General features: G+C 41.6%; 3 protein-coding genes and 1 non-coding gene across 18 annotated transcripts in view; 2 read left to right on the top strand and 2 right to left on the bottom strand.

Moving 5' to 3' along the window:
- FAM114A1 (family with sequence similarity 114 member A1) overlaps window positions 1-65,362 on the bottom strand; it is a 78,170-nt gene extending 12,808 nt beyond the window's left edge. Inside the window, exons 1-11 of one of the 3 annotated variants that reach the window (XM_063603512.1) lie at window positions 65,231-65,362; window positions 54,645-55,000; window positions 41,472-41,559; window positions 27,734-27,847; window positions 27,507-27,607; window positions 24,646-24,780; window positions 18,312-18,518; window positions 10,489-10,612; window positions 4,050-4,141; window positions 1,768-1,929; window positions 563-702 (exon numbers count right to left, since the gene is read on the bottom strand). In XM_063603512.1, coding sequence (XP_063459582.1) covers window positions 563-702; window positions 1,768-1,929; window positions 4,050-4,141; window positions 10,489-10,612; window positions 18,312-18,518; window positions 24,646-24,780; window positions 27,507-27,607; window positions 27,734-27,847; window positions 41,472-41,559; window positions 54,645-54,992 — 1,511 coding nt within the window. In that variant the 5' untranslated portion in view covers window positions 54,993-55,000; window positions 65,231-65,362. Of the gene's footprint in view, window positions 1-562; window positions 703-1,767; window positions 1,930-4,049; window positions 4,142-10,488; window positions 10,613-18,311; window positions 18,519-24,645; window positions 24,781-27,506; window positions 27,608-27,733; window positions 27,848-41,471; window positions 41,560-54,644; window positions 55,001-65,230 lie in introns of those variants that run through there. The other 2 variants (XM_008957566.4, XM_024928676.4) reach the window with 2 other exon arrangements.
- On the bottom strand, window positions 64,952-65,009 carry MIR574 (microRNA mir-574). The gene has a single exon (NR_163073.1). It is a non-coding gene; the product is annotated as a microRNA mir-574 (primary transcript).
- A 21,747-nt stretch (window positions 65,363-87,109) lies between the features above and the next one.
- Window positions 87,110-136,810, top strand: TLR1 (toll like receptor 1). 12 transcript variants are annotated; one of them, XM_055111060.2, is made up of 7 exons: window positions 87,110-87,244; window positions 127,716-127,797; window positions 128,082-128,154; window positions 128,526-128,602; window positions 130,484-130,610; window positions 131,960-132,051; window positions 134,010-136,810. In XM_055111060.2, the coding sequence occupies exon 7, from the start codon at window positions 134,077-134,079 to the stop codon at window positions 136,435-136,437; it is 2,361 nt and encodes a 786-aa protein (XP_054967035.2). In that variant the 5' UTR covers window positions 87,110-87,244; window positions 127,716-127,797; window positions 128,082-128,154; window positions 128,526-128,602; window positions 130,484-130,610; window positions 131,960-132,051; window positions 134,010-134,076; the 3' UTR covers window positions 136,438-136,810.
- TLR6 (toll like receptor 6) lies at window positions 87,120-108,620 on the top strand. Of its 2 annotated transcripts, XM_034958059.3 has the most exons (2): window positions 87,120-87,244; window positions 103,500-108,620. In XM_034958059.3, the coding sequence occupies exon 2, from the start codon at window positions 103,564-103,566 to the stop codon at window positions 105,949-105,951; it is 2,388 nt and encodes a 795-aa protein (XP_034813950.1). In that variant the 5' UTR covers window positions 87,120-87,244; window positions 103,500-103,563; the 3' UTR covers window positions 105,952-108,620. The 2 variants fall into 2 exon arrangements, with proteins under 2 accessions (XP_034813950.1, NP_001266112.1); NM_001279183.1 differs by lacking the exon at window positions 87,120-87,244 and having other exon boundaries at window positions 103,564-105,951.
- Window positions 136,811-144,179: the final 7,369 nt, after the last annotated feature.

The following is a 144,179-nucleotide window of genomic DNA, read 5'->3' as shown; positions in this document are numbered from 1 at the left end:
GTGAGTTGAGATCGTGGCACTGTACTCCAACCTGGTGACAGAGTGAGACTCTGTCTCCAAAAAAAAAAAAACAAAAAAATCCTTATTTCTTAAGATGACCGTAGAACAATGGAATTGGTTGACTTGAAATTTGAATCTTTGGCCAGGTATGGTGGCTCATGCCTGTAATCATAGCACTTTAGGAGGCTGAGGCAGGAGGATCGCTTGAGCTCAGGAGTTCAAGACCAGCCTGGGCAACACGGCCAGGCCTGGTCTCTGCAATTAATTAAAAAATTAGCTGGATGTGGTGGCACGCACCTGTGGTCCCAACTCCAGAGGAGACTGAGGCGGGAGGGTCACGTGAGCCCAGGAGTTTGGGGCTGCAGTGAGTCATGATCATGCCATTGCACTCCAGTCTGGGTGACAGAGTGAGATCCCATCTCAACAAAACAAAAAACAAAAACAAACAAAAAGAAATCTGAATCTTCTAGTGGCTTAGAGGGTGTGGGTGTGTATGTGTGTATCTGAATGGTACCTATATATAAAACTGGGAAAATAAGAATTTAAAGTAACATTTATTTACTTTATTAGAACTTTTGCTTGGTCCTGAGCTGGTTTTTCCTCTTCTTGTCCATGAAGAATTAATTCTGCTACTTTATGAAGCTGCTCAATACAGCGCGCTGTTACCTCCGCCAGACTTTCAATGGACAACATGTATACTTCCTGAAATGAATAGACACAAGCAAGAAATTTTTTACTGAGCAGATGCTTTTTTAAAAAAATGCTGTGACATTAGAAGTGATATAATTCTTTCAAAAATACCCCAAATATACATGAAATAATTAACCTGAAGATTACGAATATATCTAAGACTTTGAGTGTAATGCTGCCAGGAAGGGCCGTAAGGCCCCCAGGGATGTGGCAAGTCTGTTCACAGCTGCATCCCCAGTGCTTACAGCAATGCTGGGTACAAAACAGGCAGGTGCTAAAGAAGGTGTGTGGAAGGCTGGCTGAATGAACAGAGCTCAATGGATATTTTTCCTTACAGTGATCTAATCACTGCAACCTCCACCTCCCAGGTTTAAGCGATTCTCCTACCTCAGCCTCCCAAGTAGCTGAGAGTACAGGCACACGCCACCACGCCCTGCTAATTATTATTATTATTATTATTTTGTATTTTTACTAGAGGCAGGGTTTCACCATGTTGGCCAGGCTGGTCTCAAACTCCTGACCTCAGGTGATCCATCTGCCTCGGCCTCCCAAAGTGCTGGGATTACAGGCAGGAGTCACCATGCCCGGCCAAAAAGTTACTTTCTTTAAAATTAAAACTCAGTGTAAGATGAAGTTACTACAAACTCCTTTATTGAACATAGGCAGGATATAAATTATGCAGACATAAATTTATTAAATTACAGAATAAAAGCTATGGCAGTGAATTTTTTTAAAGGCTTCAATTACCTCATTAGTTATGAGGCATAAAGACATTTTATAGTAACATATTTGCATATAAAATGAAATTCTACTGTAAAGGTAAATCAACTATATTCCTAAAGATTTTTGTCCCTTTAAATTATAATTGTAAAGCTATGGAGAAAAGTGACAAAATCTGTGTTGAACAATGAATGATCTTGGCATAGAGAAATTTCAGTGTTTATTGCATTCCTACTTATATTTCTATAATATGGAACAAATGAAAAAGAAATGGCCTCTCCTCAATTAAAATTAAGCTGCTAATAAAATGAACACACTCTTATTACCTTGTAGGCGGACAATCTAGAATGAATTTACCTCTATGGTCTTAGTTTTCTTTTCCTCCTTTTTGTCTTCTTGAGGGTCTTGAGATTTCTCTTCCTGTTCTTCCTTCTTTGTTTCTTCTTCGGACACTTTTGCCACATCTACTGACACCACGGTTTGATCCTCTTCCACCCAGTCATGAGCCCTCTTCATGGCCTGCAGAGGTCCCCAACCAAACAATCCTTTTATGGTGCAAATATGGAAACTAAGTCATTCCAACCCCAAGACTAGAATCAAGTGTCTCTAAGCCTTCAAGAATGGATCTCTGTATGTTTGGAGGATGACGGGGCAATTTTTCAACCCCCTAAAAAGATAACCTTGTTGTTGCTTTCTGGTAAATATAAAGTAGAAAAGAAGGACAGAACAGAAGGTATGGAAAGAACAATGCAGGCCTGAGGACTCTTCAAAAAGCATTTAAAAATGATATTCGGATAAGAATAAAAATGACAGTCACATTGAAAAATCTATAGTATATTTTTCACTTTTCATGACCATCTATAAAAGAACAATAGTATTTTTAAAAATATGTGTTAGAAATTGAGCCATGGGGCCGCGGCTACAGCAAATGTCCTCATCTGATACATCTCAGGAAGCTCTTCATGTTTCGTGAACCTAATAATGTATCATGCTGGGAAGGTGAAGAAGGGCTCTGCATTTCTTGATTCATGACAGGTCTTCCACCCTCAAGGGGGAGAAGAGAAGCGCTGCTGGAAAGGTCTGCTGCTGCTCTGTGTCTAGTTTAATTTCACATGAGTGCAGTTTACGCACTCTGTGCCCTGCAAAATCATGGCTAAATTAAACAATCAGAAACCTCCTCCCCTGCCTGTTATTCCCTGAATTTAGAACGAAGGGGCAGACTCACTCCAATTTTATCATTATAGTTTAAGCTGTTTGCTTAAGTAAAAGTTGTTTTGGGGCTTACACTAAACTTACTTCTCACGTTAAATCTTACACGCCAAAGTTAAAAATATCAGAGTGTTGAATGGTGAGTTAACAGCAAGAAGATCTGGGGAGAGAAAACCCAACAAAACTGTCCTCAGTGTGTCCTCTATTACAGACAAAGATTTAACCTTAAGCAAATAAGCCAGTGGAATCTCAGAGCCACCACATGCCCCCTCTGAGCAGTGGCAGGTGCTGCACGGAGATGAATGAGGCAATTTCCCACTGTGTTCAAGTCACTGACCTGCCAGAATCAGTGACCCCTATCAGAGATAAAGAAATTACTCATCTCACCTCCTCATTCTGCCCTTTTCCTCACCCACCTGGATAAGTGAGTACCTATGTAAACCACTGCTTGCTAAAAAGAAGAAAGAAAGAGAGAGAGAGAGAATGGAAAAACATCATGCAGTTTTAAGTAATTAATGATCATGGCCTCTAAAGGAACTTCACAGCAAGACCTTGTACTAACTTGCAAAACACACTGTGGTATTATTAGAGGAACCCAGATTGTTAAAGCTGGAATGGTCTTAGACATGATGTAGCCCCTGTGCTCCAGGTGGGAGGAACTGTGGGGTTTACCTGGCTGACGTGCCTCTCTCTACCTAATTCTGGCATGTTTCTTTAGAAGGGGGGTGGGGTGAAATTTGAAAAAAGCCTCTTGGTGATTCTGCATCCTTTTTCCCTGCCCTAACCTGATGATAACTACTGCTCCAACATAACATTCTATTTTGCCATGAAAAGGTAAGTGACTTATTCAAGGTTACAAGGTAATTACTAGTAAAATTACAACTAAAATGCAGATCTCATGACACAGTCTAGCATGTTCTCCACCACCACATTCCATTATGTTGCCTCCTCAAATCTTTTCGTTTTTTCCTTTTTTTAAAATTTGAGAGAGAGTCTCACTCTGTCACCTAGGCTGGAGTGCTGTGGCACAATCTCAGCTCCCTGCAACCTTGTCCTCCTGGGTTCAAGTGATTCTCTTGCCTCAGTCTCCCGAGTAGCTGGGATTACAGGCATGCGCCACCACACTTGGCTAATTTTTGTATTTTAGTAGAGATGGAATTTCACCATGTTGGCCAGGCTGGTCTCAAACTCCTGACCTCAGGTGATCCACCCGCCTTGGCCTCCCAAAGTGCTGGGATTATAGGCGTGAGCCACGCGCCCAGCCCCTCCTCAAATCTTAATTACTGACCTCAAACTCCTCTCCCGGCACTATGTCACATAAGATTTGGGGGTTTTCCATTTCAGGTGCATCTCTGGAACTTTACAACAGAGACTCTCCCCTGCATTTTTTTTTTTTTTTAACCAGAAACTATAAATCAGACAGTGCTGACCTTATTGAGTTTGTCAGGTGTGGCCGCCACATGTAATTCAAAGAGAAGCTCCGTAAGCATGCGAGCAAATTCTTCTCCCTTTTCCTCTAAGCCTAGAAATAGAACACGACAGAAGAAGCGTGATTTATTTTTCATCCTTCAGGATGTGGCAGCTCCCCCAACATTACAGCCTGCAGCTGGGGTAGACTAAGTGGAGGTTGTAGCAGCCTGCCCGCCAGCCGCCGGGCAAAGATGAATGTCTTCCATTCGTGAGCATGGCAGTGAGGCAGCAGATGCATCCGGGTGCAGGGCCGCTGAAGTCTTGCTGTTTGGCAGCTCCAGCAGGGACACCCCCAGGAAAACCTAAAGGCAACAAGAGGTCAGGGAGGGACCTCGCTTGTCTTGTTCACAGCTATAGGTGGTCAGCAGCTATTTGCTGAAAGAAGGACTGGGATGAACAAAGGCATGACCTTTCTCAGGCCTGAGAGACCTGGGACAACATCATATTTATGACTTCGATATTGTTATGCTTAGCACTGCAACCCTAATGATACCCAGGTGCCCTTTTATGTCCACAGAGCCACAGTGCTGAATAAACCAAATTAGTCTCAACCATCTCTCTGGAGAAATTTCCCAAGGTTCCCTAGGATACCTGGCTGGTCCTACAATATTTCTTAATGATCTGTCTTCCTTTCACCCTGGAAGCTACTGAGGGACAGAGACAGTATTTCTTCTGCTCACTCTTGAATCCTAGAGCATCTAACACAATACCTCACATATCATAGGTGCTAAAATGAATATTTACAGAATAATTTATTAATACATTGCCTAATATATAATATGATATATTAATATATAACAGTATATGTATTAAAATATCAAATATCATAAAATAAAAAAATTAGGATCATTGTGAGCAATAAAGAGATTGTTAAAGATTACAATCTTATTTTTCTCTTTTAAAGTATCTGCAAGGCCATGCCATTTTTAACAGTTCTGAAAGGTGCCAAAGAATGGATTCCACATGGATTTATTACCAGTTTGGGGGAGAATAAAAGCATCATTTATCTCACCTGACTACATGATCTCAGAACTCTCTAAGAAGAAAATACTGTGGCTTATGCCAGTGGGGGAAGGCAGAGCCTTGAAGAGGGGACTAAGCCATGTGAGAAACACTGCATCCAGCCCTTGTCTGGAGATGCTATTTTCTGTTTTATGGACAAAATGGTTGATCTGCAGCCCACGAAGATAGCCTGGCATAGCTTGTAGGTATTTATTCAAAACATTTAGCTTAGATCCGCTTATTATTACCTATAACTCATCTATTCTCATGAGGGAAACAGATCAATAATCAAAACAGATAAGTAGTCCAGGCACGGTGGCTCACGCCTGTAATCCCAGCACTTTGGGAGGCCGAGATGGGTGGATCATGAGGTCAGGAGTTTGAGACCAGCCTGGCCAAGATGGTGAAACCCCGTCTCTACTAAAAATACAAAAATTAACCGGGCGCGGAGGCGGGCGCCTGTAATCCCAGCTACTCGGGAGGCTGAGGCAGGAGAATCACTTGAACCTGGGAGGCAGAGGTTGCAGTGAGCGGAGATCATGCCACTGCACTCTAGCCTGGGTGACAGAGCAAGACTCTGTCTCAAAAAACAAAAGAAAATAAAACTAAACAGATAAGTAAATAACATCAACGTCAAGGGATACGTTTTATGGAGAAGTATACAGGGCTAGCTGGGGTTTAGGAGTTTTAAACAGGAGGTGCTGTGGTCTGAATGCCCCTGTCCTCTCCAAATTAATATTTTGAAACCTAATACCAATGTGATGATAATAGGAGGTGAGGCTTTGGGGGTGTGATTAGATCATGAAGTGGGGAGCCCCCCATGAACCGGATTAGTGCCCTAAAAAAAGAGGCCCCAGGGAGCTAGCTGGTCCCTTCCACCATGTAAGGACACAGCTAGAAGACACCAGCTGTGAACCAGAGATCAGGAGCCCTCATTAGACACAGAATCTGCCAGCACTTTGAGCTTTGACTTTACAGTCTCCAAAGCTGTGAGAAATAGATTTCTGTTGTTTATAAGCCACATAGTCTATGGTATTTTGATATAGCAGCCTGAAGGGACTAAGACAGGAGGGAAGCTAACTAAGAAGGTGACATTTGAGTAATGTGCTAGAGGAGGAGAGCAATGAGCCAGCTACAAGATGTCAGGGGGGAAGAGCCTTCCAGCTGCAGTGCAGCAAGAGTAGAGTCCAGGAGGGAGTATGCCTGGTTCATCCATGGGAGCAGCAAGGGCGTCAGCGTGGCTGCAGCAGAGTGAGGCAGGTATGCGCAGGGAGGAGGCAGAGACGGCTGTCTTTGCTCATGATGAAGCCACAACAAGCAAATCATTTTAACCCAAAGAAGGAAGTGCTCTAAGGGGGCTTTTGCAGCATATAATCCAGTTCTCAGAGGGGTGTGAAGCAGGGTTCCTGGAGGAGGTGATGCCTGAACAGAGCCTTCAAGAAAGAGAATGCATTAATCACACAAAGGGAGAGCTGGAGGGCTAGACAGTCTCAGAGATAGAGAGACAGTCTCAGAGATAGATACAGAGGGCCTGGCACAGCGGCTCACGCCTGTAATCCTAGCACTTTAGGAGGCCAACGTGGTTGGATCACTTGAGGTCAGGAGATGGAGACCAGCCTGGCCAACGTGGTGAAACCCCATCTCTACTAAAGATACAAAAATTTGCCAGGTGTGGTGGCACGTGCCTGTAATCCCAGCTACTTGGGAGGCTGAGGCAGGAGAATCACTTGAACCCGGGAGGGCGGAGGTTGAAGTGAGCTGAGATTGCACCACTGTACTCCAGCCTGGCCAACAGAATGAGACTCTATCTGGAAAAAAAAAAAAAAAAGGGGGAAGAGAGAGAGAGACAGAGCTAGAGAGCTAGATTGATTCTATCAGAAGCTGAGATTCTCTCTGCTGGGCAGAGGTCTTGGTCTAGTCTTCCCCAGGGAAGGACAGTGAGAGGGGCTGGGCACACCTGGGCAGCATCGACAAGGTCTCTTCCCAAACTGCCTGCCCCTCACTCTGTATGAGGCAGTGTTGCAGAGCACAGAGAGTTCTGGGCTGGGACTTGGAAGGCATGGATTCTACCCAGCTCCTGCATCTGGTAGTTCTGTGGCCTGGGGCCAGTCACAGAGCTTCCTCAGCTTCCACTGCCTCCTCTGAAAATTGAGGACAATAAAACCCACTCATCTCCTCTTTACAGCTGTTATAAGGACCAAATACTGCAACAAACGTGAAAGTGTTTTGTAAACACGAAGTTTTATGTAAACAAATTATGTGCTACACTGATACAAACATAGGGAGATTAAAAGTATTTGGGAGGAATCAACACTAAATTAAGATACAAGCACTTTGTAGAGCTCCAGCTTTTAAAGGTGTATTAATTCTGTAAAACATACACAGCAAGTTTTAGAAACTATTTTGGAAAAAAAACATAGAGAAAAATGGAGGTTGATAAAAACAGATGATAATAAATATTGCAACAAACAATACCTATTACTACAACTCTTGGTCTGTACACATGGCCGAGAAGATCTTCACCAAAGCAATAAAAATAGAAAATGGCCTTTTAAAATCTCTTCTCAGCCATGGTAAATCACATTAAGGGATCTATGGCAGTGTGATAAAATTACACTTTGCTGGAAAAATAAACATGCAAATCATTAGCTAACATTATTAAATGCAGAGGAGACCGATATTAAATTCATCTAAAAAATGATAGTTTATTACATTTTCTGAGAGTACCAAATAAATTATTTAGTTGGTAGGAGGCTTTTAGGAACGTAATGCTTACAAGGAAAAAAATGGATGAAAATGCTCAGTTTTCTTCCAGAATTTTGCTCCTAGATTTTCTGCTGGATTGCTCCTGGATTTCCCCCACTGCAAAGATTCCTTACGACAGCTTTTGCATAATCCCTGAACCTTTCTGGAGTTGTGACACTCGATAATTGGATTGATTTAATGACAACGTCTATTCTTTTCTCCCAGTTCTTCATTAAGTTTCTGAAGGACATTTATTTATTAAATTAAGTTAATTAACATTAACAGTGTTTTGAAAATCTGGAGATGCCCTCTTGGGAAAATTGATATATTATGGGAGATAACAGGGTTTTGTCAAATTAAGGCGAGGCAAACCTACCATTGCTAAAGCATGCTGTTCAGCACTTCAGGTTTTTCTATGTGTATATGTGAATGTGTATTTAAAGAAACTGAATTTACTGAAGGTCTAACTAAGACTAGAACACATCACTTACAGCAACATTTTCTATTTAAGTTGAAATTAAGTTTCCCCTCCAAGGAATAGCACCAGTTGGGGATGCAATATTTCTTTAGTTGCATTGGCAACAATATCTCCTTGATGTTGGGGGGAATCTGGGATTCTCTTTTTGTCCTTTCTAAATGACACCCTTAATAGGACCAAGGTCTACCTCAGACACCATGACTCTTGAAGAGAAATAGCTTGATTCTTTTTGGTGATTGCTAGTCTGGGAAAGGGGCATCTATTAGTTCATCCTGGGTCCACAAGGCGAGCTACATGACCTTTGACAGCTAGTGTTTTAGTTTCTTCATTAGAAAAACAAAGACAAGGCTGTCATCCTTTGTGACTCTGGGAGGAACATACTAATGCTCAAGAACATGATTCCCAACTGTCTCTGATACGGCCTCTTTCTATGCTTCAGTATAATTGATTCTTTTATTTTGATGCAATGAGCATAAATCTCATTAAGCTGAAGGCATGTAAGGTCAGTGTGTGGAGCTAAAGAGGGAAAGGGTGTCTAAATGACAGTTTCTGAATGCCTAGAATAATTTCGCCCTGAACATCAAGGCTCAAGCATTTGAACTCTTGTGTCAGAGCTTTGATTAAAAGAATGTAACACATCAGGCACAAAACACTGCCAGCGATTTAAGAATGCACATTCTCATTACTTTGCATGCCAGGTAATAACAACGAGCATAATAATACATGAAAGTTATACTTTATTGCACCTTTACTTTTTCCTGGCACTGTGCTAGCACTTTAAGTAATAAGCACAGCTAACATTTTCGAGCAGTTCTGTGTGCCAGGCACTGTAATACATGTTTTTAGATATATTATCTATCATGACCCCCTACAACAGCTCTTGAACCTGATATATATATCATTGTCTCCATTTTACAAGTGAAGATACTGCATTTCAGAAAGGGTATATAACTTGTTTAATGCCATATAGCAAGAAAATGGTGAAAATGTTTCAAATGGGACCCTTCCAAAGGTCCTAGGAGAAGCCAGACCTGTCTCTGAGGTTGTCTGACCTTTCAGCATAACCTACACAAAACAACTGTGGGTCGGTGGTTATGACATCAGTAAGAAATCTCTCTTCAAGTACATAGCAAATGTTTTACTCTCTTCTGCTCCCAAATGGACAACCTAAAGGAATCATTAACCATGCCCAACTCAGAGAATAAGTTTTCCCCTCTTAAGGAAGCCTTGCTTCTCATAAAATAAGTTCTAATCTCCTTGGGGTCAAGTTATCATCTGGGTGGAAGATTATTGGGAAGTGTGGTTGCCAACCTGACGTAGCATACCCTGGTGCGCTGTCAGAAAATGGTACAGCCTTTGTCAGAACTGAACTTTTTAGGTAGAGCGTAGGACACCTGCAAATATACCCGAACTCTTACACCTATAAATTAAAAGGAATAAGAAAAATATACAAAAAAATTCAGGGAAAGATTTGCCCACCATCAACATTAATCACACTAAATAACTTTCACATGCAGATAAAAATTATAAGTGGCAGCATAGGCCAGGCAAGGCGGCTCATGCCTGTAATCCCAGCACTTTGGGAGGCCGAGGCAGGCGGATCATGAGGTCAAGAGATCGAGACCATCCTGGCCAACATAGGGAAACCCCGTCTCTACTAAAAATACAAAAATTAGCTGGGCGTGGTGGCAAGCGCCTGTATCCCAGCTACTCAGGAGACTGAGGCAGGAGAATCACTTGAACCTGGGAGGTGGAGGTTGCAGTGAGCCGATATCATGCCACTGCACTCCAGCCTGGCAATGGAGCGAGACTCCATCTCAAAAAAAAAAAAAAAAAAAAAAAAGTGGCAGCATAAACTGTAGTCATCAGGGCTCTGCTTAGCACATTGCAGTCTTTGTTTATCTGACTATATGCATTCGCATTTATTGTATGCCTGTGATGTGCCAGGGATTGTGCCAAACACCAGAGGAACAATAGGAGTTCCCGCCCAGTGAAAGAGAGTCTTATAAATCAATGTGACCAGCTCCTGTAACAAGAGCAGATGCACAGTGTCTTTTGGAAGCACGGAGGAGGAGCACTTGAATTAAGTAATTCAAAGGGCTGTGTTCATTAACAGCAGTTTCATAAAGATTATGCCAACAGTTTGTCTTGCTATTTAACTTATTTTCCTTTACCTTGTTCTTCTTGATTTTCTTCATTCTCTAATTCTTTGGCTGCAAAGATGTCTTTAATGGAAATTAGGTCATTTTTTAAGAGTTCCAGCTTCTCTCCATCAAGTGATGCTAAAAATGACTGAACCTGAAAAAAGAAATAGGTCAGCACGACTGTCATCTTTTCTTCTCATTAATAACGTTTACATACAGCGGTCCCCAGTTTTCCCAGGACAAAAGTGATTCATGGTGTGGGAGGTATCGCTGGGTTGAATGTTGGCTTGATGCATATTAACTGTGAACTTTGGGCAAGTTAGATAAGCTCTCTGGGTCTCAGTTTTCTCATTTGTAAAGGGAGATTCTTTGTGGAGTAAATGAGATACAAAATGTGAAATACTTTGCACAAGTGCACACAGTATGTGCTGCATAAATGGTGGTGGTAGCTCTTCTATCCCAGTGGTTAAAAACGCAGTTTGACATCAACCCTGCAGTCAAATGTCAGCTCCTCACTTACTATGACCTTCGGTAACTTATTTAACCTTTTAATGCCTCAGCTTCCTTATCCGTAAAATGGAAACTAATTGCACCTCCTTATAAGGTTGTTTTGAGGGTTAAATGAAGTAATCTACTTAAAATACTTAGAGTGATGCTCAATACTTATAAATATACATGCATACGGCCAGATGCGGTGGCTCACGCCTGTAATCCCAGCACTTTGGGAGGCCGAGGCAGGCGGATCACGAGGTCAGGACATCAAGACCATCCTGGCCGACAGGGTGAAACCCCGTCTCTATTAAAAATACAAAAATTAGCTGAGTGTGGTGGTGCGTGCCTGTAGTCCCAGCTACTCAGGAGGCTGAGGCAGGAGAATCCCTTGAACCAGGGAGTCGGAGTTTGCAGTGAGCCGAGATCGCGCCACTGCACTCCAACCTGGTGACAGAGCAAGACTCCATCTCAAAAAATAAATGAATGAATAAATAAATAAATAAATAAACATGCATCCATATGTAAACATAAATAAATACGCATTCTATAGATGCATATATATACTTGCTAGGTGTCAGTTATCACACGGGGTTTACAAAAATGCACAAGACACATTTTTCTTCTCCAACATCTTGCAGTCTAAAGGAGTGAGGCTGTGTCAACCAAGAACAACTATGACAGGCACGAGAGGAGGGTACAGTGGAGGGAAGCACTAGGAAGGGCACTGTCCTTCCCCCTTGGGGAACTGAGAGGGTACACACAGGGAGGGCTTCACAGAGGAGGTGATGCTGGGACTGATGTCATCCCTGCTCACTGTCTTTAGAGCTCCTCTTTTGAAACTACCCTCTGTATACAGTTAACAATTATTTGTACAGGCCAGGCATGGTGGTTCACCCCTGTAATCCCAGCATTTTGGGAGGCTGAGGTGGGAGGATCACTTGAGCCCAGGAGTTTGAGGGCTCAAGCAATCAACATAGTGAGACCCCATCTCTATAAAAAATTTTAAGAAAATTAGCCAGGAATGCTGGTGCACGCCTGTGGTCTCAGTTGCTCAAGAGGCTGAGGTAAGAGGACTGCTTGAGCCCGGGAGTTTGAGGCTGCAGTGAACCATGATTGTGCCACTGCACTCCAGCAAGATCCTGTCTCAAAAAAAAAAAACAAAAAATTATTTGTACAGATGGCCACTCATTCTCTGAAGATTGATTTGAATTTCCAAAATGGTAAAAGGGCACAGGGAAGGCACCTTATAAAATATTAAGTATAAGTATAAAGTAGTAAAGCTTTATTTTTTCATTCTGCAGGTCAAACTCTTGCTCTGGAGGGAGAGACAGCAGTGGAGCTGTAGTCCTCTTTGGAATAGGTTTTAACATTCATTATGGTAATAGATGAGCACATCGGGATAAGTGAGAGAGGTAGAGAGGGCATCTGGAATACCAGGACACCATTTTCCTAAAAGTTGCTAAAGCACATGGCCAGGGCATAATGCAGCCAGCGCTGAGGCTCTGGGAGGAAGCTCTGCAGGTAGTCATCAACACAAAACCCATTAGCGTGGAGTTCAGCAGGTGGAAGTAAATGTGCCCAGACTCATGGCTGCACGCCACTCCGTTCTGCCCTGACCTTCTCAGACTCTTCATTTCAGCTCGCACACTCATGTTTAGGGGTCAGGGTCCCAGATGTGCATCAACGTATTCTTAGGCTTCAGATCTATTTTCTAAACTGCAGTTTTCTAACATTAATTATTGAATAAATGTGTTTGAATACCATGCTTAGTGAAAAGGTATGCAGACCTGTGGAACATTTGTGTTTGCCTATGTCTTCTGGCGGATGGCAATCATCTGGAAGGGAGAGCCTTGGGGTTTTCCATTTGGGGCACCCCTGGGAAGGGTTCTCTTTAGCGAAGCACTCTTTCATCAGCATCTTTCCACTACAGCATCTCTCCTGCTTTCTCCTAGCTCATTGCATTATGCCAAGGCCATGTGCATTGAATCTTTAGTTCAATCCAATAATAAATAGGACATAATCACACACTTCTCCATAAATATTTATGGAATGCTGACTATATGCTTGGCACAGTGCTGAGTGTTGTTCAGGACACAGGGTAGAGAGGCTGTCTTATAAATCTTTTCCTTGAAAGGAGGTGTGTGCTGCCATTGTGAAGATTTTTGTTTACTATTTCTAACTGTGGAGTATAATGGTTATGAAAATGATTAGTTTTTCTGTTCTTTTTTTTTTTTTGAGACGGGTCTCATTCTGCTGCCCAGGCTGGAGTGCAGTGGTGCAATCTTGGCTCACTGGAACCTCCGCCTCCCAGGTTCAAGCGATTCTCTTGCCTCAGTCTCCTGAGTAGCTGGGACTATAGGTACACACCACCACTCCCTGCTAATTTTTGTATTTTTTGTAGAGACAGGGTTTCGCCATGTTGGCCAGGCTGGTCTCAAACTCCTGACCTCAAGTGATCTGCCTACCTTGGCCTCCCAAAGTGCTGGGATTACAGGTGTGCCATCGCGCCCAGCCGAAAATTAGTTTCTCTTTAACCTTTATCAAATACCGCATCGCCATGCCTGTTGCCATCCTAGAATCAATCTAGTAAAATAGTAACAATAATAATTCCTTATATTTCCATGATGAGGTCTGAGTTTCAGCCAATGGACTGTCAGCAGAGAAGATGTGCATCATGACTGTCAGCAGGGATGATGTGCATCATTTCTAGGCAAGGCTTTTAAAACATGGGAGTGTCCTCTCTACACTCTCTCTCCTTATGCTGATGTGACTCAGAAGACAATAAGCCCTCAGAGGGCAGGGAAATCCAACACTGCCTTTAGGCTTCAACACAGGGGAGTCCCCAGACCCAAGAAATGGTCCCACCAGAGCCCACATCTCCATTCTAGAACACTCTCCAGGTCACCAAAGGGTCCCTCTCACAGCCTGCATGGAACTCTTCCCTAGGCTGTGCTCCTGACAGTGGGACCGTGCCACTGGCTGTGTATCCCTCAGCCCACGGGATAGCTAAGAGGTGCTGCTTACAGGGGGTATGGCTGGAGCTTGAACTAGGGCATCCTCCCACAGCCACATAACATTCCCTGGGGTGAGAGATAGAGCTGCAGATAGGAGGCAGGCAGGCTGAAGCAGAGTCTGGGAATTCAAATTTGAGGAGTCTGGGAATTCAAATGGGAACTTGGCCTTCCAGGTCATTATGCAAGTATGTTTGTCAAGTTAAGAGGATGGAATGCATTTTCTTTAACAATTTGTTTCTAAAGTTCTTTACCGTTTTAATTTTTATTATTTTTGAGACAGAGTCTCACTCTGTCGCCTAGGCTGCAGTGCAGTGGTGCGATCTCGGCTCACTACAACCTCCGCCCCCCAGGTTCAAGTGACTCTCGTGCCTCAGCCTCCCGAGTAGCTGAGATTACAGGGATGTGCCATCACACCCTGCTAATTTTTGTATTTTTAGTAGAGATGGGGTTTTGCCATGTTGGCCTGGCTCGTCTTGAACTCCTGGCCCTCAGGTGATCCACCTGCCTCGGCCTCCTGAAGTGCTGGGATTATAGGCGTGAGCCACTGTGCGCAGCCAGCTCACCCGGTTTTACATCTACCTTAGACCATAGGCGGTGCCACCATGCCTGGCTCTAATTTTTGTATTTTTATTTGAGACAGGGTTTTGCCATGTTGGTCAGGCTAGTCTCAAACTCCTGGCCTCAAGTGATCTGCCCGCCTCAGCCTCCCAAGTGTTGGGATTACAGGTGTGAGCCACTGTGCCTGGCCCCAAAATTATTTAACTTTTAAATACTTGGTATGTGTAGGGTTGCCAGATAAAATACAGGATGCCTAGCTAAGCTTGAATTTCAGGTAAACAGTGAATATTTTCTACATATAAGTATGTGTCCCAAATATTGCATGGGACACATTTATACTGAAAAAGTATTCATTGTTCATCTAAAGTTAAAATGTAACTAGTCATCCTGTATTTTTATTCGCTACGTGTGTCAACCTCAGTCTAAGCCTCCATTTGTTTTCTTGCTGGAGGCCTGTGTACCTTGGAACGGGTCTAGCGGAGCCACAAGATGGACACAGCCTGGTTCCTGAAGCCCTAAATGCAGGAATGCTGCCTGCTGACCAGGCACTCCTATCTTGGACTATTACAGGAGTGAAGAATAACTCTTACTGTTTTTGACCCATACATTTGTAGGACTGTTTATTTATTTATTATGTTTTCTGAGACGGAGTTTCGCTCTTGCTGCCCAGGCTGGAGTGCAATGGCGCGATCTCGGCTCACCACAACCTCCACATCCTGGGTTCAAGTGTTTCTCCTGCCTCAGCCTCCCGAATAGCTGGGATTAAAGGCATGCGTCACCATGCCCGGCTAATTTTGTATTTTTTTTTTTTAGTAGAGATGGGGTTTCATCATGTTGGTCAGGCTGATCTCGAACTCCCGACCTCAGGTGATCTGCCTGTCTCAGCTTCCCAAAGTGTTGGGATTACAGGCGTGAGCCACCGCGCCTGGCCTGTAGGACTGTTTATTATAGTACCCATTAACTATCATTACTAAGTCAAGACAAAAATTTATTTTCCTTACTATGAATATCACAAAAATCTCCAGGCTAGGGAAAGAAAGCAGAGCTTGTGGAGGCAATGGGCAAACTGTGCCCCTCCAAAGGCCAAACCTTCTTCCTAGAAACTAAGTCCTTGGGGGCTCTTTTCCAGGGCCCTGGGGCTGTTTCACAGCTGAGAGCTGTGATGGAAGTCACCACAATGGAATCATTCTCCACCACCATGATATCTTGTAATGTTTTTTTTACAGCAGGGCCACGCTCCCCTGTGATATTTTTAATAACAACAACAAATGTCTATGACATAAGAACGCATATAAAAATCAACTGTCATCAACATGTGTACATTATTCAGTGCTTACTTCTGTGTTAGTCATGCTGCTACTAGCTTTCCGTGGATTATCTCATTTAATTCTGTTAATAATTCTGTGAGGTAGATTTTATTATTCCCGTTTCACAGATAAGGAGATTGAGGTAAGGGGGTCCAAAATCATACAGCTTCTGCATGGTGTTTAATTAAATAGTGTCTGACTCCAGACCTTGCCTTTTTTTTTTTGAGACAGAGTCTTGCTCTGTCACCCAGGCCAGAACGCAGTGGCACGATCTCGGCTTACTGCAACCTCTGCCTCCCAGGTTCAGGCGATTCTCCTGCCTTAGCCTCCTGAGTAACTGGTATTACAGGCACCTGCCACCATGCCCAGCTTTTTTATTTATTTATTTATTTATTTATTTATTTATTTATTTATTTGTATTTTTAGTAGAGATGGGGTTTCACCATGTTGGCCAGGCTGGTCTTGAACTCCTGACATCAGGTGATCTGCCCACCTCGGCCTCCCAAAGTGCTGGGATTAAGGCATGAGCCACTGCGCCCGGCTAAGAACTGCATTTTCTAGAGCACCTCTTACTGGACTATTGGATTCTGAATTTATCGGAGCAATTTTATGACTCTGTAAATTGTAAAGGGCTGACAACAATGCAAAGCCACTGTTATCAATAGTCATGTGAATGAATTCTGTGCAGTGGGAGGACAACCTCCCCTATGTGGAAAAGCAGGTTTGTGTCTATTGGCACCTTCATATATTTTTAAATTATTATACTTAAGTTCTGGGATACATGTGCAGAACGTGAAGGTTTGTTAACATAGGTATACACGTGCCATGGTGGTTTGCTGCACTCATCAACCTGTCATTTACATTAGATATTTCTCCTAATGCTATCCCTCCCCTTGCCCCCCACCCCCGACAGGCCTTGGTGTGTGATGTTCCCCTCCCTGTGTCCATATGTTCTCATTGTTCAACTTCACTTATGAGTCAGAACACGCAGTTTTGGTTTTCTGTTCTTGTGTTAGTTTGCTGAGAATGATGGTTTCCAGCTTCATCCATGTCCCTGCAAAGGACATGAACTCATTCTTTTTTATGGCTGCATAGTATTCCACGGTGTATAGCCACATACATATTACTCCACACACATTTGTGCTTCTTTGGCTTTTCCTTTGAATCATTTATAACATCTGCTTGGTTCCCTGAATTAATTAATGAGCTAAATAAATCCTTTAACATAGGTCATGTTGTATCTGTATGAGAGTCCCAATTTTGCCCTTTTTGAAAATTATTCTTGAACAGTTTTAATCACAAGACTTTCCCTGAAGGCTCATGGATAACAAAGAAGGAAATAAACAGAGTAACATGTAGCTCCATCATCTGGGGCAGGGGACAATGTCTCCATCCTATTTGGTTCTTGGTTGCCTGTTATGTGGCAGATGTTGTCTTTCTCTGATTAGACAGGCATCAAGAATGGCTCAAAGTCCAAACATAAGAGGATAAGGTCTAGGGAGAGTCAAAAACTACTTCTCCATTCTAAGGCTCACTGCCAAATTGAGCTTCTTGTCTAGGGACCTGCCTCTCCTCAATGAATGTCACCACGGCCCCTCCCTCTCTGGAGGCCCAGAGGGTACTGCCTGGTGGCCTCCACTAGAAAACCACTCCGGAGCACAGTCAGCCTGACATCCACAAAACAGCCACATATATACAGTTAAATAAGTTAACAGTTTTATGGTATTTAGAATAGTGGCTATGTAAGTGCCATTAAGTGCTTGCTAAATAAACACACACACACACACACACACACACACACACACACACACCACTATAGATGCTTTAAGGGAAAAAAATCACCAAACCCTGCTGACTTTTGCTATTCATCTTTTGTTTTCCTGGGACCAAGTGGAGGAGTATGAATGTGCAGGGCCATTGGGTAGGCTGGCTTTCCCAGGTGTGTGTACGGGAGCATTCCCTAATAGAACCTTAACCTTCAGTAAGATAATCCTGCCCTTTGTGGCCCAGGAGTCCTAACAAGATGGCTGAATAAATAACTATATAACCCATAAGACAAAATATATTAAAACCCTGCAGTCTAAAAGGAACATCAAGTGCTTTGTTTGCATTGGGTAGGAATGAACATGTGGGCTGGCAGGGCATCTCTGACCTGGGTACTTCGTTACCAAAGGGAGGCAGAGGGCCAGCAGCCGGACAGCCACATTTCTGAGCAGCCTTTTGCACCATGAGGTGGGGGGATAGTGGTGGCTCTTACTGTGCCGGCCTTTTTGGAGCTGGGGTGGGGTAATAGCTTAGCATAGGACAGAGAAGAGATGATATGGAGCTCGAGGGTCATCCCATTGTACAGTATTTCTGACCTCAGCACAATAATAATGAGGCTCTAAAAATGAGATCTTTTAATGGCAGATTTTCCAGTTTCTTTCATGTTTAAGCAACACATGACTAAGCATGCCATTTCAAACGAGTAGTGCAGAAGTACCTTGCTTTCGCTTTCATTGGACAGAATTTCCAGGGCTTCCAGGTGTGACAAGCCTTGATATTCATCAAACAGCATCCCGTAGTGCACGGTTCTCTCCATCGTGAGCTGCTGTGCCAGTCTCTGCTTCTCCTTCTCCTTAGCTTCCCTTAACATCTGCAGAAATACACAATGTTTGTACTCTGGATGTATATTTAAAAGCACCGTTTCCTGTGTAAGACATGGGGGAGATGGGGAGGACTGACTTTGTGTTGGAGAGGGGGAGATTCTGGTCAATCTAAATTAGAATTAGAATTTCTAAAAAATGATTTTTTTGATTGATCCTATTGATAACTTTTACATCATATCCTACTTCACATTTTACATGTTCATTATGTGAAAGGCAAAACAAAGCAAAAACTCAATGCCTGGGAATAAACTGTTAAGAAACACACCAAAAGCTTTAACAGTGGTTTCCACTAAGGTGTTTCCCACATGAGTGATTAACTTTCTTATTTTCTTATTATTTTATTTATTTATTTTGAGATGGAGTCTCACTCTGTTGCTCAGGCTGGAGTGCAGTGGCACAGTCTCGGCTCCCTGCAACCTCCGCCCCACGGGTTCAAGCGATTCTCCTGCCTCAGCCTCCTGAGGAGCTGGGACTACAGACCCTTGCCACCATGCCCAGCTAATTTTTGTATTTTTTGGTAGAGACAGGGTTTCACCATGTTGCCCAGACTGGTCTCAAACTCCTGACCTCAAGTGATCCTCCTCCCTCAGCCTCTCAACATGCTGGGATTGCAGGTGTGAGCCACTGCACCCGGCCAAATTTCTTATTTTCTAAAGTCCCCAAATTTTCTATAATGAGCAAGTTTTATGTATGCTTGAAAAGTTGAATCTCTTATGACAGGATTAACTTTAAGTCCTGCACCTACACAGACGTCAAAGCAGAAATAAGCTGGCCTGATTTTTTCTAAGTTATAATTTTTTATTTTATTTTATTTTTTTGAGATGGAGTTTAGCTCTTGTTGCCCAGGCTGGAGTGCAAGGGTACGATCTCAGCTCATTGCAACCTCCCCATCCCAGGTTCAAGTGATTCTCCTGCCTCAGCCTCCCGAGTAGCTGGGATTACAGGCACCCGCCACCACAGCCAGCTAATTTTTTTGTATTTTTAGTAGAGATGGGGTTTCACCATGTTGGCCAGGCTGGTCTCGAACTCCTGACCTCAGGTGATCTACCCAGCTTGGCCTCCAAAAGCGCTGGGATCACAGGCGTGAGCCACTGCACCTGGCCGAGTTTTAATATTTTAAAAATTTTGTGTACGTGGTTATTAAATTTCCTCAATTTAAAAATTAATAAATACAAACTCATAATGTATTTGTCATCATATACTTACTGCAATTAAGAATATTAACTTAGGGCCAGGCACGGTGGCTCACACCTGTAATTCCAGTACTTCGGGAGGCTGAGATGGGCAGATCACTTGAGGTCAGGAGTTCGAGACCAGCCTGGCATGGTGGAACCACGTATCTACTAAAAATACAAAAATTAGCCGGGCATGGTGGTGCATGCCTGTAATCCCAGCTACTCAGGAGGCTGAGGCAGGAGAGGCGGAGGTTGAACCCGGAGGCGCAATGAGCCGAGACTGCGCCGTTGCACTCCAGCCTGGGCAACAGAGTGAGACTTGGTCTCAAAACAAAAAAACAAAAAAGAACATTAGCTTATAGATTCTTAAGTCTGGTTTCCAGAAATATGACTGTGAACCAAGTTTCCTCTCCCCATTAATAACTTTTCTCCAGTTATTTTTTGTTGGTTAAGCAAAAAGACAACAAATAAACACAAGTCCATCAGTCACTCTCAATTTTCTGCACTTGCGTTTTTGATTCTAAGCATCTTTTATGTGATTCCTCATTAAGTTTACTGAGGCATTATGTTTATGGGGTTCTTTAATTTCTGTGGAAAGCACTGTAAAGACACTGGCCACCACCACAAGGTCACAGGGGAAGACAACTGAAGAATAGACTTTGGTTTTTATTGTGTGCCAGAAAAACAATCAGCCTCATTTCCTTTTGGGTTCTCGAGGTTATCTGCCAAGAACCCACAGGGCCGCAAAGAGAATTCTCTCTCCTGTCTGTCTTTAAGACTAAATTAGCACAGACTCTGAATCTTAAAGTTTTTCAAACAACCCAATGAAACCATCACTGGAAAATTTTAACACTGGCAATAAAAACTAATTACCCGCACTGATCTCAGGACTTGGTGGTGGTAAAATAAAATAACAAAGTGACACTGAAATCACTTCCTTTCTCTACACCAGCTTCCACCTCCAAATGTGGGCTTCGGGAGAGAAAAAAGAAGGGATGAAATTGAAGAGAAAGGGAAAGGGTCACTCTGGAAAGATGTGGACTCACTCAAAACTGGGGAGTAGGCCAGGCGCGGTGGCTCACGCCTGTAATCCCAGCACTTTGGGAGGCCAAGGTGGGCCGATCACTAGGTCAGGAGTTCAAGACCAGCCTGGCCAATATGATGAAACCCTGTCTCTACTAAAAATTCAAAAAATTAGCTGGGCATGGTGGCGGGCACCTGTAATCCCAGCTATTCAGGAGGGAGGCAGGAGAATCACTTGAAGCCAAGAGGAGGAGGTTGCAGTGAGCCAAGATTGCACCATTGCACTCCAGCCTGGGTGACAGAGTGAGACTCCATCTCAAAACAAACAAACAAACAAAACAAAACTGGGGAGTGAAATTAAAGCTGCCTAAGGGATAACCAGCTTGACAAGGGATGCTGGTTCTATTTTCCCACTAGAAAAGAAAGGGAAGTGGGTTTCAATAGCAGGGAATGATCCTGGCCTGGAAGAATTCCTGACACAGAGAAGCTATGGAGACTTCCATGTGTGGAATCCAAGGACCCCCTGTCCCCGTGTTATTTAAAGAGTATTCCCTGCGCTTGGCTGGGCGCGGTGGCTCATGCCTATATTCTCAGCACTTTTCAAGGCCAAATAGGGTGGATCACTTGAGGTCAGGAGTTCGGGACCAGCCTGGCCAACATGGTAAAACCCCGTCTCTACTAAAAATACAAAAATTAGCCGGGCGTGGTGGTGCACACTGTAATCCCAGCTACTCAGGAGGCTGAGGCAGGGGAATTGCTTGAACCCAGGAGGCGGAGGTTGCAGTGAGTCAAGATCGCGCCACTGCACTCCATCCTGGGCGACAGAGTGAGGGCTCTGTCTCAAAAAAAAAAAAAAAGAAGAAAGAAAGAAAAAGAAAGAGTATTCCCTGTGCCACTAGGATAAAAATACATGAGAAATGTAGGTAGTGCATGCGTGCACGCCTCTAGTTTCCATAGTTATATATTTCTTTAGTGTGTAAAGGAAAAATATGTGAGCTTCATCCTTCCAGTTGTCCGAAAGACCTTGGAGCCATCCCTGACAACTGCTTTTATCTCACAGCTCACATTCATTCCAACAAGCGATCTGGATCTATCTTCAAATTATAGCCAGAATCAGCCATTCCTCACTACCTACAAGGCCTCCATGCTGCACAGGCCCACCATTATCTCTTGTTTAGATAACAGCAATTGAAAGTGCAATTGCCTCCAGTGGAGGGTGTGACAGTGCAGCCTGCAGACCTCCCTCCTACTCCTGGGAGCATAAATGCTGGACTTCGAAATCCAGCCTTCAGCCTCCTACAGCTCTTCCCTGCCAATCACTGGTGCAGCAGGGCACTAAGGCAGACCTGTTCCTGGAAGATGAGGTCTCCTTTGTCAGCAGCCTTTGGCTGAAGGGCTTTCCCATGGCTTCGCCCAGCCTTTCCCAGGCCGCACTGCAGTCTGGGAAACTTTCACCCATTTTTCTCACCCTCTTCTCTTCACTGGGGTGGGACCAGCATCCTGGTCTAATGGTTCTCCCAGCCTTCCTGGGCTCCCTCCCCATTTTCTCTCACACAAGCACTTCCCCTAATGAAATCCTTGCATGTTTAAGCCCATCTTGGTGTCTGTTTCTGGGAGGGCACAGACTGATAGTCACTCTAACCAGTCTCCCTGCCCTTGTCCTCCCAGCCAATTTTCTACCCAGGAACTAGAGTGGTCCTGTTAAAGCACAAATCAGATTCTGTCACTTCTTTTCTCAAAATGCTGCAATGGTTTCCCCATTTCACTAACAGTCAAACCCAAGGTCCTTACGAATGTCTGCCATGATCTGCTATCACCTACTCCCTATCACCACTCTGATGTCCTCCTCAACAGCTCTTGCCCGGAGCCCACTCCTCTCCATCACGGGCATCCTGCTGTTCTGTGTTCATGCCAGACACTCCTGACTCAGGGCCTTTGCGTGAGTTCTCCCTTGGCCTGGAATGAGCTTTACTCAGGTTCCTGCATGGCCAATGCTCTCATCTCCTTCAAGGATTTGCTCACATGTCATCATCTGCCCAAGGCCCCCTCACTATCCTACTTAACACTCAGCCTGCCCCTCACACCCACATTTCTGATTCCTGATCACCTCTTCCTGTTCTACTTTGTCTTTTTCCCCATGGCACTCGCTCGTCACTTTCTGAAATACCAGATATTGCCTTCCACATCCCCTCTCTGTGAGGCTGGAAGTAAGGCATTTCAAGATAATGAGGCCAGAAGATGTGGGCTCAGAAGTGTGCTAGCCATGAGAGCCCCCTGGGACGAGCCTCCTGTGTGAGCAGGAATATTCATGCTGCACTTTGTGAGAGTGAAAGGTAAACCTTTTTGTTCTAAGCCACACTGATACTTGGGGGTGGTTGTTCTTTCATGACATCTAGTGCTAATTACCTAACTAATACTAATCTATTTTCCTTTCTCTTCTTTTTTTTTTTTTTTTGAGATGCAGTCCTGCTCTGTTGCCCAGGCTAGAGTGCAGTGGCACAATCTCGGCTCACTGTAATCACCACCTCCCTGGTTCAAGCAATTCCCCTGCCTCAGCCTCCCGAGTAGCTGGGATTACAGGTGCTCGCCACCACATCCGGCTAATTTTTTTTTTTTTTGTATTTTTAGTAAAGACAGGTTTTCACCATCTTGGCCAGGCTGGTCTCGAACTCCTGACCTCAGGTGATCCGCCCGCCTTGGCCTCTCAAAGTGCTGGGATTACCAGCATGAGCCACTGTGCCCAGCCATCTATTTTCTTTTTCAAGGAGCAGCAGGGTGATGGTCTAGATGATCCTGCAAAGTCCCTCCCTGGACTATAACATCGGAGTGCTCATACTTGGGTTATTCCAGAAGAGACAAGAAGAAATAGCCTAAAACAAAAGCTTCTAGGGGTTGCCATGAACATATTCTCAGTGATAGCTGTTCATGAAGGCAACCTTCATGGGTTCCTAGTACCAAGTCCTGCCTGTGACGTTTACAAAATCCACTGCTGCATCAGCTGCCTCTGATTTCAGGAAAGCACAGAGACCTGGTGTATCAGTCTCTCGTGGAGGAGGTGGACTGGGGCATGCCTGGATTGTGGGGTAAGCTAGGCATGTTCCATCTGGAAAAGCAAGTTTAATATTAGAGTCATATTTGGAAAACAAGACAAATATTATTTCCAATTTTCTTAACTATTGTAAGTAAGCAAAGACAGATTGAATTCTTTGTTTTATGTTTTGCAAGAAGGGCTGGAAAACTTTAGTGCTGGAAGTGTGAGAGGAGAAGACCATCCTTGCACATATCAAGAGAAACAGAATTTAAAATTCCAATGAGATACCATTTCCACCTATTATACCAACACATAATAACGGCAATGACAACAACTAACATTTCTGAATGCTTACTAAGAGCTGGGTTCTATTCTAACTCAGCGTATCCTCACAACAAAGTTATTGGTAGGGATTTAAATTATCCCCAGTGTACAGATGAGTAAGCTGAGGCACAGAGGGGCTAAGTAACTTGCCCAAGGTCACTCAGCTACTAAGTGGTAGAGATGGGATGCATACCATGACATAAATGGATCATCTTCAAGAAATAATATTAAGTGAATTAAGCAAGGAACAAGAGTGTGTTTAGTATGCTACCACTGGGTTGAAAAAGTACGTGTGTATTTATGTGCATGTCTATCCACATGCATACATATGTACTTTTACATCTGTATATTTATGTATAGCTGCATCTATAGATCTATATCCATATCTCTATGCGGTCTCTGATAGAATCCTTAAGAAACTGTTAACTGGTTGTCTCCTCTGAGGAATTAAGTGACTGGGGAAATGGGGGTATTAGAAGCTCAGTTTTCTCTCTCTGCTCTTTGGTGTCATTTGATTTGAATCACATGCTTTAAATGAGCTATTCAAAAAGATAAATAAAAAATTTATTTACTTTATTGACTGAAAGAAAAAATTGCAAAAGTATATAATCCAACCTGAGACAAGGAAACAGTTCTCTCCATGAGCGTCTTGGTCCGCTTAAAGCCCGGGTCACTTTCTGCAAGGACATTCATGGTTTTCTTGCCGATGAATTCCAACGCATCAAGGCCTCCAGTTAAGACACTTTTACCCTGCAGATGAGATAACTGCATGAGATTAGATGTTTAGGTTTTGCTGTTTCGCAGCAGTCGCAACTCCTAGGTAACTGGCACTATCTTCAAATATTAAAATCAATATAAAGTCACAATTTTTTCTCATCAGGAGATTTATCATCCATTTAATCCTATTTTCGTTTCCTTGGAAAAGCATATGTTATATAATTTGTAGGACATACAATGTTATTAAAGACTGATGCTTAGAAAAAAACCAAAGCACATAAAATAAAATTAATCCCACAAAGGGATTAATTTTACTGGCTCTCTGTGTATGAATGGATGTGTATCTAAGACATAAAATTAACATAAAATAAATTGCTAAGACATAAAATTAACATAAAATAAATTGCTGTTTCTGTTTAAAAATTTTTTTAACCCAAGTAACAGAGTTGCTTGGAGCAGTCTATTAAAATGTCAAATAGTCCTGCTAATTTAGGGAATTCTTTAATCTAGGGCCCTGGAGGGTAAGACCCTCAGGCTGTTTCAGATGGTTCTTGCATACTCTCAGGAACTAGCAATAACTGCCTATAATTAGTATATCCATGAAATAAGACAGGTTGATTTCCTTGTACTTCTGGCTTTAGAAACTGGTGTATTATATAGCTATCCTCCTGCAAATCCCTTTGTCAGTCATTGTTGCTTTTTTTAAAAAATTAAAATAACCCAGACTTACTCACACAAAAACTATTCAAGTGAACAGAACTGCGTACATTTCTTTGCAACTCTTTCATACATACACTCCAACTGTATAACTGCAATTATAATATGCATACATCTGTGTTTTTCCCCACCATATATAAAAATGATATAAATTGTATTTTATTATGATATTATTACTGATATGCATTTTCCAATCTTCATAATTATCATTTAAATAGAAATATTTAATTTCATAGAATTAATATACTTTATTTTCATCTTGGGTATTTAGACTTTGTTTTTAGATTTGGGAGCCAACCAGTAATCATGCTGTAAATCAGTTTTCAGTGCGCACACTTCGGGGGGATGATGGGACCGCAGCAATTCACACTTCTGTGTAATTTGACTTAGTGCCTGCTAACATCCTATGAAAAATTATTTTATTGAGAATAAAATGGTGGAAGAAAGGACATAGGGATTTGTGTTAAGGATAGACTTGGAGGGGTAGTGTCTGGAACCTGGGAAAAAGGGGTCAAGAAGGTTGGAGAGAACACAGAAAGGAATGTGAGGCTGCTGAAGACAAACTCAGAGTGCCCTCTTGGTAGCTCAGATAGGCCGTGCATTCATTTCTTATACCAGAGATACTGACAGAGTTCCATCCATCTCCCATCCTACAAACCCCCCACAGGGGTGGTTGACTTGTATTGCTATTTGACTCCTAAGACAGATTTGCTGCTCCTCCTTACTTCACCCCACCCCAGTCTAGAGGTCCTCAAATAGCAAGGAGAAGACCAGTCATTTTCTATAATTCTGGCATGTCCTGACCCCAAGATCTGGGTGAGATCCTCTCATGTTTGACCGCAGCCCTCACCTCTTCCCGAATTACATTGTGTTTATTTGTTCAGTTGCCTCAGTCCTCTGGGATATTGTGCCCTCTTGTTTGCCAGCATATATCCAAGATCTAGCATAGATACTGGAATATAGTGAGGGCTAATCATGTTTGTGTTGTTGTTTTTCTTTTAATGAATGAATGAATGAATGAATAATGAGACACGAGCCATATTTTTAGAAAAACTAGTTAGTTTACATAGTAAGAAATACACCTTCACACCTGTAATCTCAGCACTTTGGGAGGCCGAGGAGGGAGGATCACCTGAGGTCAAGAGTTCAAGACAAGCCTGGCCAACATGGTGAAACCCCATCTCTACTAAAAACACAAAAATTAGCTGGGCGTGGTGGTGGGCACCTGTAATCCCAGCTACTTGGGAGGCTGAGGTGGGAGAATCACTTGAATCAGGGATGCGGAGGTTGCAGTGAGCCGAGATTGCACCACTGCACGCCAGCCTAGGTGACAAGAGTGAGACTCCATCTCAAAAAAAGAAAAGAAAAAACAAAATAAATCTTTGCTCCCTGACCCTGAGGACCAGCTACCTGCCTTATCTCAGTTGAGGTGCCTCCCCTTTTTTCATTATTCACCAATGTTTTGCTGCTAATATTGAGCTTCTTTTAAGAGGTAGGCAGGGATCTGGGGGGATACACTTAGGGTGATGTAAGGAAGAGGAAGGGTGGGAATGAAGAGGTAGGGATGGGGAAAGAACGCTGGTCTCTGGAAACACTTCAGAAACATATTTGGGCTGTTTTTCCTGTCTTGTAACTGGTACTTTTTATTTAAACGGTTTAATGCTTTTTCAAACTCAGGGATAAGATAAGCAGAGCATTTAGGGAAAACAGCTGTCCCAGCTCTGATAAAGAGTTCTCTCTCCCCTCAACCAGAGGCTGTCCTTGCCACAGCTGGAAAGGACACTGTTAAATCAGACTGAAAAATGTTCCTTCCAAAGAGCTCCCTTCTTTTAAACATAAAATATATTTCATTTTGCCCTTATTATTTTGAATCCAAGGTTACATCTACTTTGTAGCAGAAAACATTAAAAAAAAAAACCATAATCCAAAGTTCTGAGCAAGGCCATCGTTTCTCTGATGTATCTAGGTCACTGGTAAATGGAAATATCAAAAGAAGGCCCTGGGAAATACAGGGGAAAGAGAGGAAGCAGCCAGCGACTCACTGTGTTTTGAACCACATTGGTGATGGCAGACAGCATACCCCGAGAGGCTGATGAAGGGGAAGTGGGTGGGCTTTCTGCAGGGCCCTGATCTGTGGCTGCATCTGTTATTAAAGAGAAAAAAAGAAATCCTTTAAGAGTTCATGTTGCTGATCTGAACTTGGAAAACCTCTGATTATGCACATGGTGTAATAAAGTCCAAGAACACCCAGAGGAGACACATCACTCACTTTCAGGGACTCCGTTTTCAGTATTTGGTTGGGCCCCTTCAGAAGATCCAGAATTTACACCATGAATCCGTAGAGTGGCCCCTGCTTTTTCCTTGACTGCCGTCAATCCATGACCTGTTGGAAATAAAAATATGGTTAATGGATACATTAGAAATCCACAGTCTGCAAATCCTCCATCGAATCTTACAAAGCTGTTTCAAGTTGTAGAAGTATATCTTTTTTTTTTTAAAGATGGAGTCTTGCTCTGTCACCCAGGCTGGAGTGCAGTGGAGCAATCTTGGCTCACTGCAACCTCCGCCTCCCGAGTTCAAGTGATTCTCCTGCCTCAGCCTCCCTAGCAGCTGGGATTACAGATGCACACCACCACGCCCGGCTAATTTTTGTGCCTTTAGTGGAGACTAGGTTTCACTAAATGTTGGCCAGGCTGGTCTTGAACTCCTGACCTCAGGTGATTGGCTCACCTCTGCCTCCCAAAGTGCTGGGATTACAGGTGTGAGCCATCGCACCTGGCCTGTAGAAGTACATCCTGATTGAAAGAAAGAGGAATCCCTGCTCCCTGAGATGTGGGTTCCAATATGAGCTCAGTTTCACCCCTGCCTGGTTGAATGACCTTGGAGAAGTTACCTAGCCTCTCTGCGACTCAGTTTCCTCATTGAGTTATTGTGACGTGCAAATGAGATACACGTAGGTAAAGTGCTCCCGGATGCTTCACTGTTTGCTTTTGCTTCTCACACCACCTAGCTATCAACCTGGAATTCCAAGCTCAACACAGTCTTTGTATAGTGTACCTGTCTCATCCTCTTTACTCTTTCATAAGCTCCTTACGGAAGATATTCTTCATTCATTTTTTTGATTCCTTGCAGGCTTAGCACATTGCAGATGATCAATTAATATTGGTTGGATTGAAATCACCTGAGCCTCAGAATATTTCTTTAAAGCGTTAGGCCTTCCTTTAGGCATGGAGAGTGAAGGTCCTGGAGCCGACATCCAAAAATCAAAAGGCAAGTCAGTGGAGAAACCAGGAAGGCCACCCAACAGCCCCGACAGTTGTCTTAATAATGATATAAATCAACTTTAACAGCAGTCAGGCAAGCGAAGAGCACAGGTTTTACTCCATCTAAGCAGGGATAATACCCTTGTTCCCCGAGCCAGGCAGAGCGGTTATTCAATAACTATTTGGTAAATACAGAGCTGACCTTCCTACCCACATGGAAAAACCCCAACCTTTGACCTGATAGGGACATAGTCTTGTCTACATTTTATTCTGGAGAGATTTTCCTCCCTTCGAGGCCTTCACGATGAGCTATAGCTTTTCTGAGTTGTCAAACCGTTGAAGGAATGAATAGCCTACGGATGGTCCAAAGTGGCTGTCTGACTTCTTGAAGGAGAAACAGCACAGGCTACCATCATCACAGAACTCCCCATCCCCTGAGCACTCACGGAGAAAATGAAAGATTTCTCTCGGGACCTGGGTAACCTCAGGTTGCTAAAACACAAGGCAGTAATATGAGGAAAAATGTCCCAAGTCCCAACAGAATTTGAGAGCTAACTAGAACCACCTAGTCTTAGAAGGCACTGTTAAAATAACCAATTGCCCATTTCCTGAATAAGAAAGGGGAAGACATGGATGACTCCCAAACCTAAAGAGTAGCATTTTAGCAGTTGTAACCTTATTTATCCTAGTGATCTTAGCATAAACAAGGCACTGATATTTGACAAATGTAGAAGGAATTATGTCCAATGGAAATCACCTGTCCTTATACACTACCTAGAAAACCCTGAAACGTAAACATTATTTACAACTGTAATCACATATAGAAATACGTGTTTATAGTCATGTGCAGATCATTAGACACAGTTCAAATTAATTACTGAGTTACTTGAAAAAATAAAGGTGTACTGAGACTGTTAAGGCTTGAATTAATTATCTCTAGCGTCCAACGAATTTCAAGCATTTCAATGGAAACGTATTGAAGTTTCAATAACACATTTAAGTTACAGGATAGAATATCTTACTCTTTTACATACTGAGTCCAACTTCCCTGCCATTAAAAATATATATATGCATTTTCCAAAAGGAAATAATGTGCCTCCAAATCTCAACCTATGATTCTCATCTAGATTTCTGAGAGCCAAAATCAAGGAAAAAAATGAGGTCAAGGAGGCTGGGAGGCACCATCTTCTCTGTCTTCTTTGCTTAAGCCACTCAAGAAAGATGATCACACATCCTTCCCTGAGACTGTTTCAGGAGATAATGAAACTCATATTCAGTATCTCTTCTTTCACCTTCTCCATCCCTTGCAGGTTAGGATAATGTCTGGTTCTTTTTGCAGGAAGAATGGCTTCTCGCCATCTCAGAACATAAACGATCACAGATATGTATACATGAGCTGCCTCTAGAAAAATCACTTTGTTACTAGAAGGAAATACGATTTTATGTGCATATAAATGGGATCTATCTGTTTAACAGACATCAAAATAGGCTGCTATTCCAACTACATTTTCTTACTAACAATTCTTTTTCTGAATTTTTTGTTAGGGAAAGTACCCTTTTACTGCATTCTAGTAGAAATATAAAGTTCAGCTTTACAAAAAAAAAGAAACAAAAAATAAATATAAAGTTCAGCTTTATATTTATGTATGAGCTATAATTTTTCATAGCTAAGGTTTTAGACACTGTGCCACACCTTAAAGAGTAACCTCTAAAACTTTACTTAGTGTGACATCTAGTGTCCAGAACAAGAAAATAATAATATGAAGTCACTGTTGCCTTTTGATTGGGAGTGATTTCATCTCCAGAGGTACTGACTGGGACCTACTAATAAGAGAAAAACAACAAATATGAATAATACTATAGGGTACAGTTCATGGATTAATTTCTTCATGTGTCATCCCAAACCCCCAGTATCCCCAAAATCTGAAACCCCTCTAAATTCCATGGTTCTAAAGATGGAATACCCTCTACTCTTTGGCTCACTGCAATAGAAGGTGAGTGCTGCAAAGAAGATGAGAATGTCGTACAAATGCTTTGATAATGTATCATTTTAAAATAAATGCTGAACGATTGGCTGGTATTTAATTTACCATCTATACTCAAATGGAAAATACCTTAAACTTAGGAGTCAGGAGTCTTGTGGAGGATTTCTGCTCCCATCATTTATGAGCTGTGTAATGCTGGTGAGCTGCTTAACCTCTCTGAGTCTCTGCGGCTGTGCATTCTCTGAAAGGAGGATTACCTCTCAGAGTTTTGCGAGATTATTGAGAAGAAACATGTGAAATCTCTGCTATGGCCGACATTTATTGAGCACTTACTATGTCCTAACACTGTACTAAATACTTTTAGTACAGTACATTATCTCATTTAATCTTCTCAATGATCTGATGAGGTAAGGGATATTAGTATACTCATTTCACAACTGAGAAAACTGAGACCTGGTGAGGTGAAATCACTTTCCCAAGGTCCTAAAGCCAATCAGTGACAAAGGCAGGATTCCAACTCAGTCCTTCTGACTCTAGAACCCACATGTGTAATCACTATGTTATGTTAAGAAAGTTTTATGTGTCATTTATAGTTGATTAAATGTCATTTTAATCCCATTTCTGTAACTCCTTGGAAATCAGATCCTTGGTTTGGAGCTTCCTACTTTTTAAAACATTGTTTTATTCTAAAATGCACTTGACTTACCTTACCTTGACCAAAGAACAAGGTGAAGATCACCTCCAGGGTGAAACCTGACACTAACCCTCTCCCTGTCAACTGTGTCTAGTGATGGCATAGCTTAGTGTTTTTAGGATCATCCCTGTGCTGTGCAGGCTGTATTCTCAAGACACTGTGTAGGGCTATCTTACACATTCACTTTGATCTTTTTCTTCCCGCAAAGCACTGTGATCTTATGAAGCTCTCTTCTTGTGAATTCCACCAAGATCAAAAAGCCATTGAAGGGAAGTCTCTCCTCTTTCTGCAAAGATGAAATAACTGCTGGCTATTTGAAATAATCGAGATGAAATAATTTGCAAAAAGAATATGCTGGATCGGGCATGGTGGCTCATGCCTGTAATCCCAGCACTTTGGGAGGCCGAGGTAGGCGGATCACCTGAGATCAGGAGTTCGAGACCATCCTGGCCAACATGGTGAAACCCCACCTCTACCAAAAATACAATACAAAATTTGCCGGGTGTGGTGGCAGGCGCCTGTAATCCCAGCTACTTGGGAGGCTGAGGCAGGAGAATCGCTTGAACCCACGAGGCATGGGTGCAGTGAGCTGAGTTTGCACCATCGCACTCCAGCCTGGGTGACAGAGCCAGACTAGGACTCCACCTCAAAAAAAACCAAGAGAATATGCTGGGAAGTTCTCTCTGACCAAGTGGTAACTCAGGGAAGCAACAGCAGTTCTCTGCAGCACCCTGGATGACTGGATAGCTCAATGGGTACTTCCTATTGGTCCCATATGCTAAAGGATCACTAGAAGGGCCCACGCTAACTCATCAGGAAAGTTTCTCCCTTTTAGCTTGTTTTATTTTTTAAGACAATATTTCCTTCTTTTTCTTATTTTAACTTTCTCTTTTTTCTTCTTTTTCAAAAAATGAATGTATTAAAAAGAGACTTTTAAAAATCCCATAATATCACATCTCTGATATATCTGGTTGAATTTTTACTCCATTTTTTTTGTGGTAAAATGTACATGACATGCATTTTACCATCTTAACTTTTCCTACCTGAATAGTTCAGAGATACCAAATACCTTCACAATATTATGCAACCATCACCACCCTCCATCTCCAGAACTTTTTCCCTTGTATAAAATGGAAACTCTATACCCATTTAAACAATAACTCCCCACTCTCCTCTTTTACCAGCCCCTGGCAACCATCATTCTACATTCCAGTAGTCAGAACGTTCTCAAATCTCTATGATTTTGACTATTTTTAAGTGCCTCACAGAAGTGGAATCACACGGTATTTGTCTTTTTGTGACTGGCTCATTTCACTTAGCATAATGTCCTCAAGGTTCATCCATGTTGTAACATATGTCAGAATTTCCTTCTTTTTAAAATCTGAATAATATTCCCTTGTATGTAAAGACCACATTTTGCTTTTCCATTCGTCTGTCGACAGACACTTTGGTTGCTTCTGTGTTTTAGCTATTGTGAGTAATGCTGCTATGATCATAGGTGTACAAATATCTCCCTGGGACCCTGCCTTTAATTCTTTTGGAAATATAATCAGAAGTGGAATTGGTGGATCATATGGTAATTCTGTTTTTAGTTTTTTGAGGAACTGTTGTACTGTCTTCCACAGCAGCTGTACCATTTTATAACCCCACCAAGAGCACACAAGGGTTCCAGTTTCTCCACATCCTCACCAACGCTTATTTTCTGTTTTTTTTTTAAATAATCGTCATTCTTATACTGAAATATTAGTGGTAAAAAAATTTTCAAAACGTCATTCTAATGGGTGTGAGGTAGTATCTCATCATAGTTTTGATTAGCATTTCCCTAATGATTAGTGGTGTTGAGCATGTTTTCATGTGCAGATTTAAAAAATAAAAATTTCATAATATTAGCAAGTCCAAAGAGTATAGAAACATAGATAACAGAAGGTGGGCCAGCCTCTTTCTGCTTAGATAGATTCCAGTAATGTAATAAGCAATAGAGTGTATGAGCTTATAAGGTCCTGTGGAAATAAGTAAGGCCTGCAAAAACTGTTGGCTTTAAAAGAAAAAAAATTGCAAATTAGATAGTAATTAATATTTACTTAAATGTATTCAAAATGTAATATTGGATCAGCTGGTCTATTATCATTCAAATAAATTCAACTCCTACATGGTTACATATGTGTGTGTGTGTAGGAAATTTAATGAAAAATGTGGGTACATTCTAATGTATTTGCTCTGATATAGGAGTGACTTCTAAAAAAAGCAATGCTTGGAGCTTTTGAAAGACTTCCTTCTAAAGATAACAATTCTAATTATTTCTTGTGATTCCTTTCAAGAATATAAAAGCATATTTACCTACATATAAGTCTTCTGGACCTGGCTTTTCCCATTTGGCAGTTCACAGTTGAAGTCTCAGCACACACAGATAGTGCTGTGTGCTATGTGCTGCCTGGAATCACAGTGCTCATTCTCCTTGATTCTGGGAGTGTTGTCTACTGACAGCGCTCAACTAAATAAATGCCTCCCTTTGAATTGCCCTTGACCAAAGGGAATTGGTTCCACCAAGACTATACTACAGTGACTGGTCAATGAGGGAGCTGTTGATATAAAGGCCCGGTGCTGTGGATTAATGGAAGACATCTCCTAAGAGTCATCCCAAACCCCAAGCTCCCAATGGGATAGGTTAAGACCTCTGCTGTAACGACACTGCAGTTCAGCTTCTCCCTTGGCTCAGTTTTGCTTCCCAATCCTTTGCTCTCTTGCAAAGCTTGTTCCAGAAAGCACTTCGCAGTAAAACTCCAGCACACAATTTCTGCCTCATCCCTCTGCTGGGCATCCAACCTAGAACACTGATCTACCTTGGTCTTTTTAATGGCTGCATAGTATTCCACTGAATGGAGATAGATATATCTATATCTGTCTATATATATATAAAACATATATATGAAACATATATATTACATATATAACAATATACTACATATATAACATATATATTACATATATAACATACATATAACATATATAACATACATATTACACATATATATAAAGTACTGACTCTGTTTCAGACTCTTCTATTGATGAGTTCAAGATATTATAAAAAATTGTGAAGAGCAATTGTTCAGAAAAGCACAAGTTGATACTGCCATGCTCAACCAAAGCGAACTACAGCACAGCAAAAAGGGAGCCAATCACCCTTCCCTTGGAATAGTCTTTCCTCTCCATATGATGGTTGATGTCCACTCTGTAATTAGATGCTTACTTCCCTTTAGGCTCAAAATAGACAAGAAGTGTTACTGAACTGATGATATTTGCCCAGAAGTCCAACAGAAACTCATTAACCCCTGTGTTTTATTCATAGAATCTAAAGGACGATGGACAAACTCTAAGCATTAATCCTATTCTCTTTGTCTCAATGATCCTTGAGAAATTTCATATCATCAGCAATGTCACCTTCAAAAATGAATCCATGAGCTATCGACAGTGATTTATACAGTGACGATTTCTCATTGTAGTATCATTTTGACAAGTTTGCCATTCTCTGTAATAAACACTGTCATTTCTGACAGGGCTGCTAGAAGAGTTTCATTAAAATGTGCAGAAGGAAAAAACTATGTACCTTGGGAGAGGATGAGGAAGGGGAACAATGATAATTTTGGAAAAAGTAAATATACAGATCAGGTACATTCCACACACACCAACCCCCAACCTCAGGTACTCTTGCATAAGATGTTTAAACTCATAAAACTGTCAAAACTAGGATTTCAAATAAACATTTAAGCCTTTGGTGGTATCTAGAAATAAATTACTCTAGTCTACTATAGAGCTCTTCCTTTTGTATACTTATATACATTTTAGCATTGTTGACTTTCATTTTGACTACTGGTCTATCACTCTTAGCCTAGTAATACATTTTAGGAACAAGTCAGGTCTATAAGATCCTGTGGGATTTGGAACTACTATCAAAACCCTCTTTTCTTTTTTCTTTTTTGAAACAGAGTCTTGTTCTGTTGCCCAGGCTGGAGTGCAGTGCTGCAATCTTGGCTCACAGCAACCTCCATCTCCCAGGCTCAAGCGATTCTTCTGTCGCAGCCTCCAAGCAGCTGGTACTACAGGGGCATGGCACCACACCCAGCTAATTTTTGTATTTTTTTTTTTAGTAGAGATGGGGTTTTGCCATGTTGGCCAGGCTGGTCTTGAACTCCTGACCTCAAGTGATTCACCTGCCTCAGCCTCCCCAAAAACCCTCTTTTCTAAAATGTTTTCTACTCTTGTGTCTGCCTAGAAATAATAACCAAGCTTACTTCATTTCACAAACTTGTCCAAAGGCATGGGTGACAGGTGATCAAATATTCTAAGAATGTGATGACAGTGTAGCTGTAGTTGAGCCTAATGCAAGAGTTAAGTCCTCTCCAAAAATAATTGTTGGCTGAAAAATGTTTGATTTTGTATAAACATTAGGAAGGTCACTTTTTCTCATTTTCCCTTAACCTCAGAGTCAAAGAGTATTGAGGCAAAAGATAAAATATAAAAATAAAGAGTAGACATAATTTCAATTAATTTTCTGTATTTTTCCACTTAGCACAGTGGGCACAAATACCTTTCTCCTTCTATGCATAGACACAGGATATGGTATCGACATATTCTGGAAGTTGGAAGAGACCTTAGAATTTCTCCAGTTTTTTCACCCACGTTTTTCCATACAAAGAACCTGAGTCTTAGGTTAAGGGCACAGTGTAGCTAGTTAGCAACAGTGCCTTGTGATCACAAGTTAGCAGCATTCAGGACCAGGTCTCAGGTCTTATGACTCATGGTACAGTGCTCATTCCAAGAGATTACCATTTTTCAATTGTTTCTATTCTCCTATTACTCTCCTGCCAACTCTCAACAGTTCTAACTATTCTAACTGCAGTTTTTCAACAACTGTAAGAGGTAATGGTTTCCATTTCTAGTGCTCAATTGACAACTCTGTGTTTTGTTAATGTCTATATGTTTTGCACCCCTGTCTGCAGCTGGAATTACCCTGGGGGTATACATGAGGTTTCTGAGTAGACATCAATTGCAATTGAACATGTGGTTATTTTCTTTCCTTACTTTCCACAGGCAATTTATAAATCTTCAAAGCTTGTCTACTACTGTGAATGATCTGTTTTCCAATAAGTTTCTTTGCCTGATGATAGTAAACTGCTAATGCTGTAAAGCCCTGGGGTTGACACTATGCCTGTACATAGCAGAAGTTGTGCCTCACTTGCCTCTCTCAATCCCAAGATAGTGGCTCAACATAGACCACAGATCAGGAAGGCACCCATAACTTTAAATTCTCTGTTCACAGATCTTTGAGCCCCATTCCAACCTGTTTCAGGCTGTGAGCCTGGCTCCATGTGTGGGCTACTTATGATCCCTCTTACCTTTCAGGAGTCAAACTCCCAACCACCAGTGCTTGTTTCCAGCCTGGGAACCCATGTTAGGCTACATGCTTTAGTTCTGTACAAGTCTACAAAGACACTTGTCCAATTTTGAAATATATATTGCTTTTGTTTTAACTACTATTACTACATAAAGTCACAGCATGTCCTCATCAGAAATCTCCAAAATATGCAGTAAGAGCAATTAAGGCAGGGTTTTCAGTTATACTTCTATTGCATTCATTTTGGGGGGAGGGGGTGGGTAGTGATGATCAGTGGTGATGAACAATTTTAGTACCTGCTTTTCTAAAGACAGGTCTAAAATTTCTCCAAAGGGACTTTTAGAATGAGCATCAATATTTCAAAATTTTAATGACTTTCCTCATGTACCCTTTGCCATTTTGTATGCAAACAAGAGAAAAATGCCAAGATTTGCTTGCTTTTCAAAATTCCAGCATGTAGCCAGAACCATAGAAAATACTAAGGTTCTGTAATTGGTGGTGTAACTGACAAAGATCTCAAACAGAGATGAGAAGAGAATTAAGGTAGGCGGGATGCACCACATGATAAACTTTCAGTCAACGACGGGCCACATCTATGACAGTGGTCCCATAAGATTATAATACTGTATTTTTCCTGTGCCTTTTCTATGTTTAGATGTGTGAAATACACAAATACTTATTATTGTGTTACAATTGCCTACAGTATTCAGTACAGTAATAAGCTGTCCTATGTTTGCAGCCTCGGAGCAATAGGCTCTACCACATAGCCTAGCTGTGTAGGTCTGTGTATACTTTGTGAGGTTTGCACAATGATTAAATCACCCAACGACCCATTTCTCAGAAGGTATTCCCATTGTTAAGTGAAGCATGACCGTATTGAGAGATGGCCCCAAGATTCTTGTCCCCAGATGTATACACCCTATGTGATCCCTTCCCTTTGGAGTGTGAGCCGGAGTGTAAACAGGATGGGATTTCACCCCTGTGATTAGGTTACTCTATCCAGCAATGATGGGGAGAATTTTCACATGTAATTAAGGTCCTTGATCAGTTGAATTTCAGTGACTCGAAAGAGAGATCATCCTTAGTGTGCCTGAACTAATCAGGAGCGTCTTTAAAACAAAGGGGCCCTTCCTGAAGGTAGCGATTTGAAGCATGAGAGAGATTTTCCTGCTGGCTTTGAAGGAGGACCTGAGAGCAGCCTCTAAGAGCTGAAAGTGAGCCCTGGTCAATAATCAGCAGGAAAACGGGGACCTCAGTCCTACAACTTCAAAATCTGAATTCTGCCAACAACGTGAATGACCCTGAAAGATGATGTCTTCAAAGCAGAGGTGCCAGCTGAGCAGCTGGCAGAGCCACTGGCCTCATCTTCGACTCTGGGCCCCCTTCTAGCTGCACCACCCTATCCTCCAGAGACTTTAAAGCTATGGGTGCCTTCCTGATCTGTGGTCTATGTTGAGCCATTATCTTGGGATTGAGAGAGGCAAGCGAGGAACAACTTCCATTATGTACAAGCATAGTGTCAACCCCAGGGCCATGCTGCCTCAGGTAAAAGTGAGCCTCAGATGAGAATACAGCTGGCTGCCACCCTGATTTTAGCCTGTTAAGCTCACATTATTTTACATGAGCAGCTGTCCCATACCTGAACTCTTGACCCACGGAAACTGTAAAATAATGAATGCATGTTGTTTTCAGCCTCTTTAACTGTGGTAATTCCTTACACAGCAACAGAAACTAATACAAGAGGGTATATTGAACTTCATTCTGATATTGCATGAGGAATGTGCAAATGTCATACACTCTCAGAGAAACCACGTGTTTACTCACCCTAGAAGAAAAGTGGCAAGTTTTTCCATCCACGGACTGACAGCTCGCCCATTGAATTTACTATCCAGCATCTTCTTAGGTGTCCTTTTGTAATCTGATCTTTGCATACGTGCAGATTTGGTTCCAGTGGACTGTGCTCCAAGGCCTCTAGGTTTTGTTACTTGGTTCAAATATAACCAGTAGATGGTGCTGACATTACTACTTAAAAAGCGGGATATTATTTTTCATGGCACAGTGACCATGACTGGCACAATGATCATGATGGCCTACAGGAATTTACCTCTCTAGGCTCTTCTGGATCAATGACTACTCAGAGCCAGATGCGAACCATCAGAATTTATAAATTGTTGTGAGAGTAACAAGATGCAGTATTTATTATCTGCATGGTGGCTCAGACACAGAGAAACTTTAAGAGCAACCCCAAACACAAGCACAGGCCGCAGATTAAGACAATGACGTCGGATCAAGTCAAAAGGGACCTGCTGTGAAAAATCACACCCTGCTTTTTTTTTTTTTTTTTGAGACATACTCTCATTCTATTGCCCAGGCTGGAGTGCAGGGGCGTAATCTCTGTTCACTGCAACCTCCACCTCCTGGGTTCAAGCAATTCTCCTGTCTCAGCCTCCCATGTAGCTGGGACTACAGGCACCCACCACCACGTCCAGCTAATTTTTGTATTTTTAGCAGAGATGGGTTTTCACCATGTTGGCCAGGCTGGTCTTGAACTCCTGACCTCAAATGATCCATCCACCTCGGCCTCCCAAAGTGCCGGGATTACAGGCGTGAGCCACCATGCCTGGCCACATCCCACTTTTTAAGCAGTAAAATCAGCGCCATCTACTGGTTACATGTGAACCAGGTAACAAAACCCAGAGGCCTTGGAGCACCATCCACTGGAACCAAAGCTGCATGTGTGCAAAGGTCAGATTATAGCAAGACACCTAAGAAGGTGCTGGATAGTAAATTCAATGGGAGAGCTGTCAGTTCATGGACAGAAAACCTTGGGAGGGTCCAACAAAGCCCAAAGTCAAATGAGGTACAGACACTGAATGAGAAACAATAGCAAATGGTCTGACCAACCAGGGCTAGAGCAGTTACAGGGAGATGCACCTTTAAGTGTGCACAGAGAGCACCTATAGCTGCTACCACAGGGCAGATGATTTCTGTGTTTACTGTGGCAGGAACTTATATTTAAAAGTTTAATGAAAGAGTAAGTCCTCCATCTATACTAGAACCCTCGAACCACCAATTCATTATAAACCAGAGTGGTTTGGATGCGGTTAAAACTGGAAACATCCGGGACACATGACTGTTTTATGATATAAACCACGAGAAGAGCTGTATAATTTTAGTGACCATATTATTTACTTTTTCATGACTTATTCCAATTAAAACAATCTTTTAGAACCTCCTTTTTAGTTTCTGGCTTAGAAAGCATGTCACTTCTAAGTGCCACCAGTGGCAAGATCCTTTTGGTAGCCACTAAGTTCAAACATTTTTCCAAGGACAGAGGATGCCTGCAGGTGCTTGTCCTCACCCTTGTGAAGAGATAGCATCCTGTTCAGAAAACAAAACAGGCGCCTCTACTTGAATTTAGTTAATTTTGTCATCTGCATATGTGGTACTCAAGGCATAGCCATCCCCTTAATAAGCAATAGAGAAAATCTGCTCTCCAGGCTTACCAGAGAGGTCAACATTTATTTGGCCATTGCTACTTCTTCCCAGAGCCTTCCTGAGCAAACTGATATTTAACAGAGATGGAATTAGAGGAATGCAATCTATCCATTCTTCCAGGCAGCCTAAGCTCTGTCAAGTTAGATATCTGGCCCTTATCTGTGGTCATGGTCCACTGGGGTGGGGCAAAAGGCCTGAAGACCTTCCTGGTTTTAGGAGTAACAGTGAAGTGGACCAATTCATGGCCCATTGCAAGGTCCTCATGGCCATGGACTGCACCTTAGAATACCTGAGGTGGATGATGTGAAAACTCTGTTACCTGTGGCTTCCCCTGTCTTCTTACCTTCCACCTTCAAGATGAAATGCGTTTGCTAAATTATCTTAGACATATTGATGTTATACCTTCAGTTCTCATGAAGAGAGAATATAAGAAATGGTAACATGAAGAATATCATGACAAAGTTGCACTCAGGAAGACACTACACTGTCCATCATATTTTCTCTTTGTATAAGAACAAATACAGGAAATTTCTTTAAAAATTTAAAACAAGAAAAATATATTTATTTAAATTAAATTTTGTTTTCAAAGAGAAATAAATAATTTACTGGCAGCCAAGAAGCTCAGAGTTGAGGTCAATACTCAATTACAAAAACTCTATTAGCCATGGGATATATAAAATATATATCCTCCCTACCGGCACATTGTTTTCTCCTTATATTGTAATATCCTGCTAATGAAATGCCTTTTATCAAGATATCTCAAATCCTTTTTGGGAGTAGATGAGTTGTGCACTAAAAAAATTCAAGTGGGACGATAAACACGAAGCTTTAAGAATATATTATACTTTAAAAGACCATATAATATAGTGGCTAAAAGCCATACTACTTGGTTTTTAAATTGCAACCCAGACATTCCTGACTTTGGTCAAGGTCTTAGTCTCTCTCTGATTAGCTTCCTTATCTGTAAAGTGCAGCAAACAACAGTTCCTCCATATAGGGTTATTTTGAGGAACAAATGTATTGGAGGAATAAATGAAGCACTTAGAATAGTAAGCACTAAACATGGTTTGCTCATGGGCTAATGTTAAACTCTATTAGTATACAGTACGAACAAAACGTCCTATCCTATTAGGCTTTGATACTTTGTCTATTCCAATGCAACATACAATGCTTACCTACTGTGGCAGATGCTGACGACAGCAGAGATTTGCCCCAGGATCCCCAGCCTGCCCATCCTCCTCCACTTGGAGGGGAATCCACAGCCTGGAGAAAAACAAATTAGCCACAGGTCAGAAATTCAGTATATCTCTGAATGGAAAAACACCTATTGGTTTGAAACAAAGAGGAGGTTTGGAAAAGAATCACCAACAACTGTATCTAATTGGCTTATAGTTTATAAGGGTCATAAAAGAATATCCCAAACCACACTGCAATGTGTACTTTGGAACCAAATTGATTAGTGCTGATGTTGGCTTCTGAAGGCTTGGTTTGAAGTGAGAAGGGAGTTTGATGTTAACTGAGCCTCGATTCTCTCTTATTATTTAGAAGACAGGGAAAAGGCTGCATGGGAAAAAGATACGCATGAGGGCACAAGAGGGATTTGAAAAAGTTCAAAATGATCTGGACCCAGGCAATTCTTACAGGGCTTTAAAAAATGTGCTCTTCAAGGTAGAGTTAACTTTTAAACTCTGGGGCAGTAGGCAGGTGCTTTGGCATGGATGATGGGCAAAGTGTCTAAAAAGTGTCAATACACCTGGAGATGGATGGGCAGTAGTGACAGGAAGGCTTGCAAGGTAGAAACCTTTGATTCAAGGTGCCCTGCTTCACTCATAGTGACTCCTATAACACAGGGATAAGACTGTCCCTGACCTCAGTGGATTCCAATTCGTTTGCCTAGGTTTTTGGAATTGGAACTGAGAGACTGTGGTTCATTGTGAACTGTGTGCATGAACAGAAGTTGAAAACTCAGGCTATGTGGGTGACCCTGTTATATCCACCACGCAGACTAAGAATTAAGAGAAGGCAGAGTGAGCAGAATGGAGATTGGCTTAGAGCTGCTGTTTGGATTCCTGACAGCTTCTCAGTCCCTGGTTTCTGTCCCTCTGAAGGCCCTGCTGCTTTCTGATCTTTGGGTTCTATGAGATTCTCTCATATTCTTGTTCATTTTTTTAAATGTTTTATTCACTGATATACTCCCAGAGCTTAGAAGAGTGCTTGGAATATAATGAATGCTTAATAAATATTTGTTGAATAAATGGCTGAAACGCATCCATTTTCTCAGGTATGCGTGTTTCTGTTACTTGCAACCAATGAGTCCTAACTCAAGTAGGGAACCACAGCTTTCTCTTTCTATCTGGGAACACATTCTAGAAAACAAGGCAAGAATAAATATTCTATGAGTTACCTATATGGAGAATCATAGCTCTTTTTTACTCAAAAGAGAAGAAGGAAGGAAGGAAAGAAGGAAGGGCGGGCAGAAAGAAAGTAAGGAGGCAGTGGAAAATTCCTACAGAGTTTGTAGATTCCATAACTTTTGACTCACAGCTGGTCCATTAGTCATCCCCAACTCCCAACTCCCTTGCTGTTTTTTTTTTTTTTTTTTTTTTTTTTGAGACGGAGTCTTGCTCTGTCGCCAGGCTGGAGTGCAGTGGTGCGATCTCAGCTCACTGCAAGCTCCACCTCCCGGGTTCACGCCACTCTCCTGCCTCAGCCTCCCAAGTAGCTGAGACTACAGTTGTGCACCACCACACCTGGCTGATTTTTTCTATTTTAGTAGAGACGAGGTTTCACCATTTTGGCCAGGATGGTCTTGATCTCTTGACCTCATGATCCGCCCGCCTCGGCCTCCCAAAGTGCTAGGAATACAGGTGTGAGCCACCATGCCCAGCCTCCCTTGCTATTTTCTACCCTTGCAGATAGGATGGCCATATGAAACAGTTTTCAACCAATGAGATATATAAATGGAAAAGTTTTTGCTTTCATGATACATTATAGTTACAGCGAGTGCCCACTCTTTCCCCTTCTCTTTTTCCTACCCTGAATGTGGACATGAAGCTTCAAATTGAAGCAGTCATTTTTGCTGCCTCAAGGGAAAGGCCAAGGAGTCTCAGTCACTGGTCCTGGCTCCGCTGAGCTACTAAACCAACATAAGTAGCTGCCTATCTCCATTCTTTGTATTAAGTGAGAGAAAAAAAATCACTATTTTGTGAACTACTACATGTTGGATTTTAGTTACTTTGACTCAAAAGCATTCCTAACTGATTCAAATGCCACCCATCAGTGTAGAGTACTGGTTGAGACTGAGTTATGGAAGTTAAATTGCTTGGGTTTGACTCCAGGCTCTACTGTTTTGGACAACAAGTTACTCAAATTGTTTTAAGCCTTCATTTCCTCATTATAAAATGCAAACAATAGTGGCATAAGAGCCATAAGTATAGGAACCAATAACCTCACCGGTTCATGAAGATCAAAAGAAATAATTCATATAATGTTGCGAGCATAGTGCCTGGCATATAAGAAGTACTCCAAAAGTGTGAGCTAGAAATAATAAGAAGAAACTATGCTTTTAAGACTAAGAAGCAAAAAGCTTTGAAAGTTAGCTGTCATTTTTTTTTCTTTCTGTCTGGAAACAATGAGAAGCTTGTTAACATGAATGGAAATATTCATGACTCATCACTGCCTGCTTTCATTTTTGGTGTCTACATTGATTTACTTCACTTCAGCAATGGAATCCAGTAGCAATTTTACACCATTATGAAGACAGATGGAAATCAGTGATTAATATCATTCTTTCACAGGACAAATCACTACCTATGATTAGGAAGAGTTAATACAATTAGAGGTGACAGCTTCTGACTCAAATTTATAATATTTATTATGTTCTGACAGCTGGTAATTGACTAGCAAATGGAAATAAATGTTAAATGAGTCTAGAACTTTTTGCTGTATAATAAGTGACTACTTCAATTGCTTTATTAATAAAGTCCTTTGACATTGAGCTGTGACTTCTTGATCAGCTATAAATATGTTATCAAATGGTAAATATTCAAGTGATTAAATACACATATTTAATATAAAAAATGTTAAGCATGAATTATAAATATATCTCATCATGAATATGGTCTCCACTTTAAATGGACTTAATGTCACACAATTAGGAGATGCTACAACAGGCAGCATGGAGCTGCTCAGATTGCCTATTACCAATAGAGGGATTTAAAGACGTTTTTCTCACCCTTCCCCCATAACTCCCACCTCCTTCCATAGACAACTTCACATCCTAATACATATAGGAAAAAAAGCCATCAGATGAGAACTCTCTCAGCTTCCTGCCTGCTCCCCATAACTCTTATAACAGCAAATTAGATTTGGCTTAATCAAAAGGGATATTCAAAACTCAACTGGAAATCATTTAAACATCTAAACCTTTGTGTGGTACTAAGAAAGAATGTAGGATTCCATCAAGTTCACAGTTCTTTTTTCTTTTTAGGAGACAGAGTCTTGCTCTGTTGCCCAAGCTGGAGTGTGTGGTATGATAATAGCTCACTACATCCTCCAACTCCTGGGCTTAAGTGATCTTCCTGCCTCAGCCTCCCAAGTAGCTGAGATTACAGGCATGCACCACCACACTTAGCTAATTTTTAAAAATTATTTTTTGTAGAGACAGGATCTCACTATGTTGCCCAGGCTGGTCTTGATCTCATGGCCTCAAGTGATCCTTCTATCTTGGTCTCTCGAAGTGCTAGGATTACGGGTGACTGCACCTGACCCAAGTTCAACGTTCTTTAAATAGGAAAGACATTTTCATATCTAGTATCCCATTTAAAGGTCTTTATCATTAAATAGAAAATGCATTTATTTTAAGCTATCAAGTTTAAAGGTATTATTAGATAGAAAAAAGTAAAATCCCAGAACTCCATCAAATTCAAAGGCCTTTATCATTTAGATGGAAAACATATGTACTTATCTTAAAGCTGAAGGAGGAACTTGGTTGTTCTATTTCCTTGAGCAGATCAAGAATCAGGTGCTGCGTATAACTTGTATCCAGGGATGTGGGCAATGAAACCTGTGAGTTTTGTAACTCATAGGGTGATCAACACTTTTTAATTTTTGTAACTCATGACATAGCTACTCTAAAAAGGGGGTCAGTATGACAGCTGGGAGGATGAAAATTGCTCTGGAGTCTGAAACTCTTGTCAAAATATCTGATTGAAAATGGCCTCAGTTATTTCCAGCTAATTTTCTTCCTTGGTAAGTATGCATCATTCAACTTTGGGAAGATTTAAAAATTAAACATAGAAAGGTTGAAAACATGGAAGATACGCCATTCATATTTTTGGGCATATTTGTTCTTTTCTGTACTACTAATGTTGAAGGAATCTGACCTATTAGAGTGACAGTTTTTGAAAATCAATCAAAAATGAATAATTGAATTATTAGACTTCTGATTTTAAGCTGAAATCATCCCAAGTTTCCGCACATTATTAAGAGGTCTTTAAGTCAACTCTGTAAATTTATTTTAGTAGCTTTATAACAATTATTAAGTACTTAGCAAGGTTTTGTATAAGTAGATAATTCAGGTACTTTAAAAGGAAGTAGAATATATTATAAATGCAGTTTAAAGTATTTAAACGTGTGTAAGTTGGTAAAAAGGACCAAATCAAACATTAACCAAAAGTACCTTGAAAGTGACTGTTTGATTTTGCTGGACTTCTAAACAGTGAGATTTGTGAGATTCACGTGAAGCCTAAGGATTGGGTTTTTGAGTTTGTCATCTTCGTAGATGGAACACGAATTGTTTAAACCCAATTAAACGTTGGAGTAGTTCTTTTTATGCACAAAATATACACAGGCCTACACCAAAAACCCATCTAAACACAAATCTAAGTACACTACCCTGCGATTCACAATTACTTCCTCCCTTTCATTATTATGGAAATGCACCTTCCTCTTAGGTACCAGAGCACCTCCACCTACACATCTCCTGACCTGGTTAGGTTGGTTTTACTCTCTCCTAGCTTTTCAGCCTTTTTCTATACAAGCTGCTTCCCTGTACAGGCTACATTCCTTTTTTTTTTTTTTTTTTTTGAGACGGAGTCTCGCTCTGTCTCCCAGGCTGGAGAGCAGTGGTGTGATTTTGGTTCACTGCAGCCTCCACCTCCTGGGCTCAAGCAATTCTCCTGCCTCAGCCTTCTGAGTAGCTGGGATTACAGGCGCCCACCACCATGCCTGGCTAATTTTTGTATTTTTAGTGGAGACAGAGTTTCACCTTGTTGGCCAGGCTGGTCTTGAACTCCTGACCTCAGGTGATCTGCCCGCCTCGGCCTCCCAAAGTGCTGGAATTACAGGTGTGAGCCACTGTGCCCGGCCCAGGCTACATTTCTATACATGCTTTCTATATAGGTTACATTTAATCATGCACATGATTCCTCTATCTTAAAGCCAACAAATGAAAATCACAACATGAACAAAATGTGTCTTTCAAACTTATCTGGTGTCTGCTCCACATCTTTCTTCTTTGTCTCTTAAAAAAGGTGCTTATAGTGGCCGGGCACCATAGCTCACACCTGTAAACCCAGCACTTTGGGAGGCCAAGGTGGGCAAATCACCTGAGGTCGGGAGTTTGAGACCAGCCTGGCCAACAAGGTGAAACCCCGTCTCTACTAAAAATACAAAAATTAGCTGGGTGTGGTGGCGCATGCTGTAATCCCGGCTACTTGGGAGGCTGAGGCAGGAGAATCGCTTGAACCCAGGAGGCGGAGGTTGCAGTGAGCTGAGATCGTGCCACTGCACTCCAGCCTGGGAGGCAGAGTGAGATTCTGTCTCAGAAAAAAAAAAAAAAAGGTGCTTATCTTCTGTATTCACCTCCCTTCTCCATCCTCCCTCCACAGCAAGACTCCTGTGCCACTACTTCATGAAATCGTTCTCATCAAGGTCAAGTGGCTTCCTGTTGTCAAAGCCACGGACTCATTTTAGTCTTTTTATTACTTACTTGACCTCTCGGTAGCATCCAAAGCTCACCCACTTTTACATCTGCCTTAGAGTGTTCTATTCTGATGGCCTATCTTCTGACTCTCACTTTTTTTCTTTTTTTACCATCTTTTAGTATGATTTCAGTTATTTACATTAGAATGCTTCTACATGCATATTGTGACATTATGGGTGCTTCTCAAATTAACCTACAATCCAAGTGCTGTCAGCATTCCAATAAAATATGCACAGTCCAGGGTGGTCAGCCAGCATTCTAATCAGGAAAGCCATACTCTGGAGGCAGCTATTTATAGAGACTCTATTATCTGTATCTAGTAACATCTGATGCTTTACCAATTACCACACCTAATTGCAAAAATGGGTTTTAATTGGTAAACATGGTGGACTATTTACTAGCATTCTCAATATCTGAAAGGGGTTCTAGATGGTAAAAATAAAGGTATTCAAGGAGCTGGCTTCGGTGGCTCACTCCTATAATCTCAGCACTTTGGGAGGCCGAGGCAGGAGGATCACTTGAGGCCAGGAGTTCAAGACCAGCCTGGGCAACATGGCAAGATCTGGTCTCTACAGAAAAATTTAAAAATTAGCCAGGCATGGTGGCATGCACATGTAGTCCTATCTATTTGGTAAGGTGAGGCAAGAGGATCACTTGAATGCAAGAGTTCAAGACTGCAGTGAGCTATGATCTTGCTACTTCACTCCAGCCTAGGCAACAGAGAGAGAGAGAGACTATTTTTTTAAAACAGGACGGGGCCGGGCTTTGTGGCTCATATCTGTAATTCCAGCACTTTGGGAGGCCGTGATGGGTGGATCACCTGAGGTCAGGAGTTCAAGACCAGCCTGGCTAACATGGTGAAACCTGGTCTCTACTTAAAATACAAAAATTAGCTTGGCATGGTGGCAGATGCCGGTAGTCCCAGCTACTCTGGAGGCTGAGGCAAGAGAATCACTTGAATCTGGGAGGCAGAGGTTGCAGTGAGCCAAGATCATGCCACTGCACTCCAGCCTGGCGATAGAGGGAGACCCTATCTCAAATAAATAAATAAATAAAAATAAAAAATTTTAAAAGTATTCAAGATTTGTAAATAAGTATATTTTCTGCTCCTCCCAGTTTTATATGAATAGGGTGTTACAAAGGATTTTGCCCTGTGTAAATGGTCTTCCATCCATCTTCCAACTCTGGGGAATTCTGGTGACTTGATGCCAGCTATCAGGGAAGAAACCTTAGCTCTGAAATCCAGACAGTTTCCTTGAGTAAACCTTTCATTCAAGATGGTGATCAAAGCACCTAAACAATGGGATGTTCTCAAGCCTACATGAGAAAGAGTTCTCATACACCATTTTCAACTCTCTTGTTAATTACTGTTTCATTTAAAAATATCAGTGTGGTACAATGTGATCTGAAACTTGATTTCGCTTATAGAATGTGGTAGTGGTGAGACTGTACTATAACTTCTTTGCTAGCTACCATAATCTATTTAAAAAGCAAAACAAAACCCTAAGAGCTGTGCCCAACCAAATTGGCTTAGAGACAGAAACCTTCCAGGGCTGAGGGCTTGGCCTCTGTTGTTATTTATATGCTAACACCTGAGCCATCTTACCCACTTCCATTACTGAAATAACCACATAGGTGCTGATAGCCTCTGAATCACCTATCTCTCCAGACCATTTTAACCAACTGTCCACAAAGTATCTTCACTTGGATGTCGCATGGCATATTTAATACTGAACTCAGGCCGGTGTGGTGGCTTGCGCCTATAATCCCAGCACTTTGGGAGGCTGAGGTGAGAGAAGAGCTTGAGTCTAGGAGTTTCAGACCTGCCTGGGCAACACAGGGAGACCCCATCTCTACCAAAAACCAAAAACCAACTGAACTCACCATCTTCTCAATTATTCCCCGTACCCCAACTAGCTCTTGCTGTGTCCTAGTGTTAGTGGTTCCCAAACTCTAGTCCACAGACTAACTGTAAGAGTGTCACCTGGGGGAATTCATTAAAAATAGAGTCTCAGCTTCCACTATGATCTTGTGCCTAAGAATCTCTTAGGGTAGAGCCCAGGAATCTGAATTTTTAACAGGCTCCGCACATGATTCCAATACACCTCCAGATCTGGGAAGCACTGCTCTCTATGGCGGAATGGCACCTCCATCCACTTGGTTGTCCAAGCCAAAACTGGGTGTCACCGTTCAGGGAACACAGAATAAGGAACGTAGGCAGTAGGGAACACTGTCCTTTTAGAGCAGGCCAAAAAGGGAAAATACTCAAACAGAACTGGAGAAAACTCTGCTTATCCGGTTTAGGAGGCTAAATGCTGTCATGTCTCAGCCTGTGTCCCCTACTCCTTGTCTCTCTTGACCATAACTTTATGGCATTTAAACATTCTGCTTTTCCTTTTTTAGGGAGAGAACTATCCATGGTGGTCCACACTCCCATGTTTCCCCATGAGAGTACTCAACAGTGTTAACATTGGGATTCTTGACCTTCTCCATAATCGGCCTTATGCGTTGGTGTTGAGCAGTAGGGATGACATTTTAAAAATTCTGGGTAACCTTTCTTGGTGTTAAGAATTCAGAGAAATTTGATCTAGATTGGGTCTTTTAAGGGTTGACTGGCTAGTATATAATAAGGTCCCACAAGAGCTCTGGGAACAAATGTCACTCCCAACCAGTACTCAAGACAAACATCTTTGAATTGAAGCTGAAGACTTCTCTGACTCTTTAAGACGAATTTAAATGCTCTGTCTAAAGCCTCCCTTGTGCCTGTCCTATCTAGTACTACAGGACATGTAATCATTGCTCTCATACAACAATGTTTCCCCCAACTAGACTGTAGGCATCCTGAAGATAGTTACACCACCCAGATTTCTGGGCATAATGCATTGTGTCATGATGCTGGCAGAGGCCTTAGAGAATCCGGTCCAACCTCCAATGCTGAGGACCATTTCTCACGGAGGTTGTAGAGTGGGTTCCTACAGGAGAAGGCTCAATTCAATGGCTTCTGAGTCTGTATGTCAGAAAGGACAAGAAAGCAAAGAAGCCCTAAAGATAGAGATAGTTTATCCGAGTGCATAAATGGTGTGGTCCTTAAAAACAGAGGTGCCAGCCAGAAAGGTGGCCTCCTCCTTGACTCTGGCCACCTGCTAGTGGCAACACCCCACCTGCCAAGTTATAGTGGCCTTGCTGCCTGAGGCAAATGTGAGCCTAATGATGTGGATTTTAAGGGGACCCGGATCCAGGTACTTACAAATATGTATGCATACACACACACACACACACACACACACACACACACATTTATGCGCATTATCACAAAATCTAATGTGCCTTAGAAGTACGTCCTCAAAGTCTATTCTGCCCGTTTCTTTTTTTAGTAAAGCAAGCATTCCTCACAGAAACTTTTTTTTTGAGATGGAGTTTCACTCTTGTTGCCCAGGCTAGAGTGCAATGGTGCAATCTCGGCTCACTGCAACCTCCGCCTCCCGGGTTCAAGTGATTCTCCTGCCTCAGCCTCTCGAGTAGCTGGGATTACAGGCATGCACTACCATGCCCAGCTAATTTTGCATTTTTAGCAGAGACGGGGTTTCTCCATATTAGTCAGGCTGGCCTCGAACTCCTGACCTCAGGTGATCCGGTCCCCTCGGCCTCCCAAAGTGCTGGGATTACAGGTGTGAGCCACTGCACCTGGTCAGAAACTTTTTTAAAGGGCTGATGAGAATTTATCAGGTGTAGATGTACATGGGGTCAAATAGGCTTTTGCACTTGGCTATTTTCCTGCAGAACCTGCCATTCCTCAGGGGCAGCCTGTGTTCAATCCAAACAACCACCCTGTAATGAACTTTAGATTCAAGAATTTGTTTTGTACAATTCACTCTGCTCTGGAGCAACAGGGAAAGAGTTGTTTTCATCAATGCAAAATGATTTCTTATGAGTATGCAACAAGAGGCACATAAAATATAAAAAAATGAACAATAATCAAAGACTAGGCATAAAATTGACTTCTAATAAAAGGATAAGCTACTAAGAGAGATAGTAGAATCCCCTTTCCTGGTAATCTTTAAAAAGAGACTAAATTTGCACCTACGTAGAATGGTTTAAATAAGACCTGGGTGAAAGTGATATCCTCTCCTCCAGGCCCTTTCAGCCAACCTATCGGCTTTCCTGCCCTTCTTAAAACAAACTCACAGGTACTGTCCCCACTCCTTTGTTCCCTCTGAGCTTCTGACCCAACACAATACATCCAGAGCCATGGGCCCAACTCTGTGGCCAGTGTTTGCACTTCCATCCAGGTAATTCCGTGGTGCTCTATTATTAGGAATTTCTCCCCTTTCCAAGGTCCTTGAAATGCTGTCAGTGTTGTAGGGGGTGGGGAAGGTGGAGTACCTGTTACCAACCAGCTCAATTTCTGTAGCATTCAGGAGGTTTACAAGGTGTTTTCAAAGCAAGATTCATTCCATTTGACCAAAACATTTAAGGCAAATGTGGTAGAAGCATACTGATTTTTCTTTTTTTTTTTTTTTTGAGACAGAGTCTCGCTGTCACCCAGGCTGGAGTGCAGTGGCTCAATCTCAGCTCACTGCCTCAATCTCAGCTCACTGCAACCTTCACCTCCCAGGTTCAAGAGATTCTCCTGCCTCAGCCTCCCAAGCAGCTGGGACTACAGGCATGCACCACCACACCTGGCTAATTTTTGTGTTTTTAGTAGAGACGGGGTTTCACCATGTTGGCCAGGCTGGTCTCGAACTCCTGACCTCAAGTGATCCACCTGCCTCGTCCTCCCAAAGTGCTGGGATTACAGGCATGAGCCACCGTGCCCGGCCTTACTATGCTATCTTCATGAACAATCCTGTTATAATTATTATGTCTGAAATTGGAATGTATATGGATTTTGAATTAGTATGGATTTTGAATTAGTAGAGCTTGTATAGTTTAAGTCATCTTAGGTGATAATGGTGTGGCTAAGTTATATTTTTCTTACTGTACCAAGATATTTGTTAACAGTAGCACTTAGGATGAAAATTGGGAACCATAGCTCCCTACATGAGACAGACAGTGTGGAGGCAAAGCAGGCTCTGGAGTCAGGAAGACTCTGTTCAAATCCTCACTCTGCCATTTCCTATTTGGGCTGATTCTTGACATAATCTAGTGGTCCATCTCTTCACCAATACCATGCAAACTGCCAAACCTGCAGCTTATTAATGTCCCACTTTTACTTCCTATGTGTTTTGTGACTGTTATTGCTATTGTTGTTCTAAGATCAATGGATGAAAAAGTGTCCTAGTAGCCAAAGGAATGAAAGGGCTTGTCTCCAAATACTTTTGAAGTGTTATTGTAGCACCACAGCATTTTAGAGCTGGAATGATACTGAAGACCACCTACTCAAAGAATCATAAAAAGGACCTTGAAAATTCTTTAGCCTAAACTAATTATTCTCAATCCTGGCCAAACATTAGAACCACTTGGGGTACTTTTAGAAATTGCTGATGTCCAAGCCCCATTCCTGAATCAGAATCCTTGGGGTTGGGACCCCTAGCATCAATATATTCTATTCTATTCTATTCTATTCTATTCTATTCTATTCTATTCTATTCTATTCTATTCTATTCTATTCTATTCTACTCTACTCTACTCTACTCTACTCTACTCTACTCTACTCTACTCTACTCTACTCTACTCTATTTTATTTTATTTTATTTTATTTTATTTTATTTATTTTTTGGAGACAGAGTTTCACTGTCATTGCCCAGGCTGGAGTGCAATGGTGCAATCTCGGCTCACTGCAGCCTTGACCACCTGGGTTCAGGTGATCCTCTTGCCTCTTCCTAAGTAGCAGGGGCTACAGGTGCATACTACCATGCCTGGCTAATTTTTTGTATTTTTCGTAGAGACAGGGTTCGCCACGTTGCCCAGGCTTCAATACATTTTAGATCTCCCCCAGTGGCTGGTAACATTCAGCTGAAGTTGAGAACTTCTGGTCTATGGGCTCTTAATTATTTAGGGCATCTATGGATGGCTTCAAAGGGTCAGCGACCTCTTGAAACTCATAAACAAAATTTTGTGTACGTTTACCCTATCTGATTCAAACTCCCAGCTGATCCTCAAATTGCTTCCATAACATCCCTACAAAATGACTGTTCAGCTTTTGTTTAAACACTTCCAGTGAAGGGAAACACCTTGCCCCTGAGGAAGCCCATCGCAGACAGTTCTGAGGGTCAAACCCCTTGAGAAAAGTGGGTGGGAGGGAAGCCCAATCTTGAATACAGGAGTCATAAAACATTAGTCAGAAGGATGCATCAAAGTCTTCATGTGAGAATTCTTCACTCCATAGAGGAAAAACCTGAAGCGCAGAGACATTAGTTTGTCTGGCCCAAGCTCATGGAGTTAATGATAGATTGGAGGGTGAATGCCCAGGGCCCCTAGTTCCCTGTTTAGTTCCTGTCCCTCACGTCGTGCTGCAGAGTCACCTCAAGGGGGTGATCTGTGGTGGCACACTTCAGGATGAACAGGGCTGGGCCTGGCTGAGGGAAGACCCCAATTCCTCCCTCCTGCACCACCCTTCTAGAAGGCAGTCCATTCCAGACAGGATGAGGAGAGCAGCCTGTCTCCTTCTTTCATGTGGGGCGTCTCCCACCCCTGCCCGGCCCCACATGGCTGGAGGTGAAGGCTCCAGGAAAACCCTGCTGGGATAGTCTTCTTGGTGGCCCAGGTGCCAACAGGGAGATCTGGCTTATCTCATACCCTGAGAGATAGGTGCAGGCACTGAAAGGGGAGGGGTGATGAGTGCATTCTGCCTCTGTTGCCCTGGAAGGTGGTGTGTGATGATAAAACAGTGATCTGAAGGCTGAAGATCTCCACTATGGACTTGTAAATATACATCAGATTTTAAGTGATCTTAAAGAAACATTGACTTATTTAGGGTGGAATCAGGCTTGTTAATTATCTGGAGTCATGATGTGTGATATTACGATGTTTTCCATTTACAACCAAGTAGCCCAGGACAAGCTACCATCTCTGAGCCTGGTTGCCACAGGTATAGGCTGGAGTTAGTAATACCCAGGTTTGAACTGTTGATGGAGTGAATTACATAACACATAAAGTGGCTAGCAGAGTGCCTGGCACACGGCGTGTGTCTGATAATTGGTGGCTGTTACTGTTAATAATACATTTATCAAAATGCAAATATTATGACAAATTATTTTCATATATGTCTAATCTCACTACACAACACATTTCTGATGACAGAGGGGATGTCACAGTACATTTTGAACTCCCAATTCCCACCCACAGAGCTTGGTGCTAGCTCTGCACACGGTAGATATAAGCAAGAACTTAGGCCGAAGTGAATTGAATGACCCATTCTTACCGGATAATTCTGTTCTTGCAGGGGTATTTCGGATCTGGGTTCTGCCTCTAGGCTGACGGAATCAATACATTCAGCAAGTGTATCCTCAGTCACGTCTCCATTGAGAGGGGGCTCCAGGGCGTTGGCATCCTGAGGCTGCACAGGGGGCCCAATGGCGGCAGCCCCTGCACCCTGCACAGCTGCATTTTCATGCCCCTCCCCTCTGGGGTCAGCTGGTGTTGGCTCATGTGAAACTGCAGCTGAATCACAATGCAATTCTGCATCCTCAGGTAAAGAATCACTATTAGGCATCTCAGTAACTTCTGCTTTGTCTCCAGTGGCTAAGGTGTCACCAGCATCATCAGACATTTTAGTATCTGTCAACACAATTACAAACACCTCATGCTTTCATCGAATTGTTAAGCTTCAATTCAAAGCCCTGGATAAATAAATCTGGTAGGGGCAAACTTTTTTTTTTTTTTTTTTGAGACGGAGTTTCGCTCTTGTTGCCTAGGCTGGAGTGCAATGGCACGATCTCAGCTCACTGCAACCTCCGCCTCCCAGGTTCAAGCGATTCTCCTGCCTCAGCCTCCCGAGTAGCTGGGATTACAGGCATGTGCCACCACGCCTGGATTATTTTGTGTTTTTAGTAGAAACGGGGTTTTTCCATGTTGGTCAGGCTGGTCTCGAACTCCCGACCTCAGGTGATCCACCCACCTCGGCCTCCCGAAGTGCTGGGATTACAGCCGTGAGCCACCGCGCCTGGCCAGGGCAAACTTTTTTTTAACCAATACTCTATGTAACCTTGTGGGTCCCCAACCCTGCATTATTCCCTGTACCAGTCCATGGCCTGTTAGGAACCAAGCTGCACAGCAGTGGGTGAGTGGCAGGTGAGTGAGCACAGCTTCCTCTGTATTTACAGCTGCTCCCCATTGCTCACATTACCACCTGAGCTCTGCCTCCTATCAGATCAGTGGTGGCATTAGATTCTCATAGGAGCATGAACCCTATTGTGAACTGCACGTGTGAGGGATCTAGGCTGTGCACTCCTTATGAGAATCTAATGCCTGATGATCTGTCTCCCATCATCCCCAGGTGGGAGCATCTAGTTGCAGGGAAACAAGCTCAGGGCTCCCACTGATTCTACCTTGTGGTGAGTTGTATAATTATTTCATTATAAATTACAATGTAATAATAATAGAAATAAAGTGCACAATAGTAATGTGCTTGAATCATCCCAAAAGCATCTCCCCCGCACCCCTTTCTGCTGATCTGTGGGAAAATTGTCTTCCACAAAACTAGTTCCTGGTGCCAAAAAGGTTGGGGACTGCTGGAATAATGAATGGCCCCCAAGATAACCACATCCCAATTCCTGGAACCTGTGAGCGTTACCTTACATAACAAAAGGGACCTTGCAGATGTGAGTAAGATAAGGATCTTGAGATGAGGGGATTATTTTAGATCATCTGAGTTGGCCTTAAATGTAATCACAAGTGTCCTTATCATATGGAGGCAGAGGGAGATTTGATTACAAAGAGGAAAAGGTGATGTGATGACAGAAGCAGAGGCTGGAGTGACGCACTTCAAAGATGAAGGAAGGGGCCCAAAGCCAAGGAATATGGGTGGCCACCAGAAGCTGAAAAGGGAAAAGAAACCACTCTCCCCTCAAAGACTCTAGAAGGAACCAGGCTGCCAGCAACTTGACTTTAGCCCATGGACACTGATTTCAGACTTCTGACCTCCAGAACTCCAAGAGAATAAGTCTGTGTTGGCAAAAGCCGCGAAGTTAGTTGTAATTTGTCACAGCACTGATAGGAAGCTAACAGAAACCTACAAGGCTATCTTTAAACTTTCCTGGAGCTCTTACTTGGCATGAAGGACTACGCCTATGGGAACTAAGAGTAATACCTGTATCTTTAAAATTATTGACTCTGGCTTTATTAATTATATTTGTAGCAATAATGAGAATAAGCATAGGAAGGCAGGGTGCAATGGCTCACACCTGTAATCCCAGCACTTTGGTAGGCTGAGGTGGGTGAATCACATGAGGCCAGGAGTTCAAGACCAGCCAAGGCCAACATGGTGAAACCCTGTCTCTACTAAAAATACAAAAATTAGCTGGGCATGGTGGCATGCACCTGTAGTCCCAGCTACTTAGGAGGCTGAGGCACAATAATTGCTTGAACCTGGGGGGTGGAGGTTGCAGTGAGCTGAGATCGTGTCACTGCACTCCAGCCTGGGCGACAAAGCGAGACTGTCTCAAAAAAAAAAAAAAAAAAAAAAAGAATAAGTCTAGAAAATACCTGAGCACTTATCAAAAAAATACTTGCCATTTAGCTTTGCAACGTCTTTGTCAGAAATTCACAGTGAGAAAGAGACCTATATACACACAGTATTCCTTGTTGGGGACCAGCTGATGAAGGTCTAGACCATGGTTTAGTCAAGGATAAACTTAAAGGGTAAGAAGTGAGGTAGAAACCAAATAAGGAATGTAGCCATTAAAGCAGAAAACTCTTTGAAAGCTTACAAATTATTGATATCATGTAGAACAGCACTATTCAATGGAACTTTCGGTGGTGATAAAAATGTTCTGTCTCAACAAACTAAGCATTGAAGGAACATATCTCAAAGTAATAAGAGCCTTTTATGACAAACCCACAGCTAACATTATACCGAAGGGGCAAAAACTGGAAGCATTCCCCTTAGGAACCAGAACAAGACGAGGATACCCACTCTTACTACTTCTATTCAACACGATAGTGGAAGTCCTAGCCAGAGCAATCAGACAAGAGAATGAAATAAAATAGGAAGAGAGGAAGACAAACTATCTTTGCAGATGATATGATTCTACACCTAGAAAATCCCATAGTCTCTGCCCAAAGGCTCCTAGATCTGATAAACAACTTCAGCAAAGTTTCAAGATACAAAATCAATGTACAAAAATCAGTAGCATTTCTATACACCAATAATGTCCAAGCTGAGGGTGAAATCAAGAATGCAATTCCATTCACAATAGCCACAAAAAGAACAAAATACATAGGAATACAGCTAATCAGGGAGATGAAAGAGCTCCACAATGAGAATTACGAAACAGTGCTCAGAGAAATCAGAGATGACACAAATGGAAAAATTTTCCATGCTCATGGATAGGAAGAATCATTATTGTTAAAATGGCCATACTACCCAAAGCAATGTACAGATTCAATGCTATTCTTATCAAACTACCAATGATGTTTTTCATAGAATTAGAAAAAAATATTCTAAAATTCATGTGGAACCAAAAAAGGGCCCAAATAGCCAAAGCATTCCTAAGCAAGAAGAACAAAGCTGGAGACATCACACTACCCAACTTCAAACTATACTACAAGGTTATAGTAACCAAAACACCATGGTACTGGCACAAAAATAAAACACATAAGCCAACAGAACAGAATAGAGAATTCTGAAATAAAGCCACACACCTAAACCATCTGATCTTTGACAAAGCCAACAATGACAAACAATGGGGAACGGACTCCCTATTCAATAAATTGTGCTGGGATAACTGGCCAGCCATATGCAGAAGATTGAAACTGTTCCCCTTCCTTATACCATATACAAAAATAAACTCAAGATGGACTAAAGACTTAAATGTAAAACCCAAAACTATAAAAACTCTAGAAGAAAACCTAGGAACCTAGGAAACACTATCCTGGATATCGGCCCTGGCAAAGATTTCATGACAAAGACTCCAAAAGCAATTGCAGCAAAAACAAAAATTGACAAGTGGGAGCTAATTAAACAAAAGAGCTTCTACGCAGCAAAAGAAACTATCAACAGAATAAATAGACAACCTACATAATGGCAGAAAATATTTGCAACTATGCATGTGACAAAGGTCTAATATCCAGAATCTGTAAGGAACTTAAATCAACAAGCAAAAAACAAAACAAAAACCGTTAAAAAATGGGCAAATGACATAAATAGGTACTTCTCAAAAGAAAACATATAGGTGGCCAACAAGCATATGAAAAAATGCACACCACCACTAATCATTAGAGAAATGCAAATAAAAACCATAATGAGACACCATCTCACACATAGATTTTCCCAATAACTCAGAGCTGTCATTTACCACGCTTTCACCCTCTCAAGAATATATAGTATAAAGTTATCATTTATTGAGTGCTTACTGTATCCATGCTCTTTAAATGTATTATCTCCTGTGAGTTGAATGTTATCAGCTCCATTTTACAGATGAGGAAACTGAAGCTCAGAAGTCACACTTTTAGTAAATTCTACATTTGAAATTTGAACCCGTGTCTGACTTTGAGACTGAACCACATCAGAGCCCTATCAGCAATGCCATCTGCCTCTTTTCTTACATTCAGTCAGTGGCCAAATCCTAGAGGCTCTTTATTGAGAATCTATCTACATTCTTTTACTCCTATTCTCATGGCAAGGTCCTCATTATGGTTCATGATGACTATTTCAGTATTGGGTTCCCCTGTTCACTGCAGCTCTTCCCCTTACTTCCCATCCTTCACCTCACGGCTCTAATTACATGGCTCTCCTGCTCACACATCCTCAGGAGCTTCCCCTTCCTCTCTCTCCTGAGATGAGGCCTCATGCTTCAGCTAGTATCCAGGGACCTCTGTGCTCTGATCCCACCAGGCTTACCTCCCACGATTTCCTATAAAACCTTAAATGAGACAGTGTAAATATCTGTGCAATGCCTGGCACATCCACAAGAGACCCTCGGGGGCTGTTGGTTCCATATGTTGTTCTTTTGCACATTGAAGACCCAGTTAAAATAACCGCCTCCTCCATTCTTTGTTCCTCCAGGTTGAACATTTTCCTTCTGAACCCTTCTGAGGGCATTTTGTGTTTATCTTACTTTAGACAGTTAAAGTCCTCTTTGATTAGAGTTGCTTCAGTTTTTCCTATGATTTGTAAATTCTATAAAGACAAAGACCTTCCTTGTTTTGTATTCATATTCTACATAGTACTTGGCATGGCTTCCTGTGCATAGTAGGAAGCTCAACAAATATGCCTGTTGAGTTAGATTAATATTTGTGTACAGACACACAGGAGCTCTCTTACAGCAGATGGTTCCAAATGACTTGACATTTCCGTGTTGTCTTTCTTTTTTCCTTCACCTCCCAGTTAATTGAGTTAGAATGTATTTGTGTAAGCAAAAATATCTGCCAGACCTTGAATTCAGTGATAATATTCCTGTAAACAAGTCTACATGTAAGAATGGCAACGAATGCAGGCTTCCCTCGAGCTGGTATACAAAGTTTAGGATATTCAAGGTTGGCCGTGGGCTGTCAAGGAGCCAGGTTCAAGCCTAGCTGAAATAGTAAAGAACGATAGAAACCCACTGTATAGAGAAGGGGTAGTATTGCGGGTGGTTTATGGGAGGTGAGTAGAATTGATGGGGGCTGCTAAAAAGGCTGTTGTCATTTGGAAGTTTACAAAATCTTTGTGAAAACCTCTCTCTGAATCAGGACTAGCCTAGGACAGGGTGTTGGCAAACCAGTCTGCTGGCCAACTCTTGTCCTCTGCCTGTTTTGGTAAACACAGTTTTATTGGACCAGAGATACACCCTTTGTTTACGTATGGGACCGTCATGGTTTCTCTGGCACTACAATAGCGGAGCTGAGTCATTGCAACACAGGCCATATGGGCTGCAAAGTCACAAAGCCTAAAATATTTACTATCTGGCCTGTTTCCGAAAATGTCTGCTTACCCATGGCCTAGGACTTTGCTTGATTGCCATGGCCTAAAGATTTCCCTGTCTTAATTTATTATCCTCACATGAGTCGTATGGACACAACAATGAGGAGAATGGGTTCATGAATAAATGATACCTTGCCATCACTTTTATTCTCATTTTTTTAAATCGCTAGATGGTAGACATTGTCTGATATTTTTATTTCTTTGTAAGGTAATTTGAAAATCCTTATTATTAATCTGGATTATTAGGAAGTCCCAAAATATTTCAGTTTTCTATAAGCAGGAACATCAGAGTAAATCTGGCTGTGATAAACACTTATGGGTAAATAAAAACCATTATGGATGCCTGAATGTACAAGCCTTGCCCTCATGTGTTGTTATCTTGTTCATGAAGTATCCTAAAATAGTTCAGCATATACTATGTGACACGTGCATGTTACTTAGTTTTAATTTGTGCCCTAAGGGTGGCTGGATGACATTTGAAGTGCCTTATTCAGGAATATACTATCCAGGGGTCTTTAGTAAGCACTTAAAAATCCGTAATGAGGTGTCCACCTCTTTTTAGAGGGTTCATCTACCGTCTTCTCTGATGGGCACTCCAGGGTATGCTAATTAGCATAAGGGATATGAGAAATAATTTTTCACTGGTGACATGAAAGATGCCTCAGATATGTGGATCGACAAGAAATAACGTACAGGTGCCTTCTCTGCTTCTATACCCAAGACATGAGATTGCACTGAATCCAGCAGCTGACTTACCCTTTGGAGTAGCGTTCTTCTAGGTTCTCTAGCTGAATGCAGGACTCCAAAGCCTGAAGGTGACTAGAAGCTTAGCTGAGTCCTGCCTCTAGAACACAGGCCTGAAAGGACAGTGAGCTAGGACTTCCTTGAGCTTATAAGAACAGACTGGTTAACTAAGCCTGTTTGCTAATACATGTGTGGGTTTATGGCAGAATTCCATCAGTGAACTTGGATTCATGGTAATTTAGCTCTTGGTAGGGAAGTTGCAGAGGAGGAAACCTAGAGCCCTTACCTATCTCTGATGGCCAAATTACCTTAGGTCAGTTTATGCCAAATGTAGAAAAAGTACTGCAGTAAAACTCCTCTCTGTGGCTGTTCTGCATTCAACCAACACAAACCATCCCTTCAGAAATACCCCAGAAACTCAGCTGTAAGATGTTAAACAGGCATTGTTAAAACATATCTATGGACTATTGTCAAAAAATATTTATGGATTATTATTTAAAATATTTATAGATTATTGTTTAAAATATTTATGGATAATTTATAAATTTTATTAATACTAGATCTTTACATCTGTTAAATTTAAAAATGGTCATCGGTCAGGCATAGTGGCTCACATCCCAGCACTTTGGGAGGCCAAGGCAGACAGATCACTTGAGGCCAGGAGTTCCAGACCAGCCTGCCCAGCAGAGTGAAATCCCGTCTCTACTAAAAATACAAAAAAATTAGCTGGGCATGGTGGCATGTGCCTGTAATCCCAGCTACTCTGGAGGCTGAGGCATGAGAATTGCTTGAACCTGGAAGGCAGAGGCTACAGTGAGCCAGGATCATGCCACTGCACTCCAGCCTGGGTGACAGAGTGAGACCCTGTCACAAAAAAAAAAAAAAAAGAAAAGAAAAAAAAAGAAAGCCATGCAAGATCAGCCCTAATTCAATTTCTAATTGTGTGTATCTCTAATCCATATTTATCTCTACTTGTTACAGGTCTAATTTTCCCCAAATCAAAACGAAAAAAAAATTATTTTTTGTTTGGTTGTTCTCGTAGAACTTTATCGACTGTGGATGCTATCATGATGGGGGAAATGTAATCATTTTTCAGACTGTACCCTTTTGTATGAAACCACTAGAAACTGTGTGTTTGAAATACAGAACTGTTTCTGAGCAGGGGCTGCTGGAGTCCACCAGGATTACAGTCATGACAAGCACTGTGTTTCCTGGGACAGTTTCCATCTCCGTCTGGGTGTTCCATAAGCCAGACTTAGAAACCTTTCCTGATTTATGGTTAGGAACACTGATCACTGTAGCCATGTCTCGTGGACTGGAGGCTAGGGAGACTCAACCCACAGCAACAAGGAGGCTGCTTCAGGAAACTCTAAGGAGAGGAAGGGTGGCACATAAAGAAGCCTTTGTGGGCTGGGAATAAGTTAGTTTTTCATGAGTAAATTCATTCATCACCTAAAATGCTCCCAGAACTATGCAAGGTATTTAAGCAGCAACATCACAGCTCCAAAAAAAGTATAAAACAGAAGACATGGTCACTATCCTTCAGAAATGAATCATCTGTTTGAGGAGCTAACACAAAACAGTTAAAAAGTGATGCAAAACAGCACAGCAAATCAAGGACAGATGTGCCTGAACTAGACTGACCCTGTGCAAGGGAGAACCTTGAAAGTGTCTTTGATGTGGTGATTCAGGCCTGGTGGGATGAGAGCATGTGCAAATGTCCAAGCATCAGGGATGGACTGTAGTGATTCAGGACAGGTGTCTGAGAGGCCAGGACATGAGGCTGCATGGAGGAATAATGAGAGGTGGGAGCGATGGTATTCTGAGGTGGAAAGAGTTGTGCCCTGCAGGCATCAAGGGATGTGGCCTCTGGTCCCAGTATCCCTTTGTGGGCACACAACTTGATCATCCTCACTGCGCTTACACCTGCTCCTCTGTAAAGCTAGGACGGACAAACTGATCTGGATGCTTTTTTTCCAAACTCCACCTGCAGGACTGGGGCAAGTCTGTGATGATAGAGAAAAATGAGGACAAGATCGCAAGTTTTTCATAAATCTAAATTTATTAAATGTAAAGGACTGCCTTCATCTTTCAAGTTTAGCCTTTGTGCTTTTTCTTGGTATTAAAATGTCTTTCATTTTATGAAATAGTAGTGACAGTGGATGGATTTTTAAAAAAAAAAATGGCCTGACTTGGCAGCATAAAAATTTGGTTAGCATGATATCCTGTGTGAGGTCATCTCCCCCAGTTAAAAAAAAAAAAAAAGTGCCGGTCAGCAAAGGACCAGGAATAAAAACTCTGGATGAGAGGCTCTTAATCAGGTTGTAGCAGTTTGTATGAGTTTGTATAAAGCTTGATAAGTCTATGTACCCAGGCTCCAGCCTATTCTCTGTGAGGCTGCCAGGCATTTTTGGACCTATTTGCTCCCCTGTTTAAAAACCATTAGGTGTAAATATCTTCACACTTCCCATCATAATCCAGCTCCAATCTCTCTCCACCTCTTGCACCTCTCAGTATCCTCCACTCCTGCCTCACCAGTCTTTTCTCCATTCCCCATAACTCTTCACATCTCCCTGCCTTTGCTTACGCTGGTTCCTCTGCCCCGGTGCTGCCCTTCCTCCAGCTGCCTGGCAAACTCCTATTCCTCTAGACACCCAATGTCTAATGTTACCTTTCGTTCTGAATTTTTCCTTAATCTGCCCCACTGCTTCCAATGAAATAACTGCTACCTCTTCTATGTTTTTGGCACTTTGCACAGATTTCTATTCCATGTATTTATGGAGTATTTACTTCTGCCATTCTGTCCTCCAAGACTGTGACCAACAGCACCTAGGTTGGTTTCTGTCCCTCAGATATTTACTGAATTGAAATACATTGTGTTTGATATTAATAAAAGAGAAACCATGTTTGATGTAAGCCTGGTCAAATAAACAAAGACAAGTTTACTTTTATGGTCTGAATCGCTCAGATTCAAGAAAGCCCCCTCCAACCCTCAAATTCCTTCTGCACTGTCTCACTTGTGCCTCAAATCCATCCCTAACGTCTCATTCCTTCACTTAAAGGTTACAATGTAAGAAGTTTATCAGATTCTTTCCCAAGCTCAGGCTTGATGGAAGAAAGGAGGGCGGGGACGCAGGCCTATGGGTGGGGTAGGGAAGGAGCCACTAGGCTGCAGAGAGGGCAAAAAGAGGCTCTGAGGATAGAGCCTGTCTCATTCTCAGTTGTCACAGGTTGGCTGAGGTCACAGGGAGTTCAGAGCACACTGATTTAAGAAGCCACCTGCCTGTGTCCTTCAAGATGTTTAGGATGGGAAATGATGGGATCAGTAGGGCATAGGTAATGCTCTCACAGCCCATAGAGAGATGTCTTCCTACTTAAGAAAAGGCAGTGACGTTCAGGCGCCTGGTCTGAGGTGCCTGGAAATACTCACCGGATGGCAGAGGCGAGGGCTAGCCGACTGGGTGGAGGGGGCCTGGGGATCTGGGGTAGGGAGTGGGACCCATCCCGGGGGCTGCGAATGGAGGCGGTGCCTGCTTAGAGTGTTGGCTGGACTGGAAGAGCAGGCAGGGCGTGGGTCGGCTGCTGGGGGAGGAGTAAGGCGAGGGGAGCGGGGAGGTCAAGGCCTGAGCTCCCTGTGCCAAGGCCGAGGGCAGGCGCACCCTGGGACGAAGCCTCTGTCTTACAGGGAACTGCTCCCTTCGTGCCCGGGCTGGGGGACCCTGCAGCCCACCTCTGACTTGGCCCCGAGCCATTGGGGGCACTTTTCCAGACTTGCTTGGTGCCAGGACTGGATACTTTGGGAGATCCAGGCAGGCTCCGCGGAGGTTCACGCCGGCCGAGGGGGCAGACCCTGAGTGTGGGCGTGTGGGTGTGTGCATGAGCGTGGACCCGGAGCGACACACACTCACACACACACACTCACACGCCCGCACCCACGCAGGTCCCTCGGCCGCGCCGCCCCAGACCCTCACCCCAGAGCCAGGTCCTCCCTGACCACTGCTTCTCACTAACGCAGAGGGCAGGATTCGTGGGTCCCGGACGAGGCGCCAAGGTATGGTGTTCCCACCACCCCCGGGCAGCCGCCCCCGCGCTCGCCCGCCCCCCGGGGAAGGGGATGGGGACCGGGTGCCCGGGGCTCTTACCGCTCAGGCGGCCGAGTACGCGCGGGAGTGCCCAGCGGGTCCCGCCCCGCCACGTCTGCAGGGCCGGCGGGGACGCGGCCGGAGGGCGGGCGGCTGGAGAGGGGGCCCCGCCCCGCCTGCGCCCCGCCCCACGAGGAGCGCCGCGGGGACGCCCGGCCACCCCCACGCTGCGAGGGCCGGGCCCGCGCTGGGCGAGTCTCCTGGAAACTTGGCTTGTCCCACCCCTGTGCCAGCGCGGAGAGCCAGAGCGCGCCCCGTCTCCAGCCCAGGGCGAGTGGGTCTCGGGGTTCGCCAGATCCCTTTCCTTTCCTTAAAAGGGCTTGGAAAACCCCCGCCGTGTCACTGGGAAGAGGTCGCTCAAGTTCAGCCAAAGTTTGATCTCCTGATTCTGCGTTAAGCAGCACTCCCTTGCCCTGTCGGTGGGAGTGTGATAGATTTAAAACAAACAAACCCCAAACAAACAACGAAAACCCACTTTCCAGAAGGCCAGTTTGGAGCTGTGGGTTAAAACTCCGATGTATTAGCTTTGGCCTAGGAATTCCACATTTGTGAATTTGTCCTAAGTAGGCAGTCAAATGGGCAAATATGTATGTACAAGGATGTTTGTTGTAGTTGTTTCTGCGGGGGGAAGCCGGAGACAATCTCAATGTCCCCCAGTAAGATTCGTGAAGTAAGCTACAGTAACTTCAGACATCGAATATGTTGCAGCCCTTAAAAATGAGGATTCGTTGACATGGAAGGAAGGCCACATATTAAGGCCTTCCTCAAATATGGCTTAATATGAACTCAGATGCGGAGGAAGCGCAGTGTTTATAGTATTAACTAGTTTTGTAAACAATTTTGTATTTTCTATAAAAGTCGGAGGAAATACAATTTAAAAATAGTGATTCTTTCTGAGCGATGTGTTTAAGGCAGATTTTCTCCTCTTTCTCTCACTCCATCCCTTCTTCTTTTTAAAGAATTATAAATTCAAAGTTAAAGAAAAAATAGCCCTAGTCTCTCCCTTTCAATATCACTACCATTTTTTATAGTGTGTGGATCCTATCATAGTTTTTCTAAGCTTATATAAATACATGTATGCATAAACAGCTTTTTGTTTGCTTTTTTATAAAAATGGCGAGAAGTTGACATATTTTGTAAATTTCCCCCTATTTATTATATATTATAATCATCTTTCTTGGTCAATACATATCAACCAAAACCACTCTTCTAAGACTTGTCTTATATATTGCAATATGTTTGTAATTATATTTCATTCAATCATTCTCCTATTGACAATTAGTTTGCTCCTTATATTCCAGTTTCTTCCATATATATTAATTAATTTATTAATTCATTTTTTTGAGATGGAGTCTTGCTCTGCCTTCCAGGCTGGAAAGCAGTGGCGTGATCTCAGCTCACTGCAGCCTCTGCTTCCTGGGTTCAAGCAATTCTCCTGCCTCAGCCTCTTGAGTAGCTGGGATTACAGGTGCGTGCCACCACACCCAGCTAAGTTTTGTATTTTTTAGTAGAGACGGGGTTTCACCATGTTGGCCAGGCTGGTCTCGAACTCCTGATCTCAGGTGATCCACCCACCTCGGCCTCCCAAAGTGCTGGGATTACAGGCATGAGCCACCGTGCCTGGCTATATTTTTTATTTAATATTTTTATTAAATATGTTTATATTAATAATTTTTTAAGCTACTGAATATTTATTTTATTTTATTTTTTAGGAGGACAGAGTCTTGATCTGTGGCCTAGGCTGCAGTGCAGTGGCACCATCTCCATCTCCTGGGTTCAAGCGATTCTTCTGCCTCCGGAGTAGCTGGGATTACAGGCACCCGCCACCATGCCTGGCTAATTTTTGTGTTTCCAGTAGAGACAGGGTTTTGCCATGTTGGCAAGGCTGGTCTCGAACTCCTGACCTCAAGTGATCTGCCCACCTCGGCCTCCCAAAGTGTTGGGATTACAGGCGTGAGCCACCACACCCAGCCTGTCATTTTTAAATTCATAGAAAAACCAGAAAGTTATCTTAATGTGAGAGTGGGTGGAAACTGCTTTAAATTGAGATCAATAGCTTTTTTGAATTGAGCGAGACTTTGAACCTTAACTAACACGTGGCTTCTGTAACTCAGTTTTTCCACCTCTAAAATAAAGAGCATTGCTCGGCACAGTCCCTTCCAGTTCTGGCTTTGCGAGTGTTATCAAATTATGTTCCAGTTGCAACAGGTGTGTTTTGGTGTAGCATATACACAGACGTCTGTGCCTGGGACTTCTGCTCCTGCCCAGAGACAGCAAGCGCCTTTGCTAACCTGCCTTCCCTTCCCTGCTGTGCCGTAACAGCCCAATCAGATGTTCTCTTTTTAAAGGGCTGAGTTCCTCTTCTCCTTTGACCCAAACCACACCTATCCAATAAAGAAAATAAAGCAAACTATCCTGGCAACAAGTTTGTTTTTTGTTTTGCCCACTGCAAATTTGTCCCTTTTACTCATGTAGCTGCTTCCAGGACTACCAGATTTTATTTCAGATATTTTATTTATTTGCAATGTAAAACATTTTAAGTTCATTTAAAAATTTTCTGGAGTATTTAAAATATATAGAAAAGTAAAGAATACTATGACAAATACTTATTTGTGTAAAAAATATAGGAAATACTATGATGATATCTAGATTTAACAAAATTTTTTGCAGTATTTATTTTAGAATTTTCTTTGCAAAGAAAAAAATGTTACGGATATGTTTGAAACCCTATCCCTTCCATTGTCCACCATCTCTGCAGGTAGCCATTTTCTTGAGGTGGTCGTATATCCCTCCCACCCATATTTCTTTCTTTCTTATTTAGGAATGAGGTCTTACTCTGTCACCTAGGCTGGAGTGCAGTGGTGTGATGATGGCTCAGTGCGGCCTCAGACTCCTGGGCTCCAGTAATCCTCCTGCCTCAGCCTCACAAGGAGCTAGGATCACAGGGTGCCACTGCACCCAGCAAATTTTTAAATTTTTTTGTAGAGTCGTGGTCTTGCTGTGTTGCCCAGGCTGGTCTCAAACTCCTGGCTTTAAGCAATCCTCCCGCCTCAGCCTCCTAAAGTACTGGGATTACAGGTGTGAGCCACCATGCACAGCCCCCCTCACTCATATTTCTAAATGTTTGCTGCATATGTCCTCACCCACAAATGCACATATAATTGTTTTTCAATGTTTTAGAATATTAAGGACATCCTGTACACTTGTTAACTTGCATTATATTTTTGAGAATCATTCGTATTCACACATGTAGCTCTAGCACATTCATTTCAAAGTCTTCATAGGAGGGTATGAATATGCCACAATTTATTTCCCGATTGATCTACTTTATTGTGTTTCATATTTCACTCAATTACATATAATGCTACAATTGCCACCTTTGAATATATTTTTTAGTATCTAGGAAAAAAATGGAATAGCTGGTTCCCCTTTACTAGACATTGCTGAGTTGCCCTTCATTATGGGTCAACCATTTATTCAACATAACCTTTCTGAAAGCATGCACTGTGTACCAAATACGGCTGTAGGTGCTTGGAGTACAAAAGAAGCAAAGCAAACTCCTGGTATTCAAGAACTTACACTCCACAGAAAGGGAGATAGACCCTAACTAGAGGGTCTATATGAGGTGGTGGAGTAAAGCAGGCTATAGAATCTACAGGGTTTAGGGAATGATGGGTAGGACCAACTGTGGTCAAGGAAGTCCTTACTGATAAAGTGGCATTGCAATGTAGACTTTAAGGAAGTAGGGAAATGAACAGTGGCCATATCTGTAGACAGTCTCAGGCAGTTTGGGAGCATGGATGATGCATTCACAGAAAGGTAAGGTGGCCAGTGTGGCTGGAGCAGAGGGAGGATGGGGAAGAGTAGAAGAAAATGAGGCCATAGAGGTAGTGGAGGCTGAGAGATGGGCAGAGGGATTTTGGTTTATACTTTGAGTGAGACTGGCACCCTTATGGCTTTTGAGTATGATTCTAGTATCTGACTCTAGTCATATTGGAATTGGGTGAAGGTGGGAGGGGAGAGAAGGATGGAGGCTGGGATACCTGTTAGGACACCATTGCAGTTATCCAGGTGAGAGATGATGATGCTTTTGACCACCATGGGAGTAGTGGGGGACATGAGAGGTGTTTGCTTATGGACATATTTCAAAGAAAAATCCAACAAAATTTGCCTATAGATTGAATGTAGAGTTTGAGCAAAAGAGAAATTAATCATTAATCACTCCAAGGATTTTAGTCTGCACTACTGGAAGAGTAGAAATATCATTTATTGATATGAGGAAGGATGCAAGAGGGGGCAGGTTTGGAGTTAGAGGTAGTAAAGATTCAGGCATTTGGCTTGCAACAGTAATGGTTTAGCAAGCATTTAGCAGGCTATTGAATGTGAGTCTGAAGTTCAGGGAAGTCTGGGACTTCATCCTGGTTTGAAGGACCAGGATAAGAGTGCATGGAGTTAGAGATGTGGTCCAAGACTAAGTCTTGGGTATTCCATGCCAGAGATATAAAGAGGACCCAGAAGGAGACTGGGAAGGAATGCCAATGAGTTAGCAGGAAATTCAGGGAAGGGAGAGTGGGGAGTGGGATATGGGGTCTAAGAAGTCAGGCAAGAAAACATTTCAGGATCTTTCAACTGTGTTAAACGCTGCTAATAGTTCAAAGAAGCTAAAAATTGAGAATTGACCATGGATTTGGCAATGTGGTGATCATTGGTGACCTTGAAAAGAGCTATTTCTTCTGACCAGTGGGGAAGGAAACCTGACTGAAGTGTACTTCAGAGAATGAGAGGAGAACAATTAGAGATAGTCAGTAAAAGCTCTTGCAAGGAGTTCTGGTATATAGAGGAGCAAGGAGGGGAAGGTTGTGGATTCAAAGGGAGTTTTTTTTTTTTTTTTTTTTTTAGATGGGAGAAATTGTTGCTTTAAAAGGTGATTGGGGGCCAGGTGTAGTGGCTCATGCCTGTAATCCTAGCACTTTGGGAGGCCAAGACGGGCGGATCATGAGGTCAGGAGATCGAGACCATCCTGGTTAACAAGGTGAAACCCTGTCTCTACTAAAAATACAAAAAATTAACTGGGCGTGGTGGCACGTGCCTGTAGTCCCAGCTACTCGGGAGGCTGAGGCAGGAGAATTGCTTGAACCTGGGAGGCGGAGGTTGCAGTGAGCTGAGATTGCACCACTGCACTCCAGCCTGGGTGACAGAGCAAAACTCCATCTCAAAAAACAAACAAAAAAAAATGGTGATTGGGGCCAGGTGTGGTGGCACACGCCTGTAATCCCAGCACTTTGGGAGGCTGAGGCGGGCAGATCACTTGAGGCCAGGAATTCAAAACCAGCCTGGCCAACATGGCAAAACCCCGTCTGTACTAAAAATACAAAAATTAGCAGAGAGTGATGGCACACACCTGTAATCCAGGCTACTCAGAAGGCTGAGGCAAGAAAATCCCTTGAACCTGGGAGGTGAAGGTTGCAGTGAGCCAAAGATCATGCCACTGCACTCCAGCCAGGGTGATGGGAGTGAAACCTTATCTAAAATAAAAAAAAATATGATTGGAATAATACATCAGAGCAGAAAAATGTTGATACAGTAGAGAGAAGATCATTGCAAGAGTGACTTCCTTGAGTAGATAAGCAGGAAGGGGACCCAGTGCTCAGTGGGAAGGGGCTGGCTCTTGGCACAGAGAGTTCATTCCGAAGGACAGCAAGAGTTCAGGTAGAACTCGTGCAGGGGAGGCTTATAGAATTTCAGGGGAAGATGTGGAAATGCTCCTCTGGTAGCATCTATTTTCATTGTGAAAATGAAGCATCATCGCGTGAGAATGTTGGTTTTCAACAAGAATGTTTTAGCAACTATTTAGTAGGCTGTTGAATGTGAGAGTCTGCAGTTCAGGGAAGTCTGGCCTGGAGTTGGTAATTGAGGAGACATCAGCAAGCAGATAGTTTTGAAGCCACGGACCCAGATGACAATGCATAGATTTAGAAAAGAAGTGGTCCAAATCTGAGCCTTGGGTAATCCATGCCAGAGAGATAAAGAGGACCTAGACACGAGAAGGAGATTTTGGAAGTGAAAGAGACAACAGGAGGTGTGAAAGAGGAGAATAGGAGAGTGAAGGGGCTAGGGAAGGGTAGTAAGGAGGGTAGGAGGATGGCTGCTCTCTTGAGGCTGGGATCTAGTCATACATTTCAAGTAAGCCAGTCAGCATGGGTGTGTATTTTCTCCAACTATATTCAGCCACTCAAGCTCAGTGTAGTCCAATGGAGAGCTGGATTTAAACTGGGTTGAGGAAAGAGGAGTAGGTAGCTGCAGAAGAATAATGAAGAGGATGGAGCATGATCTTTCAGTCCAGTGCAGTGGGGCTGGGGAATCGTTGGCATTGGAGGAAGAGTTGGAGGTGAGAGATGGAAAGTGGGATTCAGGCAACTGAGATTATGGAGGGGGTGCAGCCATTGCTAATAATGATATCTAGGATATAATAAGGGAATGCATGACTGAGGTAGGGTGCAGGACAAGATTATTAGAAGAGAGAATGTCCAAGAACTCAGAGGCCAGGTGAATGGAAGAGTCTCTATGTAGCTATGGAAATCACTAGAATTATAAAAGGGGTGGTATCGGATTGAAATAGTGAGTACTGCTAGAATACTTGATGAAGTGATGGGGCTCACTAGATGACTGCAACGAGAAGGGGTGGGTTTGGAGGAAGGAAAGTGATCTGGAAGTAGCAGTGAGAGTCAAGAACACCTGCACCACCTCCCAGGCTCTGGTGTGTGAAGGGTGCACCCAAGAAGATATAGACCACTAGAGGGCGCTGTGCTCAGGCCTGCGTGTAGGTCTCAGTCCCCTGATTTTCATGGGGTTACAATGAAATGGACTCACCTGAAGAGCTTTCAAAATCAAACGTATGCCCGGCCCCTCCCAGACCACTTACATCAGCATCTCTGGACATGTATGTGCGCTCCTGTTTCTTCATGTTCTGGCCACCATTTGTATTACTAGATGTTTTAAATTTTGTCCACCTTAGGGGTGTACAATAGTGTCTCCTGGTTGTGTTAATTTGTATTTTCCCATGTTCTAATGAGGATGCATACCTTTCCATGTGTTTGAGCTATTTCTGTTTCCTTTTCTGTTATCCATCTGTTGATCTCCTTTGCTCATTTCCCCGCATTGGGGTTGTTAGTCATTTTAAAATTGATTTGTAGGAAATCTTTATATATTTTGCATATTAACGCTTTTGTGATTATACAAGTTGCAGATACCTTCTCCCAGTCTGCAGCTTGTCTTTTTTTTTTTTTTTAAATTCAGCAGAGAAGTTTAGGTTTACTATCAATAATATATAAATTAGCATTTTTTTTTGAGACGGAGTCTCGCTTTGTTGCCCAGGCTTGAGTGCAGTGGCACGATCTCAGCTCACAGCAACCTCCGCCTCCTGGGTTCAAGTGATTCTCGTGCCTCAGGCTCCTGAGTAGCTGGGACTACAGGCGCCAGCCACCACATCCAGCTAATTTTTGTATTTTTAGTAGAGACAGGGTTTCACCATGTTGCCCAGGCTGGTTTTGAACTCCTGACCTCAGGTGATCTGCCTGCCTCAGCCTCCCAAAGTGCTGAGATTACAAGTGTGAGCCACTGAGCCCAGCCAAAATTATCAATCTTATCTCTGTCATATGTGTATCTTATGATATTGATAATTGTCACAAAACTTACTTTAAAGCTGTTGGTAGACACTAATATTTATTTATTTATTTATTTATTTATTTATTTATTATCTGGAGAAAGACAACATTTTTTAACAAGTAAAAGTCATCAAAATAATGTTTTGCCTGTGTCTGTATTGGGACAGTGTATTTGGTGGCCTCAGATTATGTTTATAATACTTAACCCAGTGTGACACTATTTTTTAAAAATTAAGATATATATACATATCTATATATAGTGAAGAATTCAAATAGGACAAAAAGCATAAAATGGTGAAGAGGCCAGGCGGGGTGGCTCAATCCTGTAATTCCAGCACTTTGGGAGGCTGAGGTGGGCGGATTGTTTGAGCCCAGGAATTCCAGACCAGCCTGAGCGACATGGCAAAACCCTGTCTCTGCAAAAAAATATAAAAATTAGCCATGCATGGTGGTGGATGCCTGTGGTCTCAGATCCTTGGGAGGCTGAGGTGGGAGAATCGCCTGAGTGGGGAAAGTCAAGGCTGCAGTGAGCTGTGATCACGCCACTGCACTCCACCCTGGGCAACAGAGCGAGACCCTGTCTCAAAAAAAAAAAAAAAAAGGCCAATAATCTCTTTCTCTTAGTTCTTCTGCTCAAAGGTGAACATTTCTTATGTATCCTTTGAGAAAAAAAGATTCATATGCCTCTATCAACATATGTATGTAGACCCTTGTATTAAGTTTCCTGTGGCTACCATGACAAATCACCACAGACTGTGTGGCTTAAAACAACAAAAATGTATTCTCTCAGAGTTCTGGAGGCTAGAAGTTCAAAATCAAGCTGTTCATAGGGTGATGCTCTCTCCAGCCTCTGGTGGCTCCAGGCATCCCTTGCATTGTGACTGCAATACCCCAGTCTCTGCCTCTGTTTGCAAATGCTCTGCTTCTCTGTGTCTCTCTTCTCTGTGTGTCTTATGAGGACACAGGGTGTCTTCTAAGGCAGCATGGTGTGATGCTTAAGTGCATAGGCACTGGGGCCAAACTGCCTGGGTTCGAATCCCACCCCCACCACTGACCAGCAGTGCAAGCTGGAACGATTACCCAGCTGCGCTAAGTGGAGATGACGTGACAGTACTTATCTCACAGCACCTTAATGAGTTAATACTTGGAAAGTAGTCACAGCAATGCCTGGCAAGAAGATAACCTGTGTAAATGGCTAGATTTTATACAATTGATGTCATACTCTTCTTACAGTTCTGCACCTTAATTTTCTTTCTTTCTTTCTTTCTTTCTTTCTTTCTTTCTTTCTTCCTTCCTCTCTCTCTCTCTTCCTCTCTCTCTCTCTCTCCCTCTCTCTCTCTCCCTCTCTCTCTCTCTCTCTCTCTTTCTTTCTTTCTTTTTTCTTTTGAGCCAGAGTCTCACTCTGTTGCCCAGGCTGGAGTGCAGTGGCACAATCTCAGCTCTCTGCTACCTCTGCCTCCTGGGTTCCAATGATTCTCCTGCTTCAGCCTCCCGAGTAGCTGGGAGTACAGTTGCCTGCCACCATACCCAGCTAATGTTTGTATTTTTAGTAGAGACAGGGTTTTGCCATGTTGGCCAAGCCGGTCTCGAACTCCTGACCTCTGGTGATCTACCCACCTCGGCCTCCCGAAGTGCTGGGATTACAGGCATGAGACACCGTGCCCAGCCTGCACCTTGATTTTCTTCACTTCATAGTATATCCTGAAATCTTTACCCCTCAGCATACAAAAACACCATATGATTTGCACCAAACTCCTTACTATTATGACTTCTCTTCTGTGTCAGTCACTATTCCAGCCACTTTAAATTCATTATCTTTCCTAAAAGTACTCCCATTTTGTGGATGAATAAATGGAGGTTAAGGGAGTTGTCCCAAGCCTCACAGTAAGTGGCCAAGTGGAGGTTTGGCCCAGTACTGTCTGTTTCTTTGTTTGCTTAACTGTCATTGCCATCTTCGCTATTACTTGATTTTTGTGTTTTTGTCATCCCCTTACAGACGTTTCTGAGTTATGACAGCCTCGACAAGAATAGTCTCCTTGTTTCTGAACATTGGTGTTGTGATGCAATCTCCTAATGAGACATGTCAATGTGCCCAGATCTGCAGTGATAGTTGTCTGTTTTCTTAAGACTTTAGTCCACAGTTACTTGAAATTCCCTCAGAGCCACAGCCAGCCCTTTCCCTTGGCTTGTTTCACAAATCTGGTTTTCCAGGGTCACAGATACCTGCAGCTTTCTGGCTGTCTCCTTTTGCCAGTGGAGCAGAGATCCATCCACTCCTTACTGAGCCTCCCCAGGCCTGAGGAGACTTCCTGTTATGTTTGATGAGTAAGGCTGAATCACAAGAAGCCAGCCTTTCTCTTCCTCCTGAAAGCAGAAGTCATTCTTACCGAGATGTCCAACTTTGTCATTAGCCAAATTGTAAGGTCTTAACTTGTTGTTGTTGTTTTTTTTAATAAAGATGAGATTGTGCCAGACAGTGAGATAAATTATAGAATGATTGTTTCACTCATGCCTTCTGTCCTTTGCAGAACTCAGTTAAGCAAGAAGTCTGGGGAAAAGGGTCTACTGTCCACCAGAAGTCTCTGTTTAACCAGAGACTTCTGGTAATCAGCCATCTCTGTTTAACCAGAGACTTCTGGTAATCAGCCTTTGTTGATGTCATTCTGAAATTCTTCTAAATGGTCTTTAGAAAATTGATTTTTAAATTAGTCTTGCAGGATTTCAGTGTTATTTATTATTCCTAAATTAAAATCTAAACCATTTAATAACACCAAATGTTGATCAGAATGTGGGTATGATTGCTCGTACATATGGCTAAATATGTAGTCATAAATATGTATCAACCAGTAAACTTTCCTTAGAAGTTGATTTTAAAAAAAAACCCAAATTGTGGAACTATACTTATTTTATTTTAAACTATCTCATCCAGCTAAAATAATGCTCAAAATTGCTTGATAAGGGAAACTGCAATTATTCTTGAAATGTTAAATATGGTGATAATAGAAAACAGGCTGTTTAAAATAACTTTCCACTCAGGTGACAAATGTAATAACCAGGCTGCAAACTCTTACAGAGAAATATTACCTTAGAAAAATATTTTTCTTCACATTGAATTGTTTGTAAGTTGCTTCCTCACACGAATTAGAAAATTGGATTACTGGTTTTGTCTGTAGCCCAGAAAAAACTGCTAACTCACCTCCAGACCTTTGAAAGGTAAAAATATACGTAGGAGTAATTCCAGTGTGGGCCAACAGATGGCACCAATCTGTTTCTAAGGTATCGCTTTACTCAACTTTAAGAACTTGTGTTTGTCAAGCATTTTCAATTGTATTTCCGTTCATTTACAAGTTATTTTCTCTTCTTCTGAAAAAGAGATCTTGGTAAGTAGAAAGACTTCTGTGGCTTTTTCACATTATGGCATAGGTGCTTCAAGTAAGCAAGTTTGCTAACCATTCATTATATAGGAAATAGGTAATGTTTCCTTGAAATTTTTGCAAAATGATTTGAAGTGGATTTTTTTGTAGATGTTGCAAATGTCCTTTGAATTTCACAAGCAGGATGAAGAGCAGCGTCTTTACAGCTGTCTCGAAAAGATAGAAAACAACTAGCGCTTGTGGTGATAATTAAGGAACAAAACTAATGTTATTTATTTCTTCTGATTTGGCCTAGCGAATTTTCTCTTTTCGTCTTTCTCTAGTTTATTGTTTTCAGTAACATTTAACAGTAATTTATATATACCACTGATATGGCACCTATTTATTATATGTTTTTACAGCAGACGTGTGTTTGATCTCCCTTGTCGTTTGTCACTGTAATAGTTTGCTGGTCTGTGTCTGTCCCTAATTCATAAGCTTTTTGAAAGCAGGAATTATGTCAGTCCTATTCATATTTATATCCCTGGTGCCTAGTGCGTAGCATGGCACTGGCAGAAAAATAGACTCTGAATAAACATTTATTAAATGGAGGAAGTGGCCGGGACCAAGCCCTTCACAACCTTGAATCTGGCACAGTGTAGCAATTGCCTTCCTCCAGGTCCTTCCACCTTCAGTTTGACAAATGAAACAATGTTTTTCTTGCCTATTTGTTGACTTGATTATGTGATCTTTCCTCCACTTATTTCACTTAATTTTTTTTTCTGCTCTCTTCTTCCTTGTAGTTTTAATTTTCATAGGTCTTGTCTACCCTTTTTTTCTGAAATGTAGCTTATTTCCTCTATTTCCTCACCCTTTTTATTTGATGCATTTAAAAAAATCAAGAGCATTTACCTGTTTATTTATTTTTACTTTCTTTAAAAAACTGTGAACTCTCTAATCTTCCACTCTCATCTTCCCATTTTTCCCTCCTTTTTTCCCAATAAATAGAAAAGTTACTATCTTGTTCATTTAGTGTATTCCCTAGGAACTGCCTCAGGGTATGAACGCCTCTGGAGGAATATTGCGTTTTTGTGGCAGGATACTATAAGGACAGTTGACCAGCTTTTCCACCTGGTGACTGATTTTCAGTCCCATGAACCCAGACACCGTGGGTCTGGTTGCCGGGGACCTGTAGGGTGGGTCCGCATCTATGAATGTCAGTTATCTACTATTATCTGAAAGTTCTCCATCTTTATATTTTAATATTCCAAATAAAACAAACACGTTTCTTTAAATATAAAATATTTTCACACAGCTATAAAGACAACTCTTAAATTGCCTTACGATAACTTTTTTGGATTATAAAGGATGTTCAAAATGAGACATTTTAGGGATATCTGAAAGTATAAGAAAGAAAATTAAATTCATCTATAATTCAGAGATTCAGAGAACCACTATTATTAGTATTTGGTATATTTCATCACATTTTTTGTCCTCTAGCTTTTATGTATATGTCAGGTTTTAATCATATTTTGCAAAATTAGAGTCTTACTACATATATAATTTTTTTTTTTTTTTTTTTTTTTGAGACGGAGTCTTGCTCTGTCGCCCAGGCTGGAGTGCAGCGGCACGATCTCGGCTCACTGCAAGCTCCGCCTCCCGGGTTCACGCCATTCTCCTGCCTCAGCCTCCCGAGTAGCTGGGACTACAGGCGCCTGCCACCACGCCTGGCTAATTTTTTTGTATTTTTTTTTAGTAGAGACGGGGTTTCACCGTTAGCCAGGATGGTCTCGATCTCCTGACCTCGTGATCCACCCGCCTTGGCCTCCCAAAGTGCTGGGATGAGAGGCGTGAGCCACCGCGCCCGGCCATAATTTTGTATTACTGTATTCATTTAACATTATCATTTTTTCAAAGTACAGTATTTGAGGCTATTATTTAATTATACATAACTGATTTAATCATTTTCTACACTAGACATTCTGATTTTTTCAATATTTCATTATGTCATGAGTATCCTTATAGTCATATCTTTTGTGTGTTATTTTTGACTATTTCTTTAGAAAATTCCTTGTAGTGGAATTGCTAAAATAAAGGAAGGTATATTTTTAAGAAATTTATGTAAATTACCAAATTACCCTTTAGAAAGCTTGTACTAATTTTTCATTCCTGCCTAAGTAGTAAATGAGGGTTCTTATTTTAGTTTCCACCTACCAACCTGGATATTATATTTTTTAATTTTCCCTATTTGATAGGTGAAAAAAAAATCTTGCCTTTTAAAAAATCTTTTAAGAAACAAGAGTCCTCCTTTGACCCCCTTCCTCTTTTTATGCTTAAATATCTTATAGTAAAAATAACAGGCATTCTGGAAACCTATTTCTAAATGCTTTATTCTCTATCTCTAAAAAAATTACATTTTCCTAAAATAGCCAAATAACATTATAAAAAATTACAATTTATTTCTTAATAGCATCTAATGGCTGGTCCATCATAGAATCTGCCCCTCCTCCTGTTACTGAATATGTTTTATAGCAAGTCTGTCTTAACTGAGATCTAATCCAAGATCATGAGTTTCATCTAGATGTTATGTGCTTTTTTGATTTAACATGCTGTTTTACTTTTTGTGAGATTGGACATTATTCATATTATTGGCAATTGATTTTTGGCAAATTATTCAGTAAATAGTACAGTAAACTTAATTTTGAATGTTAAAAGTTTGAAAAATATAGATAAAAACTAAGAGGAAAATAAAGTTCCATTATAATCTTACTGTGCAAAGATAATTACTGTTCATATCTTGGTATGTATCTTATTAATTTTTCTACTTGCATAGGTACATATTTACTTTGGTACTTTTTAAATAAACTGCTTTTTGTCATATATAGTGAAAATATTTTCATGCAATTCGATTTTTATTATTTTTAAAGGCTACATAGTACTATTTAGTTATACAGAGATACTAAAATTTATTTGATAACCTGCTATTTTTGGATAATTGAGGGATTTGTTTTCAAAATAGAATTTATTTTTGCCGGGAGCAGTGGCTTGTACCTGTAACCCCAGCTCCGTGGGAGGCTGAGGTGAGAGGATGGCATGAGCCCAGGACCTTAAGCTATGATTGTGCCACTGCACTCCAGCCTGGGCAGTGGGACAAAACCCTGTCTCTTAAAAAGAAAGTGTTTAAGAAAATAGTAATGATAATAATTTATTTTGTGACGGCCACTTTATTGTATTCTTTTATTGGTGCTAACATTTTTTCAATGACTTCTCTTTGGCTTTCCACATTGACAGTCTTATAATCTAAAAATAATAATGATTTTCTTTCTTCATTTCAGTATTTCTTCCTGTCATTTTTTTCCTTTATTACAGTGGTTAAAACTTCCAGAAAGAACAATGTGTGCATTCTTTTTTTTTTTAATTATACTTTAAGTTCTAGGGTACATGTGCACAACGTGCAGGTTTGTTATATATGTATACATGTGCCATGTTGGTGTGCTGCACCCATTAACTCGTCATTTACATTAGGTATATCTCCTAATGCTTTCCCTCCCCCCTCCCCCGACCCCATGACAGGCCCCGGTGTGTGATGTTCCCTTTCCTGTGTCCAAGAGTTCTCACTGTTCATTTCCCACCTATGAGTGAGAACATGCGGTGTTTGGTTTTTTGTCCTTGTGATAGTTTGCTGAGAATGATGGTTTCCAGCTTCATCCATGTCCCTACAAAGGACATGAACTCATCCTTTTTTATGGCTGCATAGTATTCCATGGTGTATATGTGCCACATTTTCTTAATCCAGTCTATCATTGTTGGACATTTGGGTTGGTTCCAAGTCTTTGCTATTGTGAATAGTGCCACAATAAACATGTGTGTGCATGTATCTTTATAGCAGCATGATTTATAATCCTTTGGGTATATATCCAGTAATGGGATAGCTGGGTCAAATCGTATTTCTAGTTCTAGATCCTTGAGGAATCACCACACTGTCTTCCACAATGGTTGAACTAGTTTACAGTCCCACCAACAGTGTAAAAATGTTCCTATTTCTCCACGTCCTCTCCAGCACCTGTTGTTTCCTGACTTTTCAATGATCGCCATTCTAACTGGTGTGAGATGGTATCTCATCGTGGTTTTGATTTGCATTTCTCTGATGGCCAGTGATGATGAGCATTTTCTCATGTGTCTTTTGGCTGCATAAATGTCTTCTTTTGAGAAGTGTCTGTTCGTATCCTTCGCCCACTTTTTGATGGGGTTGTTTATTTTTTTCTTGTAAATTTGTTTGAGTTCATTGTAGATTCTGGATATTAGCCCTTTGTTGGATGAGTAGATTGCAAAAATTTTCTCCCATTCTGTAGGTTGCCTATTCATTCTGATGGTAGTTTCTTTTGCTGTGCAGAAGCTCTTTAGTTTAATTAGATCCCATTTGTCAATTTTGTCTTTTGTTGCCATTGCTTTTGGTGTTTTAGACATGAAGTCCTTGCCCATGCCTATGTCCTGAATGGTATTGCCTAGGTTTTCTTCTAGAGTTTTTATGGTTTTAAGTCTAACATTTAAGTCTTTAATCCATCTTGAATTAATTTTTGTATAAGGTGTAAGGAAGGGATCCAGTTTCAGCTTTCTCCATATGGCTAGCCAGTTTTCCCAGCACCATTTATTAAATAGGGAATCATTTCCCTATTTCTTGTTTTTGTCAGTCTTGTCGAAGATCAGATGGTTGTAGATGTGTGGTATTACTTCTGAGAGCTCTGTTCTGTTCCATTGATCTATATCTCTGTTTTGGTACCAGTACCATGCTGTTTTGGTTACTGTAGCCTTGTGGTATAGTTTGAAATCAGGTAGCATGATGCCTCCAGCTTTGTTCTTTTGGCTTAGGATTGACTTGGCAATATGGGCTCTTTTTTGGCCCCATATGAACTTTAAAGTAGTTTTTTTCCAATTCTGTGAAGAAAGTAATTGGTAGCTTGATGGGGATGTCATTGAATCTATAAATTACCTTGGGCAGTATGGCCATTTTCATGATATTGATTCTTCCTATCCATGAGCATGGAATGTTTGTTTGTGTCCTCTTTTATTTCATTGAGCAGTGGTTTGTAGTTCTCCTTGAAGAGGTCCTTCACATCTGTTGTAAGTTGGATTCCTAGGTATTTTATTCTCTTTGAAGCAATTGTGAATGGGAGTCCACTCATGATTTGGCTCTCTGTTTGTCTGTTATTGGTGTATAAGAATGCTTGTGATTTTTGTACATTGATTTTGTATCCTGAGACTTTGCTGAAGTTGCTTATCAGCTTAAGGAGATTTTGGGCTGAGACGATGGGGTTTTCTAAATATACTATCATGTCATCTGCAAAGAGGGACAATTTGACTTCCTCTTTTCCTAATTGAATACCCTTTATTTCTTTCTCTTGCCTGATTGCCCTGGCCAGAACTTCCAACACTGTGTTGAATAAGAGTGGTGAGAGGGGGCATCTCTGTCATGTGCCAGTTTTCAAAGGGAATGCTTCCAGTTTTTGCCCATTCAGTATGCTATTGGCTGTGGGTTTGTCATAAATAGCTCTTATTATTTTGAGATACGTCCCATCAATACCTAATTTATTGAGAATTTTTAGCATGAAGAGCTGTTGAATTTTGTCAAAGGCCTTTTCTGCATCTATTGAGATAATCATGTGGTTTTTGTCTTTGGTTCTGTTTATATGCTGGATTACATTTATTGATTTGCGTATGTTGAAACAGCCTTGCATCCCAGGGATGAAGCCCACTTGATCATGGTGGATAAGCTTTTTGATATGCTGCTGGATTCAGTTTGCCAGTATTTTATTGAGGATTTTTGTATCAATGTTCATCAGGGATATTGGTCTAAAATTCTCTTTTTTTGTTGTGTCTCTGCCAGGCTTTGGTATCGGGATGATGCTGGCCTCATAAAATGAGTTAGGGAGGATTCCCTCTTTTTCTATTGATTGGAATAGTTTCAGAAGGAATGGTACCAGCTCCTAGTTTTACCTCTGGTAGAATTCGACTGTGAATCCGTCTGGTCCTGGACTTTTTTTGGTTGGTAGGCTATTAATTATTGCCTCAATTTCAGAGCCTGTTATTGGTCTATTCAGGGATTCAACTTCTTCCTGGTTTAGTCTTGGGAGAGTGTAGGTGTCAAGGAATTTATCCACTTCTTCTAGATTTTCTAGTTTATTTGCATAGAGGTGTTTATAGTATTCTCTGATGGTAGTTTGTATTTCTGTGGGATCAGTGGTGATATCCCCTTTATCATTTTTTATTGCGTTGATTTGATATTTCTCTCTTTTCTTCTTTATTAGTCTTGCTAGAGGTCTATCAATTTTGTTGATCTTTCAAAAACCCACCTCCTGGATTCATTGATTTTTTGAAGGGTTTTTTATGTCTCTATCTCCTTCAGTTCTGCTCTGATCTTAGTTATTTCTTGCCTTCTGCTAGCTTTTCAATATGTTTGCCCTTGCTTCTCTAGTTCTTTTCATTGTGATGTTAGGATGTCAATTTTAGATCTTTCCTGCTTTCTCTTGTGGGCATTTAGTGCTATAAATTTCCCTCTACACACTGCTTTAACTGTGTCCCTGAGATTGTGGTATGTTGTGTCTTTGTCCTCGCTGGTTTCAAAGAACATCTTTATTTCTGCCTTCATTTCTTTATGAACCCAGTAGTCATTCAGGAGCAGGTTGTTCAGTTTCCATGTAGTTGAGTGGTTTTGAGTGAGTTTCTTAATCCTGAGTTCTAGTTTGATTGCACCGTGGTCCGAGAGACAGTTTGTTATAATTTCTGTTCTTTTACATTTGTTGCGGAGTGCTTTACTTCTAACTATGTGGTCAATTTTGGAATAAGTGCAGTGTGGTGCTGAGAAAAATGTATATTCTGTTGATTTGGGGTGGAGAGTTCTGTAGATGTCTATTAGGTTCGCTTGGTGCAGAGCTGAGTTCAATTCCTGGATATCCTTGTTAACTTTCTGTCTCGTTGATCTGTCTAATATTGACAGTGGGGTGTTAAAGTCTCCCATTATTATTGTGTGGGAGTCTAAGTCTCTTTGTAGATCTCTAAGGACTTGCTTTATCAATCTGGGTTCTCCTGTATTGGGTGCATATATATTTAGGATAGTTAGCTCTTCTTGTTGAATTGATCCCTTTACCATTATGTAATGGCCTTGTCTCTTTTGATTTTTGTTAGTTTATAGCTTGTTTTATCAGAGACTAGGATTGCAACCCCTGCCTTTTTTTGTTTTCCATTTGCTTGGTAGATCTTCCTCCATCCCTTTATTTTGAGTCTATGTGTGTCTCTGCCTGTGAGATGGGTCTCCTGAATACAGCACACTGATGGGTCTTGACTCTTTATCCAATTTTCCAGTCTGTGTCTTTTAATTGGAGCATTTAGCCCATTTACATTTAAGGTTAATATCATTATGTGTGAATTTGATCTGTCATTATGATGTTAGCTGGTTATTCTGCTCGTTAGTTGATGCAGTTTCTTCCTAGCATTGATGGTCTTTACATTTTGGCATGTTGTTGCAGTGGCTGGTACCGGTTTTTCCTTTCCATGTTTAGTGCTTCCTTCAGGAACTCTTGTAGGGCAGGCCTGGTGGTGACAAAATCTCTCAGCATTTGCTTGTCTGTAAAGGATTTTATTTCTCCTTCACTTATGAAGCTTAGTTTGGCTGGATATGAAATTCTGGGTTGAAAATTCTTGTCTTTAAGAATGTTGAATATTGGCCCCCACTCTCTTCTGGCTTGTAGAGTTTCTGCTGAGAGATCAGCTGTTAGTCTGATGGGCTTCCCTTTGTGGGTAACCTGACCTTTCTCTCTGGCTGCCCTTAACATTTTTTCCTTCATTCAACTTTGGTGAATCTGACAATTATGTGTCTTGGAGTTACTCTTCTCGAGGAGTATCTTTGTGGTGTTCTCTGTATTTCCTGAATTTGAATGTTGGCCTGCCTTGCTAGATGGGTGAATTTCTCCTGGATAACATCCTGCAGAATGTTTTCCAACATGGTTCCATTCTCCCCGTCAATTTCAGGTACACCAATCAGACATAGATTTGGCCTTTTCACATAGTCCCATATTTCTTGGAGGCTTTGTTTGTTTCTTTTTACTCTTTTTCCTCTAAACTTCTCTTCTCGCTTCATTTCATTCATTTGATCGTCAATCACTGATACCCTTTCTTCCAGTTGATCAAATCAGCTACTGAAACTTGTGCATTCGTCACATAGTTCTAGTGCCATGGTTTTCAGCTCCATCAGGTCCTTTAAGGACTTCTCTACACTGCTTATTCTAGCTAGCCATTCGTCTAATCTTTTGTCAAGGTTTTTAGCTTCTTTGTGATGGGTTCGAACTTCCTCCTTTAGTTGGAGAAGTTTGATCATCTGAAGCCTTCTTCTCTCAACTTGTCAAAGTCATTCTCTGTCCAGCTTTGTTCCATTGCTGGCGAGGAGCTGCGTTCCTTTGGAGTGGGAGAGGTGCTCTGATTTTTAGAATTTTCAGCTTTTCTGCTCTGTTTTTTCCCCATCTTTGTGGTTTTATCCACCTTTGGTCTTTGACGATGGTGACGTACTGATGGGTTTTTGGTGTGGATGTCCTTTCTCTTTGTTAGTTTCCCTTCTAACAGTCAGGACCCTCAGCTGCAGGTCTGTTGGAGTTTGCTGGAGGTCCACTCCAGACCCTGTTTGCCTGGGTATCAGCAGCGGAGGCTGCAGAACAGCGAATATTGCTGAACAGCAAATGTCGCTGCCTGATCGTTCCTCTGGAAGCTTTGTCTCAGAGGGGTACCCGGCCATGTGAGGTATCAGTATGCCCCTACTGGGGGGTGCCTCCCAGTTAGGCTACATGGGGGTCAGGGACCCACTTGAGGAGGCAGTCTGTCCGTTCCCAGATCTCAAACTCTGTGCTGGGAGAACCACTACTCTCTTCAAAGCTGTCAGACAGGGACATTTAAGTCTGCAGAGATTTCTGCTGCCTTTTGTTGGGCTATGCCCTGCCCCCAGAGGTGGAGTCTACAGAGGCAGGCAGGCCTCCTTGAGCTGCGGTGGGCTCCACCCAGTTTGAGCTTTCTGGCTGCTTTGTTTACCTACTCAAGCCTCAGCAATGGCTGGCGCCCGTCCCCCAGCCTCACTGCCGCCTTGCAGTTTGAGCTCAGACTGCTGTGCTAGCAATGAGCAAGGCTCCGTGGGTGTGGGACCCTCCAAGCCAGGTGCGGGATATAATCTCGTGGTATGCCATTTGCTAAGACCGTTGGAAAAGCGCGGTATTAGGGTGGGAGTGACCCAATTTTCCAGGTGCCATCTGTCACCCCTTCCTTTGGCTAGGAAAGGGAATTCCCTGACCCCTTGTGCTTCCTGGGTGAGGCAATGCCTCACCCTGCTTCGGCTCACACTCATTGGGCTGCACCCACTGTCCTGCCCCCACTGTCCGACGGGCCCCAGTGAGATGAACCCGGTACCTCAGCTGGAAATGCAGAAATCCCCCATCTTCTGCATCACTCATGCTGAGAGCTATAGACTGAAGCTGTTCCTATTTGGCCATCTTGGAACCACCCCCCCTAATGTGTGCATTCTTGATGTTGACTTTAACAGGAATGCCTTGGGGTGGAATATTGATTAAAGTTAGATATTTGAGGTATTCTTTATAAAGTTTTCAAAGTATTTTTTAAATACCTAAAGTTGTATTTAATGAAAGATGAGGACTGAATTTTATCAAGTGAATTTTTCACCTTTATAGAGATGCTCATCTATTTTTCTTGTTTGACTTACTCAACTGAATTATTGTTATAGACTTGTTAATGATAGACCATTTCTACAATCTCAGAAACATCCTAATTACTCATTGTATTTTTTCTTCAGGACACAGCTAGATTGATTGGGGTTTCTTTATTCTGAGCTCTATCCCTTCCCTATAAATGACTGAAATTTATCCCTTTCATTTGTATTTTCTCATAATTACTCCTAATTTTATAATATATATACTTACAAATATTTTTCTAACAACATCAGGAGTTAATTGGCATCTATAGCTTCCTTTCAATTAGACAACTATCTTACATGGTTTTAGTGCACTCTCTCCCTCCCTACCCCACCTTCAGCCAACTCCCTTCTCCCTTCTTATCATTGGCAGTTTTTAGCTCGAGATTTCTATTAAGATTTTTGTCATCAATACTTTTTGGTACTTAGCACTAAATTTTACTACTTTTCTTTGCTAAATAATCCTTCTTGTATTTTATTATTTTAGAGTTAATTTCTTTTTAAACTCTCCTTCCTCTGGGAATTCAGATATGGATCTGTCTTCCATGTCTTTTAGCATTTTAGTATGTTTTCTGTCTCTTTGGCCTCCCCTGGTGAGTTTGGGAAAATTCTCCTTGGTCTTCTCTATCATTAATTTTCTCATTAGTGGTGCTATTTGCAACTCAAGTCATCCAATGAGTTTTTCTTTTCAATAATTGTCTATAATTTCCATGATTCTTACTCTATTTTTAAAAGAATCTTGCCTCTTCCTGAAGATATCTATTATAAATGCCTATTCTGCTCTTTTATTTCTGTTTTGTTGGGTATTAACTTCTTTCATATCTTGAGTTTGGCTCCTTTCTATTATGGTACTTGCTTTCTGCAGTATCATGCTTCTTGATTGTGCAACTGTGTTTAAGCCTTCTTGTGAAAGTGCTTGTTGATCTATTTTCATAGCCTGCTTGTTGGGATGCTGGATCAAACCAGTCTCTACTAATTTTCTTTTCTTTTTTTTTTGAGACGTCTCGCTCTGTGGCCCAGCCTGGAGTACAGCGGCATAATCTCAGCTCACTGCAACCTCCACCTCCCGGGTTCAAGTGATTCTCCTGCCTCAGCCTCCTGAATAGCTGGTACTACAGGCACCCACTGCCACACCCGGCTAATTTTTGTATTTTTAATGGAGACAGGGTTTCACCATGTTGACCAGGCTGGTGTCGAACTTCTGACCTGAGGCAATCCATCCACCTTGGTCTCCCAAAGTGCTAGGATTACAGAGGTAAGCCACCATGCCTGGCCCCAGTCTCTATTAATTTTCTATTGATGCTGTAACAAATTACCACAAACGTTGTGGCTTAAAACAATATACATTTATTATCTTACAGTTCTGTAGGGTAGGAGTCTGACACAGGTCTTGTTGGCTAAAATCAAGGGACTGGCAAGGCTGCATTCTTTCTGGAGGCTCTAGGAGGGAATCCAGGTACTTGCCTTTTCAAACTTCTAGAGGCTGCTCACATTTCTTGACTCATAGTCCCCTTCCTTTATCTTCAGGGCCAGCAAGGATGGGCCAAGTTCTTCTCATATCACATCACCCTGACATCCTCTCTGCCTTTCTCTTCCACTTTTAAGGGTGCTTGTGATTACACTGGGGCCACCCAAATAATTCAGGATAATCTTCCTATTTTAAGATCAATTGATTAGCAACTATAATTTCATCTGCAACATTAATTTTCCTTTGCCGTGTAACATACCATATTCACCAAGTCGGGGGATTAGAAGTAGACATCTTTGGGAGGCCAGTATTCTATCATAGGTGAGTCCCTTTCTGGATTTCAGAGGCTTCTCGGTTTCAGTCCCCTAAAGGTCCGCTTGCCTTTTAGTGTGTTATGGATCTATCAATCCGTCAATATAGATAAAACTTTAATAGATAGATAGAGATATAACTTAATTAATATTTTTAAAAATATTTGGTCATTTTAGGAATTTAAGGCAAGAAGAGGAAGCTGGAACACATACAAACCACCCTTTGACTATCATAATTTGTAATGTTTGTATTCGAAAATGTGGTTTTGTCACCCAGGCTGGAGTGCAGTGGCACAATCTTAGCTCACTGCAACCTCCACCTCCCAGGTTCGAGCAATTCTCCTGCCTCAGCCCCCAAAGTAGCTGGGACTACAGGTGTGTACCACCACGCCTGGCTAATTTTTTTTTTTTTTGTATGTTTAGTAGAGACATGGTTTCACCATGTTGGCAAGGCTGGTCTCGAACTCCTCACCTCAGGAGATCCCCCCACCTTGGCCTCCCAAAGTGCTGGGATTACAGGTATGAGCCACCATGCCAGGTCTCTTAGAACATTTTTAAATGTGATTTTAAAAGTTCCTTCTATAGTCAGAAATATGACTTTTATAATTTCTGTTTTGGGATACTTAATTTAAGATGTATGTATTTGACCTAAAAAACAATTGATTTTAGTAAATGCTCTATGAACTCTAGAGACTTAGACATATGATGTTCTCTTTTTGTAGGGTACAGCTTATGTCTCTATTAAATCCTTTATTAATTGTCTCATTCAAATTTCCATATATGTTTTTATTTTTTGCTACTTGATCTAACAGTGACCCAGAGAAATATGCTAAATACTTTTACTCACAATGTCTCCATTCATTTTGTAACATTTTTTACTTTGTAAATTTTGATGCAATATTACTTGCTGCATAAGTGTTCTTATCTGTTACATCTTCATTGTGAGCTATTTGTTTTGACCATATAACCAGTATAAAGTAGTAGCTTCTCCTATCATTTCCCAACTCTGTAGTACTTTGACCAATATATACTCTGTATATATTGTGTATAAAAACTGCAATTCCTGATGAACACCGTTACCAGTATTCCAATCGCTGTCCATATCTGTAAGTATTGTCTGAGTTACACATCTCAGAATGTGGTGTGCTCCCTAAAGTGGTTCCCTGCCCCATGTCCAGCTCTTACCTGGTAGTGTCCATCACTAAGTGTAAAGTTTGGGGAGAATGGAGTGTGGCGGTCCATAGAAGGAAAACTCAGCATGCTGATCCACTCATGTCAGTACCATTGGGGTAAAAGGGACACTGCCTAGATACTCATTAAGTACTAGTTGGAACTCATCCTCACTGTTTGAATCAGAGACAGAGAGAGGACAAATTTCTTCCTGTCTTTCATCAGGGAGTCTATTTTCCTGAGACAAAGCTTGAGTGTGGCAGGTTTGCCCTAACACAGCTCCAGTTACATTTTTGTGAGTGAAGATGCTCCTGGATCCTGCCATTACATTTCTGTGCTTCTTTGTTTTCAGTGGCAAAGTGGATTTTTCAAATGTATGTGTGTCTCTGTGGGTGTTCTGATGGGCAGTTGGGAGAAGTTATATGGATCAGCGAAGAGCTTTTAACCATATGCCATTCAGTAATAAAAGTTTCCCAACTCAGAGTTTTCACTCTTCCAAAGAAAGGTTGGTTGAAACTCTACTCATCTCTTGCCTGTTTTACTATTTCCAATATATCCTCTGATGATGAAAAGTGGATCCTTTGTAAATAAAGCATTCATCTCTTGACTGTTTTACTATTTCCAGTATATCCCCTGATGGTGAAAAGTGGGTCCTTTTTAAATAAAACTGAGCAATGTGCAGTGCTCATTTTGGTAATCTGCTCTCAATTATCCCTGCAACACAGAGACCTACTTTAAAAATGTTGGTGGCTGCTTTTGTCCCCCAGGAGCTCATAGATGCTTTCTTGTGCAGAACAGAGCCTGAAAAGGTTCTGAGCCAGCCTGGCAGTTCCAGTCCTTTGTCTCAGTCATGAACATGGGGTTTGTGGGCTCATGCACCTGCCGCCCTGCCTCAGTCAAGTATTCTTTTCTTGTTTGCTCAGCATCATTGTCATGAACGTCAATGTCTATAATGTGTTGTAATGCAACGAGGCTTTCTGGGCCCTGAGAAAGTAGTTATCTCTTCCATACGGCAGCTTTAGCCTGGCAAACTTCTTCATTTTGTCAGTGTGTTAGCTGTTAGAACTTGATGTTTTCAGATTATCATGTGCTGAATCCTGTCTCTCTAAATTTGCGGCTTGCAGTCTAATGTTGGTTGGAAAAATACTTACCCATTGTAATGGGAATTGTGTCAACAATGAGATTCTATAACTAAAACACTCCTGGGATTAAAAAAAAAAAGCACAGTATATGTGTCATTGCTATGGCCCGAATGTTTGTGTCTCTTTGAAATTCATGTGTTGAAACCTAATTACCAACGTGATGGTATTAGATGTGTGAGCCTCTGGAAGGTGATTAGGTCATGAGGACAGGCGGCCAGGATGCCCCTGTCGGAGCTGGGTGGCCATGGAGACTTGTCTGGCCTTGTGTGCTGGCACACAGAGGCATGCTGGCTTTTGCCCCCCATGGGGGCTCACAGATGCTTTTCTGTGCAGATAAGAGCCTAAGGGGACTAGACTCCTAAGCGTATGTCTGAGTTTCTGAGACTGGCTCCTTGCTTTTCCTTTATAGTAATTTTAGTCCCACCCCTTTTTCCCAGTCACAAACATGGGATCTGTGGGCTTGTGTGCCTGCTACCAGCCCCCAGCAAGGCACAAATGACCAGTTTGGCCTGGGTTAATTGCATTTTCTCACTGGCTTCATGAATGGTGATATCATTTCTGCCAGGCCACTTATAGCTAGTTTTGGTCAGGTCCAATTCATGAAGGTGGAGGGAGTGGGTAGTTCCTCCTTCAGATGTAAATATAGCCTCATTCCAGTCCTCATCTGTCCTCCCAAAAGGATTGATCCCTCTCATCTTCCACAGGGCTTTGGTCATCACATTGCAGGCAGATCCACCTCCTGGCCAGGCCTCAATGTCCTGCCAACCACCTTCCTCCCCTTCCCTTTCTTTTGATGTCACCTTGGCCAAATTGGGTTGGGGATCAGAAAGTCAGGTTTGGGTCAGAATCCTGAAAGATGCAATCCCAAGTGCCATAATCCTGAATGTTGAAATCTTGGAAGATCAAAATCCTGAAAATATAATTCTGGAAAAAAAATTGTAAACATTCTTTAAAAGACATTGATTTACATTTTTGAAAGGCGATTTATTTGAGAAACATATGAAAACATGACAATATTTTATAAGTCACTTTACAAATAAAATACACAATAATGACGTACATATTTTTGCAAGCATGAACACTCAGATATGCTAAGGACAGTTGCATGCGTAAACACTCATGAACAGATGAACCGTACTCACAAATAAATGGCTTATATAACTGCTGCCATCCACACTGTCAAACCATGATGGGCAACCTAAGTCCTTTGATGTGATTGATCAGAAACTGTGATGGGTCACCACCACATATATAGTTAGTTGCTCAGAGAGCCGAGAGCTTGAGAAATTTTATCTTTCACAAATGCAGATGGGCAAAAAGGACTTCTCTTCATTTATTGAGAAAGTTTCCCTTTTTTCTTCTCTCTTTCTCTCTCTCTCTCCTTTTAATCTCTGCTCACTGCAACTACCTCTGTCTCCCAGGCTCAAGCCATCCTCCACTTCAGCCTCCCTAGTAGCTGGGACTACAGGCAGGCACCACTGTGCCTGGCTAATTTTTGTATTTTTTGTAGAGACAGGGTTTCACTGTGTTGCCCGGGTTGGTCTCAAACTCCAGAGCTCAAGCTATCTGCCCGCCGTGGCCTCCCAAAGTGCTGGGATTACAGAGATGAGCCTCTGCTCCCGGCAGAAGTTTCAGTGTTTTCACATACACACACAATGCTTGCACACAAAGTCAATGTTTGTGATAATGTACTTTTATGGAGTCAACTTTGCATAAAATAAATTAGAACTCTCTAATCGTCTTTACAAAATTTATACCTCAAGTATTGGAAATGATGTGAAGATGAAATACATAACATAGCAAATTGTAAAAAATAGTGTTGATGATTTAAAATAATGGGACAAAGGAAAAGAAAAGCAAAAAAATTAACCATCCACTCCACCCCCACAAAAAAAATTAAGAAGAAAAAGTATATCACAGGGACAGATTATGGGCAATTGCATTGAGGTAGTCCATAAGAGCTGGCCAACTTTCACCATTATTAATATTTTAAAGTCTTGCATCACAACAAATAGCTGATTTATTTCTTTCAGGGCACTGTTCTCCTCAGAGAATACATTCACATTTATTTTTGATGTGGCACTGCTTGTTTGGAAATGCTTCTCTGCTTCTATTTACACCAACATGAGCATTCCTGTTAAATGTTCCCATCTTCAGTGTCATGCTTCTGTGTTGATTTGGGTACATGAAAATCTATTCTGCATGCACTCATATACAGACCACACATTTGGTAGAAACAATACTGGTGATCAATCAGCAACAGCATTGTGTGTCTTCTTCTTTTTTTTTTTTTTTTGAGATGGAGTCTTGCCCTGTCACCCAGGATGGAGTGTAATGGCGTGATCTTGGCTCATTGCAACCTCCACCTCCCAGGTTCAAGCAATTCTCCTGCCTCAGCTTCCCAAGTAGCTGGGATTACAGGAACCCACCACCACGCCCAGCTAATTCTTGTATTTTTTTAGTAGAGATGGGGTTTCACCATGCTGGCCAGGCAGGTCTCAAACTCCTGACCTCGTGATCCATCAGCCTCGGCCTCCCAAAGTGCTGGAATTACAGGTGTGAGCCACCGCGCTAGGCCTGTGTCTTCTTATCCCACCATATGCATTATTATTTTCAAATCAGTCAGTAACTTCACTGGGTTCTTTAGGCAAATGCAACTTTAATTCATTGAGAACTCCTGGTATTTCATCAGCCAGAAGGAATGCCAGTGCAGACAAATAATGTATTTTTAAACTAAATTTTTCATCATTGCCACATTATGTGGCCAATCCTCTCAACTGAATTTTCTGACAAATGCATTGGACTGAATGGAAGAAAACAAACTTTATTGGTAACACCTTGAAATTCCCTTTTAGAAGCCTTGATCACACCTAATTCCAAATCAAATGATAGGTCATTATGATTTGAGGATTCAGTTGGACATTAGGGATTTTAGACTTTGGGGACTTTGATCTTTTAGGATTTCAGCAGTCAGGATTATGGCCTTCAGGATTGTGTCTTTCGGGATTATAATCAGCACTGCTGAAAGTCTAGCTCAGCACTGGCACCACTGTCGAGTGCCCATCGGAGGTTTCTCAGGCTCAACTAAACATTCATACCCACATGCCCCAATAGGCCACTCTCAGAAGCTCAATTTTCTACCTGGTACTTATAGTTCATACACAGTCCTTTCATCCTGGATGCAGTTTACCAGTCAGGGATCATTGTTACAATAAGTAATGTTGGCTGGTACACAGCTGACTTTCTACATGTTTCAGGTTTTCAGAATAGGGCTAGGAAGTTAACTTGAGGTCAGATCAGTCCATGGAGAAAGAGAGAAATGGATTTGTTAACCCTTCAGCCGTGAAGGGTCACTGGTTGCAGCAGATGGCTGAGTTGGTGCCAAACTGGATACTGGTATAAACTACTGAGTATGTCTTGGAGTTTTGGGGACTGGCTTCTTGCCTGCTTTTTCAGATTATCAAACTGGCTGGTCTAATATTTGGTGGTGGGGGAGGATAAAAGAACTTCTTCTTTAAAAGAGAATAACTATTTTTTGAGTACAGCACGTAGTTAAGTTTTAATACAGTTGATTTAAAGCCTTTGCCTAGTAAGTCCAATGTCTATGCTTTTTCCATTTCTATGGAAAATTTTTTTAAAAAAAATTAATAGACTTTATTTTTTAGAGCAGTTTTTTTTTTTTGTCTATTTAGTTTTGCCTTTCCCGGAATATCATATAGTTGAAATAAAATAGTATTTAGCTTTTTCAGACTGACTTCTTTCACCTAGCAAAATGGATTTAAGGATCTTCCCCCTCCTTCCCTCCCCTCCCTCCCTTCCCTCCCTTCCTCCCCTCCCCTCGCCTCCCCTCCCTCCCTCTCTCCCTTCCTTCCTTCCTCTTTCTCTCTTTCTCTTTCTCTCTCTTTTTCTTTCTTTCTCTCTCTTTCTTAACTTTCTTTCTCTCTCTCCTTCTCTCTCTCCCTCTCTCCCTCCTTTCTTTCCTTCTTTCCCTCCCCTTCCTTCCTTCCTTCCTCCCTTCCTTCCTTCCTTCTCTTTTTCTCTTTCTTTCTTCTTTCCTTCCCCACAAAATAATTATACATATTTATGGGGTAACTACAATATTTTGACACATACATACCATGTGTCAAATCAGGGTATTTAGGATATCCACCTTCTCAAACATATATCATTTTGTGTGTGGGTGGGGGAACATTTCAGATCTTCTCTTCTAGCTGTTTTGAAATATACAATAAATTATTGTTAGCTATAGTCACCCTACTGTGTTATTGAACACTAGAACTTTTTCTTTTTATCTAACTGTATGTTTTTATCCATTAACCAACCTCTCTTCATTCCCTCACTCACCTCTTAGTCTCTGGTAACTATTGTTCTACTCTCTACCCTCCTGAGATGAGTATTTTAGCTCCCACAGATGAGTGCGAACACACATTTGCCTTTCTGTGCCTGGCTTATTTTGCTAACGTAATGACCTCCAGGTCCATCCATATTGCTGCAAATGACAGGATTTAATTATTTTTCATGGCTGAATGGTATTCCATTGTGTATATATATCACATTTTATTTATCCATTCATCTGCTGATGGACTCTTAGGTTGATTCCATATTTTGGCTATTGTGGATAGTGCTGCAGTCAACATGGAGGTGCAGGTATACTTTTGATACACTGATTTCTGTTCTTTTAGATAAACATCCAGAAGTGGGGTTGCTGAATTGTATGTTAGTTCTATTTTTAGTTTTTTGAGACAACTCTGTACTGTTCTCCATAATGGCTGTACTAATTTACATTCCCACCAACACTGTATAAGAGTTCCCTTTTCTCTGCACTCCCACCAGCATTTGCTATTTATTGTCTTTTTGATGACAGCCATTTAAACTAGAATGAGATGACATCTCATTGTGGTTTTGATTTGCACTTCCCTGATGATTCATGGTGAGCATTTTTTTCATATAACTGTTGGCCATTTCTACGTCTTCTTTTGAGAAATGTCTATTCAAATCCTATGCCTACTTTTTCATAGGATTATTATTATTTTTGCTGTTGAGTTGTTTGAGTTCTTTGTATATTGTGGCTATTAGTCTTTATTGGATGAATAGTTTGCAAATATTTTCGCCCATTTAACCCTGTTATCTATTCACCCTCTTGATTGTTTCCTGTGCTGTGTAGAAGTTTTTAGTTTAATGTAGTCCCATTTGTCTATTTATGTTTTCATTGCCTGTACTTTTGAAATTTTAGCCATAAGATCTTTTCCTAGACCAATGTCCTCAAGCATTTCTTCTGTTTTCTCTTAGTAGTTTTATACTTTCAAGTCTTACATTTAAGTCTGTAATCCATTTTGAATTGATTTTTGTATATGGTGAGAGATAGGGGTCTAGTTTCATTCTTGTAGGGGTCTAGTTTCATTCTTACACATATGAGTGAATACAAAGCCAGCACCATTTATTGAAGAGAGTGGCCTTTCCCCAATGTTTGTTGTTGGCACCTTTGTTGAAAATTGATTGGCTGTAAATATGTGGATTAAGTTCTGGGTTCTGTATTCTGTTCTATTGGTCTATGTATCTGTTTTTGTACCAATACCATGCTACTTTTGCTTTGCAGTATTGTTTGAAGTAGTGTGATCCCTTCAGCTTTGCCCTTTTTCCTCGGTATTGATTTGGCTATTTGGGGTGTTTTCTGGTTCCATATGAATTTTGAGATTATTTTTTATATTTCTGTAAATAATATCATTGGTATTTTGATAGGGATTGCATTGGATCTGTAGATTGCTTTGAGTAGTGTGGTCATTTTAACAATATTAATTCTTCCAATCCATGAACATGGGATGTGTTTCCATTTTTTTGTGTTCTCAGTTTCTTTCATCAGTATTTTGTAGTTTTTGTTGTAGGGGCCTTTTGCCTTCTTAATTAAGTTTATTCCTAGGTATTGTAATTGTCTTGTAGCTATGCAAATAGGATTGCTTTCTTGATTTCTTTCTTTCTTTTTTTTTTTTGAGACTGAGTCTCACTCTGTCACACAGTCTGGAGTGCAGTGGCACAATCTCAGCTCACTACAACCTCTGCCTCCCGGGTTCAAGTGATTCTCATGCCTCGGCCTCCTGAGTAGCTGGGATTCCAGGTGCCTGCCAACACACCTTGCTAATTTTTTGTATTTTTAGTACAGATAATGTTTCACCATGTTGGCCAGGCTTGTCTTGAACTCCTGACCTCAGGTGATCTGCCCACCTCAGCCTCCCAAAGTTCTGGGATTACAGGTGTGTGTCACCATACCCAGCCCTTGTCTGGTTTTGGTATCAGGAAAAAGCTGGCTTTGTAGAATGAGTTAGGAGGAATACCTTCATCTTAAATTGTTTTGAATAGTTTGAGAAAACTTTGTGTTAATTATTTGTTAAAAGTTTTGTATAATTCAGCAGTAAAGCCATCCAGTCCTGAGATTTTCTTTGTTGGGAAATGTTTTATTACTGATTCAAATGTATTACTTATTATTGGTCTGTTCAGAGTTTTCTATTTCTTCCAGGCTCAAATTTGGTAGGTTTTATGTATCCAGAAATTTATACATTTCCTGTAGGGTTTCCAATTTGTTAACATATAGGTGTTCATAATTGTCTCCAGTGATCTTTTATATTTCTGTGGTATCAATTGTAATGTCTCATTTTTTATTTCTGATTTTATTTATTTTGGTCTTCTTTCTTTTCTTGTCTTGGTTAGTCTAGCTAAAGGTTTATTGATTTTGTTTATCTTTTCAAAAAACAATTTTTTTGTTTTATTGATCTTTTCTATTTTTAAATATCTCTTTTGTTTAGTTCTCTGAGCTTTAGTATTTCTTTCCTTCTCCTAACACTTGAAAGTGTTTGTTCTTGCTTTTCTATTTGTTCTTGCTTCCTTGAGGTTCATTGTTAGGTTGTTTATTTCAAATCTTTCTACTTTTTTGATGTAGGCATTTATTGCTATAAATTTCCATCTTAGCACTGTTTTTGCTGTGTCTCCTAGGCTTTGGTGTGCTGTATTTGCATTTTAACTTTTTTCAAGAAATTTTTTTACCTCCTATTTAATTTCTTCATTCACCCAGTGGTTGTTCAGGAGCATGTTGTTTAATTTCCATGTATTTATACAGTTTCCAAAGTTCATCTTGTTATTGATTTTATTCCATTTTATTCCATGTAGTTTTATTCCATTGTGATCTGAGAAAATACTTGATATGATTTCAATTTTTAAAACTGTTGTTGAAACTTGTTTTGTGGCCTAAGATATGGTCTATTCTGGACAATGTTCCATGCACTGATGAGAAGAATGTGTACCCTGCAGCTATCAGATGAAATGTTCTGTAAATATCTGTTAGGTCCATTTTGTCTAAAGTGCAGTTTAAATCCAATGTTTCTTTGCTGATATTCTGTCTAAATGATCTGTTCAATGCTGAGAGTGGGATGTTGAAGTTCCCAACCATTATTGTATTGGAGTCTATCTCTCTCTTTTGATCTAATAATATTTGCTTTATATATCTGGATGTTCCTGTGTGGGGCACATATATACTTAGAATTGTTATATCCTTTTGATGAATTGATCCCTTTACCATTATATAATGGCTTTTTTGTCTTTTTAAATAGTTTTATACTTAAAGTCTGTTTTATCTGATAAGTATAGCTATTCTTGCTTGCTTTTGGTTTCCATTGGCAGGGAATATCTTTTTCCTTTCCTTCAATTTCAGTCTACATGCATCTTTGAAGGTGAAGTGAGTGTCTTGTAGGCAGCATATAGTTGGGTAAGTAAAAAAATCTATTCAGCTAGTTTATATCTTTTAAGTGAGGAAGTTAATCTTTTTACATTCAAGGTTATCACGGATAGGTAATGACTTATTTCTGTCATTTGGCTTATTGTTTTCTGGTTGTTTTGTATATCCTTTGTTCCTTTCTTCCTTTCATTGTTTATCATTGAACTTTGGTGGTTTTCTGTAGTAGTAACTTCAGCTCTTTTCTCTTTCATTTATGTATTTGTTCTACTAGTGAGTTTTATACTTTCATGTGTTTTCATAGTGGTAGATATAATCTTTTCACTTCCAGACGTTCTACTCTCTTAAGTATTTCTTGTAGGGCTCGTCTAGTGGTGATGAATTCCCTCAGTTGTCGCTTGTCTGGGAAAGAATATTTCTTCTTCATTATGGAAGGACAGCTTTGATGGGTATAGTCTTCTTGGCTGACAGTTTCTTCTTTCAGCACTTTGAGTATATTATCCCATTCTCTCCTGGCCTATAGTTTCTGCTGAAAAATCTGTTAATCTGATGGGGAGTCTCTTCTATATGACTTGACTTTTTTTATTCCTTGCTGTTTTTATTCTCTCTTAGTCTTCAACTTTTGAGAGTTTGACTGTGATCTTCCTTAGAGAGAACATTTTTGAATTAAATCTACTTGGGAATTTTTAAGCTTCTTGTATCTGGATGTCTATACCTTTTGCAAGACCTGGGAAGTTTTTAGCTATTATTTCATTAAACATGTTTTCTATCCCTTTGCTCATCTCTTCTCCTTCTGGAACTCCCAAAATGTGAATTTTGTTTGCTTAATGGTGTCCCATAGGCTTTCCTTATTCTTTTTTTCCTTTTTTTTTTTTTTTTTTTGCCTCACTGGGTTATTTCAAAAGACCTGTCTTCCAGTTCAGAAATTCTTTCTTTTGCTCAATCTAGTCTATTGTTTTTTAATTTTATATGTATATATATTTTTTTGAGCTGGAGTTTTGCTCTTGTCACCCAGGCTGGAGCATAGTGATGCAATCTCAGCTCACTGCAACCTCTGCCTCCTGGGTTCAAGCAATTCTCATTCCTCAGCCTCGCAAGTAGCTGGGATTACAGGTGTCTGCCACCATGCCCAACTAATTTTTGTAATTTTTTTTTTTTTTTTTTTAGTACAGATAGGGTTTCACCATTTTGGCCAGGCTGGTCTCGAACTCCTGACCTCAGGTGATCCACCCACCTCGGCCTCCCAAAGTGCTGGGATTACAGATGTGAGCCACTGCACCTGGCCTAGTCTATTGTTTGTACAAGCTCTTGATTATATTTTTTTACTTCATTTATTGACTTCTGTAGTTCCAAGATTCCTGTTTTGTTCTATTTTTAATATCTATTTCTTTGTTGAATTTCTGACTCAGATCATAAATTGTTTTTCTGATTTCTTTTATTATTTATCTATGCTCTCTTGTAACTCACTGAGTTTCTTTAGTATCATTATTTTGAATTACTTTTCAGGCATTTTATAGATTTTCTTTTTGTTGGGATCTGTTATTAGAGAATTATTGTGTTCCTTTGGAAGCTTCATGTTTCCTTGCACTTTTGTATTTCTTGTGTCCTTATGTTGATATCTATGGATTTCATGTAATAGCTGCTGCTTCCAATTTTATGGATTGGCTTTGATAGGGAAAGACTTTTGCCTCTAGGTGTTTTTACAGTGTTAGTTGAGTATAGGGTGCTTTGGCTTTGATTCTGAGTGCGCACAGCAGTGTAGTTTCTGTATGATTTCTTCAGCTGTCATCAGTGTCAGTGGCATTTGGGTTCCTCAGTGGCTTAGGTTCCAGTTGTTAGCAGACGCTATGGCAAGGCTTTGCTGGGGATGGGGACACCAGGCAGGCCTGTTCTCAGGCACCAGTGGTGGCAGCAGTGGCCTAGGCTTGCCGGTTCTCAGGCCCCTGTGTGAAGTATGTGGGCACTGGTGGTGATGGGTCCTTGAGCCTCCAGGAGATTTAGTTGGATGCTTGCAGTGGCAGTAATGGACCAAGTGGGAGGGCAGGTTCTTGGGACCCTGCACAATTTGTGTGGCATCAACTGTAGCAGTAGCAAAAGTGGACCAACCCTCTGGCCCCCAAGTGGTAGGCACAGACAGCAGCAGTGGCAGCAGCAGGCTGGGCAAGCCAGTCCCCAGGACCCCATGTGGCATGCATGGATGAGTGTTGGCCATGGCAGTGGCAGGCAGGCACTAGCAGCAAAAGGCATGGTGGACCTGTCCTCAGGCCCCTTGGAGGCATGTGTAGATGTGTCGTAGTCCTGCTGCTAGGGAAGGTGGGGTTGCTGTAAGTGGTGTTGGCCCTGGGCAGGTAACTCTGAGGCTCTGGGGAATGCACACTTTGACTCCCTTTGTCCCAGGGAGAGCCACTAGGTGCCCTGTGCTTCCTGTTTCCTGGGATGCGGGGCATTGCATGGGCTAGAGTGCTGGGGACCTAGCTGCACTGCTGGTCTTAGCTGGCATTACAATGCTGTAGCCCTCTAGGTGGACGTAGGAGAATATCAGTGGGGCTTCAGGGGTATGGAGATTCAGGGTCGTTGGGCCCCAGAACAGGATGTGTATGGTGAGGGCTGGGCTCTTAAAAGAGCCTTATGCTGAAGCTGTTTGGGTCTCAGGGTATGGGGTATGTGGGACCCAATGTGAAGTCCCATTGTGGAACAATGCCATTGCATATATTCCAGACAGCCCCAGGGCATGTGAAGGCCAAGGAGCTAGCTCATGGCTAGGATTACAGGAGTCCATAGTGGAAACATTGACCTCTGAAGATCTCTCAGTTAAACTTTCCCTGGAATGGGAAGTTCCTCCTGGTTCTGAGCTAGTCCCAGCTGGGCTGGCTGCTTCCCTTCCCTCTTCTCCCATGCCGCAGAGGTGCACTGTCACTTCTCCGCTGAATTCCAGTGTTCTCTCTTAGATGCTCATTCAATGTGTGATTATCTGCTCACTGTTTTTGTCCTTCTTTGCAGAGGGGGTGAGGGCTAGGTGCCTCTATTCAGCCATTTTAATGCTTCTCCAGCTCATTTTTTAATTGTTCAATAGTATTTTATCGTGTGAATGTACCAGTTTGTTAATATTTTTACCTATTGAGGGATATCTTGTTGCTTCCAATGTTTGACAGTTATGAATAAAGCTTCTATAAACATCCACATGGAGGCTTTTATGTGGACATAAATTTTCAGTTCTTTTGGTTAAATACCCAGGAATGTGATTTGCTGGATCGTGTGATAAGACTATGCTTAGTTTTATAAGAAACTGCATTCCATAGTGGCTGCACCATTTTGCATTCCCACAAACAGTGAAAGAGAGTTCTTGTTGCTCCACATCCTCACCAACATTTGATGTTGTTTTTGGATTTTACCCATTCTCATAAGTGTAATGTAATTTCATTGCTGTATTAATCTGCAAAACCATGATGAAATATGATGTCAAATAGCTATGTATATGTGTATTTGCTCTTTACATATCTTCTTTGGTGAGGTGTCTGTTTAGATTTTTGTGCCCATTTAAAAACTAGGTTGTTTGTTTTCTTATTGTGGAGCTTAAGAGTTCTTTGCATAGTTTGGATACAAGTCCCTATCATATATGTGTTTTGCAAATATCTTCTCTCAGTCTGTGGTTTGTCTTTTTCACTCTCTTGCAGTGTCTTTTGCAAAGCAAAAATTTTAATTTTAATGAAGTCCAACTTAACAGTGTTTTCTTTCTTGGATTATGTTTTTGATGCATATCTAAAAAGTCATCACCAAATCCAAAGTCACCTAGATTTTCTCCTATGTTATCTTCTGGAAATTTTATAGTTTTGCATTATACATTTAGGTCTATGGTTAATTTTGAGCTGATTTTTGTGAAAACTGTAAGGTCTGCGTCTAAATTCTTTCTCTTCTTCTTCTTCTTTTTTTTTTTTTTTTGCATGTGGAGGTCTAATTGTTCCAGCACCATTTGTTGAAAAGACTATCCATTCTCCACTGAGTTGCCTTTGCTCATTTGTCAAACAGCAGTTGATGATTTTTTTGTGGGTCTATTTCTAAGCTCTGTATTCTGGTCATTTGACCTATTTGTCTATTCTTTCACCAAAACCACACTGCCTTGATTGCTGTAGCTTTGTAGCAAGTCTCAGTGTTAGGTGGTGTCAGTTATCTGACTTTGTTCTTTTAATTTCTTTTTTTTTTTCCTGTGAATGAACAATACTTTCTTGTGTCTTTGCATGGCTAATTTTTTTAAACAAATAAACTAGAGATTCCTTTAATGCCAAATTACACAATAAAAAAGACAACAATCTCTTTCCATTTGCTTTTTGCAAGGTTTGTGTTATTTCAGGGCAAAACGCAGAGCAAGTCCACTGGCAAATCTGGGGGCCAGTGATTATTTTGTTTTGATTTTTATTTTTTTAAATCAGACATTTTAAACACTACAATGAGGTAACTCTAGAAATCAAATTCTTCCCCCTTTCCCAGTGGTGTTTTATTTATTTATTTATTTATTTATTTTGACAGGGTCTCATTCTGTCACCCAGGCTGGAGTGCAGTGGTGTAATCATAGCTCATTGGAGCCTCGACTTACCCGGGCCCAAACAATCCTCCCACCTCAGCCTCCCAAGTAGCTGGGACTATAGGCACATGCCACCATGCCCAGCTAAGTTTTGTATTTTTTGTAGAGATGGAGTTTCACTATGTTGTGCAGGCTGGCTTTGAACTCCTGAACTCAAGCAATCCACCTGCCTTGCCCTCCCCAAGTTCTGGGACTATAGGCTTAAGCCACTGTGCCTGGCCTCCCTTTCCCAGGGTGTATTGTTGCTTCTTGTGGCTTATAGTTGCTTGTTTAATGACTTTTCTAAATAATTTTTATAAAGATTATTCTTTGTCATGTGTGGCTATTACATTTTCTGTCCAGTTAGCTTAGTGGTCAGCCAGTGACTTGAGATTTCTTTAAACATCTGGAGCAAAAACAAAAACCAAACAAAATAGCAAAAGCAAAAACAAAAACACCCCTGATCTTTGCAGGTTGGCTGTGTTGGATCACTTTCTCAATGCTTAGCCAGTCTATTCACAGCTCTACCTTAGCCTTCACTTTCTGCATGCATGGAAGCTAAAGATGAGCCAGAGGTGAAGTTTAGGATTTTCTCAGGTCTCCTCTGAACATGCGTCCAGGCTTGGGCATGTGAGTGGACTTCTAGACTCCCTGGTATATACAGAGATTTCCTCAGCCTTTTTTCTCCCACATATCTTTTTCCATATATCTTTGCATATTTCCCAGACTTTTTGATGTGTCTGCTGCTTGCCCCCTCTGTTAGCCCTTGCTCAGGTGGCTGCAGCTAGTATATTTGCCTTTAATTGTTTACAGCAAACACCAGCCAGAAGGCTGTTCCAGCCCTGAGAAAGTTCTAAGGTGTACAAAACAAAGGCAAGCCCCTGAGTGTGAATCCCTCAGGCAGCAACCAGACAGGTCAAAACACACAACCACAATTCTTTGATAACAAGGCCTATATTGCCCCTTCTGGCATGAGCAAGCTATGTAACTGGTTATAAAAAGTATTACATTAAATTATGGGGACAGAAATGACTCTACTAGTGAATGAAGAAATCATTTAGATTTTATGGTTAGTAAGTGGAGGTTTGAGAGTAACCATCTGATCTTTATTAATCTTAGTGTATATTAATTATATTTCTAGAATTTGGACTAATATCAAGATGCTCTGAAGAAGAACAACTCTTTAGGATAGCCACTGCAACATCATGACCAAAGACAAAGAACCTATTGTTAAAAGCTTCCATTTTGTTTGCCTTATGATCATAATAGTTGGAACCAGAATCCACTTCTCCGACGGAAATGAATTTGCAGTAGACAAGTCAAAAAGAGGTCTTATTCATGTTCCAAAAGACCTACCGCTGAAAACCAAAGTCTTAGATATGTCTCAGAACTACATAGCTGAGCTTCAGGTCTCTGACATGAGCTTTCTATCAGAGTTGAAAGTTTTGAGACTTTCCCATAACAGAATCCAGCTACTTGATTTAAGTGTTTTCAAGTTCAACCAGGATTTAGAATATTTGGATTTATCTCATAATCAGTTGCAAAAGATATCCTGCCATCCTATTGTGAGTTTCAGGCATTTAGATCTCTCATTCAATGATTTCAAGGCCCTGCCCATCTGTAAGGAATTTGGCAACTTGTCACAACTGAATTTCTTGGGATTGAGTGCTATGAAGCTGCAAAAATTAGATTTGCTGCCAATTGCTCACTTGCATCTAAGTTATATCCTTCTGGATTTAAGAAATTATTATATAAAAGAAAATGAGACGGAAAGTCTACAAATTCTGAATGCAAAAACCCTTCACCTTGTTTTTCACCCAACTAGTTTATTCGCTATCCAAGTGAACATATCAGTTAATACTTTAGGGTGCTTACAACTGACTAATATTAAATTGAATGATGACAACTGTCAAGTTTTCATTAAATTTTTATCAGAACTCACCAGAGGTCCAACCTTACTGAATTTTACCCTCAACCACATAGAAACGACTTGGAAATGCCTGGTCAGAGTCTTTCAATTTCTTTGGCCCAAACCTGTGGAATATCTCAATATTTACAATTTAACAATAATTGAAAGCATTCATGAAGAAGAGTTTACTTATTCTAAAACGACATTGAAAGCATTGAAAATAGAACATATCACGAACAAAGTTTTTCTGTTTTCACAGACAGCGTTGTACACCGTGTTTTCTGAGATGAACATTATGATGTTAACCATTTCAGATACACCTTTTATACACATGCTGTGTCCTCATGCACCAAGCACATTCAAGTTTTTGAACTTTACCCAGAACGTTTTCACAGATAGTATTTTTGAAAAATGTTCCACGTTAGTTAAATTGGAGACACTTATCTTACAAAAGAATGGATTAAAAGACCTTTTCAAAGTAGGTCTTATGACTAAGGATATGCCTTCTTTGGAAATACTGGATGTTAGCTGGAATTCTTTGGAATCTGGTAGACATAAGGAAAACTGCACTTGGGTTGAGAGTATAGTGGTGTTAAATTTGTCTTCAAATATGCTTACTGACTCTGTTTTCAGATGTTTACCTCCCAGGATCAAGGTACTTGATCTTCACAGCAATAAAATAAAGAGCGTTCCTAAACAAGTCATAAAACTGGAAGCTTTGCAAGAACTCAATGTTGCTTTCAATTCTTTAACTGACCTTCCTGGATGTGGCAGCTTTAGCAGCCTTTCTGTATTGATCATTGATCACAATTCAGTTTCCCACCCATCAGCTGATTTCTTCCAGAGCTGCCAGAAGATGAGGTCAATAAAAGCAGGGGACAATCCATTCCAATGTACCTGTGAGCTAAGACAATTTGTCAAAAGTATAGACCAAGTATCAAGTGAAGTGTTAGAGGGCTGGCCAGATTCTTATAAGTGTGACTACCCAGAAAGTTATAGAGGAAGCCCACTAAAGGACTTTCACATGTCTGAATTATCCTGCAACATAACTCTGCTGATCGTCACCATCGGTGCCACCATGCTGGTGTTGGCTGTGACTGTGACCTCCCTCTGCATCTACTTGGATCTGCCCTGGTATCTCAGGATGGTGTGCCAGTGGACCCAGACCCGGCGCAGGGCCAGGAACATACCCTTAGAAGAACTCCAAAGAAATCTCCAGTTTCATGCTTTTATTTCATATAGTGAACATGATTCTGCCTGGGTGAAAACTGAATTGGTACCTTACCTAGAAAAAGAAGATATACAGATTTGTCTTCATGAAAGAAACTTTGTCCCTGGCAAGAGCATTGTGGAAAATATCATCAACTGCATTGAGAAGAGTTACAAGTCCATCTTTGTTTTGTCTCCCAACTTTGTCCAGAGTGAATGGTGCCATTACGAACTCTATTTTGCCCATCACAATCTCTTTCATGAAGGATCTAATAACTTAATCCTCATCTTACTGGAACCCATTCCACAGAACAGCATTCCCAACAAGTACCACAAGCTGAAGGCTCTCATGACGCAGCGGACTTATTTGCAGTGGCCCAAGGAGAAAAGCAAACGTGGGCTCTTTTGGGCTAACATTAGAGCCGCTTTTAATATGAAATTAACACTAGTCACTGAAAACGATGTGAAATCTTAAAAAAATTTAGGAAATTCAACTTAAGAAACCATTATTTACTTGGATGATGGTGAATAGTACAGTCGTAAGTAACTGTCTGGAGGTGCCTCCATTATCCTCATGCCTTCAGGAAAGACTTAACAAAAACAATGTTTCATCTGGGGAATTGGGCTAGGCGGTGAGGTGGTACTCAACCTGCCAGTTAGAGACAACCCAGTCTCTTCTGGTTTAATCATTATGTTTCAAATTGAAACAGTCTCTTTTGAGTAAATGCTCAGTTTTTCAGCTCCTCTCCACTCTGCTTTCCCAAATGGATTCTGTTGTGAGCAAGAGTTTATATGGCTTCATGGCAGCAAGGGAACAGTCAACTTCAGCATCATATGCACCAGTCCTCAGAGTGCCCTGTGAATCCTATTGGTCTTTAGGTCAGTGTCATCATTCTCTTCAAGTCTGGGGCTTGAGGGAAAAATTAGATCAGCTACGGCATGTAAAAAAGTCTTTTGTTTCACATATGTGTAATAGCTTGTTCAATTTTTTATCCTGCTACACAAATATGTAATTAACCAAGGAGGACTCATGACTTGATAGTGTATGTATGTAAAGGGATATATGGACTTAATCATAAGCTGTTGAGGTGAAAGACGTGGATTCACCTGCTTTCCAAGAAAACTCAGGGCCAAATTTATTTGCAACTGGATATTGAATGGGACTTTTCTGGTTGCCTTAGAATTCTGGCTAAAGGCTCAAAGCTGACAAAAGACAGTAACTGCACCAACATGATACTAGACACAGCCAGTCTGGACTTATCAAAAGAGCAGAAAGAGACCAATGACTCCCAGTCCGTATTATCCATCTCTACAAGACTGGAGTCAAAAGCGTGATTAAAGAGTCATTAAGCGGAGGTTCTAGGCCATAGGGAGATTGCTTTGAATTTCTTGCAGACAAGTGTGAGGGACTCAGCACGGTAGAAGGTAGCCTGGCATCCCACTCCAAGACTGAAAGCTTGCAGAGTAACAGGAGCACACAGGTTCAGTGCAGCAGATGTGGTGTGGCTTGAGAATTCTTGGAAGAGCTTGATGAGTGTTTGCTGGAGTTTGGGATGAGGGTGGGCACTGGGAACACAGAGACTGGTAAATAGTGTTTGGCAAATACAAGTGCTTGATGAATATTTGTTGAATGAATAGATGAGTTCTTCCCCCCTGGGGAATTCAGAAGGTGAAAGGTTGGCTTGAGCAACCCAAAATGGCAGGATGAGAGAAGAGAAGCACTGATAGCAACCTGCCCTTCCATTATTGACATGGTAAAAGGATGTGAATTTCTTCACATGGTTTTGACTATGGAAGAGTAGCTGGGCTTGCATTGTCATGATGGGATATCAGCCAATAGGGTAGCCTGTTGTGCAAAGAAACTATAGCAGTAAGAGGACACGGGGTTAGGCTGAAGAGGGGTTTGGGGTGGAGGTTGCTGCAAGAGGTCAACCAGATAATGTGGCCCTGCATCATGGAACTGTGCAATGTGGGGTACACTCAAGGCCCTCCAATAACTCACAGATGTGCCCTATGAAAAAGCCAGCATTTGGACTCTGCCATAGCAGCTGGCAGGAACATGCTGGCCTGTCTGCCTTATTCAATAGTTAACGACAGGAAGATCTGCTCCTCTTTGTGTAATACCCTCTTCCCTTGCAATGGCATAGGGACATCTAGAATATAGAGAAGACAGAGACAATGGAGGAAGAGTAAAGAAACTGACTATATGCCTTCTTCATTTCACTGCAAGGAAGGCCAAGCAGATTTTTGAATGAGGTGTGAGATTGCTGTTAAATTGGACTGGCCTGGACATTTTAATCCCTTAAATAGAGGTACAATGACTAAAATGAGATTTGTCACTAAAATTTATGGTATCTGCCCAAGATTCAGGAGTGATGATGGGAGGAGATCCAACAGAACTTTGTTGTAAGGCAATGGTTAAGGAAAAATGAAGCCCTTGCTTTCTGGACTTAGTTCATTCAATAAACCAGTTTCGGCCAGGCACGTTGGCTCACATCTATAATCCCAGTACTGTGGGAGGCTGAGGCAGGTGGATCACTTGAGGTCAGGAGTTCAAGACCAGCCTGGCCAACATGGTGAAATGCTGTCTGTACTAAAAATACAAAAATTAGCCGGGTGTGGTGGTGTGCACCTGTAGTCCCAGCTACTTGGGAGGCTGAGGCAGAAGAATCACTTGAACCTGGGAGACAGAGGCTGTAGTGAGCTGAGATAGCACCACTGCACTCCCCTCTGGGCAACAGAGTGAGACTCCATCTCAAAAAAATTAAAAGAAAAAAAATCTGGTTTCATAATAGCTGTAACGAAATAAGCCTTAATGATATTTTATTAGCATCATCTTCTGTCTGCATTAGCCCTTCCTTGCTCTTCAGGAGAACATTTGTTTTCCTCCCTAGGCTCTATCCCAAATGGCACATTCTTCCACAACCCCTGTTGAACAGATTTGTTAAACTGTTGCCTAATCTAAAAACAATAAAAACAACAAACAACCACAATAACAACAACAACAACAAAAAACTGCCACAGATTCTAAATAATCAGATCTTTTTAAATGGTATCAATGTTTCCCACAAAATATTGACATTGAAAATATAGAATTTTAGCATTAATTTTTTTTAAACCTACATCCCCTCGGCAGAGGAGCCTCTCTGCATCCCAGTGGAAAGTAGGGTCCTCACAGTCCTCTCCGTCACATTCTTCCCATTTCTTTTCTTCACAGAACACATCACTGTCTAAAATTATCTTGTTTGCTTAGTTGCTTACTCGTCTTCTTTTTCTCTCCTCTAAAGTCTAAGCTTCAGGAAAAAGGGAGACTTCTCCACCTGTTCCCTGCCTCTCCCCAGTGCCGAGGGGACACTGTGCACCCCATTGTAGATGCGCAGTAAAAATTCGTGGGATGAACAAATGACTCTGAAACGGTCCCATGCAGGAAATGTCCATGAAGTCCTGGATTTTATCTAAAAAGCCCAGGCAAGTGGGGGCGGGGGCGGCGGGGCTACAGTTCCATGCTGAGCTGCCTCCTGGCCGCTCGTCCCCGCCGCAGTGCCTGGGCGGCCCGGGCGCCTGACCTTGGCCGTAGACACCTTCGAGGTGCGCGCTGCTCCTCCCCATCCGCCACTGGAAGATGCTGGGGCGACGCGGCTCCAGGTTTAGCAGGACACCGAGAAAAGGAAATGGCTGCCTTTCGGAGGCTGGGTGAGCCCTTCCCTGTGCCTCACTTGCCCGCCCCACAGCGGCCCTGCAGCTCGTCCCACGGGGCCGTTGCCCGGTAGGACGCGCGCTTTTGTTTTGAGGGTCATGCATCTTCCCTGCCGTCGTTTTTGGGAGGTTGAAAAATTGATCCAGAAAGACCTAAAACAAAAAACAAAGAAAAACAAAAGAGCGAAAAGGAGGCAAAACAAAACAAAAATCCATACAAATAAAGTATCTCCTCCATCCATGTTTGCGCTATTCCTTCTCATTCCTCCATCCAATGCCACAATTTGGTAAGTTTGCCTCAACACGTTTTCAGTTCTTAACACTGTGATGAGAATAAACAACAGATCCCATAGTAAGATGACCTGTTAAAAGGAATGGGGCATGGCAGAGATGAGTTTGGATGAGGAAAGGTGTCAGTCCGTTTGGGCTGCTCTAAGTTCTGAGATGTGTGTTAGGTAATTTTGACTTTGGTTGAACATCATAGAGTGCACTCACACAGACATAGATGGCATAGCTTACTACACACCTAGGCTTATGGTATAGCCTGTTGCTTCTAGGTGATTGTAACACAATGCTTAGTATTTGTGTATCCAAACATATCTAAACATAGCAAGGGTATGGTAAAAATATGGTAAAGAAGATAAAAAATGGTACACCTGTATAGGGCACTGATGTGGGTTGGCTGTGTCCCCACCCAAATCTCATCTTGAATTCCCATGTGTTGTGGGAGGGACCCAGTGGGAGGTGATTGCATCATGGGGGCGGGTCTTTTCCTGTGCTGTTCTCCTGTTAGGGAATGGGTCTCATGAAATCTGATGGTTCTTTAAGGGGGAGTTTCCCTGCACAAGTTCTCTCTGTTCCCTGCTGACATGTAAGATGTGACTTGCTCCTCCTTGCCTTCTGCCATGATTGTGAGGCTTCCCCAGCTCTGTGGAACTGTAAGTCCAATAAACCTCTTTCTTTTGTGAATTGCACAGTCTCAGATACATCTTTATCAGCAGCATGAAAATGAACGAATACAGGCACTTACCATAAATGGAGCTTGCAGGATTGGAAGTTGCTCTGGGTGAGTCAGTGAGTGAGTGAGGGGTGAGTGAATGTGAAGGCCTAGGACATTACCATATCCTACTGTGGACTTTACCATGTCCCACTGTGGACTTTATAAGTCCCATTGTACATATAGGCCACACAAAAATTATTAAATTTGTTTTCTTTCTTTAGTAAGAAAAATTATTAAAATTGTTTTCTTTCTTTAGTAAGAAGTTAACCTTAGCTTATTGTAATGTTTTTACTTTATCAACTTTTTGCTTTAAAATTTTTTTTGGCTCTTTAGTAATAACACTTAGCTTGAAACACACATTCTACAGCTATATAAAAATATTTTCCTTCTTTATATCTTTATTTTGTTTTTTCTATTTTTAAAATATTTTATTTTTATTTTTCACTTTTTAAACTTTTCTGTTAAAAACTGAGACACACACACAGACACACACACTAGCCTAGGCCTACTCATAGGGTCATTATCAATATCACTGTCTTCTACTTCTACCTCTTGTTCCACTGGAAGGTCTTTAGGGGCAATAACATGCATGAAGCCATCATCTCCTGTAACAACAATGCCTTCTTCTGGAAAACCTCCTGAAGGACTTGCTTAAGGATTTTTATAGTTAGCTTTTAAAAAAATAAGTAGGAGCACACTCTAAAATAATGATTAAAATTATAGTCTACTAGATACAGAAACCAGTAACATAGTTGCTTATTATCATTATCAAGTATTATGAACTGTACATAATTGTATGTGCTGTGCTTTTATATGACTGTCAGTGTCGTATGTTTGTTTACAGCAGCATCACCACAAACATGTGAGTAATACATTGCACTGCAATGTTACTAGGCCATAGGAATTTTTCATCTCCATTATTATCTTATAGGGCCATGACTGTTGAGTGAAATATTGTTATGCACTGCATGACTCTACCACAAATTGAGTAGCTTATAAACAATGGAAATTTATGGCTTATAGTTCTGGAGGCTGTAATGTCCAGGGTCAGGCTGCTGACACATTTGGTGCCTGGCGAGGGCCCACTTTCTGGTTCATAGATGGCTTGTCTTTTCACTGTATCCTCACCTGGGGGAGGGCACTAATGCCATTCATGAAGCCTCCACATTCATGACCTAATTGTCTCCCAACATCTCCAACTCTTAATACAGCTCTTTCTCCATATCCACAGGGGATTGGTTCCAGGAGCCCTGTAGATTCCAAAGTCTGTGAATGCTCAAGTCCCTTATATAAAATGGCATACTTCCAACCTGAGCATCATAGTGAGACCCCACCTCCTCAAAAAAAATACATGCCTGGCGGCACATGCCTGTAGTCCCAACTACTCAGGAGGCTGAGGTGGGAGGATTGTTTGAGCCCAGGAATTCCAGGCTGCAGTGAGCTATGATCATGCTGTTGCACTATAGCCTGGGCAACAGAGCAAGACACTGACTCTGAAAAAAAAGTGTACTATTTACATATAACCTATGTACATCCTCTCATATACTTAAATCATCTCTAGATTTCTTACAATACCTAATACAATGTAAATGTTATGTAAATGTTATGTAGTTGTTAAACTGTATGGTCTTTTATTCTTATTATTTTGTATTATTGTATTGTTATTATTTATTTATTCATTTATTGAATATTTTCAACCCATGGTTGTTTGAATCTATGGATGTGGAACCCATGGATATGAAGGGCTGATTGTATTATCCCCTTGGGGGTTAGGATTTCACCAGATGAATTTTGGGGGGACACAAACATCCAGACCATAGCAAAAGAGATAAGAAACCTAGGTTAGTGACCAGGGAGGGCTGCTAGGATGAGCCTTGATGAAAGATCTTTCATCAGGAGGATCCTGGGCATGTGGCTGGGAAGGGTCCTGGGCATGTGGCTGGGAAGACCCTTCAAAGGGGAGGGCACAGTGGGTGCAAAGTTGGAAGTGAAAGAATACCATGAGCGAAGAAAGCATCAAATTGGCAGTGTTGCTGGATGTGTTAGTTTCCTGTGGCTACCAAAACAAATTACCACAAACTGGGTGGCTTAAAACAACAGAAATATATTTCTCCCAGTTCAGGAAGGCAGAAGTCAGAAATCAAGGTTGGCAGGGTGGTTCCTTCCAGAGGCTGTCAGGGAGAAATCATCCCTTTCCTCTCTCCTAGCTTCTGGTAGTTGCTGGCAAACCTTGGCGTCCCTTGGTTTGCAGATGCATTAGCTGCTTCTTCGAATGCCCTGGAGGACATGCCCCAATAGTTAGCAGCTTTCTATAGAATGTGGTACATAATACTTCTTTGTCTTTAGTTTTGGACCCAAGTCATAAGAAAAGTTCCAGTCAACACCCTATTACGTAATCAGTAGAACCAACAGATGAGAAGAGAAACCAAAATTATTGGTAGGTTATTGACATACATGGCAGATGCGCAATCTAAAAAAATGTATCCCAAATTTGGGTTAAATAATCAATAATCTGTGCCTGTGTCTTCACATGGTGTTCTCCTCCAAGTCTCTGTCTTTTTTTTCCTGTCTCTTACAAGGACACTCTAGTTGGATTTAGGGGCCTCCTTAATCTGATGCCATCACATCTTGGTCCTTAACTTAATTAGATCTACAAAGACTCTTTTTTCAATGAGGTCACATTCTGAGATTTCAGAATAAATCTGAAATAAATGGACATAAATGTTTGGAGGTTGGGTGGAGGACACTATTCAACCCAGTCATCTGGAGTTGGCATGACCAGCTCTGATGCCCTGGAGACTCAGTTGAGTGTGGCAGCAGAAAAGAAATGTTATCCTGGAAAGAGTGAAGACACTAAAAGAAGCTGCTTGGAAAGTCAGAGGTACAAAGAAAGGAGTAATAGGCAAAGAGAATAGAGTGGATGGGTGTAAGAGCACAGGAAAGAGACAGTGGATGGAGACCCGGGATATAAATGGTGAGAGTGTGGGAGTTTTAAAGAGAATGAGACCACAAATATGGGGAAAGGTGGAGGTATTTCTGTCTAGGTTTCTGGGGACTGGTTTGATTAGAAAGGAATGAGACTAAACTACAGGGAGTAAAAGACCTGAGGGGATTTCTAAAACCACAGGGACTTTCTGAGAGTTTCAATTACGGTTAGTTTATGAGGAATCTCAACATCGTCTAGTCCAAATGTGAAGTAGTGTTTATTTTTCTCAGTCATTCCATCAACTGGATTCTGAAATTCCCCTCTTGTCACTCCTTAGTGATATCTTGAGCAGATTTAATACTTCTGCAGTCCTTTTGAGATACTGATACTCCAATCTAGTTTAAAATTCTAAATCTCCATCTTCATCTAAAACTCATCTTCTTTCTGCATGTCACAGGTTAGGTCTGCAGCTCAACCTTGGCATATATTTTGGAGGTAGGCATGGTTTATCTGAGATACACTCTTCTTGCCCCTCCCTCTCCCAGATCTAGCTCCCTGAAGTGGAGATCAGGGATGAGTGGTAAGAAGGCAGATATCCTTTTCTATAATTGTGTCGATTAAGGTACAGTCTAAGCTGCAGGACTGGGAGACCTCAAATACAGAGGCTTAAATAAGATTGAGGTTTATTTCTTTCTCATATAATAGAAAAAGTATAGCTAAGAGGTCTAGAATAGGTAAGCTGTCTCTATTCCACAAAATCATTCAAGGGCTCAGGATGACCAGATGTCTCTGTTTCCTATAGCTCTGGTCTTATCCTATGGCCTCCATTCTCCCTTGCATGGAGCCACAGGAGCTGATGAAGCCCTCCTGTGCCTTTTTGTGTGTGTGTGGCCCATGGGATGCTGAGGTGGAGATACACCCCCTTTCCCAGGTACCTGATACCACAGTCTCTAATTGCCAGTTGGAAAGTGTTGGTCCAATGGAAATCTCCAACAGAGTAGACACCAGTCCCTCTACTAATTTACACTCCTGAACCCCCAGGGGGCACGTGTAATGTTCTCTAATACTGCTCAGATGGGCAGGGGGATCAACCTCAGAGGGTGATCCTACACATTGCTGCATCAAAACAAGAATCCTCTTGAGGAAAGAAATGCCTGATCTGCCTGTCCCGTGTCTAAGAGTAATTTTACTGTTATTTCCCCTTCACTTGGCTTGAGAAAGAGATGTCATCTCTTGCATAGGGAGAAGAGCTTGCAGGCTTACATCATTAACACTCATCTCCTGGTGCTGCTGACTCTCTTGTCACCCTCCCCAGCATTTTCAGGTGAATGGGGGAAGGTAGGGTGAGGCGATGCTGTGGACAGTGCTATCTGGTTCTACTGCTTCTTAGAATGCCCCGGGGGACATGCTTCAGTTGCTAGCAGCTTTGTATAGAATGTGGTACATAATACTTCTTTGTCTTCAGTTTTGGACCCAAGTCATAGGACAAGTTCCAGTCAACACCTTATTATGTAATCAGTACAACCAACAGATGAGAAGAGAAACCAAATTGTTGATAGGCTATTGAATTATATGGCAGATGAGCAATCTAAAAAAAGTATCCTAAATTTGGGTTAAATAATTAATAAAAAAGACATTTCATCTATAGTAATAGAAAAAAAGGCAAAGAATAGTGGTATGGGTTTATGTCTATTGGTTCAAAAAGTCCACTTTATAGAATATATATTAAAAAAATAATTGTTCAGCCAGGCACAGTGGCTCATGCCTGTATTCCCAGCACTTTGGGAGGTCGAGGTGGGTGGATCACCTGAGGTCGGGAGTTCGAGACCAGCCCGACCAACATGGAGAAAACCTGTATCTACTAAAAATACAAAATTAGCCGGGCGTGGTGGTGCGTACCTGTAATCCTAGCTATTCAGGAAGCTGAGGCAGGAGAATCTCTTGAACCTGGGAGGTGGAGGTTGTGGTGAGCCGAGATCATGCCATTGCACTCCAGCTTGGGGAGCAAGAGCGAAACTCCATCTCAAAAAAAATAAATAAATAAAAATAAAAATAATTGTTCATACACATCCCAAGGAAACATTGCTGCTTATTGCAGAATTGTTTCTAATTGTGAAAATTGGAAGCAATTTAAATGTCCAACAACAGAAGATTGGTAAAATGCATTATAAACTAAAATATTAGAAATTGCATTATAAATAAAAAGGAATATTATCCAGCCAATAATCATGAAATTGTAAATGGATAATTACTGACATGAAAAGATATTTATGATGGATTATAGGTTAAGAAAAGCATATTACAAACAGTATACGTAGTATGATGCTATGTGTGTGTGCATGCACTTGGGCATGTGTAAGTAGATAAATTGTTATAAACTTTCTGAACCACAATTTGCAGTAGGAGCCAAGAATCTAAAGAATGTTAACATATAGAGAAAAATGACTGCATGGTTGCTCTAAAAATGATATTGGTGTGATTCTATTTGGTGAGATTACTGCTTATTTAAATATTTTAAAATTTATTTATATTTCCTGATTTTTCTACAGTAAACATTTATTACTTGGATAATTGAAAATTAAAAAAACTAAAAAAATACATTTGCGAAGAACAGATACACGTATATCTATCTTATCTTGTTATGGAGAAAAACTTTCTAAATCTAAAACCAGGGTAGCCATGGTGTGCTGGAGCTTGCTTGCACAGATTTGTTCAATCTGATTCTAAAGTATTCAGGGCCAGGCACGGTGGCTTACACTTGTAATCCCAGCACTTTGGGAGGCGAAGGCGGGTGGATCACTTGAGGTCAAGAGTTTGAGACTAGCCTGACCAACATGGTGAAACCCCATCTCTACTAAAAATACAAAATTAGCCAGGCATGGTGGCACATGCCTGCAGTCCCAGCTACTAGGGAGGTTGAGGCAGGAAAATCACTTGAACCTGGGAGGCAAAGGTTGTAGTGAACTGTGATCATGACATTGCACTCCAGCCTGGGCAACAAGAGCGAAACTCCATTTCAAAAAATAAAATTAAATATAAATAAATACATAAATAAAAATAAAATATTCAAGAGCTTTGCCAAAAAATTAGTTGGTAGCTAGCCCTCAGCAATAGCGGGAATACTGACACTGCAGATATCAGCAAATGCTACAAATCAGACTTTTCTTTTGAAACTGCTTTACCAGCACACATCTGAAAGACAGTAATAGCAAAGAAAAGGGGAACTTACTTGTTTATATAAAAATGAATGTGGGGCCTGGTGAGAAGTAATTAGATCATGGGGGAGGAGTTCTCATGAATGGGTTGACATCATTGCCTTAGTGCTGTTCTCGTGATAGTGAGTGAATGAGTTATTGTAAGATCTGGTTGTTTAAAAGTATGTAGCACCTCCCCACACTCTCTCTTGCTTCTGTTCCTGCTGTGGAAGACACCTTGCTCCGCCTTTGCCTTCCACCATGATTGAAAGCTCTGTGAGGCCTCTCCAGAAACAGAAGCCACTATGCTTTCTGTACAGCCTGTGGAACTGTGAGCCAATTAAATCCCTTTTCTTTATAAATTAGTTAGTCTCAGGTATTTCTTTATAGCAGTGCAAGAATGGACTAATACAGAAAATTGGTACTGAGGAGTGGGGCATTGCTATAAAAATGCCTGAAAATGTGGAAGCAGCTTCGGAATTGGGTAACAGGCAGGGGTTAGAAGAGTGTGGAGGGCTCAGAAATAGACAGGAAGATGAAGAAAAATTTGGAAATTCCTGGAGACTTGTTAAATTGTTTTGACCAAAATGCTGATAGTGATAGGGACAATGAAGTCCAGGCTGAGGAGGTCTCATATAGAAATGAGGAACTTACTAGGAACTGGAGCAAAGGTCACTTTTGTTAAGTGTTAGCAAAGAACTTGGAAACATTGAGTCCCTACCCTAGGAATCTGTGGAACTTTGAACTTGAGAGAGACCATTTAGGGTATCTGGCAGAATGAATTTCTAAGCAGCAAAGCGTTCAACTTGTGGCCTGGCAGCTTCTAACAACCTATGCTCATATGTGTGAGCAAAGAAATGACCTGAAACTTGAACTTATATTTAAAAGGAAAGCAGAGTGTAAAGGTTTGGAAAATTTGCATCCTGGCCATATGGTAGAAAAGAAAAGCCCATTTTCAGGAGAGGAATTAAGCAGGCTGCAGAAATTTTCATAACTAAAAGAAAGGCAAATGCTGATAGCCAAGAAATGGGGAGGTGGCTTCAAAGGCATTTCAGAGACCTTAGAGGCAGCCACTTCCATCACAAGCCTAAGGAGGCTTAGGAAGGAAGAATGGTTTCCTGGGCCAGACCCAGGGACACTGCTCCTCACATCCCAGCCACTCTAGCTCCAACAATGGCTCAAAGTGGCCCAGGTACAGCTCAGGCCACTGCTTCGGAGAGTGTAAGCTATAAGCCTTGGCAGCTTCCACGTGGTGTTAAGCCTTCAGGTGTGCAGAGTGCAAGAGTTGAGGCTTGGAAACCTCCACCTAGATTTCAGAAGAAGTATGTAAAAGCCTGGATGTCCAGGCAGAAGCCTGCTGCAGGGCCAGAGCCCTCATGGAGAACCTCTACTAGGGCAGTGTGGAGGGGAAATGTGGGGTTGGAGCTGCCACACAGAGTCCCCACTGTGGCACTGCCTAGATGAGCTGTCAGAAGAGGGCCACTGTCCTCGAGACCCCAGAATAGTAGACCCACTGGCAACTTGCACCTTGTGCCTGGAAAAGCTGCAGGCAGTCAACACCAGCTCTTGAGAGCAACTGTGGGGACTGAACCCTGCAAAGCCACAGAGGAGGAGCTGCCCAATGCTTTGGGAGCCCACCTCTTGCACCAGTGTACCTTGGATGTGAGGCATGGAGTCAAGGGAGATTATTTTGGAGCTTTAAGATTTAATGACTGCCCTGTTGGGTTTCAGACTAGCATGGGGCCTGTAGCCCCTTTCTTTTGGCTGATTTCTCCCTTTTGGAACAGTTGTATTTACCTAGTGCCTGTACCCTTGCTGTTTAAGAGTAACTAACTTGTTTATGGTTTTACAGGCTCATAGGTGGAAGGGACTTGCCTTGTCTCAGCTGAGACTTTGGACTTCTTTTGAATTAATGCTGGAATGAGATAAGGCTTTGGGGGACTGTTGAGAAGGGATGATTGTATTTTGCAATATGAGAAGGACATGAAATTTGGAGGGTCTGGGGGTGGAATGATATAATTTGGATCTCTGTCCCCACTAAATCTCATGTCCAGTTATAATCCCCATGTTGGAGGTGGGACCAAGTGGGAGGTGATTGGATGGGGGTAGAGTTCTCATGAGTGGGTTAGCATCATCTTCTTGGTGATGTTCTCATGTTAGTGAGTAAGTGAGTTATCATATTATGAGATCTGGTTGTTTAAACGCATGTAGCCCTTCCTCTCTGTCTCTCTCTCTCTCGTTCCTGCTCCAGCCATGTTCCTGCTCTCTTGTTCACTTTTCACCATGATTGTAAGTTTCCTGAGACCTCGCCAGAATCAGAAGCCACTGTGTTTCCTGTACAGCCTGCAGAACTGTGAGCCAATTAAACCTCATTCCTTTATAAATTACCTAGTCTCAGGTATTTTTTTCATCAGTGCAAGAATGGACTATTACACAATTAAATAGTAAAAAACAGAACCCTGAAAGAAAAATAGGTAAATGACATGAACAGGTAATTCACTAAAGAGATACATATTGCCAATAATAATAAAAAAAAACAATAATGAGATGTCACTCTACATCTATAAAATTGACAGATCTCTATAATGTTATTTTTGTGGAGGATGTGTAGAATGTCTACCCCAGCACACTCTTGGAGCGCAGGTAAAGTGGAACAAACTTTATGGAGAACATTTGGTGCTATGTAACATGACAATGCTCATGTCCTTCAACCTAGTCATTCTTTCCCAGAAATTTATCCTAAAGCAATAGTAAAAGATTCAGACCACGACTGTGTACAAAGGTGCTTATAACATTTTGTGAAATGCAAAGGGCAAATCTCCGCTCAGACAGAGCTGAGGGTGGCTGGTCATGACCTAAGATTTACTCAGGTACTGATATATCAGTGGCAATTTCAAAAATTTGACTGGAAAACTTTAGATCATTAAGGGAGAATTTATTAAAAGGTAAATGTAAATGTGATGACATTTCTCATTCCCAAGACGTTTACAGGGTGCAGTTTTGAAGTTCTAGGATCAGGTTGGTAAGAGAAACTATAGGATTGTGTAGGGGCAGTAGGGAGGAAAAGAGGGAAAGGAAGATCACTATTCTGCACAATTGATGTGAGTGCTAACCTCACTGCAAGAAGCACCTCACAAATTATGACACTGTGCCCATAGCATTTGTTTCCTTCCTTATTGATTAAGAAACCATACTATCTACTCCTTCATGATAAAAACACCCAACAAGCTAGGAATAAAAGAGGACTTTCTCAACTGATAAAAAGCATCTATGGAAAAACTCACAGTTAACATTGTACTTAATGGTAAAACATATACTTAAAGCTTTTGCCCTAACATCAGCTACAAGATAAGGATGTCTGCTCCCACTACATTTTTTTGAGACTAGATCTCATTCTGTTACCCAGGCTGGAGAGCAATAGTGTGATTATAACTCACTGCAGCCTTGACCTCCAGGCTCAAGCCATGCCCCGACCTCAGCCTCCCGGGTAGCTGGGACTTTAGGCACACATCACCATGCCTGGCTAATTTTGGTATTTTTTTTTATTTTTGTAGAGACAGAGTCTCCCTATGTTGCATATGCTGATCTTGAACCCCTGGCCTCAAGTGATCCTTCTGCCACAGCCTCCCACAGTTCTGGGATTCCAGGTGTGACCGACTGTGCCTGGCCCTGCTCTCACCACTCCTATTTAACATTTTACTGGAGGTACTAGCCAGGGCAATTAGGAGTTAAGAATCCACATTGGAAAGGAAGAAGTAAAACTGCCTCTATTTGCAGATGACATTATTTTCTTTATAAAAAATACTTAGAAATCTACTTGACTTAGTCAATTTGGGCTGCTATAAAAAGTGCTAGAAACTGAGTGGCTTATAAACAACATAAATTTATTTCTCATTGTTCTAGAGCCTGGAAGTCTGAGGTCAGAGTGTCAGCATGGTTGTCTTCTGGTGAGGGCCCTTCTCTGGGTTGTAGACTTCTGTCTTTTGTTATACTCTCACATGGCAGAAAAAGGACTAGTGAGCTCTCTGGGTCTTTTTATAAGGGCACTAATACCATTCATGAGGCTCCACTCTCAAGACTTGATTACCTCCCAAATGTCCCACCTCCTGATATTATCACATTGAGGGTTGGGACTTCAACATATAAATTTTGGGGGAGCACACACATTTAGTCTGTAACACCACTAAAAAACCATTAGAACCAATAAACAAGTTCAGCAAGATTGCAAGATACACATCACTATATAAAAATCTATGATATTTCTATACAGCAACAATGAACAAATCAAAAATTTGAAAAACAATGCATCAAAAAATACTTAGAAATAAATTGAACAAAAGAAATACAAAACATATACTCTGAAACTATATAAGACCATTGAAAAAATTAAAGACCAAAATTAATAAAAGACATCCCATGCCCAAGAATCAGAAGACTTTATTTATTTATTTTTTTTTGAGACAGAGTCTTGTTCTGTTGCCCAGGCTGGAGTGCAATGGTGCAATCTCAGCTCACTGCAACCTCCACCTCCCGGGTTCAAGCAGTTCTCCTGCCTCAGCCTCACAAGTTAGCAAGGATGTAGAGAAATTAGAACTCTTAACTATTGCTGATGGGAATGTAAAATGATATCAAGACAAAAGTGGCTCCATCTTGGGTGCAAATCCACCATGTTGACTTCTGATTAGCCTCAGTCCCATGAATGCCTCCTGATTCCTACTTTATTTACTATCCTTAGTGTACTCACTATAGACAGTAGGAAGGGGTCTAAGCTGTTGATCAAGAATCAGGTTTTTCAAAGGCCCACTATTCTGGCATTGGGTTGCTGATCTATTTTTTCTTTGCCTACTCCAGCTGAGATCAGATCATACCACATTTGTTTCCTGATAATTCTAACCGGGCCTTTTAGGTCTCCCTTTTTAAGTTCAGCAGAATTGGCTTCTCCCTTTGCCCAGGAAAGAATTCAAGCCAGAGGTAGAAGAAAACAGTTTTATTGAACAGGCAGTGTTATATCTCTGGTGGTATTATAGTTCCCTGACTGCTCCTGCAGAGCAGGGCTACCCCATAGACAGCATAGCAACTCAGGGCAGTTTTGCAGTCATATTTATACCCACTTTTAATTGCATGCAGATTATGGGGCAGTTTATGCAGAAATTTCTAGGGAAGGGGTAGTAATAGTAATCATTGGGTCATTGCCATGAAAAGGGGTGGTAATGTCTGGCAGTTGCCACGGCAATGGTAAATTGACGTGGCACGCTGGTGGGTGTGTCTGATTGAAAGCTGCTTTCACCCCACCCCTGTTTTAGTGAGTCCTCAATCTGGTCCAGTGTCTGAGCCCCGCCCCTGGAGTCGAGTCCTGCCTCCTACCTCAAAGGCCTTAGAAACTTTAATTCAGTTGAGACAAATATATGGCTGGCACCACACCAACAACTCAGGACCACTGTAGAGGATGGTCCATTAACCACAGTGGCAAAGAAAGTCCAGCCAGACAAATTTCTATCGGAGCTGATAAAAGGCCAACAGGAAATATTATTTGGGACTCTCCAAGACCTTGAGGCAGAGGAGGGAACACTTGAATGGAAGTTTGACTGGCAATCTCCCCCAGGTTGGATAAGGTATTTTTTTTTTTTGCTACAGAATAGGGAATTCCTTGGCAACTAAAGAGGTCTTCATTGATCCTGCTGGAGTCTGGACCAAGACGCTCCACATACCCATACACTGAACATGGCCCTTTTAAAAAGGCACTCTGGTGGCTGCTTGGTATGGTCCTTTGCTGCCCCTGTGACCTTACCCTCGCCCCTCAGGCAACCCGTTTGGTGTGCACCCTCAGCCCATAATCCTCGGGCTGCTTGTGTCATAACTAACAGAGATGAAGCTACCACAGCCATTTTGCTTGATGGGGAAGAACTGCCCTGCCAAGTACCTACTCGAGACTTGTATTTCCTCCCATAGTCTTCTGTTCCTGCTGCTGCTCTGCCCTGCAAAATGCCTCTTGGTTTGGATTTTGGAAAATATGGTGGCAAAGGCATGATTAATTCTGTGTCTCATACTTGACACAGGTATCATTGCCTGTTGTTTGTATTGTTGCTGCAGCCTCTGCTTACAAGTAGAAAAGAAACTGATGCAATGTGTCACCCACATCCCCAAAATGACTGCAGCAGCCCCCTGGCTCAGGACCCATCATGGAAGAGGTGGGCGCTTGAGGTTGTAAGAGCCGGATTAGAGGGGTGGAGTGTGGAGACAAAAGGGGCTCTATCTTGGATGCTAATCCACCATGCTGACTTCTGATTAGCTCCAGTATCCTGAATGCCTCCTGATTCCTACTTTATTTCCTGTCCTTAGTGTAAGAACATGAACTCACTACAGATCCTGATTTTAGATCAAAGCAACATTGATGTTATCACACATATTATAGGCTATGGTGCACATAGCAGTCTCGCCTGTTCTGGAAGGTGGCCTTTAGCTGTCTCTATAGAGCATGTACTTCCTTTCCCTATATAAGGTGTCTATAAGTCCTGGGTCTGGACAGTAATGCTGCAGAGATCTACCTGTATTGCTCCTGTTATGACCATGCTTCTGTGGGTAAGTTCCCCAAATAAATCACCCTTTACTGACAAACTGGATTTGTCTGCTTCGTTCTTTGGTTTCTCAGCTCCTAGGGTATTTGGGGGCTGCTTTTCCTATATGGCTGTTTCATAGAACAAATGGTATAGCTGCTTTCAGTATGGCAGTTCCTCAAAAGGCCAAATGCAGAGTTACCATATGATGCAGCAATTCCACTCCTAGGTATATACCCAAGAGAAAATATGTCTACACAAAAACTTTTATGCGAATGTCAATGGCAGCATTATTCATAAGAGCCATAATATCCATCAACTGATAAATGGATGAATAAAATATGGTACACACATACACTTGAAAATCATTTGGCAATAAAAAAGTTAAAAATGAAATATTGAGTGGACGAACCATGGAAACACTATACTAAGTGAAAGAAGCCAGTCACAAAGGGCCACTTTTTATATGATTGCATTTATGTGAAATATCCAGAATAGACAAATCTATAGAGACCAGTATGATCTATAGAGTAGATTGGTGGTTGCCTAGGGCTTGGATACGTGGAGAAGTGGAGGTGATAGCTAAGGGGTATAGTGTTTCTTTTTAGTGTAACGAAAATGTTCTAAATTGATTTGGTGATGGTTGCACCACTCTGTGAATATGCCTAAAGTCATTGAATTACACATTTTAAATGGGTGAAATTTTTTTATGGTTTGTGAATTATAACTCAATAGAGCTTTGTTAAAAAAAACAAGCAACAACTAATTACAGATCACATCTAATTGACAGCATATTTTTACTGCCCTGAATCCAAAAAGAAGTGCCCAGGTATGGGATAGGGGTGGGCAGAGAAACTGCTATGAAGAGATGTATGGGGTTGCTTAGAGTATAAAGTATGAAGTCTTTATTTTGAATTAAGTCTGTGGGCTGCTGTTAACTGGACTTAGGCTTGTACTTCTTTGCATGGCTGTGATAATGCTATTCTAAACCTGCATTGTCCAATATGGTAGTCTCTGGCCAAACGTGATTGAGTGCCTAAAATGGTATAACCCAATTGAGATATTCTGTAAGTGTAGAACACACACTGGATTTTGAAGACTTAGAATGAAAAAATATAAAATACCTCATTAATAATGTTTTATATTCATTGCATGTTTGGATGTATTAGGCTAAATAAAATATTTTTAAAAATTTAAAAAGAAGCTGTATTCTCTGAGAATGGAAGTTTTCCCTGGGAAATGAGGCTGTGTCAACGCATGGGTATACATGATTACAAGTGTGTGTTTGTTTTTTTTGTTGTTGTTTTTTTTTTTTTGGCATTGTACATGGCAGAGACTGGAGCCCGGACTTAAACCTGGGCAGTGTGGCTCACAGTCTGTGATTTTAATAACTGCAAATCTTAATTTCAGTATCCTATTTTTCAATTCTGGAATTTCCATATGATTCTTTTTTATAGTTTCTAGTTTTCTGCTGACATTCTTGTCATGTTATTACCTGAATGCATTTTTTTAATTAATTAATTTATTTATTTTTATTGATCATTCTTGGGTGTTTCTCGCAGAGGGGCATTTGGCAGGGTCATAGGACAATAGTGGAGGGAAGGTCAGCAGATAAACAAGTGAACAAAGGTCTCTGGTTTTCCTAGGCAGAGGACCCTGCGGCCTTCCGCAGTGTTTGTATCCTTGGGTACTTGAGATTAGGGAGTGGTGATGACTCTTAACGAGCATGCTGCCTTCAAGCATCTGTTTAACAAAGCACATCTTGCACCGCCCTTAATCCATTTAACCCTGAGTGGACACAGCACATGTTTCAGAGAGCACAGGGTTGGGTTGGGGGTAAGGTCACAGATCAACAGGATCCCAAGGCAGAAGAATTTTTCTTAGTACAGAACAAAATGAAAAGTCTCCCATGTCTACCTCTTTCTGCACACACATGGCAACCATCCGATTTCTCAATCTTTTCCCCACCTTTCCCCCCTTTCTATTCCACAAAACCGCCATTGTCATCATGGCCCATTCTCAATGAGCTGTTGGGTACACCTCCCAGACGGGGTGGTGGCCGGGCAGAGGGGCTCCTCACTTCCCAGTAGGGGCGGCCGGGCAGAGGCGCCCCTCACCTCCCGGACTGGGCGGCTGGCCGGGCGGGGGGCTGACCCCCCCACCTCCCTCCCGGACGGGGCGGCTGGCCAGGGGGGGCTGACCCCCCCACCTCCCTCCCGGACGTGGCGGCTGGCCGGGCAGAGGGGCTCCTCACTTCCCAGTAGGGGCGGCTGGGCAGAGGCTCCCCTCACCTCCCGGACGGGGTGGCTGGCTGGGTGGGGGGCTGACCCCCCCACCTCCCTCCCGGACGGGGCGGCTGGCCAGGCGGGGGGCTGACCCCCCCACCTCCCTCCCGGACGGGGTGGCTGGCCTGGCGGGGGCTGTCCCCCACCTCCCTCCCGGACAGGGTGGCTGCCAGGCGGAGGTGCTCCTCACTTCTCAGACAGGGCAGTTGCCAGGCAGAGGGTCTCCTCACTTCTCAGACGGGGTGGCCGGGCAGAGACGCTCCTCACCTCCCAGATGGGGTCGCGGCCGGGTAGAGGCACTCCTCACATCCCAGACGGGGCGGCGGGGCAGAGGTGCTCCCCACATCTCAGACGATGGGCGGCCGGGCAGAGACGCTCCTCACTTCCTAGATGGGATGGCGGCCGGGAAGAGGCGCTCCTCACTTCCTAGATGGGATGGCGGCCGGGCAGAGATGCTCCTCACTTTCCAGACTGGGCAGCCAGGCAGAGGGGCTCCTCACGTCCCAGACGATGGGCGGCCAGGCAGAGACGCTCCTCACTTCCCAGACGGGGTGGCGGCCGGGCAGAGGCTGCAATCTCGGCACTTTGGGAGGCCAAGGCAGGCGGCTGGGAGGTGGAGGTTGCAGCGAGCTGAGATCACGCCACTGCACTCCAGCCTGGGCACCATTGAGCACTGAGTGAACCAGACTCCGTCTGCAATCCTGGCACCTCGGGAGGCCGAGGCTGGCAGATCACTCATGGTTAGGAGCTGGAGACCAGCCCAGCCAACACAGCGAAACCCCGTCTCCACCAAAAAAATACGAAAACCAGTCAGGCATGGCAGCGCGCGCCTGCAATGGCAGGCACTCGGCAGGCTGAGGCAGGAGAATCAGGCAGGGAGGTTGCAGTGAGCCGAGATGGCAGCAGTACAGTCCAGCTTTGGCTCGGCATCAAAGGGAGACCGTGGGCTCGGCATCAGAGGGAGATCGTGGAAAGAGAGGGAGGGGGAGGGGGAGGGGGAGAGGGAGAGGGGTGTGTGTTTGTTGATTGATGGGTGTACATGATTACAAGTGTGTGTTTGTTCTGTGGTGACCCACTGGACAGCAGGGGGAAAAAGAGGCAGGTAGGTGCCTCTGAATTAGACACTTTATTTTATTTATTTATTTATTTATTTATTTATTTATTTTTTGAGATAGAGTCTCGCTCTGTCACCCAGGCTAGAGTGCAGTGGTGTGATCTTGGCTTACTGCAACCTCCGCCTCTTGGGTTCAGGTGATTCTCCTGCCTCAGCCTCCTAAGTAGCTGAGATCACAGGCATGTGCCACCACGTCCGCCTAATTTTTTTTATTTTTAGTAGAGACGGGGTTTTGCCATCTCTACTAGGCTGGTCTCAAACTCCTGACCTCAGGTGATCTGCCTGCCTCAGCCTCCCAAAGTGTTGGGATTGTAGGCATGAGCTACCATGCCCGGCCTGAATTATACACTTTAAACGGGTGTAGTTTTTATGGTTTGTGAAAATTTTTATGGAGGGTGAAATTTTTTATGGTTTCTGAATTATATATCAATAAGGTTTTGTTAAAAAAAAAAACACAACTAACTACAGATTACATCTAATTGACAGCATATTTTTACCGCCCTGAATCCAAAAAGAAATGCCCAGGTATGGGCTAGGGGTGGGCAGAGACACACACACTTGTAATCATGTACACAACTGGGAGTGGTGGGGATGAGTCTGTGGGGATAAACAGGAATTCAGAGTGCTGAGGAGCTTCCCTTACTGCCCTGCCCACTTCCCTCCCCTGGGCATTGCTCCCTCAGCCTGGATTCACAAAGTCAATGCCTTTGGGAGCCAGGAACTAAATTCTTAGTCAAAGACACCTCCCTCCTGTCCAGTTATGGGTCTCAGGGAGGAAATGGCAGGTGGGTGGTTTCATTCTTTCAGTTTCAGAAAATATCTGTAGACATAACATATTTCCTCTATTAAACAAATTCTGAGGTAAGGGGAAACAGAGAGAGACAGTCAGAACATTATAAGTCGAAAAGAATCTCAGCATTCTTAGTTTAGGGAAGTTGGCCTTGCTTGCTGTGTGGTAGAAAAGCTGATTACAGGAGAGAACCGTGGAGGGAAGGAAGGGAGGCAGTTTTGTCATCCCCACATCCGGTTTTGACTGGACACCATGCAGGCTGAGATCAACTTCAGAGGCAGTCAGCTGGAATCCCTTAGCTTTATTTGCCCATTTATTGTGTTGTTATTTTGTTGTTGTCATTACTGGAAAAGGCAAGAGTAGAGCTATCAGAATGTCTTCCTTGAACATGCTGTCAACAAACCCCAGGATTTTTATAAACCCTATGTGAAAAACACACTAAGAATCTCTTTTCTTCTTAGCATATTTTTCACTTAGGGTTTACAAAAATATGTTTTGAAGAAAGCTTGAAAAGATCAGTGGAAAAAAATTCAGCACCAAATTTTCTCTGAAAATCAACTTGTCAAAAAAGACGTGATTAACATCCATCCCGTAACCAGCACATGAATGATCTTCCCTCTTTACGAGTGTGCTTCAGCAAAACTTTAATCTCCACCCCTCCCTCTTTCCACTTTTAATAGTGGATGGATGAAAAGGCAAGAGGAAAAACAAAGCAGCCGAAACACACCCAGATGCACACTTCTGCCAAGCATAGCCACCACGGTAAGCATTTTGAATTCAGCCAATTATGATCTGTGGATTATTAACATTACCTCATTTACTTCATCAGTGTAGACAATAGTAAACTGACTGTAGTGAAATTCGGAACCATAGAAACGTGATTCTATTTTAATACAGGCCTATCAGGTAACCCACAGACTATGCTACATATGAATAAGAGAAAATTTTATTCTTAACTATGTAATGTAATTCCAGTGGAATTCGGTAGGTGGCATAAAACAGCCTTTTTGTTTTGTTTTGTTTTCAACACCAAATGTGGTTAACAGTGAAATAAATCTTCAAGGAAGTGCTTGAATTTCTTACAGACTGCCAAATGGAACAGACAAGCAGGTTGTCTTGGTAAGCAACACATTATTTTATTTTGTAAAAGAAAATAATTGTATAGCTAGTTATTAAGTACAGAAGTCTCAAAAATTTGTGTAAGTCCTGGGTGTTTTTCTAAGTGGGTTATATTTCTGATATGTATATAGTTACTGTGTAGTTTGTACTGGCATTTGTGTATCAGTTCTGAGTCCTAAATCAGAGAAAGTCCCCACACTCCTCTGGGAATAACACCTCGTGTGTGATTTGCTTATAGGAAATATTTTTGAGTTGGGAAATAAATATTTGGGTCACACACGTCTTCTGGTTTTCTTCCAGAGCAGCTGCTAGTTGTTGATTTTGACAGCATTTCTCTTCACCTAATCCTGCCATTCGTATTCTCTTCTCAGTGTTAAAGAAAATGAGATATAAGTCAGTTACTCCCGGAGGCAATGCTGCTGTTCAGCTCTTCTGTTTTTGTGGCCAGGTTTGTTTCAGTTTTTTCCTCTGGGGCCTTCCCACTAGCTAGTCCTTCTGTTTCTCAGGCCACTAACACTGTTCTGGGGAGCTAGACGTGAGGTGGAATTGCAGGTTTTGAAAATGTTTCCCAGGCTACACCCAATTTGGTCAAAAGACTTGAAAGTGAATTTGTTTTATAACAAAGCAAGAGTTCACAAAACCGCATAGAAAGCAAAGCAGAACAGTTCTTGAACTGTCTCAGATTCTTTTAACCTTTGGTTAATAGCTATTTGGTCTTGTGCAGAGAAGGCCCTTAGTAAATATTTACAGGACTAAACTTAATGGGCCAGATAGATTGTATGGGTATTGTCCATTAAGACCAGTCAAAGCCTTGATTTGATGCCTCCAAAGTCTCCAAAAGAAGACAAATTAAATGTATTGATTCATTGTATCATATAATATGAGGCTAAACCTATCATAATAATGAAAATTCACAGAAGCTCACCTAGAGGCATTTTACACTGTCAAATTAAAGCATCCTTTTCTGCTCAGCTTATTTTTTGGATAGTAAAAGAGTTTAAAGGTTCTAAAATAGATGAGGCTCAGTCATGGTCATTAAGACGTTGATCAAAAAATTCTTTGGTCTAGGAAACTGAGACATTGATTTTCATGGATTTAGCAAGTTTGGTATATAAAATTCAAAGATCCTGGAAGTATTAAAAATCAGTTATTCCTGTGTATAACATTTTGATTTCTTAATTATAGAAATAAGAATGGTTTCATAAACTGAGTACTTAAAATTAATGACTTTAAATGAAAGGGCAAGATGGAGGTTAGGCAAATAGAAGATATTTGAGTCAATTAATTTAGCTCGACATAAAACTGAAGCTATGCTTTCATTAAATGCTTGCGTTAGCAGTGGTGAATCCATATGGGTCGTAGAAACTTAATTCTTGCCTCCTCAGTGGAAAGAATTTGTGTGAGGGGCATAAGGCAGAGTGAGACACCAAGGCAAGTTTTAGAGTAAGAGAGAGAGTGTCACGCCCAGGGCCAGGTTCCAGCCCATACTGAGGTCTGAGGGGAGGGGGTGGATGAGCAGATAGCTGAAAGAACACTCAGGGGGCCGTAGGCAGGTGAAAGGTGATTTTATTCAGCAACAGCTCTCATTAGCAGCTTACTTACAGCAGTTCTCTCAGACTGTCCGCCTTGTCCTGGCTGCTTAGTTCGGCAGCTTCCACACACAACTGTGCGTCCGGCTCTCCCTGGCCCTCAGGGTCAGCAGCTTAACTCTTTCTCTCTCTGGGTACAAGCAAGCCGAGCTGTGTCCTGGCTCCCCTCAGTCCATCTGCAAAGATGGACAGCTTTGGCTCTCTCTCTCTCTCTTTCTCTGGCTGCCAATGCACCTGTACAGCGTCAGCAGGGCAATTATACCATTTACGGACAATAGTGGCTTAGAGCCAAGGGATGAACCTTCCCTATGTTATGGCTATGGTAAGCTTCTCTATGTTATGTCTACATGGCTATGATAAAAAGTGAGTTATACGCCTGCACTCTAAACTCGCTGAGTCACTCTGGATGTTTACCTTGGCCTATCCTTGACCAAAGCACAGCCATATTCCTTACAGAGAGTTTATTAAAAAGTTTTAGATCAGGAACGAAAGGAAATAAAGTACACTTGGAGGAGGGCCAAGTGGGCAACTTGAGAGATCCAAGTGCCCAGTTTAACCTATTACTTGGGGCTTATTTGTTGGCAGGCTTCTGGAGTCTTGCGTTTCTTCTCCCCTGATTCTTCCCTTGGGGTGGGCTGTCTGCATGTGCAGTGGCCTGCCAGCCCTTGGGATGGGCTGCACACACACTGTGTTTACTGAAGTTGTGTACATGCTCATTGGAGACATTTTTCCCTTGCCAGACAAGTCTTCCTAGAAGAAGGTCACATACCCGTTGAAGTCCGCCATTTTGCCTCTTGGTATGCATGCTCAAGCCTGCTTGCCCAGCTCCTGAGAGTTTGTCAGGAGGCTGCTAACCACCAGCTTCAGGTGTGTTTTCTATCTATTAGGAGACTGACTCTCCCTGATGCTGGCTGCAAACAATTATTATTCTAGAGAGACTGTTTTTTTGTTTTTGTTTGTTTGTTTTTGAGACAGAGTCTAGCCCTGTTGCCCAGGCTGGAGTGCAATGGCACGATCTTGGCTCACTGCAACCTCTGCCTCCTGGGTTCAAGCAATTCTCCTGCCTCAGCTTCCCCAGTAGCTGGGATTACAGGCACCTGCCACCACGCCCGGCTAATTTTTGTATTTTTAGTAGAGACGGGGTTTCACCATGCTGGCCAGACTAGTCTCAAACTCCCGACCTCAAGTGATCCACCTATCTCAGCCTCCCGAAGTGCTGGAATTACAGGTGTGAGCCATGGCCCCCGGCTTAGAGAGACTGTTTAACAACTGCCTGATCATCACCTGATGGTCACCTGATATTCCTGGTTGGGGGGCCCCTCTCCTGTCCTGCTCATGTCTGCCTGAGTACCTACTCTAACACTTGGGGGCAGGCAGTTATATAAATTTATATATTTTTGTGATGATAGCTATTGTTAAGGGAAAAAGGACAACTTTCATCTTGCGTGTGGTAGGTTCTGCGAGCCAAGCTCTCGCACTCATGCACGGGGTCCTGTGTGCCTCTCATCACTTTTGAATACCACGCCTGACAGTGCTGATCACTGCTTCCATGAACTCTGGAGTTGGCTAGGAGGTGGAAAGAGCCTTGATCTGGATTCAGGCATAGGAATAAGCAGGGAACCCCACTTAGGCCTTAAGACCAGGCCACTTTTGCTTCGACCTAGCTTGGCACTGCCCCAGGGTATTATTTTCATTCCCATTATTTTAGTCTGTTTAAATTGCCGTAACAAAGTACCAGAATGGGTGACTTATAAACAACAGACACTTACTTTTCACAGTTCTGGAAGGTAGAAGTCTAAGATCAGGGTGGTAGTGTTGGGTTCTGGCGAAGGCCCTCTTCTGGTTTGCGGATGCCTCCTTCTTGTATTTCCACATGGCAGAATGACAGCCTGAGGCTCTCTGGGGTCTTTTTTATAAAGGTACTAATGTGACTCATAAAGGCTCTATTCTTACGACCTAATTACTTCACAATTTTCTCCTGCTAATACCATCACCTTGGGGGTTAGGATTTCAACATAAGAATTTCACAGGGCACAAACATTCAAGCTATAACATCCATTGAAATATTGCTCCTTGTGTGAGTAGCTCTTTAAGGAAGCTGGAGAGGAAGAATTGGGAAATTTCCGGGTCTTTCAGCCAAATACAGTTAATGTCATAAAAACACCACCTTGACTTTTAACATGAACGTTAATGTCTGCATCATCTTCCTTGCTCAGGGTCTTCATGAACACTAATAGGGGTACCAGGCCCTCTTCCTCGTTAGAAGAAATCAGGATAACAGAGGCATATTGGGCACCCCTACCAAAGGGTAAGCCCAAGGAAGGCTCCAAAACCCAGATAAGTTTGCACATCTAAATTGGGGAACTTTTGTAACCGAGGGTTGTTTCTAGCAGCTAAATTATTTAGGTTCTCTGTGCTCATTGAGATATGGGAGGGGATATGTGAAGAGGAATTTGGTGCTTTGCTGATACTAATGCTCTGCTTGTCTAATGGTTCTAGGGGATTTTGAATAAGTTCCTTGTGAGAACTGGGTAGCTGTGTAATCACGGCTGAAAGGGTCTCTGGAGGTGAGGACTGCACACTCTAGAGTTCATCCCAACACAGCTCTCTCTGTTCTCATACGCCACTGGAATGCTGACCACAAAATGGTGTCTTAGCTAGAGCAGTTTGAATACTGGTACAATAGGCATAACCTAGAACAGTGCCTACCACTGCATGGAGAATAAATACATATTTGATGAATGAATGAAAAAAAGTATTCTCAATAAGAGAGAGGAGGAAACAACTCCCTTTCTCAAAACCTCCCAGTGTTCTCCACCCTCTCATCATTTTTGGAATAGAATCCCAAGTCCTTGCAATGATCAACAAAGCCTGAGTGATCTTGGCCCTAACTCCTCTCATCTTCCCTAACTCCATGCTAACATTGACCTTCCCGTTCCTTCTCAGACAAGCCAAGCTCAATTCCATCTCAGGTCCTTTATACTTGCCTTTTCTTTTGCCAGAAATGCTGTAGGTTACCCAGATCTTCCCATAGGTTACTCATTCACTTCATTTTGATTTCTACTCTAGTGTCATCATCTCAAAAAGGCCTTCTCTAACTAATCACTCAAAAATAGCCACCCCCAAGCACTGTCTCATACCTACAATTTACCCTGCTTTATTTTTCTCTACAGAACTTATCACTACAGGAACTTGAGTTTAGTCATTCATTTATTTTCTGTCTCCCCACTAGATAAAAACTCCTTGAGAATTCGGACTTTATCTTGTTCACTGCTCTATCTCCAGTTCTTAAAACATGGCCAGTAGGTGATCAATAAATACTGGTTGAATAAATAAATGGATGAATAAATGGATCTTCTGAGAGGCCTTTTATCAGGATCTAATTACCTTTTGAGTAAGACCAAAGTTAGACCCAAACCGTGTATAGGTCATAAAGGGTAATAGAAGAGCAGTCCCAATGCCACCATTAGGAACACCTCTTGAGAAAGTCATGGGGAGATGCACGTCAAAGAGTGAAAGTACACCAGTTGAGTCTTAGCTGGAGTTCTAAATAATTTTGGGAAGCTTGGGGCCAGAGAACTTTCTATGAACCCACCTGTATTAGTTTCCTGAGGCTGCTGTAACAGATGATCATTAATGTGGTGGCTTTGCCCTCAACGTTCTGGAGAGCAGAAGTTGAAACTCAAGGTGTCAGCAGGGCTGCCCTCACTCCAGAGCCTCCTCTAGCTTCTGGTGCCTGTTGATGTTCCTTGCCTTGTAGCTGCTGCACTCCAGTCTCTGCCTCCACTGTCACAAGGCCTTCTCCTCTGTGTCTCAGTTGCCTCTTCTCTTGTCTCTTTGTCAAATATCCCTCTGCCTTTCTCTTAAAAAAGCACTTGTCATTGGATTTATGGACCACCTGGATAATTTGGGATGATCTCCTCATCTCAAGATCCTTAACTTTATTATCTCTGCAAAGACCTCTTTTCTAAGGAAGGTAACATTCATGGTTTCTGGGGATTAGGACATGGTTAACATGTAGACATATCTTTTGGTGAGCCACCATTCAACCTATTACACCATCCATATTAAAACTTATTTGATTAGAGCTGGCATCATTATTTACCAATATATATACTTCTCTAGTTTTAGGCCATGTAACCCAAAAGAATGTAGCCTCCACTTTATAAGTCTGTAATAAAAAAAAGTTTAATGTCAGCCATGACTAATTTCATGTATTTTAAAAATGTATGTAATGTATTTCATCATTTCATTTTTTTTTTCTAGAATCTGTATCTGTATCAAGATGATCTGAAGAACAGCTTCTACCTTTAGGAATGTCTAGTGTTCCAAAATGCCTAGCATCTTCCATTTTGCCATTATCTTCATGTTAATACTTCAGATCAGAATACAATTATCTGAAGAAAGTGAATTTTTAGTTGATAGGTCAAAAAACGGTCTCATCCACGTTCCTAAAGACCTGTCCCAGAAAACAACAATCTTAAATATATCACAAAATTATATATCTGAGCTTTGGACTTCTGACATCTTATCACTGTCAAAACTGAGGATTTTGATAATTTCTCATAATAGAATCCAGTATCTTGATATCAGTGTTTTCAAATTCAACCACGAATTGGAATACTTGGATTTGTCCCACAACAAGTTGGTGAAGATTTCTTGCCACCCTACTGTGAACCTCAAGCACTTGGACCTGTCATTTAATGCATTTGATGCCCTGCCTATATGCAAAGAGTTTGGCAATATGTCTCAACTAAAATTTCTGGGGTTGAGCACCACACACTTAGAAAAATCTAGTGTGCTGCCAATTGCTCATTTGAATATCAGCAAGGTCTTGCTGGTCTTAGGAGAGACTTATGGGGAAAAAGAAGACCCTGAGGGCCTTCAAGACTTTAACACTGAGAGTCTGCACATTGTGTTCCCCACAAACAAAGAATTCCATTTTATTTTGGATGTGTCAGTCAAGACTGTAGCAAATCTGGAACTATCTAATATCAAATGTGTGCTAGAAGATAACAAATGTTCTTACTTCCTAAGTATTCTGGCGAAACTTCAAACAAATCCAAAGTTATCAAGTCTTACCTTAAACAACATTGAAACAACTTGGAATTCTTTCATTAGGATCCTCCAGCTGGTTTGGCATACAACCGTATGGTATTTCTCAATTTCAAACGTGAAGCTACAGGGTCAGCTGGACTTCAGAGATTTTGATTATTCTGGCACTTCCTTGAAGGCCTTGTCTATACACCAAGTTGTCAGCGATGTGTTCAGTTTTCCGCAAAGTGATATCTATGAAATCTTTTCGAATATGAACATCAAAAATTTCACAGTGTCTGGTACACGCATGGTCCACATGCTTTGCCCATCCAAAATTAGCCCGTTCCTGCATTTGGATTTTTCCAATAATCTCTTAACAGACACGGTTTTTGAAAATTGTGGGCACCTTACTGAGTTGGAGACACTTATTTTACAAATGAATCAATTAAAAGAACTTTCAAAAATAGCTGAAATGACTACACAGATGAAGTCTCTGCAACAATTGGATATTAGCCAGAATTCGGTAAGCTATGATGAAAAGAAAGGAGACTGTTCTTGGACTAAAAGTTTATTAAGTTTAAATTTGTCTTCAAATATACTTACTGACACTATTTTCAGATGTTTACCTCCCAGGATCAAGGTACTTGATCTTCACAGCAATAAAATAAAGAGCGTTCCTAAACAAGTCGTAAAACTGGAAGCTTTGCAAGAACTCAATGTTGCTTTCAATTCTTTAACTGACCTTCCTGGATGTGGCAGCTTTAGCAGCCTTTCTGTATTGATCATTGATCACAATTCAGTTTCCCACCCATCGGCTGATTTCTTCCAGAGCTGCCAGAAGATGAGGTCAATAAAAGCAGGGGACAATCCATTCCAATGTACCTGTGAGCTAAGAGAATTTGTCAGAAATATAGACCAAGTATCAAGTGAAGTGTTAGAGGGCTGGCCTGATTCTTATAAGTGTGACTACCCAGAAAGTTATAGAGGAAGCCCACTAAAGGACTTTCACATGTCTGAATTATCCTGCAACATAACTCTGCTGATCGTCACCATCGTTGCCACCATGCTGGTGTTGGCTGTGACTGTGACCTCCCTCTGCATCTACTTGGATCTGCCCTGGTATCTCAGGATGGTGTGCCAGTGGACCCAGACCCGGCGCAGGGCCAGGAACATACCCTTAGAAGAACTCCAAAGAAATCTCCAGTTTCATGCATTTATTTCATATAGTGGGCACGATTCTTTCTGGGTGAAGAATGAATTATTACCAAACCTAGAGAAAGAAGGTATGCAGATTTGCCTTCATGAGAGAAACTTTGTTCCTGGCAAGAGCATTGTGGAAAATATCATCACCTGCATTGAGAAGAGTTACAAGTCCATCTTTGTTTTGTCTCCCAACTTTGTCCAGAGTGAATGGTGCCATTATGAACTCTACTTTGCCCATCACAATCTCTTTCATGAAGGATCTAATAACTTAATCCTGATCTTGCTGGAACCCATTCCACAGTACTCCATTCCTAGCAGTTATCACAAGCTCAAAAGTCTCATGGCCAGGAGGACTTATTTGGAATGGCCCAAGGAAAAGAGCAAACGTGGCCTTTTTTGGGCTAACTTAAGGGCAGCCATTAATATTAAGCTGACAGAGCAAGCAAAGAAATAGATTACACATCAAGCGAAAAATATTCCTCCTTTTGATGTTGCTGCTTTTGGAAGTTCCAACAATGACTTTATTTTGCATCAGCATAGATGTAAACACAATTGTGAGTGTATGATGTAGGTAAAAATATACACCTTCGGGTCGCAGTTCACCATTTATATGTGGTATTAAAAATTAATGAAATGATATAACTTTGATTTAAACAGTTCTGACACATAAGGGATCCACTTGTTTCTTTGCTATAACTGAGTTCTGAATTTATCATGAAGTCAAGTGAAGCACCTGTTTTTCTTCAGTGATGTGTGTTCTAGTGTATCATGGCCAATATTGGAAAATGCCATGACTTTTGTGAATATAGCTGGGTTTGTGTAGCAGATTTCTACAGCTTTTGATGCTTTCCTCATATCCATGGTGCATTCAACTCAACTTATTGATGGCTGCTCGTTGATAATGCTGGAGACACTATGCCTGAAGGTTCCTCCCCAACCCCCCACCATCATGCCCACACAAAGGGCAGTTCAGAAGTGCTGGAAATTGTCCTTGGAAACAGCCCTCAACCAATGTCAGAAAGAGCTGGTGGATAAATATCCCAACTTTATCACTCATTTTTTGAGATAAATCAAAAAATGGGGTATACTTTACACTCTCCCTGAGTTCCCCAGTAGGATAAAATTCTGGTTGTCCACAGTAGAAATGGCTTGATTAAGTATTCTCGACTGGCTTCCTTCCCATTTTTTTCTCACTTACTTATTCCTCCATGTGTATTCCATGGGATCACCTCTGTGATAAACTACTTGCCACTGAATATTTGTCTCAGGGGCTGCTTATGAGGGAGCCCAGACCAAGAAAGTGTTCCACCTCAGTCCAAATGAAAATTCTGAGTCTGGTTTTCCATGACTGGAGATCTCGCTGAGATTCTGGTTGTATGAACTAACACGCACAAGAGCCTTTGCTCTTTTGATTAGAAGGAAGAATATAGTTGATATACGGTGCTTCTATATATAGCATCTGTCTCTTTGGGGAACTATTAAGGTAGAGCATGAGCAGATGGGGCAGTGTAAGGAATGGATATATCTGATGCTTTTCATACCCATCAAACATCCTGTCAGTCTACATTTTTACTCCAGCAGCCAGCTCTGGGCAGGTGTAGTCTTGACAAAAACCTTGTCATAACTACACCATGTATCTTTCACTTTATGCCCCATGACTTCACTGATACCACTGCATGGGATGCTTGTAGCCTGTTCAACCATTCTGATACATGCACAAACCTGGAAGCACAAGGGATAACACTACGGGATGGGAGGCGTTATATACATGCTCCTTTCTTCTATTCTTGGGTTAAAAAATGAGGTGTAATTGATACCTTTTCTCAGACAATCCCCAGTGGCATTGAGGTTTACTTACCCACAGGGTAACCAGCTCAGTAACTTGCTTTTGCATTGACTTTCCATTCTTCCTTGGTCACTCTTCTCATTCGCGTCACTCTTGAGTCCTGAGATCGCTGCTCCAAACAAGCGACCTTTCCTTAACTCAAGGAGTCTAGAAAAAATAAATAAAATAAAAAGCAACAAAAACCAAAAAGCCTACAAATGACCAGCCCACAAAGCTCTCGTCTCAGTCTCTACTTTTTTGAGTGGGAAGGAACCCAACTAACACATACATATCTATTAGCTTCTTGGCCTAAAGAACTTACAGTCAATCAGAGAACACTAAACATATCCAAATAACTAAAATAAAAATCAATGAAACAAAGCTATAAAATGGAAGTTCAGAGGTTGCTTAAATTGAGTGAAAAAAAATCTTAGAAATGATGTGTCTTTTTTTTTTTCCATTAGGTCTTGAAGGAAGACTTTAACTTTGGATTTTTCAATGTGTAATGATGAAGAATGGAAAGGCCATTCTAAACAGAAAGATAAAGAGAGCAAAGGCAGGTATACCCAGGCCTATTCTTGGACTGGTATCCCAGTTTGACTGGACCGTGAGGTTCATGAAAAACAACAGTAGGATAGGAGTGTGGAAAGTTATATTAAGACCATATTGTCAAGGATCTTGAAAGTCAAACCACGGAGTTAGAGCTTGGGGATAGAGGAAAGTCATTATTTAAACTTCTTTGAAGCATAATAGTGGGAGGCAAATTCAAACCATGAAATGTATGCTAAAAATAGGAGAACTATTGTTCTGTAATGGAATTGCAAAAATTGTAAGAACTGGATTTTCCCATTTTCTCTAGGATGATTGCACTTTCTGTATGGAACTTCAAGATTTCATAACCAAGTTTCAACTACTCAGCAAGCAGTTATGTATTCATTTTCAAGGTCTATTTTAACAAAGTCTATTTTAACAAGCTGGATGGCCTAAACAACTGAAATTTATTCCCATAGTTCTGGAGGCTGAAAGTCCAAAATCAAGGTGTTGGCAGGGTTGGCTGCTTTTGAGAGGAGAGAGGGAAGGATCCATTTCTACTGTGGACAACCCAGTCTCTTTTCTTAACTCATAGATGGCTGTCTTTTCTCTGTCTCTTCACATCGTCTTCCCTCTATGCCTGTCTGTCTCTGTGTCCAAAATTCTTTTTTTTTTTTTTTAATAAGGACACCAATTACATTGGATTAGGGCCCACTCTAATGACCTCATTTTAACTGAGTACATCTCCCAACAACCTTATTTCCAAGGAAGGGCTAATTCTGAGGTTCTGGGGTTCAGGACTTCAACATATGAATTTTCGGAGACACAATTCAACTTGTTACACCCTGTAAATCCGAAAAAGAATTCCCTGAAAGGAACATAAAGTCACTTAGAGTTTATTTAATAAACTCAAAATTTTTAGATGTTAGATCAGTCCTATACATAAATAGCTGATCTCATAAGTGGTTTTAAGGATGCTGGCGGGAGGTTGAAATTGTATTGGTGGAGTCTCCTGCCAAAGAATTCAAAGTTGGAAGATGAAGAATTCAGGCCAAAGTATGATAAATATCAATGAAAATAAGAGAGATTTCACAGATAAATGAGAGGAAGTATTACAGAATGGGTAAATATGCAAGCCCTTAATCAAGTCTGGGTTTCAATTCTAGCTCCGTCGTGTATTTGCAGATGATCTTGGACAAGTTACTTAAACTTTCTAAGCATAGATTTCATTATTTGTAAAATATAGTCTTAGAGTAGCTAGCCAAGACCTTTAGATTTCCAAGTATAAATGAAAAGACTGGTCAAATATGTTTCCCAAACTACAGTTTTCACATAGCGAGCTTTCCAAGTGGTACTGTTGAAGCCCTTTCCCTAGGACCTAGGTCAGAGGGAGCACACCCCACCCATCCTTCTTGAGGGTAAATGAAACTCATAATATACCAAAACCTCTCTCCAAAATGCTCTTCTAATGTATAACTCCTCTCAGTCTCTCCAATCCCCTTTATTGGCTAGAGATGGGTAGTTAGCAAAGGTCACAAAACCAGTTATCTAGTCTCACACCTCACTCAGGGGACCTCCACCAAAATTGAGACTAACCTAGTTCCATTTAATCAGCCTGCTATACTAGCGAGACTGCAGTGGGATGGGCATTTCATATGGCAATAATAGGAGGGCAGAGTAATTTGGAGATATATATATATATATAAAATTTGAAAATACTCATGCTCTTTGATCTGTCAGTTCCACTTTTAGGAATTTATCCTAAGGAAATAAGTTGAAATGTGAACAAATATTTATTTATAAGTATGTTAACTGTGAGGTTATTAGCAGCCATGGAAAATTTGAGACACTCCAAATTTCTAACAATGGGGGAATGTGTTTAATGACATATTGTACAACCATTTAATATAATGTATAGGATTAAGATGGTAAGTTTTATGTTATGTCTTTTTCACTACAATTTTTAAAAGAATGTATAGGGCCTGGTGTGGTGGCACAGTTTCTGTAATCCCAGCAACTCAGGAGACTGAGGCAGGAGGATCGCTTGAGCCCAGGCATTCGAGGCTGCAGTGAGCTATGCTTATATTACAACATAAATAAAAAGCATAGGATACAAACGTATATGTACACTATGATTTCAACTAGGTTAAAATATGCATAGAAAATGGTCTAGATGAAATATGAAAAAATTATCACTGCTTGCCTACAACTGGTGTTTGTTTTTGTTTTTATACTTTTCTGTACTTGAAAAATTTACAACAAACAAATAAGGAAATCGGGCTTAGGAGACCAAAAATAGGTCTCTCCCTGTGGAACAGTAGAGAATAAATAAAGGTTATAAAGCTGGGCTTTGTAAACCAGCATGCTGGGATTAAATCCTGGCTCAATTTCTCTGTAGAAGAGAAAAGAGAGGGCACAAATCCTCTGTCCATAGATGAATTCCTTCACCCTTCCTAGCCTCCTTTTTCTCATCTATAAAATGGGCATAATACTGGTACCTCTCTCATATGGTTGTTTTAGAAATCGGTGGTACAATGTGTGTAACTGACTTATCTCAGGGTCGTGGCTATTCACTCTAGAGGTGGCAGACACAGTGGGGAGGAGAAGCATCTCGGACCTCCGCCTGAATTTTGCTTCTTCCACCTTCTTCTAGTGACTTTGGGTGGTTATGTACTCCTTCTCTGCTTTATTATTGTGGAGACGTAAAATGAGAGTAATGGAAATACCTGTCTCATACTATTGTTAAGAGGATGAAATGAGTTAATACATATAATGTCTACAGAACAGTTCCTGGCATTAAGCAAAAGCTCAATAAATGTTAGAGTTATTATTATGTCATTATCATCATTCTTCTTGTCCTTATTATACCAACAAATATGGAACTGGAGCTGAAGTGCTGATCATGTTTCATCTAGATTATCCCGGGCTTTCTAAGATGAAATAAAATCAGAAAAGAGACAAAAGTTAGAGAAAAACTGGGAACAGCTCCATGTTAAACAAGCGAATGAACAAATGAGGCAAACAAAACAACTAAAAATGGCAAATGGGGAAATAAGAAACTGGGAAGTAAACTGTTAGCAAATATCATAGATAAAATTCATGTATATCAAGAACTAATAGAATAAAATAGAAAAGCACTAAGATCTCCATTGATATGTGGGCAATAAGCATGGTCAGCCCAAAACAGGATCCAGTTAGAAAACAAATTTATGAAAAAATTCAACCTCATTAATGCAGCCCAAGTGTCCCCAAAGTTTCTCATTTTTTGGGTTACCACTTCCTTTTCATTTTAAGTAAAATGACTCAAGTCCCCAACCCCTATGTTTACAGGAAAACAGTTCCTCCTGAGGATTTCAGAGAAGAGCTGGACTTCCTGGCTGACTCTTACATTCTCTTCTTCTGAACTGCTTCTTCTGGTAGCTCCCTGTCATTTTGGACAAGCTCGCACTGCCCTCCTTGGCTCTTCTGGAACTGTGTGATGGACTTCATCCTACTAGGACAGAGTCGCTTCTTGAATTCCCCAGATAAACACCCACCTGTGTGAATGACAAGCCTTAATAAAAATTAATTGTCAAAATTAATCAACAAGGTCCCAAACAAGATTGAGAGCCAGGGGACAGAAGTGCTACCGGTAATGATATAGTCACAGGCAGACCTACGAGGATGTTCATCTTTCCTCTAAGTCAACTTGAAGTTACAGCGCTTCTTAGAACTTAAAAAGTTTGATAGCCCCTTACCCAAAGAAATAGAAGCATTGGAAAATATGTTAAAGAAATTTCTATGAAATTAGAACAAAATGACTTATTTTGCAAGAGAAAAAATAAGTAAGAGCCTAACTCTGGGAAGTCCACATCCATCTAATAGGTGTTCCAGAATCAGAAAAAGAGATGAGGTGAAGATGTTATAAAAAAAAAATAATAAGACAGAGAAATCCCACTGAAGGACATGAATCTCCTAAAAGTACCCAGCAAAACGAACAGTTCAAAGACCCAAACCAAGGCACTTTCTCTTGAAATTTTAGACCATCAGGAACAACAATAGTAAAAGCTTCCAGAGAGAGAGAAAGAAAAAAGAAACCAGGTTACATACAAAGAATCAGAAATCAGAATAGCCATGCATCTCTCAGTACAATGCTAGAAGCTAGAACTTATAGAACAATACCTTCAAAATTGTATAGAAAAATCATTTGCAACATATAACTTTATATCCAGCCAAACAATCAATCAAATATGATTCATGACATGTAAGTTCTCCCTCCAAATTAACCATCAATGCATTCTTTCGGGAAACTACTGGATGATGAATTCCACTATAACAGATAAAAACCAAGAAAGAAGATGCTGTGCATCCCAAGAAACGAGAGATCTAATACAGCAGAGAGGAGCAACAGCTTTCCAGGATAGCAACAACAGCTTTCCAGGATAGCAACAACTCAAAGTCAGAGGATGTCAGCTCTGCAGAAATCCAATGCATGCTGGAGCAAAATGACAGACAGTAATTTGAGAGAGGTGATTATTTATTTGATAGATTTCATTGTATTACATTTTTTGACTTGAGAGCTATTTGGGAATGTGAGGAAAATTATCATAGAAGCATTGAAAACTAACAAAACAAAATACAAGGCAATTATTAACTACAAGAAAACCAAAAAGCATAATCATAGATTGTAATCATAGTGTATAATGTAGCTTTTAGTGAGGCCCAACATTACATAGATCATAATAATGTAAACACTGAACATCAATTTAACCAAAAGTAAGAGTTCATATATAAACCTCTGCAAAATATTGCTCTTTTAAAAAGTAAACCATTGAGGCCTGATGCAGTGGCTCATGCCTGTATTCCCAGCACCTTGGGAGGCCGAGGCGGGTGGATCACCTGAGGTCAAGAGTTCAAGACCAACCTGGGTAACATGGTGAAACCCCGGCTCTACTAAAAATACAAAAATTAGCCGGGCATGGTTGTGCGCGCCTGTAATCTCAGCTACTTGGGAGGCTGAAACATGAGAATCGCTTGAACCTGGAAGGCGAAGATCACATTGTTGCACTCTAGCCTGGGCGGCAGAGCTAGACTCCAGCTCAAAAAAAAAAAAAAAAAAAGAAAAGAAAAGAAAAAGAAAAAAAAAGTAAACCATTGAGTTAGATAAATGCTTTCTTTTTAAATCAGATATAAATGATACCAGCTGCTGTAGTGTGCTGGTAAATGTTTAACAACAGATTCGCAGAAAAAGAAAACGCTTTGACAAATTATTAACATTTTCTTCTTTACTTTTGTAAGTCTAGAAAATTAACAAAACAATAACTAAAGTCCTAATTTGTAGCTTTTGCCAATTTTATGGTGTAAATACTCCTACCATGGTTGATTTCAAGGTACCAACATGACATCGCTGAAGGTGGAGTTGGAAAGAGAAGTGCAGTATACCATTCATTGTAAAGTGTTTCCACCATACAGATACAGTAGACAAAAATAACTCCCAGAACATAATGATGGTAAATATACAGTCAAATAATTAGGAAGTGATGAGTTCTGAGTATTTACTACTTTTGTTTTAAATATAGCTTTATTTATTTATTTATTTATTTTAGAGATAGAGTCTTGCTGTGCCACTTGTGCTGGAGTGCAGTGGCACAATCATAGCTCACTGTAACATCAAACTCCTCAGCTCCAGAGATCCTCTTGCCTCAGCCTCCCGAGTAGCTAGGAATATGGGCATGCCACTACACCTGGCTCATTTAAAAATTTTCTTTGTAGAGATGGGGTCTTGCTATGTTGCCCAGGCTGGCCTTGAACTCCTGGCTTCAAAGGATCCTCCTGCCTTGGCCTCCCAAAGTATTGGGATT

The sequence above is a fragment of the Pan paniscus genome, chromosome 3 (genome assembly GCF_029289425.2).
Source record: "Pan paniscus chromosome 3, NHGRI_mPanPan1-v2.0_pri, whole genome shotgun sequence".
NCBI classification, from domain to species: domain Eukaryota; kingdom Metazoa; phylum Chordata; class Mammalia; order Primates; family Hominidae; genus Pan; species Pan paniscus.
Note: the sequence above shows the minus strand (reverse complement) of the source record. Positions and strands in the feature narration are given on the sequence as shown.

Excerpts from the sequence above, each read along its gene's own strand:
- TLR6 (XM_034958059.3), top strand. The coding sequence starts at position 103,564 with ATGACCAAAGACAAAGAACCTATTGTTAAAAGCTTCCATTTTGTTTGC.
- TLR1 (XM_055111063.2), top strand. The coding sequence starts at position 134,077 with ATGCCTAGCATCTTCCATTTTGCCATTATCTTCATGTTAATACTTCAG.